Here is a 144179-nt window from a genome sequence, read left to right as displayed (position 1 = left end):
CAACCATTCTGCTAGATAGCTCCGTTTTGGTTTTAGAGCAAGGTATTTCTCTTTACAGCCTGTTCTCCCATCCACTCTGGAATGTCCAAACGCAGCTTTTAAAAGAAACGTGTTTCTACCTCGCTGAATCTAAACATAGATACAACTTCCTAAAAGGAACCAACACACAAGAGATGAGTTTGTAGGAAGCTGGTGTTCTGTGTTTAAAACGCATTCTTACAGCTAACTCTTATATGCATCTCTCGGGCTGGAAATGACTGTTTCTGCATTCTCCAAAGAAAGGGTTTCTGAACTGCTGCAAACACACATCAGTTTAAGTCTGGAAGTTGAATGCACACATTGACACTCATTCTGCTAGATAGCTCCGTTTTGGTTTTAGAGCAAGGTATTTCTCTTTACAGACTGTTCTCCCATCCACTCAGAAATGTCCAAATGCAGCTTTTAGAAGAAACGTGTTTCTTCCTCGCTGAATCTAAACATATATGCAACTTCCTAAAAGGAACCAACACACAGCAGATGAGTTTGTACGAAGCGGGTCTTCTGTGTTTGAAACGCATTCTTACTGCTAACTGTTATATGCGTCTCTAGGGCTGGAAATGACTGTTTCTGCATGCTCCAAAGAAAGGGTTTCTGAACTGCTGCAAACACATATCTGTTTAACTCTGGAAGTTGAATGCAAACATTGACAACCATTCTGCTAGATAGATCCGTTTTGGTTTTAGAGCAAGGTATTTCTCTTTACAGCCTGTTCTCCCATCTACTCTGGAATATCCAAACGCAGCTTTTAGAAGAAACGTGTTTCTACGTCGCTGAATCTAAACATAGATGCAACTTCCTAAAAGGAACCAACACACAGCAGATGAGTTTGTACGAAGCGGGTCTTCTGTGTTTGAAACGCATTCTTACTGCTAACTGTTATATCCGTCACTAGTGCTGGAAATGACTGTTTCTGAACTCTCCAAAGAAAGGGTTTCTGAACTGCTGCAAACACACATCAGTTTACTCTGGAAGTTGAATGCACACATTGACAACCATTCTGCTAGATAGCTCCGTTTTGGTTTTAGAGCAAGGTATTTCTCTTTACAGCCTGTTCTCCCATCCAATCTGGAATGTCCAAATGCAGCTTTTAGAAGAAACGTGTTTCTACCTCGCTGAATCTAAACATAGATGCAACTTCCTAAAAGGAACCAACACACAGCAGATCAATTTGTACGAAACGGGTCTTCTGTGTTTGAAACGCATTCTTACTGCTAACTCTTATATGCGTCTCTAGGGCTGGAAATGACTGTTTCTGCATTCTGCAAAGAAAGGGTTTCTGAACCGCTGCAAACGCACATCAGTTTAACTCTGGAAGTTGAATGCACACATTGACAACCATTCTGCTAGATAGCTCCGTTTTGGTTTTAGAGCAAGGTATTTCTCTTTACAGCCTTTTCTCCCATCCACTCTGGAATGTCCAAATGCAGCTTTTAGAAGAAACGTGTTTCTACCTCGCTGAATCTAAACATAGATGCAACTTCCTAAAAGGAACCAACACACAAGAGATGAGTTTGTACAAAGCGGGTCTTCTCTGTTTGAAACGCATTCTTAATGCTAACTCTTACATGCGTCTCTAGGGCTGGAAATGACTTTCTGCATTCTCCAAAGAAAGGGTTTCTGAACCGCTGCAAACACACATCAGTTTAACTCTGGAAGTTGAATGCACACATTGACAACCATTCTGCTAGATAGCTCCGTTTTGCTTTTAGATCAAGGTATTTCTCTTTACAGCCTGTTCTCCCGTCCACTCTGGAATGTCCAAACGCAGCTTTTAAAAGAAACGTGTTTCAACCTCGCTGAATCTAAATATAGATGCAACTTCCTAAAAGGAACCAACACACAAGAGATGGGTTTGTACGAAGCTGGTATTCTGTGTTTAAAACGCATTCTTACAGCTAACTCTTATATGCATCTCTCGGGCTGGAAATGACTGTTTCTGCATTCTCCAAAGAAAGGGTTTCTGAACTGCTGCAAACACACATCACTTTAACTCTGGAAGTTGAATGCACACATTGACAACCATTCTGCTAGATAGCTCCGTTTTGGTTTTAGAGCAAGGTATTTCTCTTTACAGCCTGTTCTCCCATCCACTCTGGAATGTCCAAACGCAGCTTTTAAAAGAAACGTGTTTCTACCTCGCTGAATCTAAACATAGATGCAACTTCCTAAAAGGAACCAACACACAAGAGATGAGTTTGTAGGAAGCTGGTATTCTGTGTTTAAAACTCATTCTTACAGCTAACTCTTGTATGCATCTCTCGGGCTGGAAATGACTGTTTCTGCATTCTCCAAAGAAAGGGTTTCTGAACTGCTGCAAACACACATCAGTTTAAGTCTGGAAGTTGAATGCACACATTGACACTCATTCTGCTAGATAGCTCCGTTTTGGTTTTAGAGCAAGGTATTTCTCTTTACACACTGTTCTCCCATCCACTCAGAAATGTCCAAATGCAGCTTTTAAAAGAAACGTGTTTCTTCCTCGCTGAATCTAAACATATATGCAACTTCCTAAAAGGAACCAACACACAGCAGATGAGTTTGTACGAAACGGGTCTTCTGTGTTTGAAACGCATTCTTACTGCTAACTCTTATATGCGTCTCTAGGGCTGGAAATGACTGTTTCTGCATTCTCCAAAGAAAGGGTTTCTGAACCGCTGCAAACACACATCAGTTTAACTCTGGAAGTTGAATGCACACATTGACAACCATTCTGCTAGATAGCTCCGTTTTGGTTTTAGAGCAAGGTATTTCTCTTTACAGCCTGTTCTCCCGTCCACTCTGGAAAGTCCAAACGCAGCTTTTAGAAGAAACGTGTTTCTACCTCACTGAATCTAAACATAGATGCAACTTCCTTAAAGGAACCAACACTTAGCAGATGAGTTTGTACGAAGCGGGTCTTCTGTGTTTGAAACGCATTCTTACTGCTAACTCTTATATGTGTCTCTAGGGCTGGCAATGACTGTTTCTGAATTCTCCAAAGAAAGGGTTCTGAACTGCTGCAAACACACATCACTTTAACTCTGCAAGTTGAAGGCACACATTGACAACCATTCTGCTAGATAGCTCCGTTTTGGTTTTAGAGCAAGGTATTTCTCTTTACAGCCTTTTCTCCCATCCACTCTTGAATGTCCAAACGCAGCTTTTAGAAGAAACGTGTTTCTACCTCGCTGAATCTAAACATAGATGCAACTTCCTAAAAGGAACCAACACACAAGAGATGAGTTTTTACGAAGCGCGTCTTCTGTGTTTGAAACGCATTCTTACTGCTAACTCTTACATGCGTCTCTAGGGCTGGAAATGACTGTTTCTGCATTCTCCAAAGAAAGGGTTTCTGAACTGCTGCAAACACACATCATTTAACTCTGCAAGTTGAATGCACACACTGACAACCATTCTGCTAGATAGCTCCGTTTTGGTTTTAGAGCAAAGTATTTCTCTTTACAGCCTGTTCTCCCATCCACTCCGGAATGTCCAAACGCAGCTTTTAGAAGAAACGTGTTTCTACCTCGCTGAATCTAAACATAGATGCAACTTCCTAAAAGGAACGAACACACAGCAGATTAGTTTGTACGATGCGGGTCCTCTCTGTTTGAAACGCATTCTTACTGCTAACTGTTATACGCGTCTCTAGGGCTGGAAATGACTGTTTCTGCATGCTCCAAAGAAAGGGTTTCTGAACTGCTGCAAACACATATCTGTTTAACTCTGGAAGTTGAATGCACACATTGACAACCATTCTGCTAGATAGATCCGTTTTGGTTTTAGAGTAAGGTATTTCTCTTTACAGCCTGTTCTCCCATCTACTCTGGAATATCCAAACGCAGCTTTTAGAAGAAACGTGTTTCTACGTCGCTGAATCTAAACATAGATGCAACTTCCTAAAAGGAACCAACACACAGCAGATGAGTTTGTACGAAGCGGGTCTTCTGTGTTTGAAACGCATTCTTACTGCTAAATATTATATGCGTCAGAAGTGCTGGCAATGACTGTTTCTGAACTCTCCAAAGAAAGGGTTTCTGAACTGCTGCAAACACACATCAGTTTAACTCTGCAAGTTGAATGCCCACATTGACAACCATTCTGCTAGATAGCTCCGTTTTGGTTTTAGAGCAAGGTATTTCTCTTTACAGCCTGTTCTCCCATCCAATCTGGAATGTCCAAATGCAGCTTTTAGAAGAAACGTGTTTCTACCTCGCTGAATCTAAACATATATGCAACTTCCTAAAAGGAACCAACACACAGCAGATGAGTTAGTACGAAGCAGGTCTTCGGTGTTTGAAACGCATTCTTACTGCTAACTCTTATAGGCGTCTCTAGGGCTGGAAATGACTGTTTCTGCATTCTCCAAAGAAAGGGTTTCTGAACTGCTGCAAACACACATCAGTTTAACTCTGGAAGTTGAATGCACACATTGACAACCATTCTGCTAGATAGCTCCGTTCTGGTTTTAGAGCAAGGTATTTCTCATTACAGCCTGTTCTCCCATCCACTCTGGAATGTCAAAACCCAGCTTTTAGAAGAAACGTGTTTCTACCTCTCTGAATCTAAACATAGATGCAACTTCCTAAAAGGAACCAACACACAGCAGATCAGTTTGTACGAAGCGGGTCTTTTGTGTTTGAAACGCATTCTTACTGCTAACTGTTATATCCGTCACTAGTGCTGGAAATGACTGTTTCTGCATTATCCAAATAAAGGGCTTCTGAACTGCTGCAAAAACACATCAGTTTATCTCTGGAAGTTGAATGCACACATTGACAACCATTCTGCTAGATAGCTCCGTTTTGGTTTTAGAGCAAGGTATTTCTCTTTACAGCCTGTTCTCCCATCCATTCTGGAATGTCCAAACGCAGCGTTTAGAAGAAACGTGTTTCTACCTCGCTGAATCTAAACATAGATGCAACTTCCTAAAAGGAACCAACACACAGCATATCAGTTTGTATGAAGCGGGTCTTCTGTGTTTGAAACGCATTCTTACTGCTAACTCTTACATGCGTCGCTAGAGCTGTAAATGACTGTTTCTGCATTCTCCAAAGAAAGGGTTTCTGAACCGCTACAAACACACATCAGTTTATCTCTGGAAGTTGAATGCACACATTGACAACCACTCTGCTAGATAGCTCCGATTTGGTTTTAGAGCAAGGTATTTCTCTTTACAGCCTGTTCTCCCATCCACCCTGGAAATTCCAAATGCAGCTTTTAGAAGAAACGTGTTTCTACCTCACTGAATCTAAACATAGATGCAACTTCCTAAAAGGAACCAAGACACAAGAGATGAGTTTGTACGAAGCGGGTCTTCTGTGTTTGAAACGCATTCTTACTGCTAACTCTTATATGCGTCTCAAGGGCTGGAAATGACTGTTTCTGCATTCTCCAAAGAAAGGGTTTCTGAACCGCTGCAAACGCACATCAGTTTAACTCAGGAAGTTGAATGCACACATTGACAACCATTCTGCTAGATAGCTCCGTTTTGGTTTTAGAGCAAGGTATTTCTCTTTACAGCCTTTTCTCCCATCCACTCTGGAATGTCCAAATGCAGCTTTAAGAAGAAACGTGTTTCTACCTCGCTGAATCTAAACATAGATGCAACTTCCTAAAAGGAACCAACACACAGCATATCAGTTTGTATGAAGCGGGTGTTCTGTGTTTGAAACGCATTCTTACTGCTAACACTTACATGCGTCTATAGGGCTGGAAATGACTGTTTCTGCATTCTCCAAAGAAAGGGTTTCTGAACCGCTACAAACACACATCAGTTTAAATCTGGAAGTTGAATGCACACATTGACAACCACTCTGCTAGATAGCTCCGTTTTGGTTTTAGAGCAAGGTATTTCTCTTTACAGCCTGTTCTCCCATCCACTCTGGAAAGTCCAAATGCAGCTTTTAGAAGAAACGTGTTTCTTCCTCGCTGAATCTAAACATAGATGCAACTTCGTAAAAGGAACCAAGACACAAGATATGAGTTTGTACGAAGCGGGTCTTCTGTGTTTGAAACGCATTCTTACTGCTAACTGTTATATGCCTCACTAGGGCTGGAAATGACTGTTTCTGCATTCTCCAAAGAAAGGGTTTCTGAACTGCTGCAAACACACATCACTTTAACTCTGGTAGTTGAATGCACACATTGACAACCATTCTGCTAGATAGCTCCGTTTTGGTTTTAGAGCAAGGTATTTCTCTTTACAGCCTGTTCTCCCATCCACTCTGGAATGTCCAAACGCAGCTTATAAAAGAAACGTGTTTCAACCTCGCTGAATCTAAACATAGATGCAACTTCCTAAAAGGAACCAACACACAAGAGATGAGTTTGTACGAAGCTGGTGTTCTGTGTTTAAAACGCATTCTTACAGCTAACTCTTATATGCATCTCTCGGGCTGGAAATGACTGTTTCTGCATTCTCCAAAGAAAGGGTTTCTGAACTGCTGCAAACACACATCACTTTAACTCTGGAAGTTGAAAGCACACTTTGACAACCATTCTGCTAGATAGCTCCGTTTTGGTTTTAGAGCAAGGTATTTCTCTTTACAGCCTGTTCTCCCGTCCACTCTGGAAAGTCGAAACGCAGCTTTTAGAAGAAACGTGTTTCTACCTCTCTGAATCTAAACATAGATGCAACTTCCTAAAAGGAACCAACACACAGCAGATCAGTTTTTACGAACCGGGTCTTCTGTGTTTGAAACGCATTCTTACTGCTAACTCTTATATGCGTCTCTAGGGCTGGAAATGACTGTTTCTGCATTCTCCAAAGAAAGGGTTTCTGAACCGCTGCAAACGCACATCAGTTTAATTCTGGAAGTTGAATGCACACATTGACAACCATTCTGCTAGATAGCTCCGTTTTTGTTTTAGAGCAAGGTATTTCTCTTTACAGCCTTTTCTCCCATCCACTCTGGAATGTCCAAATGCAGCTTTTTGAAGAAACGTGTTTCTACCTCGCTGAATCTAAACATAGATGCAACTTCCTAAAAGGAACCAACACACAAGAGATGAGTTTGTACAAAGCGGGTCTTCTCTGTTTGAAACGCATTCTTAATGCTAACTCTTACATGCGTCTCTAGGGCTGGAAATGACTTTCTGCATTCTCCAAAGAAAGGGTTTCTGAACCGCTGCAAACACACATCACTTTAACTCTGGAAGTTGAAAGCACACTTTGACAACCATTCTGCTAGATAGCTCCGTTTTGGTTTTAGAGCAAGGTATTTCTCTTTACAGCCTGTTCTCCCATCCACTCTGGAATGTCCAAACGCAGCTTTTAGAAGAAACGTGTTTCTACCTCGCTGAATCTAAACATAGATGCAACTTCCTAAAAGGAACCAACACACAGCAGATGAGTTTGTACGAAGCGGGTCTTCTGTGTTTGAAACGCATTCTTACTGCTAACTCTTACATGCGTCTCTAGGGCTGGAAATGACTGTTTCTGCATTCTCCAAAGAAAGGGTTTCTGAACTGCTGCAAACACACATCAGTTTAACTCTGCAATTTGAATGCACACACTGACAACCATTCTGCTTGATAGCTCCGTTTTGGTTTTAGAGCAAGGTATTTCTCTTTACAGCCTGTTCTCCCATCTACTCTGGAATGTCCAAACGCAGCTTTTAGAAGAAACGTGTATCTACCTCGCTGAATCTAAACATAGATGCAACTTCCTAAAAGGAACTAACACACAGCATATCAGTTTGTACGAAGCGGGTCTTCTGTGTTTGAAACGCATTCTTACTGCTAACTGTTATATGCATCTCTAGGGCTGGAAATGACTGTTTCTGCATTCTCCAAAGAAAGGGTTTCTGAACCGCTGCAAACACACGTCAGTTTAACTCTGGACGTTGAATGCACACATTGACAAACATTCTGCTAGATAGCTCCGTTTTGGTTTTAGAGCAAGGTATTTCTCTTTACAGCCTGTTCTCCCATCCACTCTGGAATGTCCAAACGCAGCTTTTAAAAGAAACGTGTTTCAACCTCGCTGAATCTAAATATAGATGCAACTTCCTAAAAGGAACCAACACACAAGAGATGGGTTTGTACGAAGCTGGTATTCTGTGTTTAAAACGCATTCTTACAGCTAACTCTTATATGCATCTCTCGGGCTGGAAATGACTGTTTCTGCATTCTCCAAAGAAAGGGTTTCTGAACTGCTGCAAACACACATCACTTTAACTCTGGAAGTTGAATGCACACATTGACAACCATTCTGCTAGATAGCTCCGTTTTGGTTTTAGAGCAAGGTATTTCTCTTTACAGCCTGTTCTCCCATCCACTCTGGAATGTCCAAACGCAGCTTTTAAAAGAAACGTGTTTCTACCTCGCTGAATCTAAACATAGATGCAACTTCCTAAAAGGAACCAACACACAAGAGATGAGTTTGTAGGAAGCTGGTGTTCTGTGTTTAAAACGCATTCTTACAGCTAACTCTTATATGCATCTCTCGGGCTGGAAATGACTGTTTCTGCATTCTCCAAAGAAAGGGTTTCTGAACTGCTGCAAACGCACATCAGTTTAAGTCTGGAAGTTGAATGCACACATTGACACTCATTCTGCTAGACAGCTCCGTTTTGGTTTTAGAGCAAGGTATTTCTCTTTACACACTGTTCTCCCATCCACTCAGAAATGTCCAAATGCAGCTTTTAAAAGAAACGTGTTTCTTCCTCGCTGAATCTAAACATATATGCAACTTCCTAAAAGGAACCAACACACAGCAGATGAGTTTGTACGAAACGGGTCTTCTGTGTTTGAAACGCATTCTTACTGCTAACTCTTATATGCGTCTCTAGGGCTGGAAATGACTGTTTCTGCATTCTCCAAAGAAAGGGTTTCTGAACCGCTGCAAACGCACATCAGTTTAACTCTGGAAGTTGAATGCACACATTGACAACCATTCTGCTAGATAGCTCCGTTTTGGTTTTAGAGCAAGGTATTTCTCTTTACAGCCTTTTCTCCCATCCACTCTGGAATGTCCAAATGCAGCTTTAAGAAGAAACGTGTTTCTACCTCGCTGAATCTAAACATAGATGCAACTTCCTAAAAGGAACCAACACACAAGAGATGAGTTTCTACGAAGCGCGTCTTCTGTGTTTGAAACGCATTCTTACTGCTAACTCTAATATGCGTTTCTAGGGCTGGAAATGACTGTTTCTGCATTCTCCAAAGAAAGGGTTCTGAACTGCTGCAAACACATATCAGTTTAACTCTGCAAGTTGAAGGCACACATTGACAACCATTATGCTAGATAGCTCCGTTTTGGTTTTAGAGCAAGGTATTTCTCTTTACAGCCTTTTCTCCCATCCACTCTGGAATGTCCAAAAGCAGCTTTTAGAAGACACGTGTTTCTACCTCGCTGAATCTAAACATAGATGCAACTTCCTAAAAGGAACCAACACACAGCAGATCAGTTTGTACGAAGCGGGTCTTCTGTGTTTGAAACGCATTCTTACTGCTAACTCTTATATGCGTCTCTAGGGCTGGAAATGACTGTTTCTGCATTCTCCAAAGAAAGGGTTCTGAACTGCTGCAAACACATATCAGTTTAACTCTGCAAGTTGAAGGCACACATTGACAACCATTATGCTAGATAGCTCCGTTTTGGTTTTAGAGCAAGGTATTTCTCTTTACAGCCTTTTCTCCCATCCACTCTGGAATGTCCAAAAGCAGCTTTTAGAAGACACGTGTTTCTACCTCGCTGAATCTAAACATAGATGCAACTTCCTAAAAGGAACCAACACACAGCAGATCAGTTTGTACGAAGCGGGTCTTCTGTGTTTGAAACGCATTCTTACTGCTAACTCTTATATGCGTCTCTAGGGCTGGAAATGACTGTTTCTGCATTCTCCAAAGAAAGGGTTTCTGAACCGCTGCAAACACACATCCGTTTAACTCTGGAAGTTGAATGCACACATTGACAACCATTCTGCTAGATAGCTCCGTTTTGGTTTTAGAGCAAGGTATTTCTCTTTACAGCATGTTCTCCCAACCACTCTGGAATGTCCAAACGCATCTTTTAGAAGAAACGTGTTTCTACCTCGCTGATTCTAAACATAGATGCAACTTCCTAAAAGGAACCAACACACAGCAGATCAATTTGTACGAAGCGTGTCTTCTGTGTTTGAAACGCATTCTTACTGCTAACTCTTACATGCGTCTCTAGGGCTGGAAATGACTGTTTCTGCATTCTCCAAAGAAAGGGTTTCTGAACTGCTGCAAACACACATCAGTATAACTCTGGAAGTTGAATGCACACATTGACAACCATTCTGCTAGATAGCTCCGTTCTGGTTTTAGAGCAAGGTATTTCTCATTACAGCCTGTTCTCCCATCCACTCTGGAATGTCCAAACGAAGCTTTTAGAAGAAACGTGTTTCTACCTCACTGAATCTAAACATAGATGCAACTTCCTAAAAGGAACCAACATATAGCAGATCAGTTTGTACGATGTGGGTCTTCTGTGTTTGAAACGCATTCTTACTGCTAACTCTTATATGCGTCTCTAGGGCTGGAAATGACTGTTTCTGCATTCTCCAAAGAAAGGGTTCTGAACTGCTGCAAACACACATCCGTTTAACTCTGGAAGTTGAATACACACATTGACAACCATTCTGCTAGATAGCTCCGTTTTGGTTTTAGAGCAAGGTATTTCTCTTTACAGCCTGTTCTCCCATCCATTCTGGAATGTCCAAACGCAGCGTTTAGAAAAAACATGTTTGTACCTCGCTGAATCTAAACATAGATGCAACTTCCTAAAAGGAACCAACACACAGCAGATGAGTTTGTACGAAGCGGGTCTTCTGTGTTTGAAACGCATTCTTACTGCTAACTGTTATATCCGTCACTAGTGCTGGAAATGACTGTTTCTGCATTCTCCAAAGAAAGGGTTTCTGAACTGCTGAAAACACACATCAGTTTATCTCTGGAAGTTGAATGCACACATTGACAACCATTCTGCTAGATAGCTCCGTTTTGGTTTTAGAGCAAGGTATTTCTCTTTACAGCCTGTTCTGCCATCCACTCTGGAATGTCCAAACGCAGCTTTTAGAAGAAACGTGTTTCTACCTCGCTGAATCTAAACATAGATGCAACTTCTTAAAAGGAACCAACACACAGCAGATCAATTTGTACGAAACGGGTCTTCTGTGTTTGAAACGCATTCTTACTGCTAACTCTTATATGCGTCTCTAGGGCTGGAAATGACTGTTTCTGCATTCTCCAAAGAAAGGGTTTCTGAACCGCTGCAAACGCACATCAGTTTAACTCTGGAAGTTGAATGCACACATTGACAACCATTCTGCTAGATAGCTCCGTTTTGGTTTTAGAGCAAGGTATTTCTCTTTACAGCCTTTTCTCCCATCCACTCTGGAATGTCCAAATGCAGCTTTAAGAAGAAACGTGTTTCTACCTCGCTGAATCTAAACATAGATGCAACTTCCTAAAAGGAACCAACACACAAGAGATGAGTTTCTACGAAGCGCGTCTTCTGTGTTTGAAACGCATTCTTACTGCTAACTCTAATATGCGTTTCTAGGGCTGGAAATGACTGTTTCTGCATTCTCCAAAGAAAGGGTTCTGAACTGCTGCAAAAACACATCAGTTTAACTCTGCAAGTTGAAGGCACACATTGACAACCATTCTGCTAGATAGCTCCGTTTTGGTTTTAGAGCAAGGTATTTCTCTTTACAGCCTTTTCTCCCATCCACTCTGGAATGTCCAAAAGCAGCTTTTAGAAGACACGTGTTTCTACCTCGCTGAATCTAAACATAGTTGCAACTTCCTAAAAGGAACCAACACACAGCAGATCAGTTTGTACGAAGCGGGTCTTCTGTGTTTGAAACGCATTCTTACTGCTAACTCTTATATGCGTCTCTAGGGCTGGAAATGACTGTTTCTGCATTCTCCAAAGAAAGGGTTTCTGAACCGCTGCAAACACACATCCGTTTAACTCTGGAAGTTGAATGAACACATTGACAACCATTCTGCTAGATAACTCCGTTTTTGTTTTAGAGCAAGGTGTTTCTCTTTACAGCATGTTCTCCCATCCACTCTGGAATGTCCAAACGCAGCTTTTAGAAGAAACGTGTTTCTACCTCGCTGATTCTAAACATAGATGCAACTTCCTAAAAGGAACCAACACACAGCAGATCAATTTGTACGAAGCGTGTCTTCTGTGTTTGAAACGCATTCTTACTGCTAACTCTTACATGCGTCTCTAGAGCTGGAAATGACTGTTTCTGCATTCTCCAAAGAAAGGGTTTCTGAACTGCTGCAAACACACATGAGTATAACTCTGGAAGTTGAATGCACACATTGACAACCATTCTGCTAGATAGCTCCGTTCTGGTTTTAGAGCAAGGTATTTCTCTTTACAGCCTGTTCTCCCATCCACTCTGGAATGTCCAAACGCAGCTTTTAGAAGAAACGTGTTTCTACCTCGCTGAATCTAAACATAGATGCAACTTCCTAAAAGGAACCAACACACAGCAGATCAGTTTGTACGATGTGGGTCTTCTGTGTTTGAAACGCATTCTTACTGCTAACTCTTATATGCGTCTCTAGGGCTGGAAATGACTGTTTCTGCATTCTCCAAAGAAAGGGTTCTGAACTGCTGCAAACACACATCCGTTTAACTCTGGAAGTTGAATACACACATTGACAACCATTCTGCTATATAGCTCCGTTTTGGTTTTAGAGCAAGGTATTTCTCTTTACAGCCTGTTCTCCCATCCATTCTGGAATGTCCAAACGCAGCGTTTAGAAGAAACATGTTTGTACCTCGCTGAATCTAAACATAGATGCAACTTCCTAAAAGGAACCAACGCACAGCAGATGAGTTTGTACGAAACGGGTCTTCTGTGTTTGAAACGCATTCTTACTGCTAACTGTTATATCCGTCACTAGTGCTGGAAATGACTGTTTCTGCATTCTCCAAAGAAAGGGTTTCTGAACTGCTGAAAACACACATCAGTTTATCTCTGGAAGTTGAATGCACACATTGACAACCATTCTGCTAGATAGCTCCGTTTTGGTTTTAGAGCAAGGTATTTCTCTTTACAGCCTGTTCTCCCATCCACTCTGGAATGTCCAAATGCAGCTTTTAGAAGAAACGTGTTTCTACCTCGTTGAATCTAAACATAGATGCAACTTCCTAAAAGGAACCAACACACAGCATATCAGTTTGTATGAAGCGGGTGTTCTGTGTTTGAAACGCATTCTTACTGCTAACACTTACATGCGTCTATAGGGCTGGAAATGACTGTTTCTGCATTCTCCAAAGAAAGGGTTTCTGAACCGCTACAAACACACATCAGTTTAAATCTGGAAGTTGAATGCACACATTGACAACCACTCTGCTAGATAGCTCCGATTTGGTTTTAGAGCAAGGTATTTCTCTTTACAGCCTGTTCTCCCATCCACTCTGGAAAGTCCAAATGCAGCTTTTAGAAGAAACGTGTTTCTTCCTCGCTGAATCTAAACATAGATGCAACTTCCTAAAAGGAACCAAGACACAAGATATGAGTTTGTACGAAGCGGGTCTTCTGTGTTTGAAACGCATTCTTACTGCTAACTGTTATATGCCTCACTAGGGCTGGAAATGACTGTTTCTGCATTCTCCAAAGAAAGGGTTTCTGAACTGCTGCAAACACACATCACTTTAACTCTGGTAGTTGAATGCACACATTGACAACCATTCTGCTAGATAGCTCCGTTTTGGTTTTAGAGCAAGGTATTTCTCTTTACAGCCTGTTCTCCCATCCACTCTGGAATGTCCAAACGCAGCTTTTAAAAGAAACGTGTTTCAACCTCGCTGAATCTAAACATAGATGCAACTTCCTAAAAGGAACCAACATACAAGAGATGAGTTTGTACGAAGCTGGTGTTCTGTGTTTAAAACTCATTCTTACAGCTAACTCTTATATGCATCTCTCGGGCTGGAAATGACTGTTTCTGCATTCTCCAAAGAAAGGGTTTCTGAACTGCTGCAAACACACATCACTTTAACTCTGGAAGTTGAAAGCACACTTTGACAACCATTCTGCTAGATAGCTCCGTTTTGGTTTTAGAGCAAGGTATTTCTCTTTACAGCCTGTTCTCCCGTCCACTCTGGAAAGTCGAAACGCAGCTTTTAGAAGAAACGTGTTTCTACCTCTCTGAATCTAAACATAGATGCAACTTCCTAAAAGGAACCAACACACAGCAGATCAGTTTTTACGAACCGGGTCTTCTGTGTTTGAAACGCATTCTTACTGCTAACTCTTATATGCGTCTCTAGGGCTGGAAATGACTGTTTCTGCATTCTCCAAAGAAAGGGTTTCTGAACCGCTGCAAACGCACATCAGTTTAATTCTGGAAGTTGAATGCACACATTGACAACCATTCTGCTAGATAGCTCCGTTTTTGTTTTAGAGCAAGGTATTTCTCTTTACAGCCTTTTCTCCCATCCACTCTGGAATGTCCAAATGCAGCTTTTAGAAGAAACGTGTTTCTACCTCGCTGAATCTAAACATAGATGCAACTTCCTAAAAGGAACCAACACACAAGAGATGAGTTTGTACAAAGCGGGTCTTCTCTGTTTGAAACGCATTCTTAATGCTAACTCTTACATGCGTCTCTAGGGCTGGAAATGACTTTCTGCATTCTCCAAAGAAAGGGTTTCTGAACCGCTGCAAACACACATCACTTTAACTCTGGAAGTTGAAAGCACACTTTGACAACCATTCTGCTAGATAGCTCCGTTTTGGTTTTAGAGCAAGGTATTTCTCTTTACAGCCTGTTCTCCCATCCACTCTGGAATGTCCAAACGCAGCTTTTAGAAGAAACGTGTTTCTACCTCGCTGAATCTAAACATAGATGCAACTTCCTAAAAGGAACCAACACACAGCAGATGAGTTTGTACGAAGCGGGTCTTCTGTGTTTGAAACGCATTCTTACTGCTAACTCTTACATGCGTCTCTAGGGCTGGAAATGACTGTTTCTGCATTCTCCAAAGAAATGGTTTCTGAACTCCTGCAAACACACATCAGTTTAACTCTGCAATTTGAATGCACACACTGACAACCATTCTGCTTGATAGCTCCGTTTTGGTTTTAGAGCAAGGTATTTCTCTTTACAGCCTGTTCTCCCATCTACTCTGGAATGTCCAAACGCAGCTTTTAGAAGAAACGTGTATCTACCTCGCTGAATCTAAACATAGATGCAACTTCCTAAAAGGAACTAACACACAGCATATCAGTTTGTACGAAGCGGGTCTTCTGTGTTTGAAACGCATTCTTACTGCTAACTGTTATATGCATCTCTAGGGCTGGAAATGACTGTTTCTGCATTCTCCAAAGAAAGGGTTTCTGAACCGCTGCAAACACACGTCAGTTTAACTCTGGACGTTGAATGCACACATTGACAAACATTCTGCTAGATAGCTCCGTTTTGGTTTTAGAGCAAGGTATTTCTCTTTACAGCCTGTTCTCCCATCCACTCTGGAATGTCCAAACGCAGCTTTTAAAAGAAACGTGTTTCAACCTCGCTGAATCTAAATATAGATGCAACTTCCTAAAAGGAACCAACACACAAGAGATGGGTTTGTACGAAGCTGGTATTCTGTGTTTAAAACGCATTCTTACAGCTAACTCTTATATGCATCTCTCGGGCTGGAAATGACTGTTTCTGCATTCTCCAAAGAAAGGGTTTCTGAACTGCTGCAAACACACATCACTTTAACTCTGGAAGTTGAATGCACACATTGACAACCATTCTGCTAGATAGCTCCGTTTTGGTTTTAGAGCAAGGTATTTCTCTTTACAGCCTGTTCTCCCATCCACTCTGGAATGTCCAAACGCAGCTTTTAAAAGAAACGTGTTTCTACCTCGCTGAATCTAAACATAGATGCAACTTCCTAAAAGGAACCAACACACAAGAGATGAGTTTGTAGGAAGCTGGTGTTCTGTGTTTAAAACGCATTCTTACAGCTAACTCTTATATGCATCTCTCGGGCTGGAAATGACTGTTTCTGCATTCTCCAAAGAAAGGGTTTCTGAACTGCTGCAAACACACATCAGTTTAAGTCTGGAAGTTGAATGCACACATTGACACTCATTCTGCTAGACAGCTCCGTTTTGGTTTTAGAGCAAGGTATTTCTCTTTACACACTGTTCTCCCATCCACTCAGAAATGTCCAAATGCAGCTTTTAAAAGAAACGTGTTTCTTCCTCGCTGAATCTAAACATATATGCAACTTCCTAAAAGGAACCAACACACAGCAGATGAGTTTGTACGAAACGGGTCTTCTGTGTTTGAAACGCATTCTTACTGCTAACTCTTATATGCGTCTCTAGGGCTGGAAATGACTGTTTCTGCATTCTCCAAAGAAAGGGTTTCTGAACCGCTGCAAACACACATCACTTTAACTCTGGAAGTTGAATGCACACATTGACAACCATTCTGCTAGATAGCTCCGTTTTGGTTTTAGAGCAAGGTATTTCTCTTTACAGCCTTTTCTCCCATCCACTCTGGAATGTCCAAAAGCAGCTTTTAGAAGACACGTGTTTCTACCTCGCTGAATCTAAACATAGATGCAACTTCCTAAAAGGAACCAACACACAGCAGATCAGTTTGTACGAAGCGGGTCTTCTGTGTTTGAAACGCATTCTTACTGCTAACTCTTATATGCGTCTCTAGGGCTGGAAATGACTGTTTCTGCATTCTCCAAAGAAAGGGTTCTGAACTGCTGCAAACACATATCAGTTTAACTCTGCAAGTTGAAGGCACACATTGACAACCATTATGCTAGATAGCTCCGTTTTGGTTTTAGAGCAAGGTATTTCTCTTTACAGCCTTTTCTCCCATCCACTCTGGAATGTCCAAAAGCAGCTTTTAGAAGACACGTGTTTCTACCTCGCTGAATCTAAACATAGATGCAACTTCCTAAAAGGAACCAACACACAGCAGATCAGTTTGTACGAATCGGGTCTTCTGTGTTTGAAACGCATTCTTACTGCTAACTCTTATATGCGTCTCTAGGGCTGGAAATGACTGTTTCTGCATTCTCCAAAGAAAGGGTTTCTGAACCGCTGCAAACACACATCCGTTTAACTCTGGAAGTTGAATGCACACATTGACAACCATTCTGCTAGATAGCTCCGTTTTGGTTTTAGAGCAAGGTATTTCTCTTTACAGCATGGTCTCCCAACCACTCTGGAATGTCCAAACGCATCTTTTAGAAGAAACGTGTTTCTACCTCGCTGATTCTAAACATAGATGCAACTTCCTAAAAGGAACCAACACACAGCAGATCAATTTGTACGAAGCGTGTCTTCTGTGTTTGAAACGCATTCTTACTGCTAACTCTTACATGCGTCTCTAGGTCTGGAAATGACTGTTTCTGCATTCTCCAAAGAAAGGGTTTCTGAACTGCTGCAAACACACATCAGTATAACTCTGGAAGTTGAATGCACACATTGACAACCATTCTGCTAGATAGCTCCGTTCTGGTTTTAGAGCAAGGTATTTCTCATTACAGCCTGTTCTCCCATCCACTCTGGAATGTCCAAACGAAGCTTTTAGAAGAAACGTGTTTCTACCTCACTGAATCTAAACATAGATGCAACTTCCTAAAAGGAACCAACATATAGCAGATCAGTTTGTACGATGTGGGTCTTCTGTGTTTGAAACGCATTCTTACTGCTAACTCTTATATGCGTCTCTAGGGCTGGAAATGACTGTTTCTGCATTCTCCAAAGAAAGGGTTCTGAACTGCTGCAAACACACATCCGTTTAACTCTGGAAGTTGAATACACACATTGACAACCATTCTGCTAGATAGCTCCGTTTTGGTTTTAGAGCAAGGTATTTCTCTTTACAGCCTGTTCTCCCATCCATTCTGGAATGTCCAAACGCAGCGTTTAGAAGAAACATGTTTGTACCTCGCTGAATCTAAACATAGATGCAACTTCCTAAAAGGAACCAACACACAGCAGATGAGTTTGTACGAAGCGGGTCTTCTGTGTTTGAAACGCATTCTTACTGCTAACTGTTATATCCGTCACTAGTGCTGGAAATGACTGTTTCTGCATTCTCCAAAGAAAGGGTTTCTGAACTGCTGAAAACACACATCAGTTTATCTCTGGAAGTTGAATGCACACATTGACAACCATTCTGCTAGATAGCTCCGTTTTGGTTTTAGAGCAAGGTATTTCTCTTTACAGCCTGTTCTCCCATCCAATCTGGAATGTCCAAATGCAGCTTTTAGAAGAAACGTGTTTCTACCTCGCTGAATCTAAACATATATGCAACTTCCTAAAAGGAACCAACACACAGCAGATCAATTTGTACGAAACGGGTCTTCTGTGTTTGAAACGCATTCTTACTGCTAACTCTTATATGCGTCTCTAGGGCTGGAAATGACTGTTTCTGCATTCTCCAAAGAAAGGGTTTCTGAACCGCTGCAAACGCACATCAGTTTAACTCTGGAAGTTGAATGCACACATTGACAACCATTCTGCTAGATAGCTCCGTTTTGGTTTTAGAGCAAGGTATTTCTCTTTACAGCCTGTTCTCCCGTCCACTCTGGAAAGTCCAAACGCAGCTTTTAAAAGAAACGTGTTTCTACCTCTCTGAATCTAAACATAGATGCAACTTCCTAAAAGGAACCAACACACAGCAGATCAGTTTGTACGATGTGGGTCTTCTGTGTTTGAAACGCATTCTTACTGCTAACTCTTATATGCGTCTCTAGGGCTGGAAATGACTGTTTCTGCATTCTCCAAAGAAAGGGTTCTGAACTGCTGCAAACACACATCCGTTTAACTCTGGAGGTTGAATACACACATTGACAACCATTCTGCTAGATAGCTCCGTTTTGGTTTTAGAGCAAGGTATTTCTCTTTACAGCCTGTTCTCCCATCCATTCTGGATTGTCCAAACGCAGCGTTTAGAAGAAAGGTGTTTCTACCTCGCTGAATCTAAACATAGATGCAACTTCCTAAAAGGAACCAACACACAGCAGATGAGTTTGTACGAAGCGGGTCTTCTGTGTTTGAAACGCATTCTTACTGCTAACTGTTATATTCGTCACCAGTGCTGGAAATGACTGTTTCTGCATTCTCCAAATAAAGGGTTTCTGAACTGCTGAAAACACACATCAGTTTATCTCTGGAAGTTGAATGCACACATTGACAACCATTCTGCTAGATAGCTCCGTTTTGGTTTTAGAGCAAGGTATTTCTCTTTACAGCCTGTTCTCCCATCCACTCTGGAATGTCCAAATGCAGCTTTTAGAAGAAACGTGTTTCTACCTCGCTGAATCTAAACATAGATGCAACTTCCTAAAAGGAACCAAGACACAAGAGATGAGTTTGTACGAAGCGGGTTTTCTGTGTTTGAAACGCATTCTTACTGCTAACTGTTATATGCCTCACTAGGGCTGGAAATGACTGTTTCTGCATTCTCCAAAGAAAGGGTTTCTGAACTGCTGTAAACACACATCACTTTAACTCTGGAAGTTGAATGCACACATTGACAACCATTCTGCTAGATAGCTCCGTTTTGGTTTTAGAGCAAGGTATTTCTCTTTACAGCCTGTTCTCCCATCCACTCTGGAATGTCCAAACGCAGCTTTTAAAAGAAACGTGTTTCTACCTCGCTGAATCTAAACATAGATACAACTTCCTAAAAGGAACCAACACACAAGAGATGAGTTTGTAGGAAGCTGGTGTTCTGTGTTTAAAACGCATTCTTACAGCTAACTCTTATATGCATCTCTCGGGCTGGAAATGACTGTTTCTGCATTCTCCAAAGAAAGGGTTTCTGAACTGCTGCAAACACACATCAGTTTAAGTCTGGAAGTTGAATGCACACATTGACACTCATTCTGCTAGATAGCTCCGTTTTGGTTTTAGAGCAAGGTATTTCTCTTTACAGACTGTTCTCCCATCCACTCAGAAATGTCCAAATGCAGCTTTTAGAAGAAACGTGTTTCTTCCTCGCTGAATCTAAACATATATGCAACTTCCTAAAAGGAACCAACACACAGCAGATGAGTTTGTACGAAGCGGGTCTTCTGTGTTTGAAACGCATTCTTACTGCTAACTGTTATATGCGTCTCTAGGGCTGGAAATGACTGTTTCTGCATGCTCCAAAGAAAGGGTTTCTGAACTGCTGCAAACACATATCTGTTTAACTCTGGAAGTTGAATGCAAACATTGACAACCATTCTGCTAGATAGATCCGTTTTGGTTTTAGAGTAAGGTATTTCTCTTTACAGCCTGTTCTCCCATCTACTCTGGAATATCCAAACGCAGCTTTTAGAAGAAACGTGTTTCTACGTCGCTGAATCTAAACATAGATGCAACTTCCTAAAAGGAACCAACACACAGCAGATGAGTTTGTACGAAGCGGGTCTTCTGTGTTTGAAACGCATTCTTACTGCTAACTGTTATATCCGTCACTAGTGCTGGAAATGACTGTTTCTGAACTCTCCAAAGAAAGGGTTTCTGAACTGCTGCAAACACACATCAGTTTACTCTGGAAGTTGAATGCACACATTGACAACCATTCTGCTAGATAGCTCCGTTTTGGTTTTAGAGCAAGGTATTTCTCTTTACAGCCTGTTCTCCCATCCAATCTGGAATGTCCAAATGCAGCTTTTAGAAGAAACGTGTTTCTACCTCGCTGAATCTAAACATAGATGCAACTTCCTAAAAGGAACCAACACACAGCAGATCAATTTGTACGAAACGGGTCTTCTGTGTTTGAAACGCATTCTTACTGCTAACTCTTATATGCGTCTCTAGGGCTGGAAATGACTGTTTCTGCATTCTGCAAAGAAAGGGTTTCTGAACCGCTGCAAACGCACATCAGTTTAACTCTGGAAGTTGAATGCACACATTGACAACCATTCTGCTAGATAGCTCCGTTTTGGTTTTAGAGCAAGGTATTTCTCTTTACAGCCTTTTCTCCCATCCACTCTGGAATGTCCAAATGCAGCTTTTAGAAGAAACGTGTTTCTACCTCGCTGAATCTAAACATAGATGCAACTTCCTAAAAGGAACCAACACACAAGAGATGAGTTTGTACAAAGCGGGTCTTCTCTGTTTGAAACGCATTCTTAATGCTAACTCTTACATGCGTCTCTAGGGCTGGAAATGACTTTCTGCATTCTCCAAAGAAAGGGTTTCTGAACCGCTGCAAACACACATCAGTTTAACTCTGGAAGTTGAATGCACACATTGACAACCATTCTGCTAGATAGCTCCGTTTTGCTTTTAGATCAAGGTATTTCTCTTTACAGCCTGTTCTCCCGTCCACTCTGGAATGTCCAAACGCAGCTTTTAAAAGAAACGTGTTTCAACCTCGCTGAATCTAAATATAGATGCAACTTCCTAAAAGGAACCAACACACAAGAGATGGGTTTGTACGAAGCTGGTATTCTGTGTTTAAAACGCATTCTTACAGCTAACTCTTATATGCATCTCTCGGGCTGGAAATGACTGTTTCTGCATTCTCCAAAGAAAGGGTTTCTGAACTGCTGCAAACACACATCACTTTAACTCTGGAAGTTGAATGCACACATTGACAACCATTCTGCTAGATAGCTCCGTTTTGGTTTTAGAGCAAGGTATTTCTCTTTACAGCCTGTTCTCCCATCCACTCTGGAATGTCCAAACGCAGCTTTTAAAAGAAACGTGTTTCTACCTCGCTGAATCTAAACATAGATGCAACTTCCTAAAAGGAACCAACACACAAGAGATGAGTTTGTAGGAAGCTGGTATTCTGTGTTTAAAACTCATTCTTACAGCTAACTCTTGTATGCATCTCTCGGGCTGGAAATGACTGTTTCTGCATTCTCCAAAGAAAGGGTTTCTGAACTGCTGCAAACACACATCAGTTTAAGTCTGGAAGTTGAATGCACACATTGACACTCATTCTGCTAGATAGCTCCGTTTTGGTTTTAGAGCAAGGTATTTCTCTTTACACACTGTTCTCCCATCCACTCAGAAATGTCCAAATGCAGCTTTTAAAAGAAACGTGTTTCTTCCTCGCTGAATCTAAACATAGATGCAACTTCCTAAAAGGAACCAACACACAGCAGATGAGTTTGTACGAAACGGGTCTTCTGTGTTTGAAACGCATTCTTACTGCTAACTCTTATATGCGTCTCTAGGGCTGGAAATGACTGTTTCTGCATTCTCCAAAGAAAGGGTTTCTGAACCGCTGCAAACGCACATCAGTTTAACTCTGGAAGTTGAATGCACACATTGACAACCATTCTGCTAGATAGCTCCGTTTTGGTTTTAGAGCAAGGTATTTCTCTTTACAGCCTGTTCTCCCGTCCACTCTGGAAAGTCCAAACGCAGCTTTTAAAAGAAACGTGTTTCTACCTCTCTGAATCTAAACATAGATGCAACTTCCTAAAAGGAACCAACACACAGCAGATCAGTTTGTACGATGTGGGTCTTCTGTGTTTGAAACGCATTCTTACTGCTAACTCTTATATGCGTCTCTAGGGCTGGAAATGACTGTTTCTGCATTCTCCAAAGAAAGGGTTCTGAACTGCTGCAAACACACATCCGTTTAACTCTGGAGGTTGAATACACACATTGACAACCATTCTGCTAGATAGCTCCGTTTTGGTTTTAGAGCAAGGTATTTCTCTTTACAGCCTGTTCTCCCATCCATTCTGGATTGTCCAAACGCAGCGTTTAGAAGAAAGGTGTTTCTACCTCGCTGAATCTAAACATAGATGCAACTTCCTAAAAGGAACCAACACACAGCAGATGAGTTTGTACGAAGCGGGTCTTCTGTGTTTGAAACGCATTCTTACTGCTAACTGTTATATTCGTCACCAGTGCTGGAAATGACTGTTTCTGCATTCTCCAAATAAAGGGTTTCTGAACTGCTGAAAACACACATCAGTTTATCTCTGGAAGTTGAATGCACACATTGACAACCATTCTGCTAGATAGCTCCGTTTTGGTTTTAGAGCAAGGTATTTCTCTTTACAGCCTGTTCTCCCATCCACTCTGGAATGTCCAAATGCAGCTTTTAGAAGAAACGTGTTTCTACCTCGCTGAATCTAAACATAGATGCAACTTCCTAAAAGGAACCAAGACACAAGAGATGAGTTTGTACGAAGCGGGTTTTCTGTGTTTGAAACGCATTCTTACTGCTAACTGTTATATGCCTCACTAGGGCTGGAAATGACTGTTTCTGCATTCTCCAAAGAAAGGGTTTCTGAACTGCTGTAAACACACATCACTTTAACTCTGGAAGTTGAATGCACACATTGACAACCATTCTGCTAGATAGCTCCGTTTTGGTTTTAGAGCAAGGTATTTCTCTTTACAGCCTGTTCTCCCATCCACTCTGGAATGTCCAAACGCAGCTTTTAAAAGAAACGTGTTTCTACCTCGCTGAATCTAAACATAGATACAACTTCCTAAAAGGAACCAACACACAAGAGATGAGTTTGTAGGAAGCTGGTGTTCTGTGTTTAAAACGCATTCTTACAGCTAACTCTTATATGCATCTCTCGGGCTGGAAATGACTGTTTCTGCATTCTCCAAAGAAAGGGTTTCTGAACTGCTGCAAACACACATCAGTTTAAGTCTGGAAGTTGAATGCACACATTGACACTCATTCTGCTAGATAGCTCCGTTTTGGTTTTAGAGCAAGGTATTTCTCTTTACAGACTGTTCTCCCATCCACTCAGAAATGTCCAAATGCAGCTTTTAGAAGAAACGTGTTTCTTCCTCGCTGAATCTAAACATATATGCAACTTCCTAAAAGGAACCAACACACAGCAGATGAGTTTGTACGAAGCGGGTCTTCTGTGTTTGAAACGCATTCTTACTGCTAACTGTTATATGCGTCTCTAGGGCTGGAAATGACTGTTTCTGCATGCTCCAAAGAAAGGGTTTCTGAACTGCTGCAAACACATATCTGTTTAACTCTGGAAGTTGAATGCAAACATTGACAACCATTCTGCTAGATAGATCCGTTTTGGTTTTAGAGTAAGGTATTTCTCTTTACAGCCTGTTCTCCCATCTACTCTGGAATATCCAAACGCAGCTTTTAGAAGAAACGTGTTTCTACGTCGCTGAATCTAAACATAGATGCAACTTCCTAAAAGGAACCAACACACAGCAGATGAGTTTGTACGAAGCGGGTCTTCTGTGTTTGAAACGCATTCTTACTGCTAACTGTTATATCCGTCACTAGTGCTGGAAATGACTGTTTCTGAACTCTCCAAAGAAAGGGTTTCTGAACTGCTGCAAACACACATCAGTTTACTCTGGAAGTTGAATGCACACATTGACAACCATTCTGCTAGATAGCTCCGTTTTGGTTTTAGAGCAAGGTATTTCTCTTTACAGCCTGTTCTCCCATCCAATCTGGAATGTCCAAATGCAGCTTTTAGAAGAAACGTGTTTCTACCTCGCTGAATCTAAACATAGATGCAACTTCCTAAAAGGAACCAACACACAGCAGATCAATTTGTACGAAACGGGTCTTCTGTGTTTGAAACGCATTCTTACTGCTAACTCTTATATGCGTCTCTAGGGCTGGAAATGACTGTTTCTGCATTCTGCAAAGAAAGGGTTTCTGAACCGCTGCAAACGCACATCAGTTTAACTCTGGAAGTTGAATGCACACATTGACAACCATTCTGCTAGATAGCTCCGTTTTGGTTTTAGAGCAAGGTATTTCTCTTTACAGCCTTTTCTCCCATCCACTCTGGAATGTCCAAATGCAGCTTTTAGAAGAAACGTGTTTCTACCTCGCTGAATCTAAACATAGATGCAACTTCCTAAAAGGAACCAACACACAAGAGATGAGTTTGTACAAAGCGGGTCTTCTCTGTTTGAAACGCATTCTTAATGCTAACTCTTACATGCGTCTCTAGGGCTGGAAATGACTTTCTGCATTCTCCAAAGAAAGGGTTTCTGAACCGCTGCAAACACACATCAGTTTAACTCTGGAAGTTGAATGCACACATTGACAACCATTCTGCTAGATAGCTCCGTTTTGCTTTTAGATCAAGGTATTTCTCTTTACAGCCTGTTCTCCCGTCCACTCTGGAATGTCCAAACGCAGCTTTTAAAAGAAACGTGTTTCAACCTCGCTGAATCTAAATATAGATGCAACTTCCTAAAAGGAACCAACACACAAGAGATGGGTTTGTACGAAGCTGGTATTCTGTGTTTAAAACGCATTCTTACAGCTAACTCTTATATGCATCTCTCGGGCTGGAAATGACTGTTTCTGCATTCTCCAAAGAAAGGGTTTCTGAACTGCTGCAAACACACATCACTTTAACTCTGGAAGTTGAATGCACACATTGACAACCATTCTGCTAGATAGCTCCGTTTTGGTTTTAGAGCAAGGTATTTCTCTTTACAGCCTGTTCTCCCATCCACTCTGGAATGTCCAAACGCAGCTTTTAAAAGAAACGTGTTTCTACCTCGCTGAATCTAAACATAGATGCAACTTCCTAAAAGGAACCAACACACAAGAGATGAGTTTGTAGGAAGCTGGTATTCTGTGTTTAAAACTCATTCTTACAGCTAACTCTTGTATGCATCTCTCGGGCTGGAAATGACTGTTTCTGCATTCTCCAAAGAAAGGGTTTCTGAACTGCTGCAAACACACATCAGTTTAAGTCTGGAAGTTGAATGCACACATTGACACTCATTCTGCTAGATAGCTCCGTTTTGGTTTTAGAGCAAGGTATTTCTCTTTACACACTGTTCTCCCATCCACTCAGAAATGTCCAAATGCAGCTTTTAAAAGAAACGTGTTTCTTCCTCGCTGAATCTAAACATATATGCAACTTCCTAAAAGGAACCAACACACAGCAGATGAGTTTGTACGAAACGGGTCTTCTGTGTTTGAAACGCATTCTTACTGCTAACTCTTATATGCGTCTCTAGGGCTGGAAATGACTGTTTCTGCATTCTCCAAAGAAAGGGTTTCTGAACCACTGCAAACACACATCAGTTTAACTCTGGAAGTTGAATGCACACATTGACAACCATTCTGCTAGATAGCTCCGTTTTGGTTTTAGAGCAAGGTATTTCTCTTTACAGCCTGTTCTCCCGTCCACTCTGGAAAGTCCAAACGCAGCTTTTAGAAGAAACGTGTTTCTACCTCACTGAATCTAAACATAGATGCAACTTCCTTAAAGGAACCAACACTTAGCAGATGAGTTTGTACGAAGCGGGTCTTCTGTGTTTGAAACGCATTCTTACTGCTAACTCTTATATGTGTCTCTAGGGCTGGCAATGACTGTTTCTGAATTCTCCAAAGAAAGGGTTCTGAACTGCTGCAAACACACATCACTTTAACTCTGCAAGTTGAAGGCACACATTGACAACCATTCTGCTAGATAGCTCCGTTTTGGTTTTAGAGCAAGGTATTTCTCTTTACAGCCTTTTCTCCCATCCACTCTTGAATGTCCAAACGCAGCTTTTAGAAGAAACGTGTTTCTACCTCGCTGAATCTAAACATAGATGCAACTTCCTAAAAGGAACCAACACACAAGAGATGAGTTTTTACGAAGCGCGTCTTCTGTGTTTGAAACGCATTCTTACTGCTAACTCTTACATGCGTCTCTAGGGCTGGAAATGACTGTTTCTGCATTCTCCAAAGAAAGGGTTTCTGAACTGCTGCAAACACACATCATTTAACTCTGCAAGTTGAATGCACACACTGACAACCATTCTGCTAGATAGCTCCGTTTTGGTTTTAGAGCAAAGTATTTCTCTTTACAGCCTGTTCTCCCATCCACTCTGGAATGTCCAAACGCAGCTTTTAGAAGAAACGTGTTTCTACCTCGCTGAATCTAAACATAGATGCAACTTCCTAAAAGGAACGAACACACAGCAGATTAGTTTGTACGATGCGGGTCCTCTCTGTTTGAAACGCATTCTTACTGCTAACTGTTATACGCGTCTCTAGGGCTGGAAATGACTGTTTCTGCATGCTCCAAAGAAAGGGTTTCTGAACTGCTGCAAACACATATCTGTTTAACTCTGGAAGTTGAATGCACACATTGACAACCATTCTGCTAGATAGATCCGTTTTGGTTTTAGAGTAAGGTATTTCTCTTTACAGCCTGTTCTCCCATCTACTCTGGAATATCCAAACGCAGCTTTTAGAAGAAACGTGTTTCTACGTCGCTGAATCTAAACATAGATGCAACTTCCTAAAAGGAACCAACACACAGCAGATGAGTTTGTACGAAGCGGGTCTTCTGTGTTTGAAACGCATTCTTACTGCTAAATATTATATGCGTCAGAAGTGCTGGCAATGACTGTTTCTGAACTCTCCAAAGAAAGGGTTTCTGAACTGCTGCAAACACACATCAGTTTAACTCTGCAAGTTGAATGCCCACATTGACAACCATTCTGCTAGATAGCTCCGTTTTGGTTTTAGAGCAAGGTATTTCTCTTTACAGCCTGTTCTCCCATCCAATCTGGAATGTCCAAATGCAGCTTTTAGAAGAAACGTGTTTCTACCTCGCTGAATCTAAACATATATGCAACTTCCTAAAAGGAACCAACACACAGCAGATGAGTTAGTACGAAGCAGGTCTTCGGTGTTTGAAACGCATTCTTACTGCTAACTCTTATAGGCGTCTCTAGGGCTGGAAATGACTGTTTCTGCATTCTCCAAAGAAAGGGTTTCTGAACTGCTGCAAACACACATCAGTTTAACTCTGGAAGTTGAATGCACACATTGACAACCATTCTGCTAGATAGCTCCGTTCTGGTTTTAGAGCAAGGTATTTCTCATTACAGCCTGTTCTCCCATCCACTCTGGAATGTCAAAACCCAGCTTTTAGAAGAAACGTGTTTCTACCTCTCTGAATCTAAACATAGATGCAACTTCCTAAAAGGAACCAACACACAGCAGATCAGTTTGTACGAAGCGGGTCTTTTGTGTTTGAAACGCATTCTTACTGCTAACTGTTATATCCGTCACTAGTGCTGGAAATGACTGTTTCTGCATTATCCAAATAAAGGGCTTCTGAACTGCTGCAAAAACACATCAGTTTATCTCTGGAAGTTGAATGCACACATTGACAACCATTCTGCTAGATAGCTCCGTTTTGGTTTTAGAGCAAGGTATTTCTCTTTACAGCCTGTTCTCCCATCCATTCTGGAATGTCCAAACGCAGCGTTTAGAAGAAACGTGTTTCTACCTCGCTGAATCTAAACATAGATGCAACTTCCTAAAAGGAACCAACACACAGCATATCAGTTTGTATGAAGCGGGTCTTCTGTGTTTGAAACGCATTCTTACTGCTAACGCTTACATGCGTCGCTAGAGCTGTAAATGACTGTTTCTGCATTCTCCAAAGAAAGGGTTTCTGAACCGCTACAAACACACATCAGTTTAAATCTGGAAGTTGAATGCACACATTGACAACCACTCTGCTAGATAGCTCCGATTTGGTTTTAGAGCAAGGTATTTCTCTTTACAGCCTGTTCTCCCATCCACTCTGGAAATTCCAAATGCAGCTTTTAGAAGAAACGTGTTTCTACCTCACTGAATCTAAACATAGATGCAACTTCCTAAAAGGAACCAAGACACAAGAGATGAGTTTGTACGAAGCGGGTCTTCTGTGTTTGAAACGCATTCTTACTGCTAACTCTTATATGCGTCTCAAGGGCTGGAAATGACTGTTTCTGCATTCTCCAAAGAAAGGGTTTCTGAACCGCTGCAAACGCACATCAGTTTAACTCAGGAAGTTGAATGCACACATTGACAAACATTCTGCTAGATAGCTCCGTTTTGGTTTTAGAGCAAGGTATTTCTCTTTACAGCCTTTTCTCCCATCCACTCTGGAATGTCCAAATGCAGCTTTAAGAAGAAACGTGTTTCTACCTCGCTGAATCTAAACATAGATGCAACTTCCTAAAAAGAACCAACACACAAGAGATGAGTTTCTACGAAGCGCGTCTTCTGTGTTTGAAACGCATTCTTACTGCTAACTCTAATATGCGTTTCTAGGGCTGGAAATGACTGTTTCTGCATTCTCCAAAGAAAGGGTTCTGAACTGCTGCAAACACACATCAGTTTAACTCTGCAAGTTGAAGGAACACATTGACAACCATTATGCTAGATAGCTCCGTTTTGGTTTTAGGGCAAGGTATTTCTCTTTACAGCCTTTTCTCCCATCCACTCTGGAATGTCCAAAAGCAGCTTTTAGAAGACACGTGTTTCTACCTCGCTGAATCTAAACATAGATGCGACTTCCTAAAAGGAACCAACACACAGCAGATCAGTTTGTACGAAGCGGGTCTTCTGTGTTTGAAACGCATTCTTACTGCTAACACTTATATGCGTCTCTAGGGCTGGAAATGACTGTTTCTGCATTCTCCAAAGAAAGGGTTTCTGAACCGCTGCAAACACACATCCGTTTAACTCTGGAAGTTGAATGCACACATTGACAACCATTCTGCTAGATAGCTCCGTTTTGGTTTTAGAGCAAGGTATTTCTCATTACAGCATGTTCTCCCATCCACTCTGGAATGTCCAAACGCAGCTTTTAGAAGAAACGTGTTTCTACCTCGCTGATTCTAAACATAGATGCAACTTCCTAAAAGGAACCAACACACAGCAGATCAATTTGTACGAAGCGGGTCTTCTGTGTTTGAAACGCATTCTTACTGCTAACTCTTACATGCGTCTCTAGGGCTGGAAATGACTGTTTCTGCATTCTCCAAATAAAGGGTTTCTGAACTGCTGCAAACACACATCATTTAACTCTGCAAGTTGAATGCACACACTGACAACCATTCTGCTAGATAGCTCCGTTTTGGTTTTAGAGCAAAGTATTTCTCTTTACAGCCTGTTCTCCCATCCACTCTGGAATGTCCAAACGCAGCTTTTAGAAGAAACGTGTTTCTACCTCGCTGAATCTAAACATAGATGCAACTTCCTAAAAGGAACGAACACACAGCAGATTAGTTTGTACGATGCGGGTCCTCTCTGTTTGAAACGCATTCTTACTGCTAACTCTTATATGCGTCTCTAGGGCTGGAAATGACTTTCTGCATTCTCCAAAGAAAGGGTTTCTGAACCGCTCCAAACAGACATCCGTTTAACTCTGGAAGTTGAATGCACACATAGACAACCATTCTGCTAGATAGCTCCGTTTTGGTTTTAGAGCAAGGTATTTCTCTTTACAGCCTGTTCTCCCGTACACTCTGGAAAGTCCAAACGCAGCTTTTAGAAGAAATGTGTTTCTACCTCTCTGAATCTAAACATAGATGCAACTTCCTAAAAGGAACCAACACACAGCAGATGAGTTTGTACGAATCGGGTCTTCTGTGTTTGAAACGCATTCTTACTGCTAACTGTTATATGCGTCTCTAGGGCTGGAAATGACTGTTTCTGCATGCTCCAAAGAAACGGTTTATGAACTGCTGCAAACACATATCTGTTTAACTCTGGAAGTTGAATTCACACATTGACAACCATTCTGCTAGATAGATCCGTTTTGGTTTTAGAGTAAGGTATTTCTCTTTACAGCCTGTTCTCCCATCTACTCTGGAATATCCAAACGCAGCTTTTAGAAGAAACGTGTTTCTACGTCGCTGAATCTAAACATAGATGCAACTTCCTAAAAGGAACCAACACACAGCAGATGAGTTTGTACGAAGCGGGTCTTCTGTGTTTGAAACGCATTCTTACTGCTAAATATTATATGCGTCAGAAGTGCTGGCAATGACTCTTTCTGAACTCTCCAAAGAAAGGGTTTCTGAACTGCTGCAAACACACGTCAGTTTAACTCTGGAAGTTGAATGCACACATTGACAACCATTCTGCTAGATAGCTCCGTTTTGGTTTTAGAGCAAGGTATTTCTCTTTACAGCCTGTTCTCCCATCCAATCTGGAATGTCCAAATGCAGCTTTTAGAAGAAACGTGTTTCTACCTCGCTGAATCTAAACATATATGCAACTTCCTAAAAGGAACCAACACACAGCAGATGAGTTAGTACGAAGCAGGTCTTCGGTGTTTGAATCGCATTCTTACTGCTAACTCTTATAGGCGTCTCCGGGGCTGGAAATGACTGTTTCTGCATACTCCAAAGAAAGTGTTCTGAACTACTGCAAACACACATCAGTTTAACTCTGCAAGTGGAATGCACACATTGACAACCATTATGCTAGATAGCTCCGTTTTGGTTTTAGAGCAAGGTATTTCTCTTTACAGCTTGTTCTCCCATCCACTCTGGAATGTCCAAACGCAGCTTTTAGAAGAAACGTGTTTCTACCTCGCTGAATCTAAACATAGATGCAACTTCCTAAAAGGAACCAACACACAGCAGATCAATTTGTACGATGTGGGTCTTCTGTGTTTGAAACGCATTCTTACTGCTAACTCTTATATGCGTCTCTAGGGCTGGAAATGACTGTTTCTGCATTCTCCAAAGAAAGGGTTCTGAACTGCTGCAAACACACATCCGTTTAACTCTGGAAGTTGAATAAACACATTGACAACCATTCTGCTAGATAGCTCCGTTTTGGTTTTAGAGCAAGGTATTTCTCTTTACAGCCTGTTCTCCCATCCATTCTGGAATGTCCAAACGCAGCGTTTAGAAGAAACATGTTTGTACCTCGCTGAATCTAAACATAGATGCAACTTCCTAAAAGGAACCAACACACAGCAGATGAGTTTGTACGAAGCGGGTCTTCTGTGTTTGAAACGCATTCTTACTGCTAACTGTTATATCCGTCACTAGTGCTGGAAATGACTGTTTCTGCATTCTCCAAAGAAAGGGTTTCTGAACTGCTGAAAACACACATCAGTTTATCTCTGGAAGTTGAATGCACACATTGACAACCATTCTGCTAGATAGCTCCGTTTTGGTTTTAGAGCAAGGTATTTCTCTTTACAGCCTGTTCTGCCATCCACTCTGGAATGTCCAAACGCAGCTTTTAGAAGAAACGTGTTTCTACCTCGCTGAATCTAAACATAGATGCAACTTCTTAAAAGGAACCAACACACAGCAGATCAATTTGTACGAAACGGGTCTTCTGTGTTTGAAACGCATTCTTACTGCTAACTCTTATATGCGTCTCTAGGGCTGGAAATGACTGTTTCTGCATTCTCCAAAGAAAGGGTTTCTGAACCGCTGCAAACGCACATCAGTTTAACTCTGGAAGTTGAATGCACACATTGACAACCATTCTGCTAGATAGCTCCGTTTTGGTTTTAGAGCAAGGTATTTCTCTTTACAGCCTTTTCTCCCATCCACTCTGGAATGTCCAAATGCAGCTTTAAGAAGAAACGTGTTTCTACCTCGCTGAATCTAAACATAGATGCAACTTCCTAAAAGGAACCAACACACAGCATATCAGTTTGTATGAAGCGGGTGTTCTGTGTTTGAAACGCATTCTTACTGCTAACACTTACATGCGTCTATAGGGCTGGAAATGACTGTTTCTGCATTCTCCAAAGAAAGGGTTTCTGAACCGCTACAAACACACATCAGTTTAAATCTGGAAGTTGAATGCACACATTGACAACCACTCTGCTAGATAGCTCCGATTTGGTTTTAGAGCAAGGTATTTCTCTTTACAGCCTGTTCTCCCATCCACTCTGGAAAGTCCAAATGCAGCTTTTAGAAGAAACGTGTTTCTTCCTCGCTGAATCTAAACATAGATGCAACTTCCTAAAAGGAACCAAGACACAAGATATGAGTTTGTACGAAGCGGGTCTTCTGTGTTTGAAACGCATTCTTACTGCTAACTGTTATATGCCTCACTAGGGCTGGAAATGACTGTTTCTGCATTCTCCAAAGAAAGGGTTTCTGAACTGCTGCAAACACACATCACTTTAACTCTGGTAGTTGAATGCACACATTGACAACCATTCTGCTAGATAGCTCCGTTTTGGTTTTAGAGCAAGGTATTTCTCTTTACAGCCTGTTCTCCCATCCACTCTGGAATGTCCAAACGCAGCTTTTAAAAGAAACGTGTTTCAACCTCGCTGAATCTAAACATAGATGCAACTTCCTAAAAGGAACCAACACACAAGAGATGAGTTTGTACGAAGCTGGTGTTCTGTGTTTAAAACGCATTCTTACAGCTAACTCTTATATGCATCTCTCGGGCTGGAAATGACTGTTTCTGCATTCTCCAAAGAAAGGGTTTCTGAACTGCTGCAAACACACATCACTTTAACTCTGGAAGTTGAAAGCACACTTTGACAACCATTCTGCTAGATAGCTCCGTTTTGGTTTTAGAGCAAGGTATTTCTCTTTACAGCCTGTTCTCCCGTCCACTCTGGAAAGTCGAAACGCAGCTTTTAGAAGAAACGTGTTTCTACCTCTCTGAATCTAAACATAGATGCAACTTCCTAAAAGGAACCAACACACAGCAGATCAGTTTTTACGAACCGGGTCTTCTGTGTTTGAAACGCATTCTTACTGCTAACTCTTATATGCGTCTCTAGGGCTGGAAATGACTGTTTCTGCATTCTCCAAAGAAAGGGTTTCTGAACCGCTGCAAACGCACATCAGTTTAATTCTGGAAGTTGAATGCACACATTGACAACCATTCTGCTAGATAGCTCCGTTTTTGTTTTAGAGCAAGGTATTTCTCTTTACAGCCTTTTCTCCCATCCACTCTGGAATGTCCAAATGCAGCTTTTAGAAGAAACGTGTTTCTACCTCGCTGAATCTAAACATAGATGCAACTTCCTAAAAGGAACCAACACACAAGAGATGAGTTTGTACAAAGCGGGTCTTCTCTGTTTGAAACGCATTCTTAATGCTAACTCTTACATGCGTCTCTAGGGCTGGAAATGACTTTCTGCATTCTCCAAAGAAAGGGTTTCTGAACCGCTGCAAACACACATCACTTTAACTCTGGAAGTTGAAAGCACACTTTGACAACCATTCTGCTAGATAGCTCCGTTTTGGTTTTAGAGCAAGGTATTTCTCTTTACAGCCTGTTCTCCCATCCACTCTGGAATGTCCAAACGCAGCTTTTAGAAGAAACGTGTTTCTACCTCGCTGAATCTAAACATAGATGCAACTTCCTAAAAGGAACCAACACACAGCAGATGAGTTTGTACGAAGCGGGTCTTCTGTGTTTGAAACGCATTCTTACTGCTAACTCTTACATGCGTCTCTAGGGCTGGAAATGACTGTTTCTGCATTCTCCAAAGATAGGGTTTCTGAACTGCTGCAAACACACATCAGTTTAACTCTGCAATTTGAATGGACACACTGACAACCATTCTGCTTGATAGCTCCGTTTTGGTTTTAGAGCAAGGTATTTCTCTTTACAGCCTGTTCTCCCATCTACTCTGGAATGTCCAAACGCAGCTTTTAGAAGAAACGTGTATCTACCTCGCTGAATCTAAACATAGATGCAACTTCCTAAAAGGAACTAACACACAGCATATCAGTTTGTACGAAGCGGGTCTTCTGTGTTTGAAACGCATTCTTACTGCTAACTGTTATATGCATCTCTAGGGCTGGAAATGACTGTTTCTGCATTCTCCAAAGAAAGGGTTTCTGAACCGCTGCAAACACACGTCAGTTTAACTCTGGACGTTGAATGCACACATTGACAAACATTCTGCTAGATAGCTCCGTTTTGGTTTTAGAGCAAGGTATTTCTCTTTACAGCCTGTTCTCCCATCCACTCTGGAATGTCCAAACGCAGCTTTTAAAAGAAACGTGTTTCAACCTCGCTGAATCTAAATATAGATGCAACTTCCTAAAAGGAACCAACACACAAGAGATGGGTTTGTACGAAGCTGGTATTCTGTGTTTAAAACGCATTCTTACAGCTAACTCTTATATGCATCTCTCGGGCTGGAAATGACTGTTTCTGCATTCTCCAAAGAAAGGGTTTCTGAACTGCTGCAAACACACATCACTTTAACTCTGGAAGTTGAATGCACACATTGACAACCATTCTGCTAGATAGCTCCGTTTTGGTTTTAGAGCAAGGTATTTCTCTTTACAGCCTGTTCTCCCATCCACTCTGGAATGTCCAAACGCAGCTTTTAAAAGAAACGTGTTTCTACCTCGCTGAATCTAAACATAGATGCAACTTCCTAAAAGGAACCAACACACAAGAGATGAGTTTGTAGGAAGCTGGTGTTCTGTGTTTAAAACGCATTCTTACAGCTAACTCTTATATGCATCTCTCGGGCTGGAAATGACTGTTTCTGCATTCTCCAAAGAAAGGGTTTCTGAACTGCTGCAAACACACATCAGTTTAAGTCTGGAAGTTGAATGCACACATTGACACTCATTCTGCTAGACAGCTCCGTTTTGGTTTTAGAGCAAGGTATTTCTCTTTACACACTGTTCTCCCATCCACTCAGAAATGTCCAAATGCAGCTTTTAAAAGAAACGTGTTTCTTCCTCGCTGAATCTAAACATATATGCAACTTCCTAAAAGGAACCAACACACAGCAGATGAGTTTGTACGAAACGGGTCTTCTGTGTTTGAAACGCATTCTTACTGCTAACTCTTATATGCGTCTCTAGGGCTGGAAATGACTGTTTCTGCATTCTCCAAAGAAAGGGTTTCTGAACCGCTGCAAACGCACATCAGTTTAACTCTGGAAGTTGAATGCACACATTGACAACCATTCTGCTAGATAGCTCCGTTTTGGTTTTAGAGCAAGGTATTTCTCTTTACAGCCTTTTCTCCCATCCACTCTGGAATGTCCAAATGCAGCTTTAAGAAGAAACGTGTTTCTACCTCGCTGAATCTAAACATAGATGCAACTTCCTAAAAGGAACCAACACACAAGAGATGAGTTTCTACGAAGCGCGTCTTCTGTGTTTGAAACGCATTCTTACTGCTAACTCTTATATGCGTCTCTAGGGCTGGAAATGACTGTTTCTGCATTCTCCAAAGAAAGGGTTTCTGAACCGCTGCAAACACACATCCGTTTAACTCTGGAAGTTGAATGCACACATTGACAACCATTCTGCTAGATAGCTCCGTTTTGGTTTTAGAGCAAGGTATTTCTCTTTACAGCATGTTCTCCCAACCACTCTGGAATGTCCAAACGCATCTTTTAGAAGAAACGTGTTTCTACCTCGCTGATTCTAAACATAGATGCAACTTCCTAAAAGGAACCAACACACAGCAGATCAATTTGTACGAAGCGTGTCTTCTGTGTTTGAAACGCATTCTTACTGCTAACTCTTACATGCGTCTCTAGGGCTGGAAATGACTGTTTCTGCATTCTCCAAAGAAAGGGTTTCTGAACTGCTGCAAACACACATCAGTATAACTCTGGAAGTTGAATGCACACATTGACAACCATTCTGCTAGATAGCTCCGTTCTGGTTTTAGAGCAAGGTATTTCTCATTACAGCCTGTTCTCCCATCCACTCTGGAATGTCCAAACGAAGCTTTTAGAAGAAACGTGTTTCTACCTCACTGAATCTAAACATAGATGCAACTTCCTAAAAGGAACCAACATATAGCAGATCAGTTTGTACGATGTGGGTCTTCTGTGTTTGAAACGCATTCTTACTGCTAACTCTTATATGCGTCTCTAGGGCTGGAAATGACTGTTTCTGCATTCTCCAAAGAAAGGGTTCTGAACTGCTGCAAACACACATCCGTTTAACTCTGGAAGTTGAATACACACATTGACAACCATTCTGCTAGATAGCTCCGTTTTGGTTTTAGAGCAAGGTATTTCTCTTTACAGCCTGTTCTCCCATCCATTCTGGAATGTCCAAACGCAGCGTTTAGAAGAAACATGTTTGTACCTCGCTGAATCTAAACATAGATGCAACTTCCTAAAAGGAACCAACACACAGCAGATGAGTTTGTACGAAGCGGGTCTTCTGTGTTTGAAACGCATTCTTACTGCTAACTGTTATATCCGTCACTAGTGCTGGAAATGACTGTTTCTGCATTCTCCAAAGAAAGGGTTTCTGAACTGCTGAAAACACACATCAGTTTATCTCTGGAAGATGAATGCACACATTGACAACCATTCTGCTAGATAGCTCCGTTTTGGTTTTAGAGCAAGGTATTTCTCTTTACAGCCTGTTCTGCCATCCACTCTGGAATGTCCAAACGCAGCTTTTAGAAGAAACGTGTTTCTACCTCGCTGAATCTAAACATAGATGCAACTTCTTAAAAGGAACCAACACACAGCAGATCAATTTGTACGAAACGGGTCTTCTGTGTTTGAAACGCATTCTTACTGCTAACTCTTATATGCGTCTCTAGGGCTGGAAATGACTGTTTCTGCATTCTCCAAAGAAAGGGTTTCTGAACCGCTGCAAACGCACATCCGTTTAACTCTGGAAGTTGAATGCACACATTGACAACCATTCTGCTAGATAGCTCCGTTTTGGTTTTAGAGCAAGGTATTTCTCTTTACAGCCTTTTCTCCCATCCACTCTGGAATGTCCAAATGCAGCTTTAAGAAGAAACGTGTTTCTACCTCGCTGAATCTAAACATAGATGCAACTTCCTAAAAGGAACCAACACACAAGAGATGAGTTTCTACGAAGCGCGTCTTCTGTGTTTGAAACGCATTCTTACTGCTAACTCTAATATGCGTTTCTAGGGCTGGAAATGACTGTTTCTGCATTCTCCAAAGAAAGGGTTCTGAACTGCTGCAAACACACATCAGTTTAACTCTGCAAGTTGAAGGCACACATTGACAACCATTATGCTAGATAGCTCCGTTTTGGTTTTAGAGCAAGGTATTTCTCTTTACAGCCTTTTCTCCCATCCACTCTGGAATGTCCAAAAGCAGCTTTTAGAAGACACGTGTTTCTACCTCGCTGAATCTAAACATAGTTGCAACTTCCTAAAAGGAACCAACACACAGCAGATCAGTTTGTACGAAGCGGGTCTTCTGTTTTTGAAACGCATTCTTACTGCTAACTCTTATATGCGTCTCTAGGGCTGGAAATGACTGTTTCTGCATTCTCCAAAGAAAGGGTTTCTGAACCGCTGCAAACACACATCCGTTTAACTCTGGAAGTTGAATGAACACATTGACAACCATTCTGCTAGATAACTCCGTTTTTGTTTTAGAGCAAGGTGTTTCTCTTTACAGCATGTTCTCCCATCCACTCTGGAATGTCCAAACGCAGCTTTTAGAAGAAACGTGTTTCTACCTCGCTGATTCTAAACATAGATGCAACTTCCTAAAAGGAACCAACACACAGCAGATCAATTTGTACGAAGCGTGTCTTCTGTGTTTGAAACACATTCTTACTGCTAACTCTTACATGCGTCTCTAGGGCTGGAAATGACTGTTTCTGCATTCTCCAAAGAAAGGGTTTCTGAACTGCTGCAAACACACATGAGTATAACTCTGGAAGTTGAATGCACACATTGACAACCATTCTGCTAGATAGCTCCGTTCTGGTTTTAGAGCAAGGTATTTCTCTTTACAGCCTGTTCTCCCATCCACTCTGGAATGTCCAAACGCAGCTTTTAGAAGAAACGTGTTTCTACCTCGCTGAATCTAAACATAGATGCAACTTCCTAAAAGGAACCAACATATAGCAGATCAGTTTGTACGATGTGGGTCTTCTGTGTTTGAAACGCATTCTTACTGCTAACTCTTATATGCGTCTCTAGGGCTGGAAATGACTGTTTCTGCATTCTCCAAAGAAAGGGTTCTGAACTGCTGCAAACACACATCCGTTTAACTCTGGAACTTGAATACACACATTGACAACCATTCTGCTATATAGCTCCGTTTTGGTTTTAGAGCAAGGTATTTCTCTTTACAGCCTGTTCTCCCATCCATTCTGGAATGTCCAAACGCAGCGTTTAGAAGAAACATGTTTGTACCTCGCTGAATCTAAACATAGATGCAACTTCCTAAAAGGAACCAACGCACAGCAGATGAGTTTGTACGAAACGGGTCTTCTGTGTTTGAAACGCATTCTTACTGCTAACTGTTATATCCGTCACTAGTGCTGGAAATGACTGTTTCTGCATTCTCCAAAGAAAGGGTTTCTGAACTGCTGAAAACACACATCAGTTTATCTCTGGAAGTTGAATGCACACATTGACAACCATTCTGCTAGATAGCTCCGTTTTGGTTTTAGAGCAAGGTATTTCTCTTTACAGCCTGTTCTCCCATCCACTCTGGAATGTCCAAATGCAGCTTTTAGAAGAAACGTGTTTCTACCTCGTTGAATCTAAACATAGATGCAACTTCCTAAAAGGAACCAACACACAGCATATCAGTTTGTATGAAGCGGGTGTTCTGTGTTTGAAACGCATTCTTACTTCTAACACTTACATGCGTCTATAGGGCTGGAAATGACTGTTTCTGCATTCTCCAAAGAAAGGGTTTCTGAACCGCTACAAACACACATCAGTTTAAATCTGGAAGTTGAATGCACACATTGACAACCACTCTGCTAGATAGCTCCGATTTGGTTTTAGAGCAAGGTATTTCTCTTTACAGCCTGTTCTCCCATCCACTCTGGAAAGTCCAAATGCAGCTTTTAGAAGAAACGTGTTTCTTCCTCGCTGAATCTAAACATAGATGCAACTTCCTAAAAGGAACCAAGACACAAGATATGAGTTTGTACGAAGCGGGTCTTCTGTGTTTGAAACGCATTCTTACTGCTAACTGTTATATGCCTCACTAGGGCTGGAAATGACTGTTTCTGCATTCTCCAAAGAAAGGGTTTCTGAACTGCTGCAAACACACATCACTTTAACTCTGGTAGTTGAATGCACACATTGACAACCATTCTGCTAGATAGCTCCGTTTTGGTTTTAGAGCAAGGTATTTCTCTTTACAGCCTGTTCTCCCATCCACTCTGGAATGTCCAAACGCAGCTTTTAAAAGAAACGTGTTTCAACCTCGCTGAATCTAAACATAGATGCAACTTCCTAAAAGGAACCAACACACAAGAGATGAGTTTGTACGAAGCTGGTGTTCTGTGTTTAAAACGCATTCTTACAGCTAACTCTTATATGCATCTCTCGGGCTGGAAATGACTGTTTCTGCATTCTCCAAAGAAAGGGTTTCTGAACTGCTGCAAACACACATCACTTTAACTCTGGAAGTTGAAAGCACACTTTGACAACCATTCTGCTAGATAGCTCCGTTTTGGTTTTAGAGCAAGGTATTTCTCTTTACAGCCTGTTCTCCCGTCCACTCTGGAAAGTTGAAACGCAGCTTTTAGAAGAAACGTGTTTCTACCTCTCTGAATCTAAACATAGATGCAACTTCCTAAAAGGAACCAACACACAGCAGATCAGTTTTTACGAACCGGGTCTTCTGTGTTTGAAACGCATTCTTACTGCTAACTCTTATATGCGTCTCTAGGGCTGGAAATGACTGTTTCTGCATTCTCCAAAGAAAGGGTTTCTGAACCGCTGCAAACGCACATCAGTTTAATTCTGGAAGTTGAATGCACACATTGACAACCATTCTGCTAGATAGCTCCGTTTTTGTTTTAGAGCAAGGTATTTCTCTTTACAGCCTTTTCTCCCATCCACTCTGGAATGTCCAAATGCAGCTTTTAGAAGAAACGTGTTTCTACCTCGCTGAATCTAAACATAGATGCAACTTCCTAAAAGGAACCAACACACAAGAGATGAGTTTGTACAAAGCGGGTCTTCTCTGTTTGAAACGCATTCTTAATGCTAACTCTTACATGCGTCTCTAGGGCTGGAAATGACTTTCTGCATTCTCCAAAGAAAGGGTTTCTGAACCGCTGCAAACACACATCACTTTAACTCTGGAAGTTGAAAGCACACTTTGACAACCATTCTGCTAGATAGCTCCGTTTTGGTTTTAGAGCAAGGTATTTCTCTTTACAGCCTGTTCTCCCATCCACTCTGGAATGTCCAAACGCAGCTTTTAGAAGAAACGTGTTTCTACCTCGCTGAATCTAAACATAGATGCAACTTCCTAAAAGGAACCAACACACAGCAGATGAGTTTGTACGAAGCGGGTCTTCTGTGTTTGAAACGCATTCTTACTGCTAACTCTTACATGCGTCTCTAGGGCTGGAAATGACTGTTTCTGCATTCTCCAAAGAAAGGGTTTCTGAACTGCTGCAAACACACATCAGTTTAACTCTGCAATTTGAATGCACACACTGACAACCATTCTGCTTGATAGCTCCGTTTTGGTTTTAGAGCAAGGTATTTCTCTTTACAGCCTGTTCTCCCATCTACTCTGGAATGTCCAAACGCAGCTTTTAGAAGAAACGTGTATCTACCTCGCTGAATCTAAACATAGATGCAACTTCCTAAAAGGAACTAACACACAGCATATCAGTTTGTACGAAGCGGGTCTTCTGTGTTTGAAACGCATTCTTACTGATAACTGTTATATGCATCTCTAGGGCTGGAAATGACTGTTTCTGCATTCTCCAAAGAAAGGGTTTCTGAACCGCTGCAAACACACGTCAGTTTAACTCTGGACGTTGAATGCACACATTGACAAACATTCTGCTAGATAGCTCCGTTTTGGTTTTAGAGCAAGGTATTTCTCTTTACAGCCTGTTCTCCCATCCACTCTGGAATGTCCAAACGCAGCTTTTAAAAGAAACGTGTTTCAACCTCGCTGAATCTAAATATAGATGCAACTTCCTAAAAGGAACCAACACACAAGAGATGGGTTTGTACGAAGCTGGTATTCTGTGTTTAAAACGCATTCTTACAGCTAACTCTTATATGCATCTCTCGGGCTGGAAATGACTGTTTCTGCATTCTCCAAAGAAAGGGTTTCTGAACTGCTGCAAACACACATCACTTTAACTCTGGAAGTTGAATGCACACATTGACAACCATTCTGCTAGATAGCTCCGTTTTGGTTTTAGAGCAAGGTATTTCTCTTTACAGCCTGTTCTCCCATCCACTCTGGAATGTCCAAACGCAGCTTTTAAAAGAAACGTGTTTCTACCTCGCTGAATCTAAACATAGATGCAACTTCCTAAAAGGAACCAACACACAAGAGATGAGTTTGTAGGAAGCTGGTGTTCTGTGTTTAAAACGCATTCTTACAGCTAACTCTTATATGCATCTCTCGGGCTGGAAATGACTGTTTCTGCATTCTCCAAAGAAAGGGTTTCTGAACTGCTGCAAACACACATCAGTTTAAGTCTGGAAGTTGAATGCACACATTGACACTCATTCTGCTAGACAGCTCCGTTTTGGTTTTAGAGCAAGGTATTTCTCTTTACACACTGTTCTCCCATCCACTCAGAAATGTCCAAATGCAGCTTTTAAAAGAAACGTGTTTCTTCCTCGCTGAATCTAAACATATATGCAACTTCCTAAAAGGAACCAACACACAGCAGATGAGTTTGTACGAAACGGGTCTTCTGTGTTTGAAACGCATTCTTACTGCTAACTCTTATATGCGTCTCTAGGGCTGGAAATGACTGTTTCTGCATTCTCCAAAGAAAGGGTTTCTGAACCGCTGCAAACGCACATCAGTTTAACTCTGGAAGTTGAATGCACACATTGACAACCATTCTGCTAGATAGCTCCGTTTTGGTTTTAGAGCAAGGTATTTCTCTTTACAGCCTTTTCTCCCATCCACTCTGGAATGTCCAAATGCAGCTTTAAGAAGAAACGTGTTTCTACCTCGCTGAATCTAAACATAGATGCAACTTCCTAAAAGGAACCAACACACAAGAGATGAGTTTCTACGAAGCGCGTCTTCTGTGTTTGAAACGCATTCTTACTGCTAACTCTAATATGCGTTTCTAGGGCTGGAAATGACTGTTTCTGCATTCTCCAAAGAAAGGGTTCTGAACTGCTGCAAACGCACATCAGTTTAATTCTGGAAGTTGAATGCACACATTGACAACCATTCTGCTAGATAGCTCCGTTTTTGTTTTAGAGCAAGGTATTTCTCTTTACAGCCTTTTCTCCCATCCACTCTGGAATGTCCAAATGCAGCTTTTAGAAGAAACGTGTTTCTACCTCGCTGAATCTAAACATAGATGCAACTTCCTAAAAGGAACCAACACACAAGAGATGAGTTTGTACAAAGCGGGTCTTCTCTGTTTGAAACGCATTCTTAATGCTAACTCTTACATGCGTCTCTAGGGCTGGAAATGACTTTCTGCATTCTCCAAAGAAAGGGTTTCTGAACCGCTGCAAACACACATCACTTTAACTCTGGAAGTTGAAAGCACACTTTGACAACCATTCTGCTAGATAGCTCCGTTTTGGTTTTAGAGCAAGGTATTTCTCTTTACAGCCTGTTCTCCCATCCACTCTGGAATGTCCAAACGCAGCTTTTAGAAGAAACGTGTTTCTACCTCGCTGAATCTAAACATAGATGCAACTTCCTAAAAGGAACCAACACACAGCAGATGAGTTTGTACGAAGCGGATCTTCTGTGTTTGAAACGCATTCTTACTGCTAACTCTTACATGCGTCTCTAGGGCTGGAAATGACTGTTTCTGCATTCTCCAAAGAAAGGGTTTCTGAACTGCTGCAAACACACATCAGTTTAACTCTGCAATTTGAATGCACACACTGACAACCATTCTGCTTGATAGCTCCGTTTTGGTTTTAGAGCAAGGTATTTCTCTTTACAGCCTGTTCTCCCATCTACTCTGGAATGTCCAAACGCAGCTTTTAGAAGAAACGTGTATCTACCTCGCTGAATCTAAACATAGATGCAACTTCCTAAAAGGAACTAACACACAGCATATCAGTTTGTACGAAGCGGGTCTTCTGTGTTTGAAACGCATTCTTACTGCTAACTGTTATATGCATCTCTAGGGCTGGAAATGACTGTTTCTGCATTCTCCAAAGAAAGGGTTTCTGAACCGCTGCAAACACACGTCAGTTTAACTCTGGACGTTGAATGCACACATTGACAAACATTCTGCTAGATAGCTCCGTTTTGGTTTTAGAGCAAGGTATTTCTCTTTACAGCCTGTTCTCCCATCCACTCTGGAATGTCCAAAGGCAGCTTTTAAAAGAAACGTGTTTCTACCTCGCTGAATCTAAACATAGATGCAACTTCCTAAAAGGAACCAACACACAAGAGATGAGTTTGTAGGAAGCTGGTGTTCTGTGTTTAAAACGCATTCTTACAGCTAACTCTTATATGCATCTCTCGGGCTGGAAATGACTGTTTCTGCATTCTCCAAAGAAAGGGTTTCTGAACTGCTGCAAACACACATCAGTTTAAGTCTGGAAGTTGAATGCACACATTGACACTCATTCTGCTAGACAGCTCCGTTTTGGTTTTAGAGCAAGGTATTTCTCTTTACACACTGTTCTCCCATCCACTCAGAAATGTCCAAATGCAGCTTTTAAAAGAAACGTGTTTCTTCCTCGCTGAATCTAAACATATATGCAACTTCCTAAAAGGAACCAACACACAGCAGATGAGTTTGTACGAAACGGGTCTTCTGTGTTTGAAACGCATTCTTACTGCTAACTCTTATATGCGTCTCTAGGGCTGGAAATGACTGTTTCTGCATTCTCCAAAGAAAGGGTTTCTGAACCGCTGCAAACGCACATCAGTTTAACTCTGGAAGTTGAATGCACACATTGACAACCATTCTGCTAGATAGCTCCGTTTTGGTTTTAGAGCAAGGTATTTCTCTTTACAGCCTTTTCTCCCATCCACTCTGGAATGTCCAAATGCAGCTTTAAGAAGAAACGTGTTTCTACCTCGCTGAATCTAAACATAGATGCAACTTCCTAAAAGGAACCAACACACAAGAGATGAGTTTCTACGAAGCGCGTCTTCTGTGTTTGAAACGCATTCTTACTGCTAACTCTAATATGCGTTTCTAGGGCTGGAAATGACTGTTTCTGCATTCTCCAAAGAAAGGGTTCTGAACTGCTGCAAACACATATCAGTTTAACTCTGCAAGTTGAAGGCACACATTGACAACCATTATGCTAGATAGCTCCGTTTTGGTTTTAGAGCAAGGTATTTCTCTTTACAGCCTTTTCTCCCATCCACTCTGGAATGTCCAAAAGCAGCTTTTAGAAGACACGTGTTTCTACCTCGCTGAATCTAAACATAGATGCAACTTCCTAAAAGGAACCAACACACAGCAGATCAGTTTGTACGAAGCGGGTCTTCTGTGTTTGAAACGCATTCTTACTGCTAACTCTTATATGCGTCTCTAGGGCTGGAAATGACTGTTTCTGCATTCTCCAAAGAAAGGGTTCTGAACTGCTGCAAACACATATCAGTTTAACTCTGCAAGTTGAAGGCACACATTGACAACCATTATGCTAGATAGCTCCGTTTTGGTTTTAGAGCAAGGTATTTCTCTTTACAGCCTTTTCTCCCATCCACTCTGGAATGTCCAAAAGCAGCTTTTAGAAGACACGTGTTTCTACCTCGCTGAATCTAAACATAGATGCAACTTCCTAAAAGGAACCAACACACAGCAGATCAGTTTGTACGAAGCGGGTCTTCTGTGTTTGAAACGCATTCTTACTGCTAACTCTTATATGCGTCTCTAGGGCTGGAAATGACTGTTTCTGCATTCTCCAAAGAAAGGGTTTCTGAACCGCTGCAAACACACATCCGTTTAACTCTGGAAGTTGAATGCACACATTGACAACCATTCTGCTAGATAGCTCCGTTTTGGTTTTAGAGCAAGGTATTTCTCTTTACAGCATGTTCTCCCAACCACTCTGGAATGTCCAAACGCATCTTTTAGAAGAAACGTGTTTCTACCTCGCTGATTCTAAACATAGATGCAACTTCCTAAAAGGAACCAACACACAGCAGATCAATTTGTACGAAGCGTGTCTTCTGTGTTTGAAACGCATTCTTACTGCTAACTCTTACATGCGTCTCTAGGGCTGGAAATGACTGTTTCTGCATTCTCCAAAGAAAGGGTTTCTGAACTGCTGCAAACACACATCAGTATAACTCTGGAAGTTGAATGCACACATTGACAACCATTCTGCTAGATAGCTCCGTTCTGGTTTTAGAGCAAGGTATTTCTCATTACAGCCTGTTCTCCCATCCACTCTGGAATGTCCAAACGAAGCTTTTAGAAGAAACGTGTTTCTACCTCACTGAATCTAAACATAGATGCAACTTCCTAAAAGGAACCAACATATAGCAGATCAGTTTGTACGATGTGGGTCTTCTGTGTTTGAAACGCATTCTTACTGCTAACTCTTATATGCGTCTCTAGGGCTGGAAATGACTGTTTCTGCATTCTCCAAAGAAAGGGTTCTGAACTGCTGCAAACACACATCCGTTTAACTCTGGAAGTTGAATACACACATTGACAACCATTCTGCTAGATAGCTCCGTTTTGGTTTTAGAGCAAGGTATTTCTCTTTACAGCCTGTTCTCCCATCCACTCTGGAATGTCCAAACGCAGCGTTTAGAAGAAACATGTTTGTACCTCGCTGAATCTAAACATAGATGCAACTTCCTAAAAGGAACCAACACACAGCAGATGAGTTTGTACGAAGCGGGTCTTCTGTGTTTGAAACGCATTCTTACTGCTAACTGTTATATCCGTCACTAGTGCTGGAAATGACTGTTTCTGCATTCTCCAAATAAAGGGTTTCTGAACTGCTGAAAACACACATCAGTTTATCTCTGGAAGTTGAATGCACACATTGACAACCATTCTGCTAGATAGCTCCGTTTTGGTTTTAGAGCAAGGTATTTCTCTTTACAGCCTGTTCTCCCATCCACTCTGGAATGTCCAAATGCAGCTATTAGAAGAAACGTGTTTCTACCTCGTTGAATCTAAACATAGATGCAACTTCCTAAAAGGAACCAACACACAGCATATCAGTTTGTATGAAGCGGGTCTTCTGTGTTTGAAACGCATTCTTACTGCTAACTCTTACATGCGTCTATAGGGCTGGAAATGACTGTTTCTGCATTCTCCAAAGAAAGGGTTTCTGAACCGCTACAAACACACATCAGTTTAAATCTGGAAGTTGAATGCAAACATTGACAACCACTCTGCTAGATAGCTCCGATTTGGTTTTAGAGCAAGGTATTTCTCTTTACAGCCTGTTCTCCCATCCACTCTGGAAAGTCCAAATGCAGCTTTTAGAAGAAACGTGTTTCTACCTCACTGAATCTAAACATAGATGCAACTTCCTAAAAGGAACCAAGACACAAGAGATGAGTTTGTACGAAGCGGGTCTTCTGTGTTTGAAACGCATTCTTACTGCTAACTGTTATATGCCTCACTAGGGCTGGAAATGACTGTTTCTGCATTCTCCAAAGAAAGGGTTTCTGAACTGCTGCAAACACACATCAGTTTAACTCTGGAAGTTGAATGCACACATTGACAACCATTCTGCTAGATAGCTCCGTTTTGGTTTTAGAGCAAGGTATTTCTCTTTACAGCCTGTTCTCCCATCCAATCTGGAATGTCCAAATGCAGCTTTTAGAAGAAACGTGTTTCTACCTCGCTGAATCTAAACATATATGCAACTTCCTAAAAGGAACCAACACACAGCAGATCAATTTGTACGAAACGGGTCTTCTGTGTTTGAAACGCATTCTTACTGCTAACTCTTATATGCGTCTCTAGGGCTGGAAATGACTGTTTCTGCATTCTCCAAAGAAAGGGTTTCTGAACCGCTGCAAACGCACATCAGTTTAACTCTGGAAGTTGAATGCACACATTGACAACCATTCTGCTAGATAGCTCCGTTTTGGTTTTAGAGCAAGGTATTTCTCTTTACAGCCTGTTCTCCCGTCCACTCTGGAAAGTCCAAACGCAGCTTTTAAAAGAAACGTGTTTCTACCTCTCTGAATCTAAACATAGATGCAACTTCCTAAAAGGAACCAACACACAGCAGATCAGTTTGTACGAAGCGGGTCTTCTGTGTTTGAAACGCATTCTTACTGCTAACTCTTATATGCGTCTCTAGGGCTGGAAATGACTGTTTCTGCATTCTCCAAAGAAAGGGTTCTGAACTGCTGCAAACACACATCCGTTTAACTCTGGAGGTTGAATACACACATTGACAACCATTCTGCTAGATAGCTCCGTTTTGGTTTTAGAGCAAGGTATTTCTCTTTACAGCCTGTTCTCCCATCCATTCTGGATTGTCCAAACGCAGCGTTTAGAAGAAACGTGTTTCTACCTCACTGAATCTAAACATAGATGCAACTTCCTAAAAGGAACCAACACACAGCAGATGAGTTTGTACGAAGCGGGTCTTCTGTGTTTGAAACGCATTCTTACTGCTAACTGTTATATTCGTCACCAGTGCTGGAAATGACTGTTTCTGCATTCTCCAAATAAAGGGTTTCTGAACTGCTGAAAACACACATCAGTTTATCTCTGGAAGTTGAATGCACACATTGACAACCATTCTGCTAGATAGCTCCGTTTTGGTTTTAGAGCAAGGTATTTCTCTTTACAGCCTGTTCTCCCATCCACTCTGGAATGTCCAAATGCAGCTTTTAGAAGAAACGTGTTTCTACCTCGCTGAATCTAAACATAGATGCAACTTCCTAAAAGGAACCAAGACACAAGAGATGAGTTTGTACGAAGCGGGTCTTCTGTGTTTGAAACGCATTCTTACTGCTAACTGTTATATGCCTCACTAGGGCTGGAAATGACTGTTTCTGCATTCTCCAAAGAAAGGGTTTCTGAACTGCTGTAAACACACATCACTTTAACTCTGGAAGTTGAATGCACACATTGACAACCATTCTGCTAGATAGCTCCGTTTTGGTTTTAGAGCAAGGTATTTCTCTTTACAGCCTGTTCTCCCATCCACTCTGGAATGTCCAAACGCAGCTTTTAAAAGAAACGTGTTTCTACCTCGCTGAATCTAAACATAGATACAACTTCCTAAAAGGAACCAACACACAAGAGATGAGTTTGTAGGAAGCTGGTGTTCTGTGTTTAAAACGCATTCTTACAGCTAACTCTTATATGCATCTCTCGGGCTGGAAATGACTGTTTCTGCATTCTCCAAAGAAAGGGTTTCTGAACTGCTGCAAACACACATCAGTTTAAGTCTGGAAGTTGAATGCACACATTGACACTCATTCTGCTAGATAGCTCCGTTTTGGTTTTAGAGCAAGGTATTTCTCTTTACAGACTGTTCTCCCATCCACTCAGAAATGTCCAAATGCAGCTTTTAGAAGAAACGTGTTTCTTCCTCGCTGAATCTAAACATATATGCAACTTCCTAAAAGGAACCAACACACAGCAGATGAGTTTGTACGAAGCGGGTCTTCTGTGTTTGAAACGCATTCTTACTGCTAACTGTTATATGCGTCTCTAGGGCTGGAAATGACTGTTTCTGCATGCTCCAAAGAAAGGGTTTCTGAACTGCTGCAAACACATATCTGTTTAACTCTGGAAGTTGAATGCAAACATTGACAACCATTCTGCTAGATAGATCCGTTTTGGTTTTAGAGTAAGGTATTTCTCTTTACAGCCTGTTCTCCCATCTACTCTGGAATATCCAAACGCAGCTTTTAGAAGAAACGTGTTTCTACGTCGCTGAATCTAAACATAGATGCAACTTCCTAAAAGGAACCAACACACAGCAGATGAGTTTGTACGAAGCGAGTCTTCTGTGTTTGAAACGCATTCTTACTGCTAAATATTATATGCGTCAGAAGTGCTGGCAATGACTGTTTCTGAACTCTCCAAAGAAAGGGTTTCTGAACTGCTGCAAACACACATCAGTTTACTCTGGAAGTTGAATGCACACATTGACAACCATTCTGCTAGATAGCTCCGTTTTGGTTTTAGAGCAAGGTATTTCTCTTTACAGCCTGTTCTCCCATCCAATCTGGAATGTCCAAATGCAGCTTTTAGAAGAAACGTGTTTCTACCTCGCTGAATCTAAACATAGATGCAACTTCCTAAAAGGAACCAACACACAGCAGATCAATTTGTACGAAACGGGTCTTCTGTGTTTGAAACGCATTCTTACTGCTAACTCTTATATGCGTCTCTAGGGCTGGAAATGACTGTTTCTGCATTCTGCAAAGAAAGGGTTTCTGAACCGCTGCAAACGCACATCAGTTTAACTCTGGAAGTTGAATGCACACATTGACAACCATTCTGCTAGATAGCTCCGTTTTGGTTTTAGAGCAAGGTATTTCTCTTTACAGCCTTTTCTCCCATCCACTCTGGAATGTCCAAATGCAGCTTTTAGAAGAAACGTGTTTCTACCTCGCTGAATCTAAACATAGATGCAACTTCCTAAAAGGAACCAACACACAAGAGATGAGTTTGTACAAAGCGGGTCTTCTCTGTTTGAAACGCATTCTTAATGCTAACTCTTACATGCGTCTCTAGGGCTGGAAATGACTTTCTGCATTCTCCAAAGAAAGGGTTTCTGAACCGCTGCAAACACACATCAGTTTAACTCTGGAAGTTGAATGCACACATTGACAACCATTCTGCTAGATAGCTCCGTTTTGCTTTTAGATCAAGGTATTTCTCTTTACAGCCTGTTCTCCCGTCCACTCTGGAATGTCCAAACGCAGCTTTTAAAAGAAACGTGTTTCAACCTCGCTGAATCTAAATATAGATGAAACTTCCTAAAAGGAACCAACACACAGGAGATGGGTTTGTACGAAGCTGGTATTCTGTGTTTAAAACGCATTCTTACAGCTAACTCTTATATGCATCTCTCGGGCTGGAAATGACTGTTTCTGCATTCTCCAAAGAAAGGGTTTCTGAACTGCTGCAAACACACATCACTTTAACTCTGGAAGTTGAATGCACACATTGACAACCATTCTGCTAGATAGCTCCGTTTTGGTTTTAGAGCAAGGTATTTCTCTTTACAGCCTGTTCTCCCATCCACTCTGGAATGTCCAAACGCAGCTTTTAAAAGAAACGTGTTTCTACCTCGCTGAATCTAAACATAGATGCAACTTCCTAAAAGGAACCAACACACAAGAGATGAGTTTGTAGGAAGCTGGTGTTCTGTGTTTAAAACGCATTCTTACAGCTAACTCTTATATGCATCTCTCGGGCTGGAAATGACTGTTTCTGCATTCTCCAAAGAAAGGGTTTCTGAACTGCTGCAAACACACATCAGTTTAAGTCTGGAAGTTGAATGCACACATTGACACTCATTCTGCTAGATAGCTCCGTTTTGGTTTTAGAGCAAGGTATTTCTCTTTACACACTGTTCTCCCATCCACTCAGAAATGTCCAAATGCAGCTTTTAAAAGAAACGTGTTTCTTCCTCGCTGAATCTAAACATATATGCAACTTCCTAAAAGGAACCAACACACAGCAGATGAGTTTGTACGAAACGGGTCTTCTGTGTTTGAAACGCATTCTTACTGCTAACTCTTATATGCGTCTCTAGGGCTGGAAATGACTGTTTCTGCATTCTCCAAAAAAAGGGTTTCTGAACCGCTGCAAACACACATCAGTTTAACTCTGGAAGTTGAATGCACACATTGACAACCATTCTGCTAGATAGCTCCGTTTTGGTTTTAGAGCAAGGTATTTCTCTTTACAGCCTGTTCTCCCGTCCACTCTGGAAAGTCCAAACGCAGCTTTTAGAAGAAACGTGTTTCTACCTCACTGAATCTAAACATAGATGCAACTTCCTTAAAGGAACCAACACTTAGCAGATGAGTTTGTACGAAGCGGGTCTTCTGTGTTTGAAACGCATTCTTACTGCTAACTCTTATATGTGTCTCTAGGGCTGGCAATGACTGTTTCTGAATTCTCCAAAGAAAGGGTTCTGAACTGCTGCAAACACACATCACTTTAACTCTGCAAGTTGAAGGCACACATTGACAACCATTCTGCTAGATAGCTCCGTTTTGGTTTTAGAGCAAGGTATTTCTCTTTACAGCCTTTTCTCCCATCCACTCTTGAATGTCCAAACGCAGCTTTTAGAAGAAACGTGTTTCTACCTCGCTGAATCTAAACATAGATGCAACTTCCTAAAAGGAACCAAAACACAGCAGATGAGTTTGTACGAAGCGGGTCTTCTGTGTTTGAAACGCATTCTTACTGCTAAATATTATATGCGTCAGAAGTGCTGGCAATGACTGTTTCTGAACTCTCCAAAGAAAGGGTTTCTGAACTGCTGCAAACACACATCAGTTTAACTCTGGAAGTTGAATGCACACATTGACAACCATTCTGCTAGATAGCTCCGTTTTGGTTTTAGAGCAAGGTATTTCTCTTTACAGCCTGTTCTCCCATCCAATCTGGAATGTCCAAATGCAGCTTTTAGAAGAAACGTGTTTCTACCTCGCTGAATCTAAACATATATGCAACTTCCTAAAAGGAACCAACACACAGCAGATCAATTTGTACGAAACGGGTCTTCTGTGTTTGAAACGCATTCTTACTGCTAACTCTTATATGCGTCTCTAGGGCTGGAAATGACTGTTTCTGCATTCTGCAAAGAAAGGGTTTCTGAACCGCTGCAAACGCACATCAGTTTAACTCTGGAAGTTGAATGCACACATTGACAACCATTCTGCTAGATAGCTCCGTTTTGGTTTTAGAGCAAGGTATTTCTCTTTACAGCCTGTTCTCCCGTCCACTCTGGAAAGTCCAAACGCAGCTTTTAAAAGAAACGTGTTTCTACCTCTCTGAATCTAAACATAGATGCAACTTCCTAAAAGGAACCAACACACAGCAGATCAGTTTGTACGATGTGGGTCTTCTGTGTTTGAAACGCATTCTTACTGCTAACTCTTATATGCGTCTCTAGGGCTGGAAATGACTGTTTCTGCATTCTCCAAAGAAAGGGTTCTGAACTGCTGCAAACACACATCCGTTTAACTCTGGAGGTTGAATACACACATTGACAACCATTCTGCTAGATAGCTCCGTTTTGGTTTTAGAGCAAGGTATTTCTCTTTACAGCCTGTTCTCCCATCTATTCTGGATTGTCCAAACGCAGCGTTTAGAAGAAACGTGTTTCTACCTCGCTGAATCTAAACATAGATGCAACTTCCTAAAAGGAACCAACACACAGCAGATGAGTTTGTACGAAGCGGGTCTTCTGTGTTTGAAACGCATTCTTACTGCTAACTGTTATATTCGTCACCAGTGCTGGAAATGACTGTTTCTGCATTCTCCAAATAAAGGGTTTCTGAACTGCTGAAAACACACATCAGTTTATCTCTGGAAGTTGAATGCACACATTGACAACCATTCTGCTAGATAGCTCCGTTTTGGTTTTAGAGCAAGGTATTTCTCTTTACAGCCTGTTCTCCCATCCACTCTGGAATGTCCAAATGCAGCTTTTAGAAGAAACGTGTTTCTACCTCGCTGAATCTAAACATAGATGCAACTTCCTAAAAGGAACCAAGACACAAGAGATGAGTTTGTACGAAGCGGGTCTTCTGTGTTTGAAACGCATTCTTACTGCTAACTGTTATATGCCTCACTAGGGCTGGAAATGACTGTTTCTGCATTCTCCAAAGAAAGGGTTTCTGAACTGCTGTAAACACACATCACTTTAACTCTGGAAGTTGAATGCACACATTGACAACCATTCTGCTAGATAGCTCCGTTTTGGTTTTAGAGCAAGGTATTTCTCTTTACAGCCTGTTCTCCCATCCACTCTGGAATGTCCAAACGCAGCTTTTAAAAGAAACGTGTTTCTACCTCGCTGAATCTAAACATAGATACAACTTCCTAAAAGGAACCAACACACAAGAGATGAGTTTGTAGGAAGCTGGTGTTCTGTGTTTAAAACGCATTCTTACAGCTAACTCTTATATGCATCTCTCGGGCTGGAAATGACTGTTTCTGCATTCTCCAAAGAAAGGGTTTCTGAACTGCTGCAAACACACATCAGTTTAAGTCTGGAAGTTGAATGCACACATTGACACTCATTCTGCTAGATAGCTCCGTTTTGGTTTTAGAGCAAGGTATTTCTCTTTACAGACTGTTCTCCCATCCACTCAGAAATGTCCAAATGCAGCTTTTAGAAGAAACGTGTTTCTTCCTCGCTGAATCTAAACATATATGCAACTTCCTAAAAGGAACCAACACACAGCAGATGAGTTTGTACGAAGCGGGTCTTCTGTGTTTGAAACGCATTCTTACTGCTAACTGTTATATGCGTCTCTAGGGCTGGAAATGACTGTTTCTGCATGCTCCAAAGAAAGGGTTTCTGAACTGCTGCAAACACATATCTGTTTAACTCTGGAAGTTGAATGCAAACATTGACAACCATTCTGCTAGATAGATCCGTTTTGGTTTTAGAGTAAGGTATTTCTCTTTACAGCCTGTTCTCCCTTCTACTCTGGAATATCCAAACGCAGCTTTTAGAAGAAACGTGTTTCTACGTCGCTGAATCTAAACATAGATGCAACTTCCTAAAAGGAACCAACACACAGCAGATGAGTTTGTACGAAGCGGGTCTTCTGTGTTTGAAACGCATTCTTACTGCTAAATATTATATGCGTCAGAAGTGCTGGCAATGACTGTTTCTGAACTCTCCAAAGAAAGGGTTTCTGAACTGCTGCAAACACACATCAGTTTACTCTGGAAGTTGAATGCACACATTGACAACCATTCTGCTAGATAGCTCCGTTTTGGTTTTAGAGCAAGGTATTTCTCTTTACAGCCTGTTCTCCCATCCAATCTGGAATGTCCAAATGCAGCTTTTAGAAGAAACGTGTTTCTACCTCGCTGAATCTAAACATAGATGCAACTTCCTAAAAGGAACCAACACACAGCAGATCAATTTGTACGAAACGGGCCTTCTGTGTTTGAAACGCATTCTTACTGCTAACTCTTATATGCGTCTCTAGGGCTGGAAATGACTGTTTCTGCATTCTGCAAAGAAAGGGTTTCTGAACCGCTGCAAACGCACATCAGTTTAACTCTGGAAGTTGAATGCACACATTGACAACCATTCTGCTAGATAGCTCCGTTTTGCTTTTAGATCAAGGTATTTCTCTTTACAGCCTGTTCTCCCGTCCACTCTGGAATGTCCAAACGCAGCTTTTAAAAGAAACGTGTTTCAACCTCGCTGAATCTAAATATAGATGCAACTTCCTAAAAGGAACCAACACACAAGAGATGGGTTTGTACGAAGCTGGTATTCTGTGTTTAAAACGCATTCTTACAGCTAACTCTTATATGCATCTCTCGGGCTGGAAATGACTGTTTCTGCATTCTCCAAAGAAAGGGTTTCTGAACTGCTGCAAACACACATCACTTTAACTCTGGAAGTTGAATGCACACATTGACAACCATTCTGCTAGATAGCTCCGTTTTGGTTTTAGAGCAAGGTATTTCTCTTTACAGCCTGTTCTCCCATCCACTCTGGAATGTCCAAACGCAGCTTTTAAAAGAAACGTGTTTCTACCTCGCTGAATCTAAACATAGATGGAACTTCCTAAAAGGAACCAACACACAAGAGATGAGTTTGTAGGAAGCTGGTGTTCTGTGTTTAAAACGCATTCTTACAGCTAACTCTTATATGCATCTCTCGGGCTGGAAATGACTGTTTCTGCATTCTCCAAAGAAAGGGTTTCTGAACTGCTGCAAACACACATCAGTTTAAGTCTGGAAGTTGAATGCACACATTGACACTCATTCTGCTAGATAGCTCCGTTTTGGTTTTAGAGCAAAGTATTTCTCTTTACACACTGTTCTCCCATCCACTCAGAAATGTCCAAATGCAGCTTTTAAAAGAAACGTGTTTCTTCCTCGCTGAATCTAAACATATATGCAACTTCCTAAAAGGAACCAACACACAGCAGATGAGTTTGTACGAAACGGGTCTTCTGTGTTTGAAACGCATTCTTACTGCTAACTCTTATATGCGTCTCTAGGGCTGGAAATGACTGTTTCTGCATTCTCCAAAGAAAGGGTTTCTGAACCGCTGCAAACACACATCAGTTTAACTCTGGAAGTTGAATGCACACATTGACAACCATTCTGCTAGATAGCTCCGTTTTGGTTTTAGAGCAAGGTATTTCTCTTTACAGCCTGTTCTCCCGTCCACTCTGGAAAGTCCAAACGCAGCTTTTAGAAGAAACGTGTTTCTACCTCACTGAATCTAAACATAGATGCAACTTCCTTAAAGGAACCAACACTTAGCAGATGAGTTTGTACGAAGCGGGTCTTCTGTGTTTGAAACGCATTCTTACTGCTAACTCTTATATGTGTCTCTAGGGCTGGCAATGACTGTTTCTGAATTCTCCAAAGAAAGGGTTCTGAACTGCTGCAAACACACATCACTTTAACTCTGCAAGTTGAAGGCACACATTGACAACCATTCTGCTAGATAGCTCCGTTTTGGTTTTAGAGCAAGGTATTTCTCTTTACAGCCTTTTCTCCCATCCACTCTTGAATGTCCAAACGCAGCTTTTAGAAGAAACGTGTTTCTACCTCGCTGAATCTAAACATAGATGCAACTTCCTAAAAGGAACCAACACACAAGAGATGAGTTTTTACGAAGCGCGTCTTCTGTGTTTGAAACGCATTCTTACTGCTAACTCTTACATGCGTCTCTAGGGCTGGAAATGACTGTTTCTGCATTCTCCAAAGAAAGGGTTTCTGAACTGCTGCAAACACACATCATTTAACTCTGCAAGTTGAATGCACACACTGACAACCATTCTGCTAGATAGCTCCGTTTTGGTTTTAGAGCAAAGTATTTCTCTTTACAGCCTGTTCTCCCATCCACTCTGGAATGTCCAAACGCAGCTTTTAGAAGAAACGTGTTTCTACCTCGCTGAATCTAAACATAGATGCAACTTCCTAAAAGGAACGAACACACCGCAGATTAGTTTGTACGATGCGGGTCCTCTCTGTTTGAAACGCATTCTTACTGCTAACTGTTATACGCGTCTCTAGGGCTGGAAATGACTGTTTCTGCATGCTCCAAAGAAAGGGTTTCTGAACTGCTGCAAACACATATCTGTTTAACTCTGGAAGTTGAATGCACACATTGACAACCATTCTGCTAGATAGATCCGTTTTGGTTTTAGAGTAAGGTATTTCTCTTTACAGCCTGTTCTCCCATCTACTCTGGAATATCCAAACGCAGCTTTTAGAAGAAACGTGTTTCTACGTCGCTGAATCTAAACATAGATGCAACTTCCTAAAAGGAACCAACACACAGCAGATGAGTTTGTACGAAGCGGGTCTTCTGTGTTTGAAACGCATTCTTACTGCTAAATATTATATGCGTCAGAAGTGCTGGCAATGACTGTTTCTGAACTCTCCAAAGAAAGGGTTTCTGAACTGCTGCAAACACACATCAGTTTAACTCTGCAAGTTGAATGCCCACATTGACAACCATTCTGCTAGATAGCTCCGTTTTGGTTTTAGAGCAAGGTATTTCTCTTTACAGCCTGTTCTCCCATCCAATCTGGAATGTCCAAATGCAGCTTTTAGAAGAAACGTGTTTCTACCTCGCTGAATCTAAACATATATGCAACTTCCTAAAAGGAACCAACACACAGCAGATGAGTTAGTACGAAGCAGGTCTTCGGTGTTTGAAACGCATTCTTACTGCTAACTCTTATAGGCGTCTCTAGGGCTGGAAATGACTGTTTCTGCATTCTCCAAAGAAAGGGTTTCTGAACTGCTGCAAACACACATCAGTTTAACTCTGGAAGTTGAATGCACACATTGACAACCATTCTGCTAGATAGCTCCGTTCTGGTTTTAGAGCAAGGTATTTCTCATTACAGCCTGTTCTCCCATCCACTCTGGAATGTCAAAACCCAGCTTTTAGAAGAAACGTGTTTCTACCTCTCTGAATCTAAACATAGATGCAACTTCCTAAAAGGAACCAACACACAGCAGATCAGTTTGTACGAAGCGGGTCTTTTGTGTTTGAAACGCATTCTTACTGCTAACTGTTATATCCGTCACTAGTGCTGGAAATGACTGTTTCTGCATTTTCCAAATAAAGGGCTTCTGAACTGCTGCAAAAACACATCAGTTTATCTCTGGAAGTTGAATGCACACATTGACAACCATTCTGCTAGATAGCTCCGTTTTGGTTTTAGAGCAAGGTATTTCTCTTTACAGCCTGTTCTCCCATCCATTCTGGAATGTCCAAACGCAGCGTTTAGAAGAAACGTGTTTCTACCTGGCTGAATCTAAACATAGATGCAACTTCCTAAAAGGAACCAACACACAGCATATCAGTTTGTATGAAGCGGGTCTTCTGTGTTTGAAACGCATTCTTACTGCTAACTCTTACATGCGTCGCTAGAGCTGTAAATGACTGTTTCTGCATTCTCCAAAGAAAGGGTTTCTGAACCGCTACAAACACACATCAGTTTAAATCTGGAAGTTGAATGCACACATTGACAACCACTCTGCTAGATAGCTCCGATTTGGTTTTAGAGCAAGGTATTTCTCTTTACAGCCTGTTCTCCCATCCACTCTGGAAATTCCAAATGCAGCTTTTAGAAGAAACGTGTTTCTACCTCACTGAATCTAAACACAGATGCAACTTCCTAAAAGGAACCAAGACACAAGAGATGAGTTTGTACGAAGCGGGTCTTCTGTGTTTGAAACGCATTCTTACTGCTAACTGTTATATGCCTCACTAGGGCTGGAAATGACTGTTTCTGCATTCTCCAAAGAAAGGGTTTCTGAACTGCTGCAAACACACATCACTTTAACTCTGGAAGTTGAAAGCACACTTTGACAACCATTCTGATAGATAGCTCCGTTTTGGTTTTAGAGCAAGGTATTTCTCTTTACAGCCTGTTCTCCCATCCACTCTGGAATGTCCAAACGCAGCTTTTAGAAGAAACGTGTTTCTACCTCGCTGAATCTAAACATAGATGCAACTTCCTAAAAGGAACCAACACACAGCAGATAAGTTTGTACGAAGCGGGTCTTCTGTGTTTGAAACGCATTCTTACTGCTAAATATTATATGCGTCAGAAGTGCTGGCAATGACTCTTTCTGAACTCTCCAAAGAAAGGGTTTCTGAACTGCTGCAAACACACGTCAGTTTAACTCTGGAAGTTGAATGCACACATTGACAACCATTCTGCTAGATAGCTCCGTTTTGGTTTTAGAGCAAGGTATTTCTCTTTACAGCCTGTTCTCCCATTCAATCTGGAATGTCCAAATGCAGCTTTTAGAAGAAATGTGTTTCTACCTCGCTGAATCTAAACATATATGCAACTTCCTAAAAGGAACCAACACACAGCAGATGAGTTAGTACGAAGCAGGTCTTCGGTGTTTGAATCGCATTCTTACTGCTAACTCTTATAGGCGTCTCCGGGGCTGGAAATGACTGTTTCTGCATACTCCAAAGAAAGTGTTCTGAACTACTGCAAACACACATCAGTTTAACTCTGCAAGTGGAATGCACACATTGACAACCATTATGCTAGATAGCTCCGTTTTGGTTTTAGAGCAAGGTATTTCTCTTTACAGCTTGTTCTCCCATCCACTCTGGAATGTCCAAACGCAGCTTTTAGAAGAAACGTGTTTCTACCTCGCTGAATCTAAACATAGATGCAACTTCCTAAAAGGAACCAACACACAGCAGATCAATTTGTACGAAGCGTGTCTTCTGTGTCTGAAACGCATTCTTACTGCTAACTCTTACATGCGTCTCTAGGGCTGGAAATGACTGTTTCTGCATTCTCCAAAGAAAGGGTTTCTGAACTGCTGCAAACACACATCAGTTTAACTCTGCAAGTTGAATGCACACACTGACAACCATTCTGCTAGATAGCTCCGTTTTGGTTTTAGAGCAAGGTATTTCTCTTTACAGCCTTTTCTCCCATCCACTCTTGAATGTCCAAACGCAGCTTTTAGAAGAAACGTGTTTCTACCTCGCTGAATCTAAACATAGATGCAACTTCCTAAAAGGAACCAACACACAGCAGATCAGTTTGTACGAAGCGGGTCTTCTGTGTTTGAAACGCATTCTTACTGCTAACTCTTATATGCGTCTCAAGGGCTGGAAATGACTGTTTCTGCATTCTCCAAAGAAAGGATTTCTGAACCGCTGCAAACGCACATCAGTTTAACTCTGGAAGTTGAATGCACACATTGACAAACATTCTGCTAGATAGCTCCGTTTTGGTTTTAGAGCAAGGTATTTCTCTTTACAGCCTTTTCTCCCATCCACTCTGGAATGTCCAAATGCAGCTTTAAGAAGAAACGTGTTTCTACCTCGCTGAATCTAAACATAGATGCAACTTCCTAAAAAGAACCAACACACAAGAGATGAGTTTGTACGAAGCGGGTCTTCTGTGTTTGAAACGCATTCTTACTGCTAACTCTAATATGCGTTTCTAGGGCTGGAAATGACTGTTTCTGCATTCTCCAAAGAAAGGATTCTGAACTGCTGCAAACACACATCAGTTTAACTCTGCAAGTTGAAGGCACACATTGACAACCATTATGCTAGATAGCTCCGTTTTGGTTTTAGGGCAAGGTATTTCTCTTTACAGCCTTTTCTCCCATCCACTCTGGAATGTCCAAAAGCAGCTTTTAGAAGACACGTGTTTCTACCTCGCTGAATCTAAACATAGATGCGACTTCCTAAAAGGAACCAACACACAGCAGATCAGTTTGTACGAAGCGGGTCTTCTGTGTTTGAAACGCATTCTTACTGCTAACACTTATATGCGTCTCTAGGGCTGGAAATGACTGTTTCTGCATTCTCCAAAGAAAGGGTTTCTGAACCGCTGCAAACACACATCCGTTTAACTCTGGAAGTTGAATGCACACATTGACAACCATTCTGCTAGATAGCTCCGTTTTGGTTTTAGAGCAAGGTATTTCTCATTACAGCATGTTCTCCCATCCACTCTGGAATGTCCAAACGCAGCTTTTAGAAGAAACGTGTTTCTACCTCGCTGATTCTAAACATAGATGCAACTTCCTAAAAGGAACCAACACACAGCAGATCAATTTGTACGAAGCGGGTCTTCTGTGTTTGAAACGCATTCTTACTGCTAACTCTTACATGCGTCTCTAGGGCTGGAAATGACTGTTTCTGCATTCTCCAAATAAAGGGTTTCTGAACTGCTGCAAACACACATCATTTAACTCTGCAAGTTGAATGCACACACTGACAACCATTCTGCTAGATAGCTCCGTTTTGGTTTTAGAGCAAAGTATTTCTCTTTACAGACTGTTCTCCCATCCACTCTGGAATGTCCAAACGCAGCTTTTAGAAGAAACGTGTTTCTACCTCGCTGAATCTAAACATAGATGCAACTTCCTAAAAGGAACGAACACACAGCAGATTAGTTTGTACGATGCGGGTCCTCTCTGTTTGAAACGCATTCTTACTGCTAACTCTTACATGCGTCTCTAGGGCTGGAAATGACTTTCTGCATTCTCCAAAGAAAGGGTTTCTGAACCGCTCCAAACAGACATCCGTTTAACTCTGGAAGTTGAATGCACACATTGACAACCATTCTGCTAGATAGCTCCGTTTTGCTTTTAGATCAAGGTATTTCTCTTTACAGCCTGTTCTCCCGTCCACTCTGGAATGTCCAAACGCAGCTTTTAGAAGAAACGTGTTTCTACCTCGTTGAATCTAAACATAGATGATACATCCTAAAAGGAACCAACACACAGCAGATGGGTTTGTATGAAGTGGGTCTTCTGTGTTTGAAACGCATTCTTACTGCTAACTCTTATATGCGTCTCTGGGGTTGGAAATGACTGTTTCTGCATTCTCCAAAGAAAGGGTTTCTGAACTGCAGCAAACACACGTCCGTTTAACTCTGTAAGTTGAATGCACACATTGACAACCATTCTGCTAGATAGCTCCGTTTTGGTTTTAGAGCAAGGTATTTCTCTTTACAGCCTGTTCTCCCATCCACTCTGGAATGTCCAAACGCAGCTTTTAAAAGAAACGTGTTTCAACATCGCTGAATCTAAACATAGATGCAACTTCCTAAAAGGAACCAACACACAAGAGATGAGTTTGTACGAAGAGGGTCTTCTGTGTTTGAAACGCATTCTTACTGCTAACTGTTATACGCGTCTCTAGGGCTGGAAATGACTGTTTCTGCATGCTCCAAAGAAAGGGTTTCTGAACTGCTGCAAACACATATCTGTTTAACTCTGGAAGTTGAATGCACACATTGACAACCATTCTGCTAGATAGATCCGTTTTGGTTTTAGAGTAAGGTATTTCTCTTTACAGCCTGTTCTCCCATCTACTCTGGAATATCCAAACGCAGCTTTTAGAAGAAACGTGTTTCTTCGTCGCTGAATCTAAACATAGATGCAACTTCCTAAAAGGAACCAACACACAGCAGATGAGTTTGTACGAAGCGGGTCTTCTGTGTTTGAAACGCATTCTTACTGCTAAATATTATATGCGTCAGAAGTGCTGGCAATGACTGTTTCTGAACTCTCCAAAGAAAGGGTTTCTGAACTGCTGCAAACACACATCCGTTTAACTCTGCAAGTTGAATGCCCACATTGACAACCATTCTGCTAGATAGCTCCGTTTTGGTTTTAGAGCAAGGTATTTCTCTTTACAGCCTGTTCTCCCATCCAATCTGGAATGTCCAAATGCAGCTTTTAGAAGAAACGTGTTTCTACCTCTCTGAATCTAAACATAGATGCAACTTCCTAAAAGGAACCAACACACAGCATATCAGTTTGTATGAAGCGGGTCTTCTGTGTTTGAAACGCATTCTTACTGCTAACTCTTACATGCGTCTCTAGGGCTGGAAATGAGTGTTTCTGCATTCTCCAAAGAAAGGGTTTCTGAACCGCTACAAACACACATCAGTTTAAATCTGGAAGTTGAATGCACACATTGACAACCACTCTGCTAGATAGCTCCGATTTGGTTTTAGAGCAAGGTATTTCTCTTTACAGCCTGTTCTCCCGTCCACTCTGGAAATTCCAAATGCAGCTTTTAGAAGAAACGTGTTTCTACCTCACTGAATCTAAACATAGATGCAACTTCCTAAAAGGAACCAAGACACAAGAGATGAGTTTGTACGAAGCGGGTCTTCTGTGTTTGAAACGCATTCTTACTGCTAACTGTTATATGCCTCACTAGGGCTGGAAATGACTGTTTCTGCATTCTACAAAGAAAGGGTTTCTGAACTGCTGCAAACACACATCAGTATAACTCTGCAAGTTGAATGCACACACTGACAACCATTCTGCTAGATAGCTCCGTTTTGGTTTTAGAGCAAGGTATTTCTCTTTACAGCCTGTTCTCCCATCCACTCTGGAATGTCCAAATGCAGCTTTTAGAAGAAACGTGTTTCTTCCTCGCTGAATCTAAACATATATGCAACTTCCTAAAAGGAACCAACACACAGCAGATGAGTTTGTACGAAGCGGGTCTTCTGTGTTTGAAACGCATTCTTACTGCTAACTGTTATATGCGTCTCTAGGGCTGGAAATGACTGTTTCTGCATGCTCCAAAGAAAGGGTTTCTGAACTGCTGCAAACACATATCTGTTTAACTCTGGAAGTTGAATGCACACATTGACAACCATTCTGCTAGATAGATCCGTTTTGGTTTTAGAGTAAGGTATTTCTCTTTACAGCCTGTTCTCCCATCTACTCTGGAATATCCAAACGCAGCTTTTAGAAGAAACGTGTTTCTACGTCGCTGAATCTAAACATAGATGCAACTTCCTAAAAGGAACCAACACACAGCAGATGAGTTTGTACGAAGCGGGTCTTCTGTGTTTGAAACGCATTCTTACTGCTAAATATTATATGCGTCAGAAGTGCTGGCAATGACTGTTTCTGAACTCTCCAAAGAAAGGGTTTCTGAACTGCTGCAAACACACATCAGTTTAACTCTGCAAGTTGAATGCACACATTGACAACCATTCTGCTAGATAGCTCCGTTTTGGTTTTAGAGCAAGGTATTTCTCTTTACAGCCTGTTCTCCCCTCCAATCTGGAATGTCAAAATGCAGCTTTTAGAAGAAACGTGTTTCTACCTCGCTGAATCTAAACATATATGCAACTTCCTAAAAGGAACCAACACACAGCAGATGAGTTAGTACGAAGCAGGTCTTCGGTGTTTGAAACGCATTCTTACTGCTAACTCTTATATGCGTCTCTAGGGCTGGAAATGACTGTTTCTGCATTCTCCAAAGAAAGGGTTTCTGAACCGCTGCATACGCACATCAGTTTAACTCTGGAAGTTGAATGCACACATTGACAACCATTCTGCTAGATAGCTCCGTTTTTGTTTTAGAGCAAGGTATTTCTCTTTACAGCCTTTTCTCCCATCCACTCTGGAATGTCCAAATGCAGCTTTTAGAAGAAACGTGTATCTACCTCGCTGAATCTAAATATAGATGCAACTTCCTAAAAGGAACCAACACACAAGAGATGAGTTTGTACGAAGCTGGTATTCTGTGTTTAAAACGCATTCTTACAGCTAACTCTTATATGCATCTCTCGGGCTGGAAATGACTGTTTCTGCATTCTCCAAAGAAAAAGTTTCTGAACCGCTGCAAACACACATCAGTTTAACTCTGGACGTTGAATGCACACATTGACAACCATTCTGCTAGATAGCTCCGTTTTGGTTTTAGAGCAAGGTATTTCTCTTTACAGCCTGTTCTCCCATCCACTCTGGAATGTCCAAACGCAGCTTTTAAAAGAAACGTGTTACAACCTCGCTGAATCTAAATATAGATGCAACTTCCTAAAAGGAACCAACACACAAGAGATGAGTTTCTACGAAGCGCGTCTTCTGTGTTTGAAACGCATTATTACTGCTAACTCTAATATGCGTTTCTAGCGCTGGAAATGACTGTTTCTGCATTCTCCAAAGAAAGGGTTCTGAACTGCTGCAAACACACATCAGTTTAACTCTGCAAGTTGAAGGAACACTTTGACAACCATTATGCTAGATAGCTCCGTTTTGGTTTTAGAGCAAGGTATTTCTCTTTACAGCCTTTTCTCCCATCCACTCTGGAATGTCCAAAAGCAGCTTTTAGAAGACACGTGTTTCTACCTCGCTGAATCTAAACATAGATGCAACTTCCTAAAAGGAACCAACACACAGCAGATCAGTTTGTATGAAGCGGGTCTTCTGTGTTTGAAACGCATTCTTACTGCTAACTCTTATATGCGTCTCTAGGGCTGGAAATGACTGTTTCTGCATTCTCCAAAGAAAGGGTTTCTGAACCGCTGCAAACACACATCCGTTTAACTCTGGAAGTTGAATGCACACATTGACAACCATTCTGCTAGATAGCTCCGTTTTGGTTTTAGAGCAAGGTATTTCTCTTTAAAGCCTGTTCTCCCATCCACTCTGGAATGTCCAAATGCAGCTTTTAGAAGAAACGTGTTTCTACCTCGCTGAATCTAAACATAGATGCAACTTCCTAAAAGGAACCAAGACACAAGAGATGAGTTTGTACGAAGCGGGTCTTCTGTGTTTGAAACGCATTCTTACTGCTAACTGTTATATGCCTCACTAGGGCTGGAAATGACTGTTTCTGCATTCTCCAAAGAAAGGGTTTCTGAACTGCTGCAAACACACATCACTTTAACTCTGGAAGTTGAATGCACACATTGACAACCATTCTGCTAGATAGCTCCGTTTTGGTTTTAGAGAAAGGTATTTCTCTTTACAGCCTGTTCTCCCATCCACTCTGGAATGTCCAAACGCAGCTTTTAAAAGAAACGTGTTTCTACCTCGCTGAAACTAAACATAGATGCAACTTCCTAAAAGGAACCAACACACAAGAGATGAGTTTGTACGAAGCTGGTGTTCTGTGTTTAAAACGCATTCTTACAGCTAACTCTTATATGCATCTCTCGGGCTGGAAATGACTGTTTCTGCATTCTCCAAAGAAAGGGTTTCTGAACTGCTGCAAACACACATCAGTTTAAGTCTGGAAGTTGAATGCACACATTGACACTCATTCTGCTAGATAGCTCCGTTTTGGTTTTAGAGCAAGGTATTTCTCTTTACAGACTGTTCTCCCATCCACTCAGACATGTCCAAATGCAGCTTTTAGAAGAAACGTGTTTCTTCCTCGCTGAATCTAAACATATATGCAACTTCCTAAAAGGAACCAACACACAGCAGATGAGTTTGTACGAAGCGGGTCTTCTGTGTTTGAAACGCATTCTTACTGCTAACTGTTATATGCGTCTCTAGGGCTGGAAATGACTGTTTCTGCATGCTCCAAAGAAAGGGTTTCTGAACTGCTGCAAACACATATCTGTTTAACTCTGGAAGTTGAATGCACACATTGACAACCATTCTGCTAGATAGATCCGTTTTGGTTTTAGAGTAAGGTATTTCTCTTTACAGCCTGTTCTCCCATCTACTCTGGAATATCCAAACGCAGCTTTTAGAAGAAACGTGTTTCTACGTCGCTGAATCTAAACATAGATGCAACTTCCTAAAAGGAACCAACACACAGCAGATGAGTTTGTACGAAGCGGGTCTTCTGTGTTTGAAACGCATTCTTACTGCTAAATATTATATGCGTCAGAAGTGCTGGCAATGACTGTTTCTGAACTCTCCAAAGAAAGGGTTTCTGAACTGCTGCAAACACACATCAGTTTAACTCTGCAAGTTGAATGCACACATTGACAACCATTCTGCTAGATAGCTCCGTTTTGGTTTTAGAGCAAGGTATTTCTCTTTACAGCCTGTTCTCCCCTCCAATCTGGAATGTCAAAATGCAGCTTTTAGAAGAAACGTGTTTCTACCTCGCTGAATCTAAACATATATGCAACTTCCTAAAAGGAACCAACACACAGCAGATGAGTTAGTACGAAGCAGGTCTTCGGTGTTTGAAACGCATTCTTACTGCTAACTCTTATATGCGTCTCTAGGGCTGGAAATGACTGTTTCTGCATTCTCCAAAGAAAGGGTTTCTGAACCGCTGCATACGCACATCAGTTTAACTCTGGAAGTTGAATGCACACATTGACAACCATTCTGCTAGATAGCTCCGTTTTTGTTTTAGAGCAAGGTATTTCTCTTTACAGCCTTTTCTCCCATCCACTCTGGAATGTCCAAATGCAGCTTTTAGAAGAAACGTGTATCTACCTCGCTGAATCTAAATATAGATGCAACTTCCTAAAAGGAACCAACACACAAGAGATGAGTTTGTACGAAGCTGGTATTCTGTGTTTAAAACGCATTCTTACAGCTAACTCTTATATGCATCTCTCGGGCTGGAAATGACTGTTTCTGCATTCTCCAAAGAAAAAGTTTCTGAACCGCTGCAAACACACATCAGTTTAACTCTGGACGTTGAATGCACACATTGACAACCATTCTGCTAGATAGCTCCGTTTTGGTTTTAGAGCAAGGTATTTCTCTTTACAGCCTGTTCTCCCATCCACTCTGGAATGTCCAAACGCAGCTTTTAAAAGAAACGTGTTACAACCTCGCTGAATCTAAATATAGATGCAACTTCCTAAAAGGAACCAACACACAAGAGATGAGTTTCTACGAAGCGCGTCTTCTGTGTTTGAAACGCATTATTACTGCTAACTCTAATATGCGTTTCTAGCGCTGGAAATGACTGTTTCTGCATTCTCCAAAGAAAGGGTTCTGAACTGCTGCAAACACACATCAGTTTAACTCTGCAAGTTGAAGGAACACATTGACAACCATTATGCTAGATAGCTCCGTTTTGGTTTTAGAGCAAGGTATTTCTCTTTACAGCCTTTTCTCCCATCCACTCTGGAATGTCCAAAAGCAGCTTTTAGAAGACACGTGTTTCTACCTCGCTGAATCTAAACATAGATGCAACTTCCTAAAAGGAACCAACACACAGCAGATCAGTTTGTATGAAGCGGGTCTTCTGTGTTTGAAACGCATTCTTACTGCTAACTCTTATATGCGTCTCTAGGGCTGGAAATGACTGTTTCTGCATTCTCCAAAGAAAGGGTTTCTGAACCGCTGCAAACACACATCCGTTTAACTCTGGAAGTTGAATGCACACATTGACAACCATTCTGCTAGATAGCTCCGTTTTGGTTTTAGAGCAAGGTATTTCTCTTTAAAGCCTGTTCTCCCATCCACTCTGGAATGTCCAAATGCAGCTTTTAGAAGAAACGTGTTTCTACCTCGCTGAATCTAAACATAGATGCAACTTCCTAAAAGGAACCAAGACACAAGAGATGAGTTTGTACGAAGCGGGTCTTCTGTGTTTGAAACGCATTCTTACTGCTAACTGTTATATGCCTCACTAGGGCTGGAAATGACTGTTTCTGCATTCTCCAAAGAAAGGGTTTCTGAACTGCTGCAAACACACATCACTTTAACTCTGGAAGTTGAATGCACACATTGACAACCATTCTGCTAGATAGCTCCGTTTTGGTTTTAGAGCAAGGTATTTCTCTTTACAGCCTGTTCTCCCATCCACTCTGGAATGTCCAAACGCAGCTTTTAAAAGAAACGTGTTTCTACCTCGCTGAATCTAAACATAGATGCAACTTCCTAAAAGGAACCAACACACAAGAGATGAGTTTGTACGAAGCTGGTGTTCTGTGTTTAAAACGCATTCTTACAGCTAACTCTTATATGCATCTCTCGGGCTGGAAATGACTGTTTCTGCATTCTCCAAAGAAAGGGTTTCTGAACTGCTGCAAACACACATCAGTTTAAGTCTGGAAGTTGAATGCACACATTGACACTCATTCTGCTAGATAGCTCCGTTTTGGTTTTAGAGCAAGGTATTTCTCTTTACAGACTGTTCTCCCATCCACTCAGACATGTCCAAATGCAGCTTTTAGAAGAAACGTGTTTCTTCCTCGCTGAATCTAAACATATATGCAACTTCCTAAAAGGAACCAACACACAGCAGATGAGTTTGTACGAAGCGGGTCTTCTGTGTTTGAAACGCATTCTTACTGCTAACTGTTATATGCGTCTCTAGGGCTGGAAATGACTGTTTCTGCATGCTCCAAAGAAAGGGTTTCTGAACTGCTGCAAACACACATCAGTTTAACTCTGGAAGTTGAATGCACACATTGACAACCATTCTGCTAGATAGATCCGTTTTGGTTTTAGAGTAAGGTATTTCTCTTTACAGCCTGTTCTCCCATCTACTCTGGAATATCCAAACGCAGCTTTTAGAAGAAACGTGTTTCTTCCTCGCTGAATCTAAACATAGATGGAACTTCCTAAAAGGAACCAAAACACAGCAGATGAGTTTGTACGAAGCGGGTCTTCTGTGTTTGAAACGCATTCTTACTGCTAAATATTATATGCGTCAGAAGTGCTGGCAATGACTGTTTCTGAACTCTCCAAAGAAAGGGTTTCTGAACTGCTGCAAACACACATCAGTTTAACTCTGGAAGTTGAATGCACACATTGACAACCATTCTGCTAGATAGCTCCGTTTTGTTTTTAGAGCAAGGTATTTCTCTTTACAGCCTGTTCTCCCATCCAATCTGGAATGTCCAAATGCAGCTTTTAGAAGAAACGTGTTTCTACCTCGCTGAATCTAAACATATATGCAACTTCCTAAAAGGAACCAACACACAGCAGATCAATTTGTACGAAACGGGTCTTCTGTGTTTGAAACGCATTCTTACTGCTAACTCTTATATGCGTCTCTAGGGCTGGCAATGACTGTTTCTGAATTCTCCAAAGAAAGGGTTCTGAACTGCTGCAAACACACATCACTTTAACTCTGCAAGTTGAAGGCACACATTGACAACCATTCTGCTAGATAGCTCCGTTTTGGTTTTAGAGCAAGGTATTTCTCTTTACAGCCTTTTCTCCCATCCACTCTTGAATGTCCAAACGCAGCTTTTAGAAGAAACGTGTTTCTACCTCGCTGAATCTAAACATAGATGCAACTTCCTAAAAGGAACCAACACACAAGAGATGAGTTTTTACGAAGCGCGTCTTCTGTGTTTGAAACGCATTCTTACTGCTAACTCTTACATGCGTCTCTAGGGCTGGAAATGACTGTTTCTGCATTCTCCAAAGAAAGGGTTTCTGAACTGCTGCAAACACACATCATTTAACTCTGCAAGTTGAATGCACACACTGACAACCATTCTGCTAGATAGCTCCGTTTTGGTTTTAGAGCAAAGTATTTCTCTTTACAGCCTGTTCTCCCATCCACTCTGGAATGTCCAAACGCAGCTTTTAGAAGAAACGTGTTTCTACCTCGCTGAATCTAAACATAGATGCAACTTCCTAAAAGGAACGAACACACAGCAGATTAGTTTGTACGATGCGGGTCCTCTCTGTTTGAAACGCATTCTTACTGCTAACTGTTATACGCGTCTCTAGGGCTGGAAATGACTGTTTCTGCATGCTCCAAAGAAAGGGTTTCTGAACTGCTGCAAACACATATCTGTTTAACTCTGGAAGTTGAATGCACACATTGACAACCATTCTGCTAGATAGATCCGTTTTGGTTTTAGAGTAAGGTATTTCTCTTTACAGCCTGTTCTCCCATCTACTCTGGAATATCCAAACGCAGCTTTTAGAAGAAACGTGTTTCTACGTCGCTGAATCTAAACATAGATGCAACTTCCTAAAAGGAACCAACACACAGCAGATGAGTTTGTACGAAGCGGGTCTTCTGTGTTTGAAACGCATTCTTACTGCTAAATATTATATGCGTCAGAAGTGCTGGCAATGACTGTTTCTGAACTCTCCAAAGAAAGGGTTTCTGAACTGCTGCAAATACACATCAGTTTAACTCTGCAAGTTGAATGCCCACATTGACAACCATTCTGCTAGATAGCTCCGTTTTGGTTTTAGAGCAAGGTATTTCTCTTTACAGCCTGTTCTCCCATCCAATCTGGAATGTCCAAATGCAGCTTTTAGAAGAAACGTGTTTCTACCTCGCTGAATCTAAACATATATGCAACTTCCTAAAAGGAACCAACACACAGCAGATGAGTTAGTACGAAGCAGGTCTTCGGTGTTTGAAACGCATTCTTACTGCTAACTCTTATAGGCGTTTCTAGGGCTGGAAATGACTGTTTCTGCATTCTCCAAAGAAAGGGTTTCTGAACTGCTGCAAACACACATCAGTTTAACTCTGGAAGTTGAATGCACACATTGACAACCATTCTGCTAGATAGCTCCGTTCTGGTTTTAGAGCAAGGTATTTCTCATTACAGCCTGTTCTCCCATCCACTCTGGAATGTCAAAACCCAGCTTTTAGAAGAAACGTGTTTCTACCTCTCTGAATCTAAACATAGATGCAACTTCCTAAAAGGAACCAACACACAGCAGATCAGTTTGTACGAAGCGGGTCTTTTGTGTTTGAAACGCATTCTTACTGCTAACTGTTATATCCGTCACTAGTGCTGGAAATGACTGTTTCTGCATTTTCCAAATAAAGGGCTTCTGAACTGCTGCAAAAACACATCAGTTTATCTCTGGAAGTTGAATGCACACATTGACAACCATTCTGCTAGATAGCTCCGTTTTGGTTTTAGAGCAAGGTATTTCTCTTTACAGCCTGTTCTCCCATCCATTCTGGAATGTCCAAACGCAGCGTTTAGAAGAAACGTGTTTCTACCTGGCTGAATCTAAACATAGATGCAACTTCCTAAAAGGAACCAACACACAGCATATCAGTTTGTATGAAGCGGGTCTTCTGTGTTTGAAACGCATTCTTACTGCTAACTCTTACATGCGTCGCTAGAGCTGTAAATGACTGTTTCTGCATTCTCCAAACAAAGGGTTTCTGAACCGCTACAAACACACATCAGTTTAAATCTGGAAGTTGAATGCACACATTGACAACCACTCTGCTAGATAGCTCCGATTTGGTTTTAGAGCAAGGTATTTCTCTTTACAGCCTGTTCTCCCATCCACTCTGGAAATTCCAAATGCAGCCTTTAGAAGAAACGTGTTTCTACCTCACTGAATCTAAACACAGATGCAACTTCCTAAAAGGAACCAAGACACAAGAGATGAGTTTGTACGAAGCGGGTCTTCTGTGTTTGAAACGCATTCTTACTGCTAACTGTTATATGCCTCACTAGGGCTGGAAATGACTGTTTCTGCATTCTCCAAAGAAAGGGTTTCTGAACTGCTGCAAACACACATCACTTTAACTCTGGAAGTTGAAAGCACACTTTGACAACCATTCTGATAGATAGCTCCGTTTTGGTTTTAGAGCAAGGTATTTCTCATTACAGCCTGTTCTCCCATCCACTCTGGAATGTCCAAACGCAGCTTTTAGAAGAAAGGTGTTTCTACCTCGCTGAATCTAAACATAGATGCAACTTCCTAAAAGGAACCAACACACAGCAGATGAGTTTGTACGAAGCGGGTCTTCTGTGTTTGAAACGCATTCTTACTGCTAAATATTATATGCGTCAGAAGTGCTGGCAATGACTCTTTCTGAACTCTCCAAAGAAAGGGTTTCTGAACTGCTGCAAACACACGTCAGTTTAACTCTGGAAGTTGAATGCACACATTGACAACCATTCTGCTAGATAGCTCCGTTTTGGTTTTAGAGCAAGGTATTTCTCTTTACAGCCTGTTCTCCCATCCAATCTGGAATGTCCAAATGCAGCTTTTAGAAGAAATGTGTTTCTACCTCGCTGAATCTAAACATATATGCAACTTCCTAAAAGGAACCAACACACAGCAGATGAGTTAGTACGAAGCAGGTCTTCGGTGTTTGAATCGCATTCTTACTGCTAACTCTTATAGGCGTCTCCGGGGCTGGAAATGACTGTTTCTGCATACTCCAAAGAAAGTGTTCTGAACTACTGCAAACACACATCAGTTTAACTCTGCAAGTGGAATGCACACATTGACAACCATTATGCTAGATAGCTCCGTTTTGGTTTTAGAGCAAGGTATTTCTCTTTACAGCTTGTTCTCCCATCCACTCTGGAATGTCCAAACGCAGCTTTTAGAAGAAACGTGTTTCTACCTCGCTGAATCTAAACATAGATGCAACTTCCTAAAAGGAACCAACACACAGCAGATCAATTTGTATGAAGCGTGTCTTCTGTGTTTGAAACGCATTCTTACTGCTAACTCTTACATGCGTCTCTAGGGCTGGAAATGACTGTTTCTGCATTCTCCAAAGAAAGGGTTTCTGAACTGCTGCAAACACACATCAGTTTAACTCTGCAAGTTGAATGCACACACTGACAACCATTCTGCTAGATAGCTCCGTTTTGGTTTTAGAGCAAGGTATTTCTCTTTACAGCCTTTTCTCCCATCCACTCTTGAATGTCCAAACGCAGCTTTTAGAAGAAACGTGTTTCTACCTCGCTGAATCTAAACATAGATGCAACTTCCTAAAAGGAACCAACACACAGCAGATCAGTTTGTACGAAGCGGGTCTTCTGTGTTTGAAACGCATTCTTACTGCTAACTCTTATATGCGTCTCAAGGGCTGGAAATGACTGTTTCTGCATTCTCCAAAGAAAGGATTTCTGAACCGCTGCAAACGCACATCAGTTTAACTCTGGAAGTTGAATGCACACATTGACAAACATTCTGCTAGATAGCTCCGTTTTGGTTTTAAAGCAAGGTATTTCTCTTTACAGCCTTTTCTCCCATCCACTCTGGAATGTCCAAATGCAGCTTTAAGAAGAAACGTGTTTCTACCTCGCTGAATCTAAACATAGATGCAACTTCCTAAAAAGAACCAACACACAAGAGATGAGTTTCTACGAAGCGCGTCTTCTGTGTTTGAAACGCATTCTTACTGCTAACTCTAATATGCGTTTCTAGGGCTGGAAATGACTGTTTCTGCATTCTCCAAAGAAAGGATTCTGAACTGCTGCAAACACACATCAGTTTAACTCTGCAAGTTGAAGGCACACATTGACAACCATTATGCTAGATAGCTCCGTTTTGGTTTTAGGGCAAGGTATTTCTCTTTACAGCCTTTTCTCCCATCCACTCTGGAATGTCCAAAAGCAGCTTTTAGAAGACACGTGTTTCTACCTCGCTGAATCTAAACATAGATGCGACTTCCTAAAAGGAACCAACACACAGCAGATCAGTTTGTACGAAGCGGGTCTTCTGTGTTTGAAACGCATTCTTACTGCTAACACTTATATGCGTCTCTAGGGCTGGAAATGACTGTTTCTGCATTCTCCAAAGAAAGGGTTTCTGAACCGCTGCAAACACACATCCGTTTAACTCTGGAAGTTGAATGCACACATTGACAACCATTCTGCTAGATAGCTCCGTTTTGGTTTTAGAGCAAGGTATTTCTCATTACAGCATGTTCTCCCATCCACTCTGGAATGTCCAAACGCAGCTTTTAGAAGAAACGTGTTTCTACCTCGCTGATTCTAAACATAGATGCAACTTCCTAAAAGGAACCAACACACAGCAGATCAATTTGTACGAAGCGGGTCTTCTGTGTTTGAAACGCATTCTTACTGCTAACTCTTACATGCGTCTCTAGGGCTGGAAATGACTGTTTCTGCATTCTCCAAATAAAGGGTTTCTGAACTGCTGCAAACACACATCATTTAACTCTGCAAGTTGAATGCACACACTGACAACCATTCTGCTAGATAGCTCCGTTTTGGTTTTAGAGCAAAGTATTTCTCTTTACAGACTGTTCTCCCATCCACTCTGGAATGTCCAAACGCAGCTTTTAGAAGAAACGTGTTTCTACCTCGCTGAATCTAAACATAGATGCAACTTCCTAAAAGGAACGAACACACAGCAGATTAGTTTGTACGATGCGGGTCCTCTCTGTTTGAAACGCATTCTTACTGCTAACTCTTACATGCGTTTCTAGGGCTGGAAATGACTTTCTGCATTCTCCAAAGAAAGGGTTTCTGAACCGCTCCAAACAGACATCCGTTTAACTCTGGAAGTTGAATGCACACATAGACAACCATTCTGCTAGATAGCTCCGTTTTGGTTTTAGAGCAAGGTATTTCTCTTTACAGCCTGTTCTCCCGTACACTCTGGAAAGTCGAAACGCAGCTTTTAGAAGAAATGTGTTTCTACCTCTCTGAATCTAAACATAGATGCAACTTCCTAAAAGGAACCAACACACAGCAGATCAGTTTGTACGAAACGGGTCTTCTGTGTTTGAAACGCATTCTTACTGCTAACTCTTATATGCGTCTCTAGGGCTGGAAATGACTGTTTCTGCATTCTCCAAAGAAAGGGTTTCTGAACCGCTGCAAACGCACATCAGTTTAACTCTGGAAGTTGAATGCACACATTGACAACCATTCTGCTAGATAGCTCCGTTTTGGTTTTAGAGCAAGGTATTTCTCTTTACAGCCTGTTCTCCCATCCACTCTGGAATGTCCAAACGCAGCTTTTAAAAGAAACGTGTTTCAACATCGCTGAATCTAAACATAGATGCAACTTCCTAAAAGGAACCAACACACAAGAGATGAGTTTGTACGAAGAGGGTCTTCTGTGTTTGAAACGCATTCTTACTGCTAACTGTTATACGCGTCTCTAGGGCTGGAAATGACTGTTTCTGCATGCTCCAAAGAAAGGGTTTCTGAACTGCTGCAAACACATATCTGTTTAACTCTGGAAGTTGAATGCACACATTGACAACCATTCTGTTAGATAGATCCGTTTTGGTTTTAGAGTAAGGTATTTCTCTTTACAGCCTGTTCTCCCATCTACTCTGGAATATCCAAACGCAGCTTTTAGAAGAAACGTGTTTCTTCGTCGCTGAATCTAAACATAGATGCAACTTCCTAAAAGGAACCAACACACAGCAGATGAGTTTGTACGAAGCGGGTCTTCTGTGTTTGAAACGCATTCTTACTGCTAAATATTATATGCGTCAGAAGTGCTGGCAATGACTGTTTCTGAACTCTCCAAAGAAAGGGTTTCTGAACTGCTGCAAACACACATCCGTTTAACTCTGCAAGTTGAATGCCCACATTGACAACCATTCTGCTAGATAGCTCCGTTTTGGTTTTAGAGCAAGGTATTTCTCTTTACAGCCTGTTCTCCCATCCAATCTGGAATGTCCAAATGCAGCTTTTAGAAGAAACGTGTTTCTACCTCTCTGAATCTAAACATAGATGCAACTTCCTAAAAGGAACCAACACACAGCATATCAGTTTGTATGAAGCGGGTCTTCTGTGTTTGAAACGCATTCTTACTGCTAACTCTTACATGCGTCTCTAGGGCTGGAAATGAGTGTTTCTGCATTCTCCAAAGAAAGGGTTTCTGAACCGCTACAAACACACATCAGTTTAAATCTGGAAGTTGAATGCACACATTGACAACCACTCTGCTAGATAGCTCCGATTTGGTTTTAGAGCAAGGTATTTCTCTTTACAGCCTGTTCTCCCGTCCACTCTGGAAATTCCAAATGCAGCTTTTAGAAGAAACGTGTTTCTACCTCACTGAATCTAAACATAGATGCAACTTCCTAAAAGGAACCAAGACACAAGAGATGAGTTTGTACGAAGCGGATCTTCTGTGTTTGAAACGCATTCTTACTGCTAACTGTTATATGCCTCACTAGGGCTGGAAATGACTGTTTCTGCATTCTCCAAAGAAAGGGTTTCTGAACTGCTGCAAACACACATCACTTTAACTCTGGAAGTTGAAAGCACACTTTGACAACCATTCTGCTAGATAGCTCCGTTTTGGTTTTAGAGCAAGGTATTTCTCATTACAGCCTGTTCTCCCATCCACTCTGGAATGTCCAAACGCAGCTTTTAGAAGAAACGTGTTTCTACCTCGCTGAATCTAAACATAGATGCAACTTCCTAAAAGGAACCAACACACAGCAGATGAGTTTGTACGAAGCGGGTCTTCTGTGTTTGAAACGCATTCTTACTGCTAACTCTTACATGCGTCTCTAGGGCTGGAAATGACTGTTTCTGCATTCTCCAAAGAAAGGGTTTCTGAACTGCTGCAAACACACATCAGTATAACTCTGCAAGTTGAATGCACACACTGACAACCATTCTGCTAGATAGCTCCGTTTTGGTTTTAGAGCAAGGTATTTCTCTTTACAGCCTGTTCTCCCATCCACTCTGGAATGTCCAAATGCAGCTTTTAGAAGAAAAGTGTTTCTTCCTCGCTGAATCTAAACATATATGCAACTTCCTAAAAGGAACCAACACACAGCAGATGAGTTTGTACGAAGCGGGTCTTCTGTGTTTGAAACGCATTCTTACTGCTAACTGTTATATGCGTCTCTAGGGCTGGAAATGACTGTTTCTGCATGCTCCAAAGAAAGGGTTTCTGAACTGCTGCAAACACATATCTGTTTAACTCTGGAAGTTGAATGCACACATTGACAACCATTCTGCTAGATAGATCCGTTTTGGTTTTAGAGTAAGGTATTTCTCTTTACAGCCTGTTCTCCCATCTACTCTGGAATATCCAAACGCAGCTTTTAGAAGAAACGTGTTTCTACGTCGCTGAATCTAAACATAGATGCAACTTCCTAAAAGGAACCAACACACAGCAGATGAGTTTGTACGAAGCGGGTCTTCTGTGTTTGAAACGCATTCTTACTGCTAAATATTATATGCGTCAGAAGTGCTGGCAATGACTGTTTCTGAACTCTCCAAAGAAAGGGTTTCTGAACTGCTGCAAACACACATCAGTTTAACTCTGCAAGTTGAATGCACACATTGACAACCATTCTGCTAGATAGCTCCGTTTTGGTTTTAGAGCAAGGTATTTCTCTTTACAGCCTGTTCTCCCCTCCAATCTGGAATGTCAAAATGCAGCTTTTAGAAGAAACGTGTTTCTACCTCGCTGAATCTAAACATATATGCAACTTCCTAAAAGGAACCAACACACAGCAGATGAGTTAGTACGAAGCAGGTCTTCGGTGTTTGAAACGCATTCTTACTGCTAACTCTTATATGCGTCTCTAGGGCTGGAAATGACTGTTTCTGCATTCTCCAAAGAAAGGGTTTCTGAACCGCTGCATACGCACATCAGTTTAACTCTGGAAGTTGAATGCACACATTGACAACCATTCTGCTAGATAGCTCCGTTTTTGTTTTAGAGCAAGGTATTTCTCTTTACAGCCTTTTCTCCCATCCACTCTGGAATGTCCAAATGCAGCTTTTAGAAGAAACGTGTATCTACCTCGCTGAATCTAAATATAGATGCAACTTCCTAAAAGGAACCAACACACAAGAGATGAGTTTGTACGAAGCTGGTATTCTGTGTTTAAAACGCATTCTTACAGCTAACTCTTATATGCATCTCTCGGGCTGGAAATGACTGTTTCTGCATTCTCCAAAGAAAAAGTTTCTGAACCGCTGCAAACACACATCAGTTTAACTCTGGACGTTGAATGCACACATTGACAACCATTCTGCTAGATAGTTCCGTTTTGGTTTTAGAGCAAGGTATTTCTCTTTACAGCCTGTTCTCCCATCCACTCTGGAATGTCCAAACGCAGCTTTTAAAAGAAACGTGTTACAACCTCGCTGAATCTAAATATAGATGCAACTTCCTAAAAGGAACCAACACACAAGAGATGAGTTTCTACGAAGCGCGTCTTCTGTGTTTGAAACGCATTATTACTGCTAACTCTAATATGCGTTTCTAGCGCTGGAAATGACTGTTTCTGCATTCTCCAAAGAAAGGGTTCTGAACTGCTGCAAACACACATCAGTTTAACTCTGCAAGTTGAAGGAACACATTGACAACCATTATGCTAGATAGCTCCGTTTTGGTTTTAGAGCAAGGTATTTCTCTTTACAGCCTTTTCTCCCATCCACTCTGGAATGTCCAAAAGCAGCTTTTAGAAGACACGTGTTTCTACCTCGCTGAATCTAAACATAGATGCAACTTCCTAAAAGGAACCAACACACAGCAGATCAGTTTGTATGAAGCGGGTCTTCTGTGTTTGAAACGCATTCTTACTGCTAACTCTTATATGCGTCTCTAGGGCTGGAAATGACTGTTTCTGCATTCTCCAAAGAAAGGGTTTCTGAACCGCTGCAAACACACATCCGTTTAACTCTGGAAGTTGAATGCACACATTGACAACCATTCTGCTAGATAGCTCCGTTTTGGTTTTAGAGCAAGGTATTTCTCTTTAAAGCCTGTTCTCCCATCCACTCTGGAATGTCCAAATGCAGCTTTTAGAAGAAACGTGTTTCTACCTCGCTGAATCTAAACATAGATGCAACTTCCTAAAAGGAACCAAGACACAAGAGATGAGTTTGTACGAAGCGGGTCTTCTGTGTTTGAAACGCATTCTTACTGCTAACTGTTATATGCCTCACTAGGGCTGGAAATGACTGTTTCTGCATTCTCCAAAGAAAGGGTTTCTGAACTGCTGCAAACACACATCACTTTAACTCTGGAAGTTGAATGCACACATTGACAACCATTCTGCTAGATAGCTCCGTTTTGGTTTTAGAGCAAGGTATTTCTCTTTACAGCCTGTTCTCCCATCCACTCTGGAATGTCCAAACGCAGCTTTTAAAAGAAACGTGTTTCTACCTCGCTGAATCTAAACATAGATGCAACTTCCTAAAAGGAACCAACACACAAGAGATGAGTTTGTACGAAGCTGGTGTTCTGTGTTTAAAACGCATTCTTACAGCTAACTCTTATATGCATCTCTCGGGCTGGAAATGACTGTTTCTGCATTCTCCAAAGAAAGGGTTTCTGAACTGCTGCAAACACACATCAGTTTAAGTCTGGAAGTTGAATGCACACATTGACACTCATTCTGCTAGATAGCTCCGTTTTGGTTTTAGAGCAAGGTATTTCTCTTTACAGACTGTTCTCCCATCCACTCAGACATGTCCAAATGCAGCTTTTAGAAGAAACGTGTTTCTTCCTCGCTGAATCTAAACATATATGCAACTTCCTAAAAGGAACCAACACACAGCAGATGAGTTTGTACGAAGCGGGTCTTCTGTGTTTGAAACGCATTCTTACTGCTAACTGTTATATGCGTCTCTAGGGCTGGAAATGACTGTTTCTGCATGCTCCAAAGAAAGGGTTTCTGAACTGCTGCAAACACATATCTGTTTAACTCTGGAAGTTGAATGCACACATTGACAACCATTCTGCTAGATAGATCCGTTTTGGTTTTAGAGTAAGGTATTTCTCTTTACAGCCTGTTCTCCCATCTACTCTGGAATATCCAAACGCAGCTTTTAGAAGAAACGTGTTTCTTCCTCGCTGAATCTAAACATAGATGGAACTTCCTAAAAGGAACCAAAACACAGCAGATGAGTTTGTACGAAGCGGGTCTTCTGTGTTTGAAACGCATTCTTACTGCTAAATATTATATGCGTCAGAAGTGCTGGCAATGACTGTTTCTGAACTCTCCAAAGAAAGGGTTTCTGAACTGCTGCAAACACACATCAGTTTAACTCTGGAAGTTGAATGCACACATTGACAACCATTCTGCTAGATAGCTCCGTTTTGTTTTTAGAGCAAGGTATTTCTCTTTACAGCCTGTTTTCCCATCCAATCTGGAATGTCCAAATGCAGCTTTTAGAAGAAACGTGTTTCTACCTCGCTGAATCTAAACATATATGCAACTTCCTAAAAGGAACCAACACACAGCAGATCAATTTGTACGAAACGGGTCTTCTGTGTTTGAAACGCATTCTTACTGCTAACTCTTATATGCGTCTCTAGGGCTGGAAATGACTGTTTCTGCATTCTCCAAAGAAAGGGTTTCTGAACCGCTGCAAACGCACATCAGTTTAACTCTGGAAGTTGAATGCACACATTGACAACCATTCTGCTAGATAGCTCCGTTTTGGTTTTAGAGCAAGGTATTTCTCTTTACAGCCTGTTCTCCCATCCAATCTGGAATGTCCAAATGCAGCTTTTAGAAGAAACGTGTTTCTACCTCGCTGAATCTAAACATATATGCAACTTCCTAAAAGGAACCAACACACAGCAGATGAGTTAGTACGAAGCAGGTCTTCGGTGTTTGAAACGCATTCTTACTGCTAACTCTTATATGCGTCTCTAGGGCTGGAAATGACTGTTTCTGCATTCTCCAAAGAAAGGGTTTCTGAACCGCTGCAAACGCACATCAGTTTAACTCTGGAAGTTGAATGCACACATTGACAACCATTCTGCTAGATAGCTCCGTTTTTGTTTTACAGCAAGGTATTTCTCTTTACAGCCTTTTCTCCCATCCACTCTGGAATGTCCAAATGCAGCTTTTAGAAGAAACGTGTTTCTAACTCGCTGAATCTAAACATAGATGCAACTTCCTAAAAGGAACCAACACACAAGAGATGAGTTTGTACAAAGCGGGTCTTCTCTGTTTGAAACGCATTCTTAATGCTAACTCTTACATGCGTCTCTAGGGCTGGAAATGACTTTCTGCATTCTCCAAAGAAAGGGTTTCTGAACCGCTGCAAACACACATCACTTTAACTCTGGAAGTTGAAAGCACACTTTGACAACCATTCTGCTAGATAGCTCCGTTTTGGTTTTAGAGCAAGGTATTTCTCTTTACAGCCTGTTCCCCCATCCACTCTGGAATGTCCAAACGCAGCTTTTAGAAGAAACGTGTTTCTACCTCGCTAAATCTAAACATAGATGCAACTTCCTAAAAGGAACCAACACACAGCAGATGAGTTTGTACGAAGCGGGTCTTCTATGTTTGAAACGCATTCTTACTGCTAACTCTTACATGCATCTCTAGGGCTGGAAATGACTGTTTCTGCATTCTCCAAAGAAAGGGTTTCTGAACTGCTGCAAACACACATCAGTTTAACTCTGCAATTTGAATGCACACACTGACAACCATTCTGCTTGATAGCTCCGTTTTGGTTTTAGAGCAAGGTATTTCTCTTTACAGCCTGTTCTCCCATCCACTCAGAAATGTCCAAACGCAGCTTTTAGAAGAAACGTGTATCTACCTCGCTGAATCTAAACATAGATGCAACTTCCTAAAAGGAACTAACACACAGCATATCAGTTTGTACGAAGCGGGTCTTTTGTGTTTGAAACGCATTCTTACTGCTAACTGTTATATGCGTCTCTAGGGCTGGAAATGACTGTTTCTGCATTCTCCAAAGTAAGGGTTTCTGAACCGCTGCAAACACACATCAGTTTAACTCTGGACGTTGAATGCACACATTGACAACCATTCTGCTGGATAGCTCCGTTTTGGTTTTAGAGCAAGGTATTTCTCTTTACAACCTGTTCTCCCATCCACTCTGGAATGTCCAAACGCAGCTTTTAAAAGAAACGTGTTTCAACCTCGCTGAATCTAAATATAGATGCAACTTCCTAAAAGGAACCAACACACAAGAGATGAGTTTGTACGAAGCTGGTATTCTGTGTTTAAAACGCATTCTTACAGCTAACTCTTATATGCAGCTCTCGGGCTGGAAATGACTGTTTCTGCATTCTCCAAAGAAAAAGTTTCTGAACCGCTGCAAACACACATCAGATTAACTCTGTACGTTGAATGCACACATTGACAACCATTCTGCTAGATAGCTCCGTTTTGGTTTTAGAGCAAGGTATTTCTCTTTACAGCCTGTTCTCCCATCCACTCTGGAATGTCCAAACGCAGCTTTTAAAAGAAACGTGTTACAACCTCGCTGAATCTAAATATAGATGCAACTTCCTAAAAGGAACCAACACACAGCAGATGAGTTTGTACGAAGCGGGTCTTCTGTGTTTGAAACGCATTCTTACTGCTAACTGTTATATGCGTCTCTAGGGCTGGAAATGACTGTTTCGGCATGCTCCAAAGAAAGGGTTTCTGAACCGCTGCAAACACATATCTGTTTAACTCTGGAGGTTGAATGCACACATTGACAACCATTCTGCTAGATAGATCCGTTTTGGTTTTAGAGTAAGGTATTTCTCTTTACAGCCTGTTCTCCCATCTACTCTGGAATATCCAAACGCAGCTTTTAGAAGAAACGTGTTTCTACGTCGCTGAATCTAAACATAGATGCAACTTCCTAAAAGGAACCAACACACAGCAGATGAGTTTGTACGAAGTGGGTCTTCTGTGTTTGAAACGCATTCTTACTGCTAAATATTATATGCGTCAGAAGTGCTGGCAATGACTGTTTCTGAACTCTCCAAAGAAAGGGTTTCTGAACTGCTACAAACACACATCAGTTTAACTCTGCAAGTTGAATGCACGCATTGACAACCATTCTTCTAGATAGCTCCGTTTTTGTTTTAGAGCAAGGTATTTCTCTTTACAGCCTTTTCTCCCATCCACTCTGGAATGTCCAAATGCAGCTTTTAGAAGAAACGTGTTTCTAACTCGCTGAATCTAAACATAGATGCAACTTCCTAAAAGGAACCAACACACAAGAGATGAGTTTGTACAAAGCGGGTCTTCTCTGTTTGAAACGCATTCTTAATGCTAACTCTTACATGCGTCTCTACGGCTGGAAATGACTTTCTGCATTCTCCAAAGAAAGGGTTTCTGAACCGCTGCAAACACACATCACTTTAACTCTGGAAGTTGAAAGCACCCTTTGACAACCATTCTGCTAGATAGCTCCGTTTTGGTTTTAGAGCAAGGTATTTCTCTTTACAGACTGTTCCCCCATCCACTCTGGAATGTCCAAACGCAGCTTTTAGAAGAAACGTGTTTCTACCTCGCTGAATCTAAACATAGATGCAACTTCCTAAAAGGAACCAACACACAGCAGATGAGTTTGTACGAAGCGGGTCTTCTGTGTTTGAAACGCATTCTTACTGCTAACTCTTACATGCATCTCTAGGGCTGGAAATGACTGTTTCTGCATTCTCCAAAGAAAGGGTTTCTGAACTGCTGCAAACACACATCAGTTTAACTCTGCAATTTGAATGCACACACTGACAACCATTCTGCTAGATAGGTCCGTTTTGGTTTTAGAGCAAGGTATTTCTCTTTACAGCCTGTTCTCCCATCCACTCTGGAATGTCCAAACGCAGCTTTTAGAAGAAACGTGTATCTACCTCGCTGAATCTAAACATAGATGCAACTTCCTAAAAGGAACTAACACACAGCATATCAGTTTGTACGAAGCGGGTCTTTTGTGTTTGAAACGCATTCTTACTGCTAACTGTTATATGCGTCTCTAGGGCTGGAAATGACTGTTTCTGCATTCTCCAAAGTAAGGGTTTCTGAACCGCTGCAAACACACATCAGTTTAACTCTGGACGTTGAATGCACACATTGACAACCATTCTGCTAGATATCTCCGTTTTGGTTTTAGAGCAAGGTATTTCTCTTTACAGCCTGTTCTCCCATCCACTCTGGAATGTCCAAACGCAGCTTTTAAAAGAAACGTGTTTCAACCTCGCTGAATCTAAATATAGATGCAACTTCCTAAAAGGAACCAACACACAAGAGATGAGTTTGTACGAAGCTGGTATTCTGTGTTTAAAACGCATTCTTACAGCTAACTCTTATATGCATCTCTCGGGCTGGAAATGACTGTTTCTGCATTCCCCAAAGAAAAAGTTTCTGAACCGCTGCAAACACACATCAGTTTAACTCTGGACGTTGAATGCACACATTGACAACCATTCTGCTAGATAGCTCCGTTTTGGTTTTAGAGCAAGGTATTTCTCTTTACAGCCTGTTCTCCCATCCACTCTGGAATGTCCAAACGCAGCTTTTAAAAGAAACGTGTTACAACCTCGCTGAATCTAAATATAGATGCAACTTCCTAAAAGGAACCAACACACAGCAGATGAGTTTGTACGAAGCGGGTCTTCTGTGTTTGAAACGCATTCTTACTGCTAACTCTTACATGCATCTCTAGGGCTGGAAATGACTGTTTCTGCATTCTCCAAAGAAAGGGTTTCTGAACTGCTGCAAACACACATCAGTTTAACTCTGCAATTTGAATGCACACACTGACAACCATTCTGCTTGATAGCTCCGTTTTGGTTTTAGAGCAAGGTATTTCTCTTTACAGCCTGTTCTCCCATCCACTCTGGAATGTCCAAACGCAGCTTTTAGAAGAAACGTGTATCTACCTCGCTGAATCTAAACATAGATGCAACTTCCTAAAAGGAACTAACACACAGCATATCAGTTTGTACGAAGCGCGTCTTTTGTGTTTGAAACGCATTCTTACTGCTAACTGTTATATGCGTCTCTAGGGCTGGAAATGACTGTTTCTGCATTCTCCAAAGTAAGGGTTTCTGAACCGCTGCAAACACACATCAGATTAACTCTGGACGTTGAAAGCACACTTTGACAACCATTCTGCTAGATAGCTCCGTTTTGGTTTTAGAGCAAGGTATTTCTCTTTACAGCCTGTTCTCCCGTCCACTCTGGAAAGTCCAAACGCAGCTTTTAGAAGAAACGTGTTTCTACCTCACTGAATCTAAACATAGATGCAACTTCCTAAAAGGAACCAACACTTAGCAGATGAGTTTGTACGAAGCGGGTCTTCTGTGTTTGAAACGCATTCTTACTGCTAACTCTTATATGTGTCTCTAGGGCTGGCAATGACTGTTTCTGCATTCTCCAAAGAAAGGGTTCTGAACTGCTGCAAACACACATCACTTTAACTCTGCAAGTTGAAGGCACACATTGACAACCATTCTGCTAGATAGCTCCGTTTTTGTTTTAGAGCAAGGTATTTCTCTTTACAGCCTTTTCTCCCATCCACTCTTGAATGTCCAAACGCAGCTTTTAGAAGAAACGTGTTTCTACCTCGCTGAATCTAAACATAGATGCAACTTCCTAAAAGGAACCAACACACAAGAGATGAGTTTCTACGAAGCGCGTCTTCTGTGTTTGAAACGCATTCTTACTGCTAACTCTAATATGCGTTTCTAGGGCTGGAAATGACTGTTTCTGCATTCTCCAAAGAAAGGGTTCTGAACTGCTGCAAACACACATCAGTTTAACTCTGCAAGTTGAAGGAACACATTGACAACCATTATGCTAGATAGCTCCGTTTTGGTTTTAGAGCAAGGTATTTCTCTTTACAGCCTTTTCTCCCATCCACTCTGGAATGTCCAAAAGCAGCTTTTAGAAGACACGTGTTTCTACCTCGCTGAATCTAAACATAGATGCAACTTCCTAAAAGGAACCAACACACAGCAGATCAGTTTGTACGAAGCGGGTCTTCTGTGTTTGAAACGCATTCTTACTGCTAACTCTTATATGCGTCTCTAGGGCTGGAAATGACTGTTTCTGCATTCTCCAAAGAAAGGGTTTCTGAACCGCTGCAAACACACATCCGTTTAACTCTGGAAGTTGAATGCACACATTGACAACCATTCTGCTAGATAGCTCCGTTTTGGTTTTAGAGCAAGGTATTTCTCTTTACAGCATGTTCTCCCATCCACTCTGGAATGTCCAAACGCAGCTTTTAGAAGAAACGTGTTTCTACCTCGCTGATTCTAAACATAGATGCAACTTCCTAAAAGGAACCAACACACAGCAGATCAATTTGTACGAAGCGTGTCTTCTGTGTTTGAAACGCATTCTTACTGCTAACTGTTATATGCGTCTCTAGGGCTGGAAATGACTGTTTCTGCATTCTCCAAAGTAAGGGTTTCTGAACCGCTGCAAACACACATCAGTTTAACTCTGGACGTTGAATGCACACATTGACAACCATTCTGCTAGATATCTCCGTTTTGGTTTTAGAGCAAGGTATTTCTCTTTACAGCCTGTTCTCCCATCCACTCTGGAATGTCCAAACGCAGCTTTTAAAAGAAACGTGTTTCAACCTCGCTGAATCTAAATATAGATGCAACTTCCTAAAAGGAACCAACACACAAGAGATGAGTTTGTACGAAGCTGGTATTCTGTGTTTAAAACGCATTCTTACAGCTAACTCTTATATGCATCTCTCGGGCTGGAAATGACTGTTTCTGCATTCCCCAAAGAAAAAGTTTCTGAACCGCTGCAAACACACATCAGTTTAACTCTGGACGTTGAATGCACACATTGACAACCATTCTGCTAGATAGCTCCGTTTTGGTTTTAGAGCAAGGTATTTCTCTTTACAGCCTGTTCTCCCATCCACTCTGGAATGTCCAAACGCAGCTTTTAAAAGAAACGTGTTACAACCTCGCTGAATCTAAATATAGATGCAACTTCCTAAAAGGAACCAACACACAGCAGATGAGTTTGTACGAAGCGGGTCTTCTGTGTTTGAAACGCATTCTTACTGCTAACTCTTACATGCATCTCTAGGGCTGGAAATGACTGTTTCTGCATTCTCCAAAGAAAGGGTTTCTGAACTGCTGCAAACACACATCAGTTTAACTCTGCAATTTGAATGCACACACTGACAACCATTCTGCTTGATAGCTCCGTTTTGGTTTTAGAGCAAGGTATTTCTCTTTACAGCCTGTTCTCCCATCCACTCTGGAATGTCCAAACGCAGCTTTTAGAAGAAACGTGTATCTACCTCGCTGAATCTAAACATAGATGCAACTTCCTAAAAGGAACTAACACACAGCATATCAGTTTGTACGAAGCGCGTCTTTTGTGTTTGAAACGCATTCTTACTGCTAACTGTTATATGCGTCTCTAGGGCTGGAAATGACTGTTTCTGCATTCTCCAAAGTAAGGGTTTCTGAACCGCTGCAAACACACATCAGATTAACTCTGGACGTTGAAAGCACACTTTGACAACCATTCTGCTAGATAGCTCCGTTTTGGTTTTAGAGCAAGGTATTTCTCTTTACAGCCTGTTCTCCCGTCCACTCTGGAAAGTCCAAACGCAGCTTTTAGAAGAAACGTTTTTCTACCTCACTGAATCTAAACATAGATGCAACTTCCTAAAAGGAACCAACACTTAGCAGATGAGTTTGTACGAAGCGGGTCTTCTGTGTTTGAAACGCATTCTTACTGCTAACTCTTATATGTGTCTCTAGGGCTGGCAATGACTGTTTCTGCATTCTCCAAAGAAAGGGTTCTGAACTGCTGCAAACACACATCACTTTAACTCTGCAAGTTGAAGGCACACATTGACAACCATTCTGCTAGATAGCTCCGTTTTTGTTTTAGAGCAAGGTATTTCTCTTTACAGCCTTTTCTCCCATCCACTCTTGAATGTCCAAACGCAGCTTTTAGAAGAAACGTGTTTCTACCTCGCTGAATCTAAACATAGATGCAACTTCCTAAAAGGAACCAACACACAAGAGATGAGTTTCTACGAAGCGCGTCTTCTGTGTTTGAAACGCATTCTTACTGCTAACTCTAATATGCGTTTCTAGGGCTGGAAATGACTGTTTCTGCATTCTCCAAAGAAAGGGTTCTGAACTGCTGCAAACACACATCAGTTTAACTCTGCAAGTTGAAGGAACACATTGACAACCATTATGCTAGATAGCTCCGTTTTGGTTTTAGAGCAAGGTATTTCTCTTTACAGCCTTTTCTCCCATCCACTCTGGAATGTCCAAAAGCAGCTTTTAGAAGACACGTGTTTCTACCTCGCTGAATCTAAACATAGATGCAACTTCCTAAAAGGAACCAACACACAGCAGATCAGTTTGTACGAAGCGGGTCTTCTGTGTTTGAAACGCATTCTTACTGCTAACTCTTATATGCGTCTCTAGGGCTGGAAATGACTGTTTCTGCATTCTCCAAAGAAAGGGTTTCTGAACCGCTGCAAACACACATCCGTTTAACTCTGGAAGTTGAATGCACACATTGACAACCATTCTGCTAGATAGCTCCGTTTTGGTTTTAGAGCAAGGTATTTCTCTTTACAGCATGTTCTCCCATCCACTCTGGAATGTCCAAACGCAGCTTTTAGAAGAAACGTGTTTCTACCTCGCTGATTCTAAACATAGATGCAACTTCCTAAAAGGAACCAACACACAGCAGATCAATTTGTACGAAGCGTGTCTTCTGTGTTTGAAACGCATTCTTACTGCTAACTCTTATATGCGTCTCTAGGGCTGGAAATGACTGTTTCTGCATTCTCCAAAGAAAGGGTTCTGAACTGCTGCAAACACACATCCGTTTAACTCTGGAAGTTGAATACACACATTGACAACCATTCTGCTAGATAGCTCCGTTTTGGTTTTAGAGCAAGGTATTTCTCTTTACAGCCTGTTCTCCCATCCATTCTGGAATGTCCAAACGCAGCGTTTAGAAGAAACATGTTTGTACCTCGCTGAATCTAAACATAGATGCAACTTCCTAAAAGGAACCAACACACAGCAGATGAGTTTGTACGAAACGGGTCTTCTGTGTTTGAAACGCATTCTTACTGCTAACTCTTACATGCATCTCTAGGGCTGGAAATGACTGTTTCTGCATTCTCCAAAGAAAGGGTTTCTGAACTGCTGCAAACACACATCAGTTTAACTCTGCAATTTGAATGCACACACTGACAACCATTCTGCTTGATAGCTCCGTTTTGGTTTTAGAGCAAGGTATTTCTCTTTACAGCCTGTTCTCCCATCCACTCTGGAATGTCCAAACGCAGCTTTTAGAAGAAACGTGTATCTACCTCGCTGAATCTAAACATAGATGCAACTTCCTAAAAGGAACAAACACACAGCATATCAGTTTGTACGAAGCGCGTCTTTTGTGTTTGAAACGCATTCTTACTGCTAACTGTTATATGCGTCTCTAGGGCTGGAAATGACTGTTTCTGCATTCTCCAAAGTAAGGGTTTCTGAACCGCTGCAAACACACATCAGTTTAACTCTGGACGTTGAATGCACACATTGACAACCATTCTGCTAGATAGCTCCGTTTTGGTTTTAGAGCAAGGTATTTCTCTTTACAGCCTGTTCTCCCATCCACTCTGGAATGTCCAAACGCAGCTTTTAAAAGAAACGTGTTTCAACCTCGCTGAATCTAAATATAGATGCAACTTCCTAAAAGGAACCAACACACAAGAGATGAGTTTGTACGAAGCTGGTATTCTGTGTTTAAAACGCATTCTTACAGCTAACTCTTATATGCATCTCTCGGGCTGGAAATGACTGTTTCTGCATTCTCCAAAGAAAAAGTTTCTGAACCGCTGCAAACACACATCAGTTTAACTCTGGACGTTGAATGCACACATTGACAACCATTCTGCTAGATAGCTCCGTTTTGGTTTTAGAGCAAGGTATTTCTCTTTACAGCCTGTTCTCCCATCCACTCTGGAATGTCCAAACGCAGCTTTTAAAAGAAACGTGTTACAACCTCGCTGAATCTAAATATAGATGCAACTTCCTAAAAGGAACCAACACAGAGCAGATGAGTTTGTACGAAGCGGGTCTTCTGTGTTTGAAACGCATTCTTACTGCTAACTCTTACATGCATCTCTAGGGCTGGAAATGACTGTTTCTGCATTCTCCAAAGAAAGGGTTTCTGAACTGCTGCAAACACACATCAGTTTAACTCTGCAATTTGAATGCACACACTGACAACCATTCTGCTTGATAGCTCCGTTTTGGTTTTAGAGCAAGGTATTTCTCTTTACAGCCTGTTCTCCCATCCACTCTGGAATGTCCAAACGCAGCTTTTAGAAGAAACGTGTATCTACCTCGCTGAATCTAAACATAGATGCAACTTCCTAAAAGGAACTAACACACAGCATATCAGTTTGTACGAAGCGCGTCTTTTGTGTTTGAAACGCATTCTTACTGCTAACTGTTATATGCGTCTCTAGGGCTGGAAATGACTGTTTCTGCATTCTCCAAAGTAAGGGTTTCTGAACCGCTGCAAACACACATCAGATTAACTCTGGACGTTGAAAGCACACTTTGACAACCATTCTGCTAGATAGCTCCGTTTTGGTTTTAGAGCAAGGTATTTCTCTTTACAGCCTGTTCTCCCATCCACTCTGGAATGTCCAAACGCAGCTTTTAAAAGAAACGTGTTTCAACCTCGCTGAATCTAAATATAGATGCAACTTCCTAAAAGGAACCAACACACAAGAGATGAGTTTGTACGAAGCTGGTATTCTGTGTTTAAAACGCATTCTTACAGCTAACTCTTATATGCATCTCTCGGGCTGGAAATGACTGTTTCTGCATTCTCCAAAGAAAAAGTTTCTGAACCGCTGCAAACACACATCAGTTTAACTCTGGACGTTGAATGCACACATTGACAACCATTCTGCTAGATAGCTCCGTTTTGGTTTTAGAGCAAGGTATTTCTCTTTACAGCCTGTTCTCCCATCCACTCTGGAATGTCCAAACGCAGCTTTTAAAAGAAACGTGTTACAACCTCGCTGAATCTAAATATAGATGCAACTTCCTAAAAGGAACCAACACAGAGCAGATGAGTTTGTACGAAGCGGGTCTTCTGTGTTTGAAACGCATTCTTACTGCTAACTCTTACATGCATCTCTAGGGCTGGAAATGACTGTTTCTGCATTCTCCAAAGAAAGGGTTTCTGAACTGCTGCAAACACACATCAGTTTAACTCTGCAATTTGAATGCACACACTGACAACCATTCTGCTTGATAGCTCCGTTTTGGTTTTAGAGCAAGGTATTTCTCTTTACAGCCTGTTCTCCCATCCACTCTGGAATGTCCAAACGCAGCTTTTAGAAGAAACGTGTTTCTACCTCGCTGAATATAAACATAGATGCAACTTCCTAAAAGGAACCAACACACAGCAGATGAGTTTGTACGAAGCGGGTCTTCTGTGTTTGAAACGCATTCTTACTGCTAAATATTATATGCGTCAGAAGTGCTGGCAATGACTCTTTCTGAACTCTCCAAAGAAAGGGTTTCTGAACTGCTGCAAACACACGTCAGTTTAACTCTGGAAGTTGAATGCACACATTGACAACCATTCTGCTAGATAGCTCCGTTTTGGTTTTAGAGCAAGGTATTTCTCTTTACAGCCTGTTCTCCCATCCAATCTGGAATGTCCAAATGCAGCTTTTAGAAGAAATGTGTTTCTACCTCGCTGAATCTAAACATATATGCAACTTCCTAAAAGGAACCAACACACAGCAGATGAGTTAGTACGAAGCAGGTCTTCGGTGTTTGAATCGCATTCTTACTGCTAACTCTTATAGGCGTCTCCGGGGCTGGAAATGACTGTTTCTGCATACTCCAAAGAAAGTGTTCTGAACTACTGCAAACACACATCAGTTTAACTCTACAAGTGGAATGCACACATTGACAACCATTATGCTAGATAGCTCCGTTTTGGTTTTAGAGCAAGGTATTTCTCTTTACAGCTTGTTCTCCCATCCACTCTGGAATGTCCAAACGCAGCTTTTAGAAGAAACGTGTTTCTACCTCGCTGAATCTAAACATAGATGCAACTTCCTAAAAGGAACCAACACACAGCAGATCAATTTGTACGAAGCGTGTCTTCTGTGTTTGAAACGCATTCTTACTGCTAACTCTTACATGCGTCTCTAGGGCTGGAAATGACTGTTTCTGCATTCTCCAAAGAAAGGGTTTCTGAACTGCTGCAAACACACATCAGTTTAACTCTGCAAGTTGAATGCACACACTGACAACCATTCTGCTAGATAGCTCCGTTTTGGTTTTAGAGCAAGGTATTTCTCTTTACAGCCTTTTCTCCCATCCACTCTTGAATGTCCAAACGCAGCTTTTAGAAGAAACGTGTTTCTACCTCGCTGAATCTAAACATAGATGCAACTTCCTAAAAGGAACCAACACACAGCAGATCAGTTTGTACGAAGCGGGTCTTCTGTGTTTGAAACGCATTCTTACTGCTAACTCTTATATGCGTCTCAAGGGCTGGAAATGACTGTTTCTGCATTCTCCAAAGAAAGGATTTCTGAACCGCTGCAAACGCACATCAGTTTAACTCTGGAAGTTGAATGCACACATTGACAAACATTCTGCTAGATAGCTCCGTTTTGGTTTTAGAGCAAGGTATTTCTCTTTACAGCCTTTTCTCCCATCCACTCTGGAATGTCCAAATGCAGCTTTAAGAAGAAACGTGTTTCTACCTCGCTGAATCTAAACATAGATGCAACTTCCTAAAAAGAACCAACACACAAGAGATGAGTTTCTACGAAGCGCGTCTTCTGTGTTTGAAACGCATTCTTACTGCTAACTCTAATATGCGTTTCTAGGGCTGGAAATGACTGTTTCTGCATTCTCCAAAGAAAGGATTCTGAACTGCTGCAAACACACATCAGTTTAACTCTGCAAGTTGAAGGCACACATTGACAACCATTATGCTAGATAGCTCCGTTTTGGTTTTAGGGCAAGGTATTTCTCTTTACAGCCTTTTCTCCCATCCACTCTGGAATGTCCAAAAGCAGCTTTTAGAAGACACGTGTTTCTACCTCGCTGAATCTAAACATAGATGCAACTTCCTAAAAGGAACCAACACACAGCAGATCAGTTTGTACGAAGCGGGTCTTCTGTGTTTGAAACGCATTCTTACTGCTAACACTTATATGCGTCTCTAGGGCTGGAAATGACTGTTTCTGCATTCTCCAAAGAAAGGGTTTCTGAACCGCTGCAAACACACATCCGTTTAACTCTGGAAGTTGAATGCACACATTGACAACCATTCTGCTAGATAGCTCCGTTTTGGTTTTAGAGCAAGGTATTTCTCATTACAGCATGTTCTCCCATCCACTCTGGAATGTCCAAACGCAGCTTTTAGAAGAAACGTGTTTCTACCTCGCTGATTCTAAACATAGATGCAACTTCCTAAAAGGAACCAACACACAGCAGATCAATTTGTACGAAGCGGGTCTTCTGTGTTTGAAACGCATTCTTACTGCTAACTCTTACATGCGTCTCTAGGGCTGGAAATGACTGTTTCTGCATTCTCCAAATAAAGGGTTTCTGAACTGCTGCAAACACACATCATTTAACTCTGCAAGTTGAATGCACACACTGACAACCATTCTGCTAGATAGCTCCGTTTTGGTTTTAGAGCAAAGTATTTCTCTTTACAGACTGTTCTCCCATCCACTCTGGAATGTCCAAACGCAGCTTTTAGAAGAAACGTGTTTCTACCTCGCTGAATCTAAACATAGATGCAACTTCCTAAAAGGAACGAACACACAGCAGATTAGTTTGTACGATGCGGGTCCTCTCTGTTTGAAACGCATTCTTACTGCTAACTCTTACATGCGTCTCTAGGGCTGGAAATGACTTTCTGCATTCTCCAAAGAAAGGGTTTCTGAACCGCTCCAAACAGACATCCGTTTAACTCTGGAAGTTGAATGCACACATAGACAACCATTCTGCTAGATAGCTCCGTTTTGGTTTTAGAGCAAGGTATTTCTCTTTACAGCCTGTTCTCCCGTACACTCTGGAAAGTCCAAACGCAGCTTTTAGAAGAAATGTGTTTCTACCTCTCTGAATCTAAACATAGATGCAACTTCCTAAAAGGAACCAACACACAGCAGATCAGTTTGTACGAAACGGGTCTTCTGTGTTTGAAACGCATTCTTACTGCTAACTCTTATATGCGTCTCTAGGGCTGGAAATGACTGTTTCTGCATTCTCCAAAGAAAGGGTTTCTGAACCGCTGCAAACGCACATCAGTTTAACTCTGGAAGTTGAATGCACACATTGACAACCATTCTGCTAGATAGCTCCGTTTTTGTTTTACAGCAAGGTATTTCTCTTTACAGCCTTTTCTCCCATCCACTCTGGAATGTCCAAATGCAGCTTTTAGAAGAAACGTGTTTCTACCTCGCTGAATCTAAACATAGATGCAACTTCCTAAAAGGAACCAACACACAAGAGATGAGTTTGTACAAAGCGGGTCTTCTCTGTTTGAAACGCATTCTTAATGCTAACTCTTACATGCGTCTCTAGGGCTGGAAATGACTTTCTGCATTCTCCAAAGAAAGGGTTTCTGAACCGCTGGAAACACACATCCGTTTAACTCTGGAAGTTGAATGCACACATTGACAACCATTCTGCTAGATAGCTCCGTTTTGCTTTTAGATCAAGGTATTTCTCTTTACAGCCTGTTCTCCCGTCCACTCTGGAATGTCCAAACGCAGCTTTTAGAAGAAACGTGTTTCTACCTCGTTGAATCTAAACATAGATGATACATCCTAAAAGGAACCAACACACAGCAGATGGGTTTGTATGAAGTGGGTCTTCTGTGTTTGAAACGCATTCTTACTGCTAACTCTTATATGCGTCTCTGGGGTTGGAAATGACTGTTTCTGCATTCTCCAAAGAAAGGGTTTCTGAACTGCAGCAAACACACGTCAGTTTAACTCTGTAAGTTGAATGCACACATTGACAACCATTCTGCTAGATAGTTCCGTTTTGGTTTTAGAGCAAGGTATTTCTCTTTACAGCCTGTTCTCCCATCCACTCTGGAATGTCCAAACGCAGCTTTTAAAAGAAACGTGTTTCAACATCGCTGAATCTAAACATAGATGCAACTTCCTAAAAGGAACCAACACACAAGAGATGAGTTTGTACGAAGAGGGTCTTCTGTGTTTGAAACGCATTCTTACTGCTAACTGTTATACGCGTCTCTAGGGCTGGAAATGACTGTTTCTGCATGCTCCAAAGAAAGGGTTTCTGAACTGCTGCAAACACATATCTGTTTAACTCTGGAAGTTGAATGCACACATTGACAACCATTCTGCTAGATAGATCCGTTTTGGTTTTAGAGTAAGGTATTTCTCTTTACAGCCTGTTCTCCCATCTACTCTGGAATATCCAAACGCAGCTTTTAGAAGAAACGTGTTTCTTCGTCGCTGAATCTAAACATAGATGCAACTTCCTAAAAAGAACCAACACACAGCAGATGAGTTTGTACGAAGCGGGTCTTCTGTGTTTGAAACGCATTCTTACTGCTAAATATTATATGCGTCAGAAGTGCTGGCAATGACTGTTTCTGAACTCTCCAAAGAAAGGGTTTCTGAACTGCTGCAAACACACATCCGTTTAACTCTGCAAGTTGAATGCCCACATTGACAACCATTCTGCTAGATAGCTCCGTTTTGGTTTTAGAGCAAGGTATTTCTCTTTACAGCCTGTTCTCCCATCCAATCTGGAATGTCCAAATGCAGCTTTTAGAAGAAACGTGTTTCTACCTCTCTGAATCTAAACATAGATGCAACTTCCTAAAAGGAACCAACACACAGCATATCAGTTTGTATGAAGCGGGTCTTCTGTGTTTGAAACGCATTCTTACTGCTAACTCTTACATGCGTCTCTAGGGCTGGAAATGAGTGTTTCTGCATTCTCCAAAGAAAGGGTTTCTGAACCGCTACAAACACACATCAGTTTAAATCTGGAAGTTGAATGCACACATTGACAACCACTCTGCTAGATAGCTCCGATTTGGTTTTAGAGCAAGGTATTTCTCTTTACAGCCTGTTCTCCCGTCCACTCTGGAAATTCCAAATGCAGCTTTTAGAAGAAACGTGTTTCTACCTCACTGAATCTAAACATAGATGCAACTTCCTAAAAGGAACCAAGACACAAGAGATGAGTTTGTACGAAGCGGGTCTTCTGTGTTTGAAACGCATTCTTACTGCTAACTGTTATATGCCTCACTAGGGCTGGAAATGACTGTTTCTGCATTCTCCAAAGAAAGGGTTTCTGAACTGCTGCAAACACACATCACTTTAACTCTGGAAGTTGAAAGCACACTTTGACAACCATTCTGCTAGATAGCTCCGTTTTGGTTTTAGAGCAAGGTATTTCTCATTACAGCCTGTTCTCCCATCCACTCTGGAATGTCCAAACGCAGCTTTTAGAAGAAACGTGTTTCTACCTCGCTGAATCTAAACATAGATGCAACTTCCTAAAAGGAACCAACACACAGCAGATGAGTTTGTACGAAGCGGGTCTTCTGTGTTTGAAACGCATTCTTACTGCTAACTCTTACATGCGTCTCTAGGGCTGGAAATGACTGTTTCTGCATTCTCCAAAGAAAGGGTTTCTGAACTGCTGCAAACACACATCAGTATAACTCTGCAAGTTGAATGCACACACTGACAACCATTCTGCTAGATAGCTCCGTTTTGGTTTTAGAGCAAGGTATTTCTCTTTACAGCCTGTTCTCCCATCCACTCTGGAATGTCCAAATGCAGCTTTTAGAAGAAACGTGTTTCTTCCTCGCTGAATCTAAACATATATGCAACTTCCTAAAAGGAACCAACACACAGCAGATGAGTTTGTACGAAGCGGGTCTTCTGTGTTTGAAACGCATTCTTACTGCTAACTGTTATATGCGTCTCTAGGGCTGGAAATGACTGTTTCTGCATGCTCCAAAGAAAGGGTTTCTGAACTGCTGCAAACACATATCTGTTTAACTCTGGAAGTTGAATGCACACATTGACAACCATTCTGCTAGATAGATCCGTTTTGGTTTTAGAGTAAGGTATTTCTCTTTACAGCCTGTTCTCCCATCTACTCTGGAATATCCAAACGCAGCTTTTAGAAGAAACGTGTTTCTACGTCGCTGAATCTAAACATAGATGCAACTTCCTAAAAGGAACCAACACACAGCAGATGAGTTTGTACGAAGCGGGTCTTCTGTGTTTGAAACGCATTCTTACTGCTAAATATTATATGCGTCAGAAGTGCTGGCAATGACTGTTTCTGAACTCTCCAAAGAAAGGGTTTCTGAACTGCTGCAAACACACATCAGTTTAACTCTGCAAGTTGAATGCACACATTGACAACCATTCTGCTAGATAACTCCGTTTTGGTTTTAGAGCAAGGTATTTCTCTTTACAGCCTGTTCTCCCCTCCAATCTGGAATGTCAAAATGCAGCTTTTAGAAGAAACGTGTTTCTACCTCGCTGAATCTAAACATATATGCAACTTCCTAAAAGGAACCAACACACAGCAGATGAGTTAGTACGAAGCAGGTCTTCGGTGTTTGAAACGCATTCTTACTGCTAACTCTTATATGCGTCTCTAGGGCTGGAAATGACTGTTTCTGCATTCTCCAAAGAAAGGGTTTCTGAACCGCTGCATACGCACATCAGTTTAACTCTGGAAGTTGAATGCACACATTGACAACCATTCTGCTAGATAGCTCCGTTTTTGTTTTAGAGCAAGGTATTTCTCTTTACAGCCTTTTCTCCCATCCACTCTGGAATGTCCAAATGCAGCTTTTAGAAGAAACGTGTATCTACCTCGCTGAATCTAAATATAGATGCAACTTCCTAAAAGGAACCAACACACAAGAGATGAGTTTGTACGAAGCTGGTATTCTGTGTTTAAAACGCATTCTTACAGCTAACTCTTATATGCATCTCTCGGGCTGGAAATGACTGTTTCTGCATTCTCCAAAGAAAAAGTTTCTGAACCGCTGCAAACACACATCAGTTTAACTCTGGACGTTGAATGCACACATTGACAACCATTCTGCTAGATAGCTCCGTTTTGGTTTTAGAGCAAGGTATTTCTCTTTACAGCCTGTTCTCCCATCCACTCTGGAATGTCCAAACGCAGCTTTTAAAAGAAACGTGTTACAACCTCGCTGAATCTAAATATAGATGCAACTTCCTAAAAGGAACCAACACACAAGAGATGAGTTTCTACGAAGCGCGTCTTCTGTGTTTGAAACGCATTATTACTGCTAACTCTAATATGCGTTTCTAGCGCTGGAAATGACTGTTTCTGCATTCTCCAAAGAAAGGGTTCTGAACTGCTGCAAACACACATCAGTTTAACTCTGCAAGTTGAAGGAACACATTGACAACCATTATGCTAGATAGCTCCGTTTTGGTTTTAGAGCAAGGTATTTCTCTTTACAGCCTTTTCTCCCATCCACTCTGGAATGTCCAAAAGCAGCTTTTAGAAGACACGTGTTTCTACCTCGCTGAATCTAAACATAGATGCAACTTCCTAAAAGGAACCAACACACAGCAGATCAGTTTGTATGAAGCGGGTCTTCTGTGTTTGAAACGCATTCTTACTGCTAACTCTTATATGCGTCTCTAGGGCTGGAAATGACTGTTTCTGCATTCTCCAAAGAAAGGGTTTCTGAACCGCTGCAAACACACATCCGTTTAACTCTGGAAGTTGAATGCACACATTGACAACCATTCTGCTAGATAGCTCCGTTTTGGTTTTAGAGCAAGGTATTTCTCTTTAAAGCCTGTTCTCCCATCCACTCTGGAATGTCCAAATGCAGCTTTTAGAAGAAACGTGTTTCTACCTCGCTGAATCTAAACATAGATGCAACTTCCTAAAAGGAACCAAGACACAAGAGATGAGTTTGTACGAAGCGGGTCTTCTGTGTTTGAAACGCATTCTTACTGCTAACTGTTATATGCCTCACTAGGGCTGGAAATGACTGTTTCTGCATTCTCCAAAGAAAGGGTTTCTGAACTGCTGCAAACACACATCACTTTAACTCTGGAAGTTGAATGCACACATTGACAACCATTCTGCTAGATAGCTCCGTTTTGGTTTTAGAGCAAGGTATTTCTCTTTACAGCCTGTTCTCCCATCCACTCTGGAATGTCCAAACGCAGCTTTTAAAAGAAACGTGTTTCTACCTCGCTGAATCTAAACATAGATGCAACTTCCTAAAAGGAACCAACACACAAGAGATGAGTTTGTACGAAGCTGGTGTTCTGTGTTTAAAACGCATTCTTACAGCTAACTCTTATATGCATCTCTCGGGCTGGAAATGACTGTTGCTGCATTCTCCAAAGAAAGGGTTTCTGAACTGCTGCAAACACACATCAGTTTAAGTCTGGAAGTTGAATGCACACATTGACACTCATTCTGCTAGATAGCTCCGTTTTGGTTTTAGAGCAAGGTATTTCTCTTTAAAGCCTGTTCTCCCATCCACTCTGGAATGTCCAAATGCAGCTTTTAGAAGAAACGTGTTTCTTCCTCGCTGAATCTAAACATAGATGGAACTTCCTAAAAGGAACCAAAACAAAGCAGATGAGTTTGTACGAAGCGGGTCTTCTGTGTTTGAAACGCATTCTTACTGCTAAATATTATATGCGTCAGAAGTGCTGGCAATGACTGTTTCTGAACTCTCCAAAGAAAGGGTTTCTGAACTGCTGCAAACACACATCAGTTTAACTCTGGAAGTTGAATGCACACATTGACAACCATTCTGCTAGATAGCTCCGTTTTGGTTTTAGAGCAAGGTATTTCTCTTTACAGCCTGTTCTCCCATCCAATCTGGAATGTCCAAATGCAGCTTTTAGAAGAAACGTGTTTCTACCTCGCTGAATCTAAACATAGATGCAACTTCCTAAAAGGAACCAACACACAGCAGATCAATTTGTACGAAACGGGTCTTCTGTGTTTGAAACGCATTCTTACTGCCAACTCTTATATGCGTCTCTAGGGCTGGAAATGACTGTTTCTGCATTCTCCAAAGAAAGGGTTTCTGAACCGCTGCAAACGCACATCAGTTTAACTCTGGAAGTTGAATGCACACATTGACAACCATTCTGCTAGATAGCTCCGTTTTGGTTTTAGAGCAAGGTATTTCTCTTTACAGCCTGTTCTCCCATCCAATCTGGAATGTCCAAATGCAGCTTTTAGAAGACACGTGTTTCTACCTCGCTGAATCTAAACATATATGCAACTTCCTAAAAGGAACCAACACACAGCAGATGAGTTAGTACGAAGCAGGTCTTCGGTGTTTGAAACGCATTCTTACTGCTAACTCTTATATGCGTCTCTAGGGCTGGAAATGACTGTTTCTGCATTCTCCAAAGAAAGGGTTTCTGAACCGCTGCAAACGCACATCAGTTTAACTCTGGAAGTTGAATGCACACATTGACAACCATTCTGCTAGATAGCTCCGTTTTTGTTTTACAGCAAGGTATTTCTCTTTACAGCCTTTTCTCCCATCCACTCTGGAATGTCCAAATGCAGCTTTTAGAAGAAACGTGTTTCTAACTCGCTGAATCTAAACATAGATGCAACTTCCTAAAAGGAACCAACACACAAGAGATGAGTTTGTACAAAGCGGTTCTTCTCTGTTTGAAACGCATTCTTAATGCTAACTCTTACATGCGTCTCTAGGGCTGGAAATGACTTTCTGCATTCTCCAAAGAAAGGGTTTCTGAACCGCTGCAAAGACACATCACTTTAACTCTGGAAGTTGAAAGCACACTTTGACAACCATTCTGCTAGATAGCTCCGTTTTGGTTTTAGAGCAAGGTATTTCTCTTTACAGCCTGTTCCCCCATCCACTCTGGAATGTCCAAACGCAGCTTTTAGAAGAAACGTGTTTCTACCTCGCTAAATCTAAACATAGATGCAACTTCCTAAAAGGAACCAACACACAGCAGATGAGTTTGTACGAAGCGGGTCTTCTATGTTTGAAACGCATTCTTACTGCTAACTCTTACATGCATCTCTAGGGCTGGAAATGACTGTTTCTGCATTCTCCAAAGAAAGGGTTTCTGAACTGCTGCAAACACACATCAGTTTAACTCTGCAATTTGAATGCACACACTGACAACCATTCTGCTTGATAGCTCCGTTTTGGTTTTAGAGCAAGGTATTTCTCTTTACAGCCTGTTCTCCCATCCACTCAGAAATGTCCAAACGCAGCTTTTAGAAGAAACGTGTATCTACCTCGCTGAATCTAAACATAGATGCAACTTCCTAAAAGGAACTAACACACAGCATATCAGTTTGTACGAAGCGGGTCTTTTGTGTTTGAAACGCATTCTTACTGCTAACTGTTATATGCGTCTCTAGGGCTGGAAATGACTGTTTCTGCATTCTCCAAAGTAAGGGTTTCTGAACCGCTGCAAACACACATCAGTTTAACTCTGGACGTTGAATGCACACATTGACAACCATTCTGCTGGATAGCTCCGTTTTGGTTTTAGAGCAAGGTATTTCTCTTTACAGCCTGTTCTCCCATCCACTCTGGAATGTCCAAACGCAGCTTTTAAAAGAAACGTGTTTCAACCTCGCTGAATCTAAATATAGATGCAACTTCCTAAAAGGAACCAACACACAAGAGATGAGTTTGTACGAAGCTGGTATTCTGTGTTTAAAACGCATTCTTACAGCTAACTCTTATATGCAGCTCTCGGCCTGGAAATGACTGTTTCTGCATTCTCCAAAGAAAAAGTTTCTGAACCGCTGCAAACACACATCAGATTAACTCTGTACGTTGAATGCACACATTGACAACCATTCTGCTATATAGCTCCGTTTTGGTTTTAGAGCAAGGTATTTCTCTTTACAGCCTGTTCTCCCATCTACTCTGGAATATCCAAACGCAGCTTTTAGAAGAAACGTGTTTCTACGTCGCTGAATCTAAACATAGATGCAACTTCCTAAAAGGAACCAACACACAGCAGATGAGTTTGTACGAAGTGGGTCTTCTGTGTTTGAAACGCATTCTTACTGCTAAATATTATATGCGTCAGAAGTGCTGGCAATGACTGTTTCTGAACTCTCCAAAGAAAGGGTTTCTGAACTGCTACAAACACACATCAGTTTAACTCTGCAAGTTGAATGCACGCATTGACAACCATTCTTCTAGATAGCTCCGTTTTTGTTTTAGAGCAAGGTATTTCTCTTTACAGCCTTTTCTCCCATCCACTCTGGAATGTCCAAATGCAGCTTTTAGAAGAAACGTGTTTCTAACTCGCTGAATCTAAACATAGATGCAACTTCCTAAAAGGAACCAACACACAAGAGATGAGTTTGTACAAAGCGGGTCTTCTCTGTTTGAAACGCATTCTTAATGCTAACTCTTACATGCGTCTCTACGGCTGGAAATGACTTTCTGCATTCTCCAAAGAAAGGGTTTCTGAACCGCTGCAAACATACATCACTTTAACTCTGGAAGTTGAAAGCACCCTTTGACAACCATTCTGCTAGATAGCTCCGTTTTGGTTTTAGAGCAAGGTATTTCTCTTTACAGCCTGTTCTCCCGTCCGCTCTGGAAAGTCCAAACGCAGCTTTTAGAAGAAACGTGTTTCTACCTCACTGAATCTAAACATAGATGCAACTTCCTAAAAGGAACCAACACTTAGCAGATGAGTTTGTACGAAGCGGGTCTTCTGTGTTTGAAACGCATTCTTACTGCTAACTCTTATATGTGTCTCTAGGGCTGGCAATGACTGTTTCTGAATTCTCCAAAGAAAGGGTTCTGAACTGCTGCAAACACACATCACTTTAACTCTGCAAGTTGAAGGCACACATTGACAACCATTCTGCTAGATAGCTCCGTTTTGGTTTTAGAGCAAGGTATTTCTCTTTACAGCCTTTTCTCCCATCCACTCTTGAATGTCCAAACGCAGCTTTTAGAAGAAACGTGTTTCTACCTCGCTGAATCTAAACATAGATGCAACTTCCTAAAAGGAACCAACACACAAGAGATGAGTTTCTACGAAGCGCGTCTTCTGTGTTTGAAACGCATTCTTACTGCTAACTCTAATATGCGTTTCTAGGGCTGGAAATGACTGTTTCTGCATTCTCCAAAGAAAGGGTTCTGAACTGCTGCAAACACACATCAGTTTAACTCTGCAAGTTGAAGGAACACATTGACAACCATTATGCTAGATAGCTCCGTTTTGGTTTTAGAGCAAGGTATTTCTCTTTACAGCCTTTTCTCCCATCCACTCTGGAATGTCCAAAAGCAGCTTTTAGAAGACACGTGTTTCTACCTCGCTGAATCTAAACATAGATGCAACTTCCTAAAAGGAACCAACACACAGCAGATCAGTTTGTACGAAGCGGGTCTTCTGTGTTTGAAACGCATTCTTACTGCTAACTCTTATATGCGTCTCTAGGGCTGGAAATGACTGTTTCTGCATTCTCCAAAGAAAGGGTTTCTGAACCGCTGCAAACACACATCCGTTTAACTCTGGAAGTTGAATGCACACATTGACAACCATTCTGCTAGATAGCTCCGTTTTGGTTTTAGAGCAAGGTATTTCTCTTTACAGCATGTTCTCCCATCCACTCTGGAATGTCCAAACGCAGCTTTTAGAAGAAACGTGTTTCTACCTCGCTGATTCTAAACATAGATGCAACTTCCTAAAAGGAACCAACACACAGCAGATCAATTTGTACGAAGCGTGTCTTCTGTGTTTGAAACGCATTCTTACTGCTAACTCTTACATGCGTCTCTAGGGCTGGAAATGACTGTTTTTGCATTCTCCAAAGAAAGGGTTTCTGAACTGCTGCAAACACACATCAGTATAACTCTGGAAGTTGAATGCACACATTGACAACCATTCTGCTAGATAGCTCCGTTCTGGTTTTAGAGCAAGGTATTTCTCATTACAGCCTGTTCTCCCATCCACTCAGGAATGTCCAAACGCAGCTTTTAGAAGAAACGTGTTTCTACCTCACTGAATCTAAACATAGATGCAACTTCCTAAAAGGAACCAACATATAGCAGATCAGTTTGTACGATGTGGGTCTTCTGTGTTTGAAACGCATTCTTACTGCTAACTCTTATATGCGTCTCTAGGGCTGGAAATGACTGTTTCTGCATTCTCCAAAGAAAGGGTTCTGAACTGCTGCAAACACACATCCGTTTAACTCTGGTAGTTGAATACACACATTGACAACCATTCTGCTAGATAGCTCCGTTTTGGTTTTAGAGCAAGGTATTTCTCTTTACAGCCTGTTCTCCCATCCATTCTGGAATGTCCAAACGCAGCGTTTAGAAGAAACATGTTTGTACCTCGCTGAATCTAAACATAGATGCAACTTCCTAAAAGGAACCAACACACAGCAGATGAGTTTGTACGAAGCGGGTCTTCTGTGTTTGAAACGCATTCTTACTGCTAACTCTTACATGCATCTCTAGGGCTGGAAATGACTGTTTCTGCATTCTCCAAAGAAAGGGTTTCTGAACTGCTGCAAACACACATCAGTTTAACTCTGCAATTTGAATGCACACACTGACAACCATTCTGCTTGATAGCTCCGTTTTGGTTTTAGAGCAAGGTATTTCTCTTTACAGCCTGTTCTCCCATCCACTCTGGAATGTCCAAACGCAGCTTTTAGAAGAAACGTGTATCTACCTCGCTGAATCTAAACATAGATGCAACTTCCTAAAAGGAACTAACACACAGCATATCAGTTTGTACGAAGCGGGTCTTTTGTGTTTGAAACGCATTCTTACTGCTAACTGTTATATGCGTCTCTAGGGCTGGAAATGACTGTTTCTGCATTCTCCAAAGTAAGGGTTTCTGAACCGCTGCAAACACACATCAGTTTAACTCTGGACGTTGAATGCACACATTGACAACCATTCTGCTAGATAGCTCCGTTTTGGTTTTAGAGCAAGGTATTTCTCTTTACAGCCTGTTCTCCCATCCACTCTGGAATGTCCAAACGCAGCTTTTAAAAGAAACGTGTTTCAACCTCGCTGAATCTAAATATAGATGCAACTTCCTAAAAGGAACCAACACACAAGAGATGAGTTTGTACGAAGCTGGTATTCTGTGTTTAAAACGCATTCTTACAGCTAACTCTTATATGCATCTCTCGGGCTGGAAATGACTGTTTCTGCATTCTCCAAAGAAAAAGTTTCTGAACCGCTGCAAACACACATCAGTTTAACTCTGGACGTTGAATGCACACATTGACAACCATTCTGCTAGATAGCTCCGTTTTGGTTTTAGAGCAAGGTATTTCTCTTTACAGCCTGTTCTCCCATCCACTCTGGAATGTCCAAACGCAGCTTTTAAAAGAAACGTGTTACAACCTCGCTGAATCTAAATATAGATGCAACTTCCTAAAAGGAACCAACACACAGCAGATGAGTTTGTACGAAGCGGGTCTTCTGTGTTTGAAACGCATTCTTACTGCTAACTCTTACATGCATCTCTAGGGCTGGAAATGACTGTTTCTGCATTCTCCAAAGAAAGGGTTTCTGAACTGCTGCAAACACACATCAGTTTAACTCTGCAATTTGAATGCACACACTGACAACCATTCTGCTTGATAGCTCCGTTTTGGTTTTAGAGCAAGGTATTTCTCTTTACAGCCTGTTCTCCCATCCACTCTGGAATGTCCAAACGCAGCTTTTAGAAGAAACGTGTATCTACCTCGCTGAATCTAAAAATAGATGCAACTTCCTAAAAGGAACTAACACACAGCATATCAGTTTGTACGAAGCGGGTCTTTTGTGTTTGAAACGCATTCTTACTGCTAACTGTTATATGCGTCTCTAGGGCTGGAAATGACTGTTTCTGCATGCTCCAAAGAAAGGGTTTCTGAACCGCTGCAAACACATATCTGTTTAACTCTGGAGGTTGAATGCACACATTGACAACCATTCTGCTAGATAGATCCGTATTGGTTTTAGAGTAAGGTATTTCTCTTTACAGCCTGTTCTCCCATCTACTCTGGAATATCCAAACGCAGCTTTTAGAAGAAACGTGTTTCTACGTCGCTGAATCTAAACATGGATGCAACTTCCTAAAAGGAACCAACACACAGCAGATGAGTTTGTACGAAGCGGGTCTTCTGTGTTTGAAACGCATTCTTACTGCTAAATATTATATGCGTCAGAAGTGCTGGCAATGACTGTTTCTGAACTCTCCAAAGAAAGGGTTTCTGAACTGCTACAAACACACATCAGTTTAACTCTGCAAGTTGAATGCACGCATTGACAACCATTTTTCTAGATAGCTCCGTTTTTGTTTTAGAGCAAGGTATTTCTCTTTACAGCCTTTTCTCCCATCCACTCTGGAATGTCCAAAAGCAGCTTTTAGAAGACACGTGTTTCTACCTCGCTGAATCTAAACATAGATGCAACTTCCTAAAAGGAACCAACACACAGCAGATCAGTTTGTACGAAGCGGGTCTTCTGTGTTTGAAACGCATTCTTACTGCTAACTCTTATATGCGTCTCTAGGGCTGGAAATGACTGTTTCTGCATTCTCCAAAGAAAGGGTTTCTGAACCGCTGCAAACACACATCCGTTTAACTCTGGAAGTTGAATGCACACATTGACAACCATTCTGCTAGATAGCTCCGTTTTGGTTTTAGAGCAAGGTATTTCTCTTTACAGCATGTTCTCCCATCCACTCTGGAATGTCCAAACGCAGCTTTTAGAAGAAACGTGTTTCTACCTCGCTGATTCTAAACATAGATGCAACTTCCTAAAAGGAACCAACACACAGCAGATCAATTTGTACGAAGCGTGTCTTCTGTGTTTGAAACGCATTCTTACTGCTAACTCTTACATGCGTCTCTAGGGCTGGAAATGACTGTTTTTGCATTCTCCAAAGAAAGGGTTTCTGAACTGCTGCAAACACACATCAGTATAACTCTGGAAGTTGAATGCACACATTGACAACCATTCTGCTAGATAGCTCCGTTCTGGTTTTAGAGCAAGGTATTTCTCATTACAGCCTGTTCTCCCATCCACTCAGGAATGTCCAAACGCAGCTTTTAGAAGAAACGTGTTTCTACCTCACTGAATCTAAACATAGATGCAACTTCCTAAAAGGAACCAACATATAGCAGATCAGTTTGTACGATGTGGGTCTTCTGTGTTTGAAACGCATTCTTACTGCTAACTCTTATATGCGTCTCTAGGGCTGGAAATGACTGTTTCTGCATTCTCCAAAGAAAGGGTTCTGAACTGCTGCAAACACACATCCGTTTAACTCTGGTAGTTGAATACACACATTGACAACCATTCTGCTAGATAGCTCCGTTTTGGTTTTAGAGCAAGGTATTTCTCTTTACAGCCTGTTCTCCCATCCATTCTGGAATGTCCAAACGCAGCGTTTAGAAGAAACATGTTTGTACCTCGCTGAATCTAAACATAGATGCAACTTCCTAAAAGGAACCAACACACAGCAGATGAGTTTGTACGAAGCGGGTCTTCTGTGTTTGAAACGCATTCTTACTGCTAACTCTTACATGCATCTCTAGGGCTGGAAATGACTGTTTCTGCATTCTCCAAAGAAAGGGTTTCTGAACTGCTGCAAACACACATCAGTTTAACTCTGCAATTTGAATGCACACACTGACAACCATTCTGCTTGATAGCTCCGTTTTGGTTTTAGAGCAAGGTATTTCTCTTTACAGCCTGTTCTCCCATCCACTCTGGAATGTCCAAACGCAGCTTTTAGAAGAAACGTGTATCTACCTCGCTGAATCTAAACATAGATGCAACTTCCTAAAAGGAACTAACACACAGCATATCAGTTTGTACGAAGCGGGTCTTTTGTGTTTGAAACGCATTCTTACTGCTAACTGTTATATGCGTCTCTAGGGCTGGAAATGACTGTTTCTGCATTCTCCAAAGTAAGGGTTTCTGAACCGCTGCAAACACACATCAGTTTAACTCTGGACGTTGAATGCACACATTGACAACCATTCTGCTAGATAGCTCCGTTTTGGTTTTAGAGCAAGGTATTTCTCTTTACAGCCTGTTCTCCCATCCACTCTGGAATGTCCAAACGCAGCTTTTAAAAGAAACGTGTTTCAACCTCGCTGAATCTAAATATAGATGCAACTTCCTAAAAGGAACCAACACACAAGAGATGAGTTTGTACGAAGCTGGTATTCTGTGTTTAAAACGCATTCTTACAGCTAACTCTTATATGCATCTCTCGGGCTGGAAATGACTGTTTCTGCATTCTCCAAAGAAAAAGTTTCTGAACCGCTGCAAACACACATCAGTTTAACTCTGGACGTTGAATGCACACATTGACAACCATTCTGCTAGATAGCTCCGTTTTGGTTTTAGAGCAAGGTATTTCTCTTTACAGCCTGTTCTCCCATCCACTCTGGAATGTCCAAACGCAGCTTTTAAAAGAAACGTGTTACAACCTCGCTGAATCTAAATATAGATGCAACTTCCTAAAAGGAACCAACACACAGCAGATGAGTTTGTACGAAGCGGGTCTTCTGTGTTTGAAACGCATTCTTACTGCTAACTCTTACATGCATCTCTAGGGCTGGAAATGACTGTTTCTGCATTCTCCAAAGAAAGGGTTTCTGAACTGCTGCAAACACACATCAGTTTAACTCTGCAATTTGAATGCACACACTGACAACCATTCTGCTTGATAGCTCCGTTTTGGTTTTAGAGCAAGGTATTTCTCTTTACAGCCTGTTCTCCCATCCACTCTGGAATGTCCAAACGCAGCTTTTAGAAGAAACGTGTATCTACCTCGCTGAATCTAAAAATAGATGCAACTTCCTAAAAGGAACTAACACACAGCATATCAGTTTGTACGAAGCGGGTCTTTTGTGTTTGAAACGCATTCTTACTGCTAACTGTTATATGCGTCTCTAGGGCTGGAAATGACTGTTTCTGCATGCTCCAAAGAAAGGGTTTCTGAACCGCTGCAAACACATATCTGTTTAACTCTGGAGGTTGAATGCACACATTGACAACCATTCTGCTAGATAGATCCGTATTGGTTTTAGAGTAAGGTATTTCTCTTTACAGCCTGTTCTCCCATCTACTCTGGAATATCCAAACGCAGCTTTTAGAAGAAACGTGTTTCTACGTCGCTGAATCTAAACATGGATGCAACTTCCTAAAAGGAACCAACACACAGCAGATGAGTTTGTACGAAGCGGGTCTTCTGTGTTTGAAACGCATTCTTACTGCTAAATATTATATGCGTCAGAAGTGCTGGCAATGACTGTTTCTGAACTCTCCAAAGAAAGGGTTTCTGAACTGCTACAAACACACATCAGTTTAACTCTGCAAGTTGAATGCACGCATTGACAACCATTTTTCTAGATAGCTCCGTTTTTGTTTTAGAGCAAGGTATTTCTCTTTACAGCCTTTTCTCCCATCCACTCTGGAATGTCCAAATGCAGCTTTTAGAAGAAACGTGTTTCTACCTCGCTGAATCTAAACATAGATGCAACTTCCTAAAAGGAACGAACACACAGCAGATCAGTTTGTACGATGCGGGTCTTCTCTGTTTGAAACGCATTCTTACTGCTAACACTTATATGCGTCTCTAGGGCTGGAAATGACTTTCTGCATTCTCCAAAGAAAGGGTTTCTGAACCGCTGCAAACACACATCAGTTTAACTCTGGAAGTTGAATGCACACATTGACAACCATTCTGCTAGATAGCTCCGTTTTGGTTTTAGAGCAAGGTATTTCTCTTTACAGCCTGTTCTCCCGTCCGCTCTGGAAAGTCCAAACGCAGCTTTTAGAAGAAACGTGTTTCCACCTCACTGAATCTAAACATAGATGCAACTTCCTAAAAGGAACCAACACTTAGCAGATGAGTTTGTACGAAGCGGGTCTTCTGTGTTTGAAACGCATTCTTACTGCTAACTCTTATATGTGTCTCTAGGGCTGGCAATGACTGTTTCTGAATTCTCCAAAGAAAGGGTTCTGAACTGCTGCAAACACACATCACTTTAACTCTGCAAGTTGAAGCACACATTGACAACCATTCTGCTAGATAGCTCCGTTTTGGTTTTAGAGCAAGGTATTTCTCTTTACAGCCTTTTCTCCCATCCACTCTTGAATGTCCAAACGCAGCTTTTAGAAGAAACGTGTTTCTACCTCGCTGAATCTAAACATAGATGCAACTTCCTAAAAGGAACCAACACACAAGAGATGAGTTTCTACGAAGCGCGTCTTCTGTGTTTGAAACGCATTCTTACTGCTAACTCTAATATGCGTTTCTAGGGCTGGAAATGACTGTTTCTGCATTCTCCAAAGAAAGGGTTCTGAACTGCTGCAAACACACATCAGTTTAACTCTGCAAGTTGAAGGAACACATTGACAACCATTATGCTAGATAGCTCCGTTTTGGTTTTAGAGCAAGGTATTTCTCTTTACAGCCTTTTCTCCCATCCACTCTGGAATGTCCAAAAGCAGCTTTTAGAAGACACGTGTTTCTACCTCGCTGAATCTAAACATAGATGCAACTTCCTAAAAGGAACCAACACACAGCAGATCAGTTTGTACGAAGCGGGTCTTCTGTGTTTGAAACGCATTCTTACTGCTAACTCTTATATGCGTCTCTAGGGCTGGAAATGACTGTTTCTGCATTCTCCAAAGAAAGGGTTTCTGAACCGCTGCAAACACACATCCGTTTAACTCTGGAAGTTGAATGCACACATTGACAACCATTCTGCTAGATAGCTCCGTTTTGGTTTTAGAGCAAGGTATTTCTCTTTACAGCATGTTCTCCCATCCACTCTGGAATGTCCAAACGCAGCTTTTAGAAGAAACGTGTTTCTACCTCGCTGATTCTAAACATAGATGCAACTTCCTAAAAGGAACCAACACACAGCAGATCAATTTGTACGAAGCGTGTCTTCTGTGTTTGAAACGCATTCTTACTGCTAACTCTTACATGCGTCTCTAGGGCTGGAAATGACTGTTTTTTCATTCTCCATAGAAAGGGTTTCTGAACTGCTGCAAACACACATCAGTATAACTCTGGAAGTTGAATGCACACATTGACAACCATTCTGCTAGATAGCTCCGTTCTGGTTTTAGAGCAAGGTATTTCTCATTACAGCCTGTTCTCCCATCCACTCAGGAATGTCCAAACGCAGCTTTTAGAAGAAACGTGTTTCTACCTCATTGAATCTAAACATAGATGCAACTTCCTAAAAGGAACCAACATATAGCAGATCAGTTTGTACGATGTGGGTCTTCTGTGTTTGAAACGCATTCTTACTGCTAACTCTTATATGCGTCTCTAGGGCTGGAAATGACTGTTTCTGCATTCTCCAAAGAAAGGGTTCTGAACTGCTGCAAACACACATCCGTTTAACTGTGGAAGTTGAATACACACATTGACAACCATTCTGCTAGATAGCTCCGTTTTGGTTTTAGAGCAAGGTATTTCTCTTTACAGCCTGTTCTCCCATCCATTCTGGAATGTCCAAACGCAGCGTTTAGAAGAAACATGTTTGTACCTCGCTGAATCTAAACATAGATGCAACTTCCTAAAAGGAACCAACACACAGCAGATGAGTTTGTACGAAGCGGGTCTTCTGTGTTTGAAACGCATTCTTACTGCTAACTCTTACATGCATCTCTAGGGCTGGAAATGACTGTTTCTGCATTCTCCAAAGAAAGGGTTTCTGAACTGCTGCAAACACACATCAGTTTAACTCTGCAATTTGAATGCACACACTGACAACCATTCTGCTTGATAGCTCCGTTTTGGTTTTAGAGCAAGGTATTTCTCTTTACAGCCTGTTCTCCCATCCACTCTGGAATGTCCAAACGCAGCTTTTAGAAGAAACGTGTATCTACCTCGCTGAATCTAAACATAGATGCAACTTCCTAAAAGGAACTAACACACAGCATATCAGTTTGTACGAAGCGGGTCTTTTGTGTTTGAAACGCATTCTTACTGCTAACTGTTATATGCGTCTCTAGGGCTGGAAATGACTGTTTCTGCATTCTCCAAAGTAAGGGTTTCTGAACCGCTGCAAACACACATCAGTTTAACTCTGGACGTTGAATGCACACATTGACAACCATTCTGCTAGATAGCTCCGTTTTGGTTTTAGAGCAAGGTATTTCTCTTTACAGCCTGTTCTCCCATCCACTCTGGAATGTCCAAACGCAGCTTTTAAAAGAAACGTGTTTCAACCTCGCTGAATCTAAATATAGATGCAACTTCCTAAAAGGAACCAACACACAAGAGATGAGTTTGTACGAAGCTGGTATTCTGTGTTTAAAACGCATTCTTACAGCTAACTCTTATATGCATCTCTCGGGCTGGAAATGACTGTTTCTGCATTCTCCAAAGAAAAAGTTTCTGAACCGCTGCAAACACACATCAGTTTAACTCTGGACGTTGAATGCACACATTGACAACCATTCTGCTAGATAGCTCCGTTTTGGTTTTAGAGCAAGGTATTTCTCTTTACAGCCTGTTCTCCCATCCACTCTGGAATGTCCAAACGCAGCTTTTAAAAGAAACGTGTTACAACCTCGCTGAATCTAAATATAGATGCAACTTCCTAAAAGGAACCAACACACAGCAGATGAGTTTGTACGAAGCGGGTCTTCTGTGTTTGAAACGCATTCTTACTGCTAACTCTTACATGCATCTCTAGGGCTGGAAATGACTGTTTCTGCATTCTCCAAAGAAAGGGTTTCTGAACTGCTGCAAACACACATCAGTTTAACTCTGCAATTTGAATGCACACACTGACAACCATTCTGCTTGATAGCTCCGTTTTGGTTTTAGAGCAAGGTATTTCTCTTTACAGCCTGTTCTCCCATCCACTCTGGAATGTCCAAACGCAGCTTTTAGAAGAAACGTGTATCTACCTCGCTGAATCTAAAAATAGATGCAACTTCCTAAAAGGAACTAACACACAGCATATCAGTTTGTACGAAGCGGGTCTTTTGTGTTTGAAACGCATTCTTACTGCTAACTGTTATATGCGTCTCTAGGGCTGGAAATGACTGTTTCTGCATTCTCCAAAGTAAGGGTTTCTGAACCGCTGCAAACACACATCAGATTAACTCTGGACGTTGAATGCACACATTGACAACCATTCTGCTAGATAGTTCCGTTTTGGTTTTAGAGCAAGGTATTTCTCTTTACAGCCTGTTCTCCCATCCACTCTGGAATGTCCAAACGCAGCTTTTAAAAGAAACGTGTTTCAACCTCGCTGAATCTAAATATAGATGCAACTTCCTAAAAGGAACCAACACACAAGAGATGAGTTTGTACGAAGCTGGTATTCTGTGTTTAAAACGCATTCTTACAGCTAACTCTTTTATGCATCTCTCGGGCTTGAAATGACTGTTTCTGCATTCTCCAAAGAAAAAGTTTCTGAACCGCTGCAAACACACATCAGTTTAACTCTGGATGTTGAATGCACACATTGACAACCATTCTGCTAGATAGCTCCGTTTTGGTTTTAGAGCAAGGTATTTCTCTTTACAGCCTGTTCTCCCATCCACTCTGGAATGTCCAAACGCAGCTTTTAAAAGAAACGTGTTACAACCTCGCTGAATCTAAATATAGATGCAACTTCCTAAAAGGAACCAACACACAGCAGATGAGTTTGTACGAAGCGGGTCTTCTGTGTTTGAAACGCATTCCTACTGCTAACTGTTATATGCGTCTCTAGGGCTGGAAATGACTGTTTCTGCATGCTCCAAAGAAAGGGTTTCTGAACCGCTGCAAACACATATCTGTTTAACTCTGGAGGTTGAATGCACACATTGACAACCATTCTGCTAGATAGATCCGTATTGGTTTTAGAGTAAGGTATTTCTCTTTACAGCCTGTTCTCCCATCTACTCTGGAATATCCAAACGCAGCTTTTAGAAGAAACGTGTTTCTACGTCGCTGAATCTAAACATGGATGCAACTTCCTAAAAGGAACCAACACACAGCAGATGAGTTTGTACGAAGCGGGTCTTCTGTGTTTGAAACGCATTCTTACTGCTAAATATTATATGCGTCAGAAGTGCTGGCAATGACTGTTTCTGAACTCTCCAAAGAAAGGGTTTCTGAACTGCTACAAACACACATCAGTTTAACTCTGCAAGTTGAATGCACGCATTTACAACCATTCTTTTAGATAGCTCCGTTTTTGTTTTAGAGCAAGGTATTTCTCTTTACAGCCTTTTCTCCCATCCACTCTGGAATGTCCAAATGCAGCTTTTAGAAGAAACGTGTTTCTACCTCGCTGAATCTAAACATAGATGCAACTTCCTAAAAGGAACGAACACACAGCAGATCAGTTTGTACGATGCGGGTCTTCTCTGTTTGAAACGCATTCTTACTGCTAACACTTATATGCGTCTCTAGGGCTGGAAATGACTTTCTGCATTCTCCAAAGAAAGGGTTTCTGAACCGCTGCAAACACACATCAGTTTAACTCTGGAAGTTGAATGCACACATTGACAACCATTCTGCTAGATAGCTCCGTTTTGGTTTTAGAGCAAGGTATTTCTCTTTACAGCCTGTTCTCCCGTCCGCTCTGGAAAGTCCAAACGCAGCTTTTAGAAGAAACGTGTTTCTACCTCACTGAATCTAAACATAGATGCAACTTCCTAAAAGGAACCAACACTTAGCAGATGAGTTTGTACGAAGCGGGTCTTCTGTGTTTGAAACGCATTCTTACTGCTAACTCTTATATGTGTCTCTAGGGCTGGCAATGACTGTTTCTGAATTCTCCAAAGAAAGGGTTCTGAACTGCTGCAAACACACATCACTTTAACTCTGCAAGTTGAAGGCACACATTGACAACCATTCTGCTAGATAGCTCCGTTTTGGTTTTAGAGCAAGGTATTTCTCTTTACAGCCTTTTCTCCCATCCACTCTTGAATGTCCAAACGCAGCTTTTAGAAGAAACGTGTTTCTACCTCGCTGAATCTAAACATAGATGCAACTTCCTAAAAGGAACCAACACACAAGAGATGAGTTTCTACGAAGCGCGTCTTCTGTGTTTGAAACGCATTCTTACTGCTAACTCTAATATGCGTTTCTAGGGCTGGAAATGACTGTTTCTGCATTCTCCAAAGAAAGGGTTCTGAACTGCTGCAAACACACATCAGTTTAACTCTGCAAGTTGAAGGAACACATTGACAACCATTATGCTAGATAGCTCCGTTTTGGTTTTAGAGCAAGGTATTTCTCTTTACAGCCTTTTCTCCCATCCACTCTGGAATGTCCAAAAGCAGCTTTTAGAAGACACGTGTTTCTACCTCGCTGAATCTAAACATAGATGCAACTTCCTAAAAGGAACCAACACACAGCAGATCAGTTTGTACGAAGCGGGTCTTCTGTGTTTGAAACGCATTCTTACTGCTAACTCTTATATGCGTCTCTAGGGCTGGAAATGACTGTTTCTGCATTCTCCAAAGAAAGGGTTTCTGAACCGCTGCAAACACACATCCGTTTAACTCTGGAAGTTGAATGCACACATTGACAACCATTCTGCTAGATAGCTCCGTTTTGGTTTTAGAGCAAGGTATTTCTCTTTACAGCATGTTCTCCCATCCACTCTGGAATGTCCAAACGCAGCTTTTAGAAGAAACGTGTTTCTACCTCGCTGATTCTAAACATAGATGCAACTTCCTAAAAGGAACCAACACACAGCAGATCAATTTGTACGAAGCGTGTCTTCTGTGTTTGAAACGCATTCTTACTGCTAACTCTTACATGCGTCTCTAGGGCTGGAAATGACTGTTTTTGCATTCTCCAAAGAAAGGGTTTCTGAACTGCTGCAAACACACATCAGTATAACTCTGGAAGTTGAATGCACACATTGACAAACATTCTGCTAGATAGCTCCGTTCTGGTTTTAGAGCAAGGTATTTCTCATTACAGCCTGTTCTCCCATCCACTCAGGAATGTCCAAACGCAGCTTTTAAAAGAAACGTGTTACAACCTCGCTGAATCTAAATATAGATGCAACTTCCTAAAAGGAACCAACACACAGCAGATGAGTTTGTACGAAGCGGGTCTTCTGTGTTTGAAACGCATTCCTACTGCTAACTGTTATATGCGTCTCTAGGGCTGGAAATGACTGTTTCTGCATGCTCCAAAGAAAGGGTTTCTGAACCGCTGCAAACACATATCTGTTTAACTCTGGAGGTTGAATGCACACATTGACAACCATTCTGCTAGATAGATCCGTATTGGTTTTAGAGTAAGGTATTTCTCTTTACAGCCTGTTTTCCCATCTACTCTGGAATATCCAAACGCAGCTTTTAGAAGAAACGTGTTTCTACGTCGCTGAATCTAAACATAGATGCAACTTCCTAAAAGGAACCAACACACAGCAGATGAGTTTGTACGAAGCGGGTCTTCTGTGTTTGAAACGCATTCTTACTGCTAAATATTATATGCGTCAGAAGTGCTGGCAATGACTGTTTCTGAACTCTCCAAAGAAAGGGTTTCTGAACTGCTACAAACACACATCAGTTTAACTCTGCAAGTTGAATGCACGCATTGACAACCATTCTTTTAGATAGCTCCGTTTTTGTTTTAGAGCAAGGTATTTCTCTTTACAGCCTTTTCTCCCATCCACTCTGGAATGTCCAAATGCAGCTTTTAGAAGAAACGTGTTTCTACCTCGCTGAATCTAAACATAGATGCAACTTCCTAAAAGGAACGAACACACAGCAGATCAGTTTGTACGATGCGGGTCTTCTCTGTTTGAAACGCATTCTTACTGCTAACACTTATATGCGTCTCTAGGGCTGGAAATGACTTTCTGCATTCTCCAAAGAAAGGGTTTCTGAACCGCTGCAAACACACATCAGTTTAACTCTGGAAGTTGAATGCACACATTGACAACCATTCTGCTAGATAGCTCCGTTTTGGTTTTAGAGCAAGGTATTTCTCTTTACAGCCTGTTCTCCCGTCCACTCTGGAAAGTCCAAACGCAGCTTTTAGAAGAAACGTGTTTCTACCTCACTGAATCTAAACATAGATGCAACTTCCTAAAAGGAACCAACACTTAGCAGATGAGTTTGTACGAAGCGGGTCTTCTGTGTTTGAAACGCATTCTTACTGCTAACTCTTATATGTGTCTCTAGGGCTGGCAATGACTGTTTCTGAATTCTCCAAAGAAAGGGTTCTGAACTGCTGCAAACACACATCACTTTAACTCTGCAAGTTGAAGGCACACATTGACAACCATTCTGCTAGATAGCTCCGTTTTGGTTTTAGAGCAAGGTATTTCTCTTTACAGCCTTTTCTCCCATCCACTCTTGAATGTCCAAACGCAGCTTTTAGAAGAAACGTGTTTCTACCTCGCTGAATCTAAACATAGATGCAACTTCCTAAAAGGAACCAACACACAAGAGATGAGTTTCTACGAAGCGCGTCTTCTGTGTTTGAAACGCATTCTTACTGCTAACTCTAATATGCGTTTCTAGGGCTGGAAATGACTGTTTCTGCATTCTCCAAAGAAAGGGTTCTGAACTGCTGCAAACACACATCAGTTTAACTCTGCAAGTTGAAGGAACACATTGACAACCATTATGCTAGATAGCTCCGTTTTGGTTTTAGAGCAAGGTATTTCTCTTTACAGCCTTTTCTCCCATCCACTCTGGAATGTCCAAAAGCAGCTTTTAGAAGACACGTGTTTCTACCTCGCTGAATCTAAACATAGATGCAACTTCCTAAAAGGAACCAACACACAGCAGATCAGTTTGTACGAAGCGGGTCTTCTGTGTTTGAAACGCATTCTTACTGCTAACTCTTATATGCGTCTCTAGGGCTGGAAATGACTGTTTCTGCATTCTCCAAAGAAAGGGTTTCTGAACCGCTGCAAACACACATCCGTTTAACTCTGGAAGTTGAATGCACACATTGACAACCATTCTGCTAGATAGCTCCGTTTTGGTTTTAGAGCAAGGTATTTCTCTTTACAGCATGTTCTCCCATCCACTCTGGAATGTCCAAACGCAGCTTTTAGAAGAAACGTGTTTCTACCTCGCTGATTCTAAACATAGATGCAACTTCCTAAAAGGAACCAACACACAGCAGATCAATTTGTACGAAGCGTGTCTTCTGTGTTTGAAACGCATTCTTACTGCTAACTCTTACATGCGTCTCTAGGGCTGGAAATGACTGTTTTTGCATTCTCCAAAGAAAGGGTTTCTGAACTGCTGCAAACACACATCAGTATAACTCTGGAAGTTGAATGCACACATTGACAAACATTCTGCTAGATAGCTCCGTTCTGGTTTTAGAGCAAGGTATTTCTCATTACAGCCTGTTCTCCCATCCACTCAGGAATGTCCAAACGCAGCTTTTAGAAGAAACGTGTTTCAACCTCACTGAATCTAAACATAGATGCAACTTCCTAAAAGGAACCAACATATAGCAGATCAGTTGTACGATGTGGGTCTTCTGTGTTTGAAACGCATTCTTACTGCTAACTCTTATATGCGTCTCTAGGGCTGGAAATGACTGTTTCTGCATTCTCCAAAGAAAGGGTTCTGAACTGCTGCAAACACACATCCGTTTAACTCTGGAAGTTGAATACACACATTGACAACCATTCTGCTAGATAGCTCCGTTTTGGTTTTAGAGCAAGGTATTTCTCTTTACAGCCTGTTCTCCAATCCATTCCGGAATGTCCAAACGCAGCGTTTAGAAGAAACATGTTTGTACCACGCTGAATCTAAACATAGATGCAACTTCCTAAAAGGAACCAACACACAGCAGATGAGTTTGTACGAAGCGGGTCTTCTGTGTTTGAAACGCATTCTTACTGCTAACTGTTATATCCGTCACTAGTGCTGGAAATGACTGTTTCTGCATTCTCCAAATAAAGGGTTTCTGAACTGCTGAAAACACACATCAGTTTATCTCTGGAAGTTGAATGCACACATTGACAACCATTCTGCTAGATAGCTCCGTTTTGGTTTTAGAGCAAGGTATTTCTCTTTACAGCCTGTTCTCCCATCCACTCTGGAATGTCCAAATGCAGCTTTTAGAAGAAACGTGTTTCTACCTCGCTGAATCTAAACATAGATGCAACTTCCTAAAAGGAACCAACACACAGCATATCAGTTTGTATGAAGCGGGTCTTCTGTGTTTGAAACGCATTCTTACTGCTAACTGTTATATGCGTCTCTAGGGCTGGAAATGACTGTTTCTGCATTCTCCAAAGAAAGGGTTTCTGAACCGCTGCAAACGCAGATCAGTTTAACTCTGGAAGTTGAATGCACACATTGACAACCATTCTGCTAGATAGCTCCGTTTTTGTTTTAGAGCAAGGTATTTCTCTTTACAGCCTTTTCTCCCATCCACTCTGGAATGTCCAAATGCAGCTTTTTGAAGAAACGTGTTTCTACCTCGCTGAATCTAAACATAGATGCAACTTCCTAAAAGGAACCAACACACAAGAGATGAGTTTGTACAAAGCGGGTCTTCTCTGTTTGAAACGCATTCTTAATGCTAACTCTTACATGCGTCTCTAGGGCTGGAAATGACTTTCTGAATTCTCCAAAGAAAGGGTTTCTGAACCGCTGCAAACACACATCACTTTAACTCTGGAAGTTGAAAGCACACTTTGACAACCATTCTGCTAGATAACTCCGTTTTGGTTTTAGAGCAAGGTATTTCTCTTTACAGCCTGTTCTCCCATCCACTCTGGAATGTCCAAACGCAGCTTTTAGAAGAAACGTGTTTCAACCTCACTGAATCTAAATATAGATGCAACTTCCTAAAAGGAACCAACATATAGCAGATCAGTTTGTACGATGTGGGTCTTCTGTGTTGGAAACGCATTCTTACTGCTAACTCTTATATGCGTCTCTAGGGCTGGAAATGACTGTTTCTGCATTCTCCAAAGAAAGGGTTCTGAACTGCTGCAAACACACATCCGTTTAACTCTGGAAGTTGAATACACACATTGACAACCATTCTGCTAGATAGCTCCGTTTTGGTTTTAGAGCAAGGTATTTCTCTTTACAGCCTGTTCTCCCATCCATTCTGGAATGTCCAAACGCAGCGTTTAGAAGAAACGAGTTTCTACCTCGCTGAATCTAAACATAGATGCAACTTCCTAAAAGAAACGAACACACAGCAGATGAGTTTGTACGAAGCGGGTCTTCTGTGTTTGAAACGCATTCTTACTGCTAACTGTTATATCCGTCACTAGTGCTTGAAATGACTGTTTCTGCATTCTCCAAATAAAGGGTTTCTGAACTGCTGAAAACACACATCAGTTTATCTCTGGAAGTTGAATGCACACATTGACAACCATTCTGCTAGATAGCTCCGTTTTGGTTTTAGAGCAACGTATTTCTCTTTACAGCCTGTTCTCCCATCCACTCTGGAATGTCCAAATGCAGCTTTTAGAAGAAACGTGTTTCTACCTCGCTGAATCTAAACATAGATGCAACTTCCTAAAAGGAACCAAGACACAAGAGATGAGTTTGTACGAAGCGGGTCTTCTGTGTTTGAAACGCATTCTTACTGCTAACTGTTATATGTCTCACTAGGGCTGGAAATGACTGTTTCTGCATTCTCCAAAGAAAGGGTTTCTGAACTGCTGCAAACACACATCACTTTAACTCTGGAAGTTGAATGCACACATTGACAACCATTCTGCTAGATAGCTCCGTTTTGGTTTTAGAGCAAGGTATTTCTCTTTACAGCCTGTTCTCCCATCCACTCTGGAATGTCCAAACGCAGCTTTTAAAAGAAACGTGTTTCTACCTCGCTGAATCTAAACATAGATGCAACTTCCTAAAAGGAACCAACACACAAGAGATGAGTTTGTACGAAGCTGGTGTTCTGTGTTTAAAACGCATTCTTACAGCTAACTCTTATATGCATCTCTCGGGCTGGAAATGACTGTTTCTGCATTCTCCAAAGAAAGGGTTTCTGAACTGCTGCAAGCACACATCAGTTTAAGTCTGGAAGTTGAATGCACACATTGACACTCATTCTGCTAGATAGCTCCGTTTTGGTTTTAGAGCAAGGTATTTCTCTTTACAGACTGTTCTCCCATCCACTCTGGAAAGTCCAAATGCAGCTTTTAGAAGAAACGTGTTTCTACCTCACTGAATCTAAACATAGATGCAACTTCCTAAAAGGAACCAAGACACAAGAGATGAGTTTGTACGAAGCGGGTCTTCTGTGTTTGAAACGCATTCTTACTGCTAACTGTTATATGCCTCACTAGGGCTGGAAATGACTGTTTCTGCATTCTCCAAAGAAAGGGTTTCTGAACTGCTGCAAACACACATCACTTTAACTCTGGAAGTTGAATGCACACTTTGACAACCATTCTGCTAGATAGCTCCGTTTTGGTTTTAGAGCAAGGTATTTCTCTTTACAGCCTGTTCTCCCATCCACTCTGGAATGTCCAAACGCAGCTTTTAAAAGAAACGTGTTTCAACCTCGCTGAATCTAAACATAGATGCAACTTCCTAAAAGGAACCAAAACACAAGAGATGAGTTTGTACGAAGCTGGTGTTCTGTTTTTAAAACGCATTCTTACAGCTAACTCTTATATGCATCTCTCGGGCTGGAAATGACTGTTTCTGCATTCTCCAAAGAAAGGGTTTCTGAACTGCTGCAAACACACATCAGTTTAAGTCTGGAAGTTGAATGCACACATTGACACTCATTCTGCTAGATAGCTCCGTTTTGGTTTTAGAGCAAGGTATTTCTCTTTACAGACTGTTCTCCCATCCACTCAGAAATGTCCAAATGCAGCTTTTAGAAGAAACGTGTTTCTTCCTCGCTGAATCTAAACATATATGCAACTTCCTAAAAGGAACCAACACACAGCAGATGAGTTTGTACGAAGCGGGTCTTCTGTGTTTGAAACTCATTCTTACTGCTAACTGTTATATGCGTCTCTAGGGCTGGAAATGACTGTTTCTGCATGCTCCAAAGAAAGGGTTTCTGAACTGCTGCAAACACATATCTGTTTAACTCTGGAAGTTGAATGCACACATTGACAACCATTCTGCTAGATAGATCCGTTTTGGTTTTAGAGTAAGGTATTTCTCTTTACAGCCTGTTCTCCCATCTACTCTGGAATATCCAAACGCAGCTTTTAGAAGAAACGTGTTTCTTCCTCGCTGAATCTAAACATAGATGCAACTTCCTAAAAGGAACCAAAACACAGCAGATGAGTTTGTACGAAGCGGGTCTTCTGTGTTTGAAACGCATTCTTACTGCTAAATATTATATGCGTCAGAAGTGCTGGCAATGACTGTTTCTGAACTCTCCAAAGAAAGGGTTTCTGAACTGCTGCAAACACACATCAGTTTAACTCTGGAAGTTGAATGCACACATTGACAACCATTCTGCTAGATAGCTCCGTTTTGGTTTTAGAGCAAGGTATTTCTCTTTACAGCCTGTTCTCCCATCCAATCTGGAATGTCCAAATGCAGCTTTTAGAAGAAACGTTTTTCTACCTGGCTGAATCTAAACATAGATGCAACTTCCTAAAAGGAACCAACACACAGCAGATCAGTTTGTACGAAGCGGGTCTTCTGTGTTTGAAACGCATTCTTACTGCTAACTCTTATATGCGTCTCTAGGGCTGGAAATGACTGTTTCTGCATTCTCCAAAGAAAGGGTTTCTGAACCGCTGCAAACGCACATCAGTTTAACACTGGAAGTTGAATGCACACATTGACAACCATTCTGCTAGATAGCTCCGTTTTGGATTTAGAGCAAGGTATTTCTCTTTACAGCCTTTTCTCCCATCCACTCTGGAATGTCCAAATGCAGCTTTTAGAAGAAACGTGTTTCTACCTCGCTGAATCTAAACATAGATGCAACTTCCTAAAAGGAACCAACACACAAGAGATGAGTTTGTACAAAGCGGGTCTTCTCTGTTTGAAACGCATTCTTAATGCTAACTCTTACATGCGTCTCTAGGGCTGGAAATGACTTTCTGCATTCTCCAAGGAAAGGGTTTCTGAACCGCTGCAAACACACATCACTTTAACTCTGGAAGTTGAAAGCACACTTTGACAACCATTCTGCTAGATAGCTCCGTTTTGGTTTTAGAGCAAGGTATTTCTCTTTACAGCCTGTTCTCCCATCCACTCTGGAATGTCCAAACGCAGCTTTTAGAAGAAACGTGTTTCTACCTCGCTGAATCTAAACATAGATGCAACTTCCTAAAAGGAACCAACACACAGCAGATGAGTTTGTACGAAGCGGGTCTTCTGTGTTTGAAACGCATTCTTACTGCTAACTCTTATATGTGTCTCTAGGGCTGGCAATGACTGTTTCTGAATTCTCCAAAGAAAGGGTTCTGAACTGCTGCAAACACACATCACTTTAACTCTGCAAGTTGAAGGCACACATTGACAACCATTCTGCTAGATAGCTCCGTTTTGGTTTTAGAGCAAGGTATTTCTCTTTACAGCCTTTTCTCCCATCCACTCTTGAATGTCCAAACGCAGCTTTTAGAAGAAACGTGTTTCTACCTCGCTGAATCTAAACATAGATGCAACTTCCTAAAAGGAACCAACACACAAGAGATGAGTTTCTACGAAGCGCGTCTTCTGTGTTTGAAACGCATTCTTACTGCTAACTCTAATATGCGTTTCTAGGGCTGGAAATGACTGTTTCTGCATTCTCCAAAGAAAGGGTTCTGAACTGCTGCAAACACACATCAGTTTAACTCTGCAAGTTGAAGGAACACATTGACAACCATTATGCTAGATAGCTCCGTTTTGGTTTTAGAGCAAGGTATTTCTCTTTACAGCCTTTTCTCCCATCCACTCTGGAATGTCCAAAAGCAGCTTTTAGAAGACACGTGTTTCTACCTCGCTGAATCTAAACATAGATGCAACTTCCTAAAAGGAACCAACACACAGCAGATCAGTTTGTACGAAGCGGGTCTTCTGTGTTTGAAACGCATTCTTACTGCTAACTCTTATATGCGTCTCTAGGGCTGGAAATGACTGTTTCTGCATTCTCCAAAGAAAGGGTTTCTGAACCGCTGCAAACACACATCCGTTTAACTCTGGAAGTTGAATGCACACATTGACAACCATTCTGCTAGATAGCTCCGTTTTGGTTTTAGAGCAAGGTATTTCTCTTTACAGCATGTTCTCCCATCCACTCTGGAATGTCCAAACGCAGCTTTTAGAAGAAACGTGTTTCTACCTCGCTGATTCTAAACATAGATGCAACTTCCTAAAAGGAACCAACACACAGCAGATCAATTTGTACGAAGCGTGTCTTCTGTGTTTGAAACGCATTCTTACTGCTAACTCTTACATGCGTCTCTAGGGCTGGAAATGACTGTTTTTGCATTCTCCAAAGAAAGGGTTTCTGAACTGCTGCAAACACACATCAGTATAACTCTGGAAGTTGAATGCACACATTGACAAACATTCTGCTAGATAGCTCCGTTCTGGTTTTAGAGCAAGGTATTTCTCATTACAGCCTGTTCTCCCATCCACTCAGGAATGTCCAAACGCAGCTTTTAAAAGAAACGTGTTACAACCTCGCTGAATCTAAATATAGATGCAACTTCCTAAAAGGAACCAACACACAGCAGATGAGTTTGTACGAAGCGGGTCTTCTGTGTTTGAAACGCATTCCTACTGCTAACTGTTATATGCGTCTCTAGGGCTGGAAATGACTGTTTCTGCATGCTCCAAAGAAAGGGTTTCTGAACCGCTGCAAACACATATCTGTTTAACTCTGGAGGTTGAATGCACACATTGACAACCATTCTGCTAGATAGATCCGTATTGGTTTTAGAGTAAGGTATTTCTCTTTACAGCCTGTTTTCCCATCTACTCTGGAATATCCAAACGCAGCTTTTAGAAGAAACGTGTTTCTACGTCGCTGAATCTAAACATAGATGCAACTTCCTAAAAGGAACCAACACACAGCAGATGAGTTTGTACGAAGCGGGTCTTCTGTGTTTGAAACGCATTCTTACTGCTAAATATTATATGCGTCAGAAGTGCTGGCAATGACTGTTTCTGAACTCTCCAAAGAAAGGGTTTCTGAACTGCTACAAACACACATCAGTTTAACTCTGCAAGTTGAATGCACGCATTGACAACCATTCTTTTAGATAGCTCCGTTTTTGTTTTAGAGCAAGGTATTTCTCTTTACAGCCTTTTCTCCCATCCACTCTGGAATGTCCAAATGCAGCTTTTAGAAGAAACGTGTTTCTACCTCGCTGAATCTAAACATAGATGCAACTTCCTAAAAGGAACGAACACACAGCAGATCAGTTTGTACGATGCGGGTCTTCTCTGTTTGAAACGCATTCTTACTGCTAACACTTATATGCGTCTCTAGGGCTGGAAATGACTTTCTGCATTCTCCAAAGAAAGGGTTTCTGAACCGCTGCAAACACACATCAGTTTAACTCTGGAAGTTGAATGCACACATTGACAACCATTCTGCTAGATAGCTCCGTTTTGGTTTTAGAGCAAGGTATTTCTCTTTACAGCCTGTTCTCCCGTCCACTCTGGAAAGTCCAAACGCAGCTTTTAGAAGAAACGTGTTTCTACCTCACTGAATCTAAACATAGATGCAACTTCCTAAAAGGAACCAACACTTAGCAGATGAGTTTGTACGAAGCGGGTCTTCTGTGTTTGAAACGCATTCTTACTGCTAACTCTTATATGTGTCTCTAGGGCTGGCAATGACTGTTTCTGAATTCTCCAAAGAAAGGGTTCTGAACTGCTGCAAACACACATCACTTTAACTCTGCAAGTTGAAGGCACACATTGACAACCATTCTGCTAGATAGCTCCGTTTTGGTTTTAGAGCAAGGTATTTCTCTTTACAGCCTTTTCTCCCATCCACTCTTGAATGTCCAAACGCAGCTTTTAGAAGAAACGTGTTTCTACCTCGCTGAATCTAAACATAGATGCAACTTCCTAAAAGGAACCAACACACAAGAGATGAGTTTCTACGAAGCGCGTCTTCTGTGTTTGAAACGCATTCTTACTGCTAACTCTAATATGCGTTTCTAGGGCTGGAAATGACTGTTTCTGCATTCTCCAAAGAAAGGGTTCTGAACTGCTGCAAACACACATCAGTTTAACTCTGCAAGTTGAAGGAACACATTGACAACCATTATGCTAGATAGCTCCGTTTTGGTTTTAGAGCAAGGTATTTCTCTTTACAGCCTTTTCTCCCATCCACTCTGGAATGTCCAAAAGCAGCTTTTAGAAGACACGTGTTTCTACCTCGCTGAATCTAAACATAGATGCAACTTCCTAAAAGGAACCAACACACAGCAGATCAGTTTGTACGAAGCGGGTCTTCTGTGTTTGAAACGCATTCTTACTGCTAACTCTTATATGCGTCTCTAGGGCTGGAAATGACTGTTTCTGCATTCTCCAAAGAAAGGGTTTCTGAACCGCTGCAAACACACATCCGTTTAACTCTGGAAGTTGAATGCACACATTGACAACCATTCTGCTAGATAGCTCCGTTTTGGTTTTAGAGCAAGGTATTTCTCTTTACAGCATGTTCTCCCATCCACTCTGGAATGTCCAAACGCAGCTTTTAGAAGAAACGTGTTTCTACCTCGCTGATTCTAAACATAGATGCAACTTCCTAAAAGGAACCAACACACAGCAGATCAATTTGTACGAAGCGTGTCTTCTGTGTTTGAAACGCATTCTTACTGCTAACTCTTACATGCGTCTCTAGGGCTGGAAATGACTGTTTTTGCATTCTCCAAAGAAAGGGTTTCTGAACTGCTGCAAACACACATCAGTATAACTCTGGAAGTTGAATGCACACATTGACAAACATTCTGCTAGATAGCTCCGTTCTGGTTTTAGAGCAAGGTATTTCTCATTACAGCCTGTTCTCCCATCCACTCAGGAATGTCCAAACGCAGCTTTTAGAAGAAACGTGTTTCAACCTCACTGAATCTAAACATAGATGCAACTTCCTAAAAGGAACCAACATATAGCAGATCAGTTGTACGATGTGGGTCTTCTGTGTTTGAAACGCATTCTTACTGCTAACTCTTATATGCGTCTCTAGGGCTGGAAATGACTGTTTCTGCATTCTCCAAAGAAAGGGTTCTGAACTGCTGCAAACACACATCCGTTTAACTCTGGAAGTTGAATACACACATTGACAACCATTCTGCTAGATAGCTCCGTTTTGGTTTTAGAGCAAGGTATTTCTCTTTACAGCCTGTTCTCCAATCCATTCCGGAATGTCCAAACGCAGCGTTTAGAAGAAACATGTTTGTACCACGCTGAATCTAAACATAGATGCAACTTCCTAAAAGGAACCAACACACAGCAGATGAGTTTGTACGAAGCGGGTCTTCTGTGTTTGAAACGCATTCTTACTGCTAACTGTTATATCCGTCACTAGTGCTGGAAATGACTGTTTCTGCATTCTCCAAATAAAGGGTTTCTGAACTGCTGAAAACACACATCAGTTTATCTCTGGAAGTTGAATGCACACATTGACAACCATTCTGCTAGATAGCTCCGTTTTGGTTTTAGAGCAAGGTATTTCTCTTTACAGCCTGTTCTCCCATCCACTCTGGAATGTCCAAATGCAGCTTTTAGAAGAAACGTGTTTCTACCTCGCTGAATCTAAACATAGATGCAACTTCCTAAAAGGAACCAACACACAGCATATCAGTTTGTATGAAGCGGGTCTTCTGTGTTTGAAACGCATTCTTACTGCTAACTGTTATATGCGTCTCTAGGGCTGGAAATGACTGTTTCTGCATTCTCCAAAGAAAGGGTTTCTGAACCGCTGCAAACGCAGATCAGTTTAACTCTGGAAGTTGAATGCACACATTGACAACCATTCTGCTAGATAGCTCCGTTTTTGTTTTAGAGCAAGGTATTTCTCTTTACAGCCTTTTCTCCCATCCACTCTGGAATGTCCAAATGCAGCTTTTTGAAGAAACGTGTTTCTACCTCGCTGAATCTAAACATAGATGCAACTTCCTAAAAGGAACCAACACACAAGAGATGAGTTTGTACAAAGCGGGTCTTCTGTGTTTGAAACGCATTCTTAATGCTAACTCTTACATGCGTCTCTAGGGCTGGAAATGACTTTCTGAATTCTCCAAAGAAAGGGTTTCTGAACCGCTGCAAACACACATCACTTTAACTCTGGAAGTTGAAAGCACACTTTGACAACCATTCTGCTAGATAACTCCGTTTTGGTTTTAGAGCAAGGTATTTCTCTTTACAGCCTGTTCTCCCATCCACTCTGGAATGTCCAAACGCAGCTTTTAGAAGAAACGTGTTTCAACCTCACTGAATCTAAATATAGATGCAACTTCCTAAAAGGAACCAACATATAGCAGATCAGTTTGTACGATGTGGGTCTTCTGTGTTGGAAACGCATTCTTACTGCTAACTCTTATATGCGTCTCTAGGGCTGGAAATGACTGTTTCTGCATTCTCCAAAGAAAGGGTTCTGAACTGCTGCAAACACACATCCGTTTAACTCTGGAAGTTGAATACACACATTGACAACCATTCTGCTAGATAGCTCCGTTTTGGTTTTAGAGCAAGGTATTTCTCTTTACAGCCTGTTCTCCCATCCATTCTGGAATGTCCAAACGCAGCGTTTAGAAGAAACGAGTTTCTACCTCGCTGAATCTAAACATAGATGCAACTTCCTAAAAGAAACGAACACACAGCAGATGAGTTTGTACGAAGCGGGTCTTCTGTGTTTGAAACGCATTCTTACTGCTAACTGTTATATCCGTCACTAGTGCTTGAAATGACTGTTTCTGCATTCTCCAAATAAAGGGTTTCTGAACTGCTGAAAACACACATCAGTTTATCTCTGGAAGTTGAATGCACACATTGACAACCATTCTGCTAGATAGCTCCGTTTTGGTTTTAGAGCAACGTATTTCTCTTTACAGCCTGTTCTCCCATCCACTCTGGAATGTCCAAATGCAGCTTTTAGAAGAAACGTGTTTCTACCTCGCTGAATCTAAACATAGATGCAACTTCCTAAAAGGAACCAAGACACAAGAGATGAGTTTGTACGAAGCGGGTCTTCTGTGTTTGAAACGCATTCTTACTGCTAACTGTTATATGTCTCACTAGGGCTGGAAATGACTGTTTCTGCATTCTCCAAAGAAAGGGTTTCTGAACTGCTGCAAACACACATCACTTTAACTCTGGAAGTTGAATGCACACATTGACAACCATTCTGCTAGATAGCTCCGTTTTGGTTTTAGAGCAAGGTATTTCTCTTTACAGCCTGTTCTCCCATCCACTCTGGAATGTCCAAACGCAGCTTTTAAAAGAAACGTGTTTCTACCTCGCTGAATCTAAACATAGATGCAACTTCCTAAAAGGAACCAACACACAAGAGATGAGTTTGTACGAATCTGGTGTTCTGTGTTTAAAACGCATTCTTACAGCTAACTCTTATATGCATCTCTCGGGCTGGAAATGACTGTTTCTGCATTCTCCAAAGAAAGGGTTTCTGAACTGCTGCAAGCACACATCAGTTTAAGTCTGGAAGTTGAATGCACACATTGACACTCATTCTGCTAGATAGCTCCGTTTTGGTTTTAGAGCAAGGTATTTCTCTTTACAGACTGTTCTCCCATCCACTCTGGAAAGTCCAAATGCAGCTTTTAGAAGAAACGTGTTTCTACCTCACTGAATCTAAACATAGATGCAACTTCCTAAAAGGAACCAAGACACAAGAGATGAGTTTGTACGAAGCGGGTCTTCTGTGTTTGAAACGCATTCTTACTGCTAACTGTTATATGCCTCACTAGGGCTGGAAATGACTGTTTCTGCATTCTCCAAAGAAAGGGTTTCTGAACTGCTGCAAACACACATCACTTTAACTCTGGAAGTTGAATGCACACTTTGACAACCATTCTGCTAGATAGCTCCGTTTTGGTTTTAGAGCAAGGTATTTCTCTTTACAGCCTGTTCTCCCATCCACTCTGGAATGTCCAAACGCAGCTTTTAAAAGAAACGTGTTTCAACCTCGCTGAATCTAAACATAGATGCAACTTCCTAAAAGGAACCAAAACACAAGAGATGAGTTTGTACGAAGCTGGTGTTCTGTTTTTAAAACGCATTCTTACAGCTAACTCTTATATGCATCTCTCGGGCTGGAAATGACTGTTTCTGCATTCTCCAAAGAAAGGGTTTCTGAACTGCTGCAAACACACATCAGTTTAAGTCTGGAAGTTGAATGCACACATTGACACTCATTCTGCTAGATAGCTCCGTTTTGGTTTTAGAGCAAGGTATTTCTCTTTACAGACTGTTCTCCCATCCACTCAGAAATGTCCAAATGCAGCTTTTAGAAGAAACGTGTTTCTTCCTCGCTGAATCTAAACATATATGCAACTTCCTAAAAGGAACCAACACACAGCAGATGAGTTTGTACGAAGCGGGTCTTCTGTGTTTGAAACTCATTCTTACTGCTAACTGTTATATGCGTCTCTAGGGCTGGAAATGACTGTTTCTGCATGCTCCAAAGAAAGGGTTTCTGAACTGCTGCAAACACATATCTGTTTAACTCTGGAAGTTGAATGCACACATTGACAACCATTCTGCTAGATAGATCCGTTTTGGTTTTAGAGTAAGGTATTTCTCTTTACAGCCTGTTCTCCCATCTACTCTGGAATATCCAAACGCAGCTTTTAGAAGAAACGTGTTTCTTCCTCGCTGAATCTAAACATAGATGCAACTTCCTAAAAGGAACCAAAACACAGCAGATGAGTTTGTACGAAGCGGGTCTTCTGTGTTTGAAACGCATTCTTACTGCTAAATATTATATGCGTCAGAAGTGCTGGCAATGACTGTTTCTGAACTCTCCAAAGAAAGGGTTTCTGAACTGCTGCAAACACACATCAGTTTAACTCTGGAAGTTGAATGCACACATTGACAACCATTCTGCTAGATAGTTCCGTTTTGGTTTTAGAGCAAGGTATTTCTCTTTACAGCCTGTTCTCCCATCCAATCTGGAATGTCCAAATGCAGCTTTTAGAAGAAACGTGTTTCTACCTGGCTGAATCTAAACATAGATGCAACTTCCTAAAAGGAACCAACACACAGCAGATCAGTTTGTACGAAGCGGGTCTTCTGTGTTTGAAACGCATTCTTACTGCTAACTCTTATATGCGTCTCTAGGGCTGGAAATGACTGTTTCTGCATTCTCCAAAGAAAGGGTTTCTGAACCGCTGCAAACGCACATCAGTTTAACACTGGAAGTTGAATGCACACATTGACAACCATTCTGCTAGATAGCTCCGTTTTGGATTTAGAGCAAGGTATTTCTCTTTACAGCCTTTTCTCCCATCCACTCTGGAATGTCCAAATGCAGCTTTTAGAAGAAACGTGTTTCTACCTCGCTGAATCTAAACATAGATGCAACTTCCTAAAAGGAACCAACACACAAGAGATGAGTTTGTACAAAGCGGGTCTTCTCTGTTTGAAACGCATTCTTAATGCTAACTCTTACATGCGTCTCTAGGGCTGGAAATGACTTTCTGCATTCTCCAAGGAAAGGGTTTCTGAACCGCTGCAAACACACATCACTTTAACTCTGGAAGTTGAAAGCACACTTTGACAACCATTCTGCTAGATAGCTCCGTTTTGGTTTTAGAGCAAGGTATTTCTCTTTACAGCCTGTTCTCCCATCCACTCTGGAATGTCCAAACGCAGCTTTTAGAAGAAACGTGTTTCTACCTCGCTGAATCTAAACATAGATGCAACTTCCTAAAAGGAACCAACACACAGCAGATGAGTTTGTACGAAGCGGGTCTTCTGTGTTTGAAACGCATTCTTACTGCTAACTGTTATATCCGTCACCAGTGCTGGAAATGACTGTTTCTGCATTCTCCAAATAAAGGGTTTCTGAACTGCTGAAAACACACATCAGTTTATCTCTGGAAGTTGAATGCACACATTGACAACCATTCTGCTAGATAGCTCCGTTTTGGTTTTAGAGCAAGGTATTTCTCTTTACAGCCTGTTCTCCCATCCAATCTGGAATGTCCAAATGCAGCTTTTAGAAGAAACGTGTTTCTACCTCGCTGAATCTAAACATAGATGCAACTTCCTAAAAGGAACCAACACACAGCATATCAGTTTGTATGAAGCGGGTCTTCTGTGTTTGAAACGCATTCTTACTGCTAACTCTTACATGCGTCTATAGGGCTGGAAATGACTGTTTCTGCATTCTCCAAAGAAAGGGTTTCTGAACCGCTACAAACACACATCAGTTTAAATCTGGAAGTTGAATGCACACATTGACAACCACTCTGCTAGATAGCTCCGATTTGGTTTTAGAGCAAGGTATTTCTCTTTACAGCCTGTTCTCCCATCCACTCTGGAAAGTCCAAATGCAGCTTTTAGAAGAAACGTGTTTCTACCTCACTGAATCTAAACATAGATGCAACTTCCTAAAAGGAACCAAGACACAAGAGATGAGTTTGTACGAAGCGGGTCTTCTGTGTTTGAAACGCATTCTTACTGCAAACTGTTATATGCCTCACTAGGGCTGGAAATGACTGTTTCTGCATTCTCCAAAGAAAGGGTTTCTGAACTGCTGCAAACACACATCACTTTAACTCTGGAAGTTGAATGCACACATTGACAACCATTCTGCTAGATAGCTCCGTTTTGGTTTAAGAGCAAGGTATTTCTCTTTACAGCCTGTTCTCCCATCCATTCTGGAATGTCCAAACGCAGCGTTTAGAAGAAACGTGTTTCTACCTCGCTGAATCTAAACATAGATGCAACTTCCTAAAAGGAACCAACACACAGCATATCAGTTTGTATGAAGCGGGTCTTCTGTGTTTGAAACGCATTCTTACTGCTAACTCTTACATGCGTCTCTAGGGCTGGAAATGACTGTTTCTGCATTCTCCAAAGAAAGGGTTCTGAACTGCTGCAAACACACATCAGTTTAACTCTGCAAGTTGAAGGCACACATTGACAACCATTATGCTAGATAGCTCCGTTTTGGTTTTAGAGCAAGGTATTTCTCTTTACAGCCTTTTCTCCCATCCACTCTGGAATGTCCAAAAGCAGCTTTTAGAAGACACGTGTTTCTACCACGCTGAATCTAAACATAGATGCAACTTCCTAAAAGGAACCAACACACAGCAGATCAGATTGTACGAAGCGGGTCTTCTGTGTTATAAACGCATTCTTACTGCTAACTCTTATATGCGTCTCTAGGGCTGGAAATGACTGTTTCTGCATTCTCCAAAGAAAGGGTTTCTGAACCGCTGCAAACACACATCCGTTTAACTCTGGAAGTTGAATGCACACATTGACAACCATTCTGCTAGATAGCTCCGTTTTGGTTTTAGAGCAAGGTATTTCTCTTTACAGCATGTTCTCCCATCCACTCTGGAATGTCCAAACCCAGCTTTTAGAAGAAACGTGTTTCTACCTCGCTGAATCTAAACATAGATGCAACTTCCTAAAAGGAACCAACACACAGCAGATCAATTTGTACGAAGCGGGTCTTCTGTGTTTGAAACGCATTCTTATTGCTAACTCTTACGTGCGTCTCTAGGGCTGGAAATGACTGTTTCTGCATTCTCCAAAGAAAGGGTTTCTGAACTGCTGCAAACACACATCAGTTTAACTCTGCAAGTTGAATGCACACACTGACAACCATTCTGCTAGATAGCTCCGTTTTGGTTTTAGAGCAAGGTATTTCTCTTTACAGCCTGTTCTCCCATCCACTCTGGAATGTCCAAACGCAGCTTTTAGAAGAAACGTGTTTCTACCTCGCTGAATCTAAACATAGATGCAACTTCCTAAAAGGAACGAACACACAGCAGATTAGTTTGTACGATGCGGGTCCTCTCTGTTTGAAACGCATTCTTACTGCTATCTCTTACATGCGTCTCTAGGGCTGGAAATGACTTTCTGCATTCTCCAAAGAAAGGGTTTCTGAACCGTTGCAAACACACATCAGTTTACCTCTGGAAGTTGAATGCACACATTGACAACCATTCTGCTAGATAGCTCCGTTTTGGTTTTAGAGCAAGGTATTTCTCTTTACAGCCTGTTCTCCCGTCCACTCTGGAAAGTCCAAACGCAGCTATTAAAAGAAACGTGTTTCAACCTCGCTGAATCTAAATATAGATGCAAATTCCTAAAAGGAACCAACACACAAGAGATGAGTTTGTACGAAGCTGGTATTCTGTGTTTAAAACGCATTCTTACAGCTAACTCTTATATGCATCTCTCGGGCTGGAAATGACTGTTTCTGCATTCTCCAAAGAAAGGGTTTCTGAACTGCTGCAAACACACATCAGTTTAAGTCTGGAAGTTGAATGCACACATTGACACTCATTCTGCTAGATAGCTCCGTTTTGGTTTTAGAGCAAGGTATTTCTCTTTACAGACTGTTCTCCCATCCACTCAGAAATGTCCAAATGCAGCTTTTAGAAGAAACGTGTTTCTTCCTCGCTGAATCTAAACATATATGCAACTTCCTAAAAGGAACCAACACACAGCAGATGAGTTTGTACGAAGCGGGTCTTCTGTGTTTGAAACTCATTCTTACTGCTAACTGTTATATGCGTCTCTAGGGCTGGAAATGACTGTTTCTGCATGCTCCAAAGAAAGGGTTTCTGAACTGCTGCAAACACATATCTGTTTAACTCTGGAAGTTGAATGCACACATTGACAACCATTCTGCTAGATAGATCCGTTTTGGTTTTAGAGTAAGGTATTTCTCTTTACAGCCTGTTCTCCCATCTACTCTGGAATATCCAAACGCAGCTTTTAGAAGAAACGTGTTTCTACGTCGCTGAATCTAAACATAGATGCAACTTCCTAAAAGGAACCAACACACAGCAGATGAGTTTGTACGAAGCGGGTCTTCTGTGTTTGAAACACATTCTTACTGCTAAATATTATATGCGTCAGAAGTGCTGGCAATGACTGTTTCTGAACTCTCCAAAGAAAGGGTTTCTGAACTGCTGCAAACACCCATCAGTTTAACTCTGGAAGTTGAATGCACACATTGACAACCATTCTGCTAGATAGCTCCGTTTTGGTTTTAGAGCAAGGTATTTCTCTTTACAGCCTGTTCTCCCATCCAATCTGGAATGTCCAAATGCAGCTTTTAGAAGAAACGTGTTTCTACCTCGCTGAATCTAAACATATATGCAACTTCCTAAAAGGAACCAACACACAGCAGATGAGTTAGTACGAAGCAGGTCTTCGGTGTTTGAAACGCATTCTTACTGCTAACTCTTATAGGCGTCTCTAGGGCTGGAAATGACTGTTTCTGCATTCTCCAAAGAAAGGGTTTCTGAACCGCTGCAAACGCACATCGGTTTCACTCTGGAAGTTGAATGCACACATTGACAACCATTCTGCTAGATAGCTCCGTTTTGGTTTTAGAGCAAGGTATTTCTCTTCACAGCCTTTTCTCCCATCCACTCTGGAATGTCCAAATGCAGCTTTTAGAAGAAACGTGTTTCTACCTCGCTGAATCTAAACATAGATGCAACTTCCTAAAAGGAACCAACACACAGCAGATCAATTTGTACGAAGCGTGTCTTCTGTGTTTGAAACGCATTCTTACTGCTAACTCTTACATGCGTCTCTAGGGCTGGAAATGACTGTTTTTGCATTCTCCAAAGAAAGGGTTTCTGAACTGCTGCAAACACACATCAGTATAACTCTGGAAGTTGAATGCACACATTGACAACCATTCTGCTAGATAGCTCCGTTCTGGTTTTAGAGCAAGGTATTTCTCATTACAGCCTGTTCTCCCATCCACTCAGGAATGTCCAAACGCAGCTTTTAGAAGAAACGTGTTTCTACCTCACTGAATCTAAACATAGATGCAACTTCCTAAAAGGAACCAACATATAGCAGATCAGTTTGTACGATGTGGGTCTTCTGTGTTTGAAACGCATTCTTACTGCTAACTCTTATATGCGTCTCTAGGGCTGGAAATGACTGTTTCTGCATTCTCCAAAGAAAGGGTTCTGAACTGCTGCAAACACACATCCGTTTAACTCTGGAAGTTGAATACACACATTGACAACCATTCTGCTAGATAGCTCCGTTTTGGTTTTAGAGCAAGGTATTTCTCTTTACAGCCTGTTCTCCCATCCATTCTGGAATGTCCAAACGCAGCGTTTAGAAGAAACATGTTTGTACCTCGCTGAATCTAAACATAGATGCAACTTCCTAAAAGGAACCAACACACAGCAGATGAGTTTGTACGAAGCGGGTCTTCTGTGTTTGAAACGCATTCTTACTGCTAACTCTTACATGCATCTCTAGTGCTGGAAATGACTGTTTCTGCATTCTCCAAAGAAAGGGTTTCTGAACTGCTGCAAACACACATCAGTTTAACTCTGCAATTTGAATGCACACACTGACAACCATTCTGCTTGACAGCTCCGTTTTGGTTTTAGAGCAAGGTATTTCTCTTTACAGCCTGTTCTCCCATCCACTCTGGAATGTCCAAACGCAGCTTTTAGAAGAAACGTGTATCTACCTCGCTGAATCTAAACATAGATGCAACTTCCTAAAAGGAACTAACACACAGCATATCAGTTTGTACGAAGCGGGTCTTTTGTGTTTGAAACGCATTCTTACTGCTAACTCTTATATGCGTCTCTAGGGCTGGAAATGACTGTTTCTGCATTCTCCAAAGTAAGGGTTTCTGAACCGCTGCAAACACACATCAGTTTAACTCTGGACGTTGAATGCACACATTGACAACCATTCTGCTAGATAGCTCCGTTTTGGTTTTAGAGCAAGGTATTTCTCTTTACAGCCTGTTCTCCCATCCACTCTGGAATGTCCAAACGCAGCTTTTAAAAGAAACGTGTTTCAACCTCGCTGAATCTAAATATAGATGCAACTTCCTAAAAGGAACCAACACACAAGAGATGAGTTTGTACGAAGCTGGTATTCTGTGTTTAAAATGCATTCTTACAGCTAACTCTTATATGCATCTCTCGGGCTGGAAATGACTGTTTCTGCATTCTCCAAAGAAAAAGTTTCTGAACCGCTGCAAACACACATCAGTTTAACTCTGGACGTTGAATGCACACATTGACAACCATTCTGCTAGATAGCTCCGTTTTGGTTTTAGAGCAAGGTATTTCTCTTTACAGCCTGTTCTCCCATCCACTCTGGAATGTCCAAACGCAGCTTTTAAAAGAAACGTGTTACAACCTCGCTGAATCTAAATATAGATGCAACTTCCTAAAAGGAACCAACACACAGCAGATGAGTTTGTACGAAGCGGGTCTTCTGTGTTTGAAACGCATTCTTACTGCTAACTCTTACATGCATCTCTAGGGCTGGAAATGACTGTTTCTGCATTCTCCAAAGAAAGGGTTTCTGAACTGCTGCAAACACACATCAGTTTAACTCTGCAATTTGAATGCACACACTGACAACCATTCTGCTTGATAGCTCCGTTTTGGTTTTAGAGCAAGGTATTTCTCTTTACAGCCTGTTCTCCCATCCACTCTGGAATGTCCAAACGCAGCTTTTAGAAGAAACGTGTTTCTACCTCGCTGAATCTAAACATAGATGCAACTTCCTAAAAGGAACTAACACACAGCATATCAGTTTGTACGAAGCGGGTCTTTTGTGTTTGAAACGCATTCTTACTGCTAACTGTTATATGCGTCTCTAGGGCTGGAAATGACTGTTTCTGCATTCTCCAAAGTAAGGGTTTCTGAACCGCTGCAAACACACATCAGTTTAACTCTGGACGTTGAATGCACACATTGACAACCATTCTGCTAGATAGCTCCGTTTTGGTTTTAGAGCAAGGTATTTCTCTTTACAGCCTGTTCTCCCATCCACTCTGGAATGTCCAAACGCAGCTTTTAAAAGAAACGTGTTTCAACCTCGCTGAATCTAAATATAGATGCAACTTCCTAAAAGGAACCAACACACAAGAGATGAGTTTGTACGAAGCTGGTATTCTGTGTTTAAAACGCATTCTTACAGCTAACTCTTTTATGCATCTCTCGGGCTGGAAATGACTGTTTCTGCATTCTCCAAAGAAAAAGTTTCTGAACCGCTGCAAACACACATCAGTTTAACTCTGGACGTTGAATGCACACATTGACAACCATTCTGCTAGATAGCTCCGTTTTGGTTTTAGAGCAAGGTATTTCACTTTACAGCCTGTTCTCCCATCCACTCTGGAATGTCCAAACGCAGCTTTTAAAAGAAACGTGTTACAACCTCGCTGAATCTAAATATAGATGCAACTTCCTAAAAGGAACCAACACACAGCAGATGAGTTTGTACGAAGCGGGTTTTCTGTGTTTGAAACGCATTCCTACTGCTAACTGTTATATGCGTCTCTAGGGCTGGAAATGACTGTTTCTGCATGCTCCAAAGAAAGGGTTTCTGAACCGCTGCAAACACATATCTGTTTAACTCTGGAGGTTGAATGCACACATTGACAACCATTCTGCTAGATAGATCCGTTTTGGTTTTAGAGTAAGGTATTTCTCTTTACAGCCTGTTCTCCCATCTACTCTGGAATATCCAAACGCAGCTTTTAGAAGAAACGTGTTTCTACGTCGCTGAATCTAAACATAGATGCAACTTCCTAAAAGGAACCAACACACAGCAGATGAGTTTGTACGAAGCGGGTCTTCTGTGTTTGAAACGCATTCTTACTGCTAAATATTATATGCGTCAGAAGTGCTGGCAATGACTGTTTCTGAACTCTCCAAAGAAAGGGTTTCTGAACTGCTACAAACACACATCAGTTTAACTCTGCAAGTTGAATGCACGCATTGACAACCATTCTTCTAGATAGCTCCGTTTTTGTTTTAGAGCAAGGTATTTCTCTTTACAGCCTTTTCTCCCATCCACTCTGGAATGTCCAAATGCAGCTTTTAGAAGAAACGTGTTTCTACCTCGCTGAATCTAAACATAGATGCAACTTCCTAAAAGGAACGAACACACAGCAGATCAGTTTGTACGATGCGGGTCTTCTCTGTTTGAAACGCATTCTTACTGCTAACACGTATATGCGTCTCTAGGGCTGGAAATGACTTTCTGCATTCTCCAAAGAAAGGGTTTCTGAACCGCTGCAAACACACATCAGTTTAACTCTGGAAGTTGAATGCACACATTGACAACCATTCTGCTAGAAAGCTCCGTTTTGGTTTTAGAGCAAGGTATTTCTCTTTACAGCCTGTTCTCCCGTCCACTCTGGAAAGTCCAAACGCAGCTTTTAGAAGAAACGTGTTTCTACCTCACTGAATCTAAACATAGATGCAACTTCCTAAAAGGAACCAACACTTAGCAGATGAGTTTGTACGAAGCGGGTCTTCTGTGTTTGAAACGCATTCTTACTGCTAACTCTTATATGTGTCTCTAGGGCTGGCAATGACTGTTTCTGAATTCTCCAAAGAAAGGGTTCTGAACTGCTGCAAACACACATCACTTTAACTCTGCAAGTTGAAGGCACACATTGACAACCATTCTGCTAGATAGCTCCGTTTTGGTTTTAGAGCAAGGTATTTCTCTTTACAGCCTGTTCTCCCGTCCACTCTGGAAAGTCCAAACGCAGCTTTTAGAAGAAACGTGTTTCTACCTCGCTGATTCTAAACATAGATGCAACTTCCTAAAAGGAACCAACACACAGCAGATCAATTTGTACGAAGCGTGTCTTCTGTGTTTGAAACGCATTCTTACTGCTAACTCTTACATGCGTCTCTAGGGCTGGAAATGACTGTTTTTGCATTCTCCAAAGAAAGGGTTTCTGAACTGCTGCAAACACACATCAGTATAACTCTGGAAGTTGAATGCACACATTGACAACCATTCTGCTAGATAGCTCCGTTCTGGTTTTAGAGCAAGGTATTTCTCATTACAGCCTGTTCTCCCATCCACTCAGGAATGTCCAAACGCAGCTTTTAGAAGAAACGTGTTTCTACCTCACTGAATCTAAACATAGATGCAACTTCCTAAAAGGAACCAACATATAGCAGATCAGTTTGTACGATGTGGGTCTTCTGTGTTTGAAACACATTCTTACTGCTAACTCTTATATGCGTGTCTAGGGCTGGAAATGACTGTTTCTGCATTCTCCAAAGAAAGGGTTCTGAACTGCTGCAAACACACATCCGTTTAACTCTGGAAGTTGAATACACACATTGACAACCATTCTGCTAGATAGCTCCGTTTTGGTTTTAGAGCAAGGTATTTCTCTTTACAGCCTGTTCTCCCATCCATTCTGGAATGTCCAAACGCAGCGTTTAGAAGAAACATGTTTGTACCTCGCTGAATCTAAACATAGATGCAACTTCCTAAAAGGAACCAACACACAGCAGATGAGTTTGTACGAAGCGGGTCTTCTGTGTTTGAAACGCATTCTTACTGCTAACTGTTATATCCGTCACTAGTGCTGGAAATGACTGTTTCTGCATTCTCCAAATAAAGGGTTTCTGAACTGCTGAAAACACACATCAGTTTATCTCTGGAAGTTGAATGCACACATTGACAACCATTCTGCTAGATAGCTCCGTTTTGGTTTTAGAGCAAGGTATTTCTCTTTACAGCCTGTTCTCCCATCCACTCTGGAATGTCCAAATGCAGCTTTTAGAAGAAACGTGTTTCTACCTCGCTGAATCTAAACATAGATGCAACTTCCTAAAAGGAACCAACACACAGCATATCAGTTTGTATGAAGCGGGTCTTCTGTGTTTGAAACGCATTCTTACTGCTAACTCTTATATGCGTCTCTAGGGCTGGAAATGACTGTTTCTGCATTCTCCAAAGAAAGGGTTTCTGAACCGCTGCAAACGCACATCAGTTTAACTCTGGAAGTTGAATGCACACATTGACAACCACTCTGCTAGATAGCTCCGTTTTGGTTTTAGAGCAAGGTATTTCTCTTTACAGCCTTTTCTCCCATCCACTCTGGAATGTCCAAATGCAGCTTTTTGAAGAAACGTGTTTCTACCTCGCTGAATCTAAACATAGATGCAACTTCCTAAAAGGAACCAACACACAAGAGATGAGTTTGTACAAAGCGGGTCTTCTCTGTTTGAAACGCATTCTTAATGCTAACTCTTACATGCGTCTCTAGGGCTGGAAATGACTTTCTGCATTCTCCAAAGAAAGGGTTTCTGAACCGCTGCAAACACACATCACTTTAACTCTAAAAGTTGAAAGCACACTTTGACAACCATTCTGCTAGATAACTCCGTTTTGGTTTTAGAGCAAGGTATTTCTCTTTACAGCCTGTTCTCCCATCCACTCTGGAATGTCCAAACGCAGCTTTTAGAAGAAACGTGTTTCTACCTCGCTGAATCTAAACATAGATGCACCTTCCTAAAAGGAACCAACACACAGCAGATGAGTTTGTACGAAGCGGGTCTTCTGTGTTTGAAACGCATTCTTACTGCTAACTCTTACATGCGTCTCTAGGGCTGGAAATGACTGTTTCTGCATTCTCCAAAGAAAGGGTTTCTGAACTGCTGCAAACACACATCAGTTTAACTCTGCAATTTGAATGCACACACTGACAACCATTCTGCTTGATAGCTCCGTTTTGGTTTTAGAGCAAGGTATTTCTCTTTACAGCCTGTTCTCCCATCCACTCTGGAATGTCCAAACGCAGCTTTTAAAAGAAACGTGTTTCAACCTCGCTGAATCTAAATATAGATGCAACTTCCTAAAAGGAACCAACACACAAGAGATGAGTTTGTACGAAGCTGGTATTCTGTGTTTAAAACGCATTCTTACAGCTAACTGTTATATGCATCTCTCGGGCTGGAAATGACTGTTTCTGCATTCTCCAAAGAAAGGGTTTCTGAACTGCTGCGAACACATATCAGTTTAACTCTGGAAGTTGAATGCACACATTGACAACCATTCTGCTAGATAGCTCCGTTCTGGTTTTAGAGCAAGGTATTTCTCATTACAGCCTGTTCTCCCATCCACTCTGGAATGTCCAAACGCAGCATTTAGAAGAAACGTGTTTCTACCTCACTGAATCTAAACATAGATGCAACTTCCTAAAAGGAACCAACATATAGCAGATCAGTTTGTACGATGTGGGTCTTCTGTGTTGGAAACGCATTCTTACTGCTAACTCTTATATGCGTCTCTAGGGCTGGAAATGACTGTTTCTGCATTCTCCAAAGAAAGGGTTCTGAACTGTTGCAAACACACATCCGTTTAACTCTGGAAGTTGAATGCACACATTGACAACCATTCTGCTAGATAGCTCCGTTTTGGTTTTAGAGCAAGGTATTTCTCTTTACAGCCTGTTCTCCCGTCCACTCTGGAAAGTCCAAACGCAGCTATTAAAAGAAACGTGTTTCAACCTCGCTGAATCTAAATATAGATGCAAATTCCTAAAAGGAACCAACACACTTGAGATGAGTTTGTACGAAGCTGGTGTTCTGTGTTTAAAACGCATTCTTACAGCTAACTCTTATATGCATCTCTCGGGCTGGAAATGACTGTTTCTGCATTCTCCAAAGAAAGGGTTTCTGAACTGCTGCAAACACACATCAGTTTAAGTCTGGAAGTTGAATGCACACATTGACACTCATTCTGCTAGATAGCTCCGTTTTGGTTTTAGAGCAAGGTATTTCTCTTTACAGACTGTTCTCCCATCCACTCAGAAATGTCCAAATGCAGCTTTTCGAAGAAACGTGTTTCTTCCTCGCTGAATCTAAACATATATGCAACTTCCTAAAAGGAACCAACACACAGCAGATGAGTTTGTACGAAGCGGGTCTTCTGTGATTTAAACGCATTCTTACTGCTAACTGTTATATGCGTCTCTAGGGCTGGAAATGACTGTTTCTGCATGCTCCAAAGAAAGGGTTTCTGAACTGCTGCAAACACATATCTGTTTAACTCTGGAAGTTGAATGCACACATTGACAACCATTCTGCTAGATAGATCCGTTTTGGTTTTAGAGTAAGGTATTTCTCTTTACAGCCTGTTCTCCCATCTACTCTGGAATATCCAAACGCAGCTTTTAGAAGAAACGTGTTTCTACGTCGCTGAATCTAAACATAGATGCAACTTCCTAAAAGGAACCAACACACAGCAGATGAGTTTGTACGAAGCGGGTCTTCTGTGTTTGAAACGCATTCTTACTGCTAAATATTATAAGCGTCAGAAGTGCTGGCAATGACTGTTTCTGAACTCTCCAAAGAAAGGGTTTCTGAACTGCTGCAAACACACATCAGTTTAACTCTGGAAGTTGAATGCACACATTGACAACCATTCTGCTAGATAGCTCCGTTTTGGTTTTAGAGCAAGGTATTTCTCTTTACAGCCTGTTCTCCCATCCAATCTGGAATGTCCAAATGCAGCTTTTAGAAGAAACGTGTTTCTACCTCGCTGAATCTAAACATATATGCAACTTCCTAAAAGGAACCAACACACAGCAGATGAGTTAGTACGAAGCAGGTCTTCGGTGTTTGAAACGCATTCTTACTGCTAACTCTTATAGGCGTCTCTAGGGCTGGAAATGACTGTTTCTGCATTCTCCAAAGAAAGGGTTTCTGAACCGCTGCAAACGCACATCGGTTTCACTCTGGAAGTTGAATGCACACATTGAAAACCATTCTGCTAGATAGCTCCGTTTTGGTTTTAGAGCAAGGTATTTCTCTTCACAGCCTTTTCTCCCATCCACTCTGGAATGTCCAAATGCAGCTTTTAGAAGAAACGTGTTTCTACCTCGCTGAATCTAAACATAGATGCAACTTCCTAAAAGGAACCAACACACAGCAGATCAATTTGTACGAAGCGTGTCTTCTGTGTTTGAAACGCATTCTTACTGCTAACTCTTACATGCGTCTCTAGGGCTGGAAATGACTGTTTTTGCATTCTCCAAAGAAAGGGTTTCTGAACTGCTGCAAACACACATCAGTATAACTCTGGAAGTTGAATGCACACATTGACAACCATTCTGCTAGATAGCTCCGTTCTGGTTTTAGAGCAAGGTATTTCTCATTACAGCCTTTTCTCCCATCCACTCAGGAATGTCCAAACGCAGCTTTTAGAAGAAACGTGTTTCTACCTCACTGAATCTAAACATAGATGCAACTTCCTAAAAGGAACCAACATATAGCAGATCAGTTTGTACGATGTGGGTCTTCTGTGTTTGAAACGCATTCTTACTGCTAACTCTTATATGCGTCTCTAGGGCTGGAAATGAC

Source organism: Saimiri boliviensis, chromosome 11, assembly GCF_048565385.1.
Source record: "Saimiri boliviensis isolate mSaiBol1 chromosome 11, mSaiBol1.pri, whole genome shotgun sequence".
NCBI classification, from domain to species: Eukaryota; Metazoa; Chordata; class Mammalia; order Primates; family Cebidae; genus Saimiri; species Saimiri boliviensis.
This window is presented reverse-complemented; position numbering follows the sequence as displayed.